This window comes from Nicotiana sylvestris, chromosome 7 (assembly GCF_000393655.2).
Source record: "Nicotiana sylvestris chromosome 7, ASM39365v2, whole genome shotgun sequence".
NCBI lineage: Eukaryota > Viridiplantae > Streptophyta > Magnoliopsida > Solanales > Solanaceae > Nicotiana > Nicotiana sylvestris.
Genome location: NC_091063.1, coordinates 59573973 through 59718151, shown reverse-complemented (window position 1 = coordinate 59718151; position 144179 = coordinate 59573973).

Here is a 144179-nt window from a genome sequence, read left to right as displayed (position 1 = left end):
GTCTCTGATTAGCCGTGTTGCCTTATTTGTGAAATTGATTACGGGATTTAAGGGTTCTAACCCTAATTGACTGTTAAACCTACCTCTTGCCTTATTTGAAACTTAATTAGGGTTATAATTCCCTAATTTCCTATCCCCAATCAGGCTTGATTGGTTATTTGATTACTTCATTTACCTTGTTTACAATATTTACGTGCCTTGCCTTAATAAAACTATCCGTATGGTTCAGGGATTCTTACTGATTCCCCATTTGAGCATGATTTGGATTCTTTATCCTAATTAGCTTTGTTTGCGGGGACCGTTCAGTAGCTATCCCTAATTAAGGAGTCTATTCCGGATTCCCTTACATGATTTGATTCTATAATTATTTGATTGCCCTTAATTGACTGACTTATGATTCTCTTTACCTTATTTGCTCTACTCTCTAAGTGCTATATATACTCTCATTCTGATTCTTCTAGACACGAAAAACAGTTCATAAGCACACTTACACACAAATTCTGCTCTCATCTCTCTGCTACTTGTGTTCATCTGTTTGTCTAGTCGGCTGAAAGCCAGAGCTAGACTATTGAGTCCTGCTGCTTTACTTTCTACTTTTGCTTCTCTAACCAGTATGCTCCCACTTTACTATCATGCAATCCTCTATGTGAATTTAATCTGTGTACTTCCAATTCCCAGCATGTCTCTTTTATGTTACTAAACCAGTAGGATCTTCTAGATTAGCCTGTGTATCTTTAACTAAACCTATGTGTTTCATGCTTCTTGGTCTTAGTTAGCATATGCATTGCCATTCAATTATGTTACATGCTTATTGCTATTTGACTTAACCTGTATAATTCCTTATAATTAAGCATGCCCTTTTTTCTGTCTTGATCGAACCTATATGTCTACTACCATCACATGTTTGCTTCTATGTTGACTACAATAACCTTCCTGTCTCTGTCTGGTTAAATCTATGGGTGCCCTGATCTCAATCTGTTTGTTCCTGCTTTAGTTAGACTTCTGTGTATCCATATGAATTAGACTCATGCTTATTTCTTATGACCAATATGACTCCCCAACCCCTGCTCCCCTCTCTATGTGTTTGTTTGTTCTCAACATGCTATATGCCACCTAGTGTTAACTAACGAATTAAGCTTAATCTGGGTAGTGAGAATCTTTTCTTTGAAACTTTGTGACCGTGTTTTCTGCTTGTTGTTTGATTGCTAAAACCTTTACTTCAGAGTGCTGCAATGACTCTATTTACTTCTAAACTATCTTCTTAAAACTACTTCTATTTTCAAACACTACTCCTATTCTTAGAACACCTAGGGTCTTGCCCCTGTAGTGTAAGCATTGCTTAGGAGTCCTTGAGGCTCCTCTGAACTTTGACACACTGGAGTTGGCTTTCCAAGATTGCTCACAAAGGGTTACTTTGAAGGTTTTCCTGGTGTGAGCATTGCCCAGGGTCCCTGAGGCCCTTGGGAACTTTGACACACCAGGACCCTGTTGGGTGAAGTATGAGATTATGGCATTTGTGGACTGGTTGAAGGCCTGGTCTGCCAGGTGTATCTTTTGGGCCTATATTCAGGCTCCTTATAGTTGTAGTAATTCCTCTTCTGTAATTCATTGTTAGTGTTGGTTTGTTATAATAATTTCTTGTAAAAAGATATTGGGGAAGTTAGTAAACGGGAGGGACTTTTATATATCTTTGTGGGAATCGGGTAGAAACCATGCTCATAGGACCGTTATGATTGTCTACATGCATTAGAAACCATGCTCATAGAACTGTTATGATTATTTGTATGAGTTAGAAGCCATGCCTACCGAATTGTTATGTGCATTAGAAAACATGTTTATAGGATCACTACACTATCTGTTTTAAACTTCCATTCTGCATTCTCTTACTTGTATTGAAAATCTGGTTCTTAGGTCATTTATCAATTCTGCCTTAATAATCACGTTCAAAAACAGCTCTATGTGCATTAGAGACCATGTTTCAAGGATTCTTACTGCATTTGGTTAAAACCATGCCTATAGTTTGAACGCGTAGAAAATCAGTTGTCACCTAGCCTATAAGGAATACACATAAAAACAATCTCAACACTTAGACATCATACCCTTAGAGATGAAAGTGTGAAACCAATTTTGTAATGAATGTGATCATTCTTCAGTACCTAGATAGCATATAGGTTCAAATAAAACAAAATCTGTCTGTCAATTACTGATTTAGAATTACGGTCTTTTAATGACTAGATAAGATGTTGCAGCTAATCCACACCTAGGCAAGGCTATAGATAATCAAGGTTTGATAAAATGTGAAACTACTTTGCTTATTATGACTGCCCAGATTTAACAGGTCCTAAATTCAGTAGGCAAACTGATTAGGTCTTTAACATCTTTACCTTAACTCAACATTGCATATGTTCTGACTTGTGTTTACCTAGATATCCTGTCATTACAACTCTTTTTAAATGTCTAAAACACTGCTTTCTAAGACGTGCATTTGTTTGTTCTATTTGTGGAGGTAATATGTGAGCCCCTTTTAATTGTTCTTTACTTGACAGTTCTAATTATTTTATTTGTCGCCTAGAGTTTTCTCCTTTAATTATTGTAGGAAAGTATAGATCCATGCTACTTAGAAGTCAAAATACCTTCGGGGCTATATAAGTAAAGGGACGGGTAGTGCACGCATAGGATATGTCTTAAGGTTGCTAGAACGCTTTAGGCTATGACTAAGGGGAGACAATTAGGTAGTAAAGGATATGATTACCTGTGCGCTAATGCCACAACCCCTCTATTTGAGGAAGGCTTACTAGGTATTGTACAGATGTGATCCTATAGGCTACAAACCTAGGACTTCCCTCACCTTATTTACATATGTGTGCTTAGACTGCCTATCCATTAAACTTCCTTTATTTGCAAATGTGTTCTTAGACTGCCTATCCGTTAAACTTCCTTTATTTGCAAATGTGTGCTTAGACTGCTTATCTGTTAAATGACTAATTCACATAATTATGCTCGGCTGGGACCCACCGTTGTAGACTGCGAGGGGTGCCTAACACCTTACCCTCAAGGTTATTTTGAGCCCTTACCCTAATCTATGGTAATGCAAACTAGTTATATGAGTTAATTGCTCTAGGTGCCCTAACACACCTTAATCCGTTAGGTGGCGACTCCTCAAATACCCAATTCCCAAAAGGAAATGAGTTGTTCCCAATAAATGTCGAAATCCGAACTCTGCGAGGAAAAATGGGGCGCGATAGTTCTGATGCGTGCTATTCTTGCTGACAATCTGGCCATATGATGCAGGATTATCCTAATAGAGGAGGTGGTGGTATGGCTCAGCCGACTGGATCTGTGTCTGGTTCTTCCTCATCAGTTCGACCTCCTGCGTGGGGTTTTCAGCAGTCAACAGGTCGTGGTAGAGGTAGAGGTGCAGTGCCGAGTTCGAGTGGTGCTCAAATCGAACCTATGCTCTAGTAGGTCGATATGATCTCAAGTCGTCTCCAGATGTTGTTGCAGGTATATTGTCTGTGTTTTCTTACGATGTGTATGCGCTGATTGATCTGGGATCTATATTATCATATGTTACACCCGTTGTAGTTTGGTGTTAAACCTGAACTGATAAGTAAACCACTTGTGATATCTACTCCGATAGGAGATTTTATGATTGCTATAAGGGTATATAGAGGTTGCACTGTGATGATTCGTAGTCGTCAAACCTTAAAGAATTTATTTGAGTTAGAAATGGTTGATTTTGATGTGATAATGGGAATGTACTGGTTAGCCTCATGATATGCAAATGTTGACTGTCATACGAAGATGGTTAGGTTTCAGTTTCCTGGTGAACCCGTCATTGAATGGAAGGGGAACACTACTACGCCGAAAGGTAGGTTTATATTTCCTATCTTAAGGCAAGGAATATGATCTCAAAAGGTTTCATTTCTCATCTCGTTTCCGTTAGGGATGCGGAGGTGAAGCCGCCTACTATACAATCTATCCCCATGGCCAATGAATTTCCAGATGTTTTCCCAGATGAACTCCCAGGCCTTCCTCCTGAAAGGGAGATTATGTTTAGCATTGATGTGTTGCCTGACACTCAACCCATATCTATTCCTCCATACAGGATGGCCCCGATAGAGTTGCAAGAGTTGAAGGTGAAATTAAAGGACTTGCTGGATAAGGGCTTCATTAGGCCTAACATTTCACCTTGGGGTGCCAGTTTTGTTCGTATGGAAGAAAGATGAAGAAAGATGGGTCGTTAAGGATATGTATCGATTATCGACAGTTGAATAAGTTTACTATAAAGAACAAGTATCCACTTCTAAGGATTGACGACCTTTTTTACCAAGTCTTGGGTGCCAAGTATTTCTCCAAGTTTGACATATGTTCAAGATATCATCAGATGAGGGTTAAGGAGAATGATATTCAAAAGACAGCCTTCAAGACAAGATATGGGCACTTTGAGTTCTTGGTGATGTTGTTTGGGCTAACAAATGCCCGAAGAACTTTTATGGATCTCATGAATACTGTATCCATGCCTTTCTTGATGTGTTCGTGATCGTATTCTTTGATGAAATTCTGGTGTATTCTCGTTTGGAGGCAGAACATGAGGGCCACTTGCGGATAGTATTACAGACGCTGCAGGATCGTAAGTTATATGCTAAGCTCTCTAAATGTGATTTCTGGCTGAACTCAGTAGCATTCCTTGGCCATGTGACATCTAACGAGGGTATTAGTGTCGACACTCAGAAGATTGATGCAGTAAAGAATTGGCCAAGACTTACAACAACATTAGAAGTCCACAGTTTCCTAGGGCTAACAGGATATTATAGGCGGTTTGTAGAATGTTTTTCCTCTATATCAGCACTATTGACTAAGTTAACACAAAAAGCTACTAAGTAAGAATCGATTGACGTCCACGCCAGTGCTCACTCTCCCTGAAGGAACAGAAGGTTATGTGGTATATTGTTATGCCTCAGGTATAGGTTTGGGGTGCGCATTGATGTAGCGTGGGAAGGTGATTGCTTATGCATCAGGACAATTGAAGAAGCATGAAAAGAATTATCCAACCCATGATTTGGAATTGGATGCAGTAATATATGCTTTGAAGATATGGCGGAACTACTTATACGACATCCATGTTGACATCTACACAAATCACAAGAGTTTACAATACATCTTCAAGCAGAAAGAGTTGAATTTGAGGCAGCTTAGGTGGCCTGAATTACTAAAAGACTACGACGTTGAGATATTGTACCATCCCGGTAAAGCCAATGTTGTGGAAGACTCTCTCAGTCATAAGTCAATGGGAAGCTTAGCACATATTGAGGCAAGTGGACAAGGGTTGACTAAAGAGCTTTATCAGCTAGCCTATATGAGAATCAGATTGTTAGTCTCTGATGACAGAGGTGTTACTATATAGAATACATCAAAATCATCTTTGGCAGCCGAGGTAAAAGTACGTCAATACGAAGATCCTACCTTAGTAAGATTGAGAGAAGGCATTCAGCACTGTAAGATTACAGCTTTCTAGATAAGAAAAGATGGGGCATTGAGATACCAGGGCCGATTATGTGTACCTAATGTGGCAGGGTTGCGAGAGAAGATTATGATTGAGATTCATCAATCCCAACATTCCATTCATCCCAGCTCGACAAAGATGTATCATGATGTTAAGGAGTAATATTGTTAGGATAACATGAAGAAGTCTATTGCAGAAATTGTAGCCCAGTGTCCTAATTCTCAACAAGTAAAGATCGAACATCAGAAACCGAGTGGATTCCTTTAGAATATAGAGATTTTGACCTGGAAATGGGAGGTGATTAATATAGACTTCATTAGCGGAACACCTCGCTCTTATCATAAGTTTGACTCCATCTGGGTGATAGTTGATCGACTTACAAAATGTGCCCATTTTCTGCCAGTTAAGACAACTTACACGACGGAAGATTATGCAAAGTTGTATATCAAGGAGATTGTTAGGCTTCATGGTGTGCCGGTATCTATTAAATCAGACCGATGAGCTCAATTTACGGCTAACTTTTGAAGGTCTTTTCAGAAGGGTTTAGGCACACAAGTGAATTTCAGCACTGCATTCCATCCGCAGACTGATGGACAGGCTGAATGTACCATTCAGACACTTGAAGATATGCTACTAACATGTGTTCTAGATTTCAAGGGGAATTCAGATAACCATCTACCACTTATATAATTTGCCTACAATAATAGCTACCATTCCAGTATTAAAATGGCTCCATACGAAGCACTGTATGGGTGAAGATGTAGATCACCAGTTGAATGGTTTGAAGTCGGTGAAACAGAATTATATGGGCCAGATTTAACTCACCAAGCCATTGAGAAGGTGAAAGTGATACAAGAACGACTGAGGACGGCGCAAAGAAGGCAAAAGTCTTATTTTGATATTCAACATCGTGATCTGGAGTTTGAGGTTGGTGATTGGTTTTTCCTGAGGATCTCGCCAATGAAGGGTGTTATGCATTTTAGGAAGAAGGGTAAGCCGAGTTCGCAATATATCGGTCCATATAAAATTTTTCGACGAATTGGACAACTTGCTTATGAGTTAGAATTGCCATCTGAATTGGAATTTGTCTATCCGGTATTCCATGTATCTATGTTGGGGAATTGTATTGGATACCCTTCTCGAGTTATCCCTATCAAAGATGTACAAGTTACAGAGGATCTATCATATGAAGAAGTGCCAGTGGCTACATTAGATTGACAAGTCCGCAAGTTGAGAACAAAAGATGTAGCTTCCGTCAAAGTATTGTGGAGGAACAAGAATATGGAAGAAATAACATGGGAAGCAAAAGAGGAGATGAAGTCTAAATACCCTTACCTTTTACGGAATAAAGACATCATGGATGCTAGGGGATTAGAAGGTGAAACAACTCTATGAGGTACACAATAGCTTGAGAATACTCTTCCTTAATACAAAATGGTGATATGCAGATAATGTACATATCCATTTTTCTTTATATAAACTTGTGAGGCCATACGTTGGGCTTAACTGCTTGCAAGTTTGGCTAGTGACCAATTTATTGGGGAAAATCGACCAGAAATTTCCATTGGAATCACGATGATTTGGACTCCCCATAAACCCGTACATTCGAAGACGAATGTTCCTATGGGGGGGAGGAGGGCATTACAACCCATATTCACGTACGTTAGTTTATGCCGTAAGTTATTCAACATAAATCCAAGAAGACATTATCTTTGAGATGATAAGAAGTTAATCCTATTGGTCTTAAATGATACAAAGGTGTATAAGGGTTGTTAACAAGTATTAGAAGTTAAACGAATCAAGTATGTTGTCAGCCATATTTTCGATAAGCCTAGAGGTGCTTAATACACTCAAGAGATCGTGTTTTAAGGTATTTGAATCATATAATATTCATATCATAAGTCTTGAGGTCAAACGAGTGTGAAACAAAAGTTGGCAAAAGTTGTCGTAACTTACGTTCATAATTTTACTTAAACTTTAGGTCAAATGTTACGAAGCTTTTCTCCTAATTTACTTTTAATTCTGAGGTGATCTACCAACCAAACTGTATGAGTCTAGTTTCCAACACATTTAACCATTTGTCTATACGATATTGGAGTAGAGAGATATTTGTGTTTTCGCGAGACTGCGCCAAGCACCTCTCTATGGGTCCCACATAGTCGGTTTAAGTGATATGGATATATATAATATGCCTGGAACCCGTTTTAAGTAATTAATTTTCAGCATATTCAGACCTTAGAACCTTAGAAACACCCTCTCAAGGTTCTCTCAAGATTCAAGACCCAAACAAAGGTCAAACAACACAAATCAAGTGTCGGGAATCCCGTGGAACTAGTAAGTTTCTTGTTCTTCTTTTTGTTGCTCATTTTGTGTTGTTCCAGCTCGTGTGTGAGGTTATTTTAAGGGATTTATGTTTTGTAAATACTCCCTCAAGTTTTTAATATAAACCCTAGGTAATTTCAAGACTTCTAAAGTGATTCGACTACGAAAATCCTAATTGATTGCTATTTCGCTTCCTTGTTGTTGTGGCAGCATTGGAGGGCTATTTCGTGGACAATTAAGGTCAAATTGGAGTTTTTATTCTGTATAAAAGTAAGGAACCTCTTACTCTACATTTATTTAAGATTATCAAAGTTGCGGCCAAGTCATTGAAGCTAGAAGTTGTGAAATATGTATCGAAATGCTTGGTAGTAATGTTGTCGATTGGTGGACTATTTTGGGATGCTCAATATGGTTATTATTGATGTTGTTTGGGATTTTTGGTTATTATTTTCACTTGCGGGAAGTCATATAAATAGGAGAGGTGCCGTCCGTTTCACCGTAAAATAGGTTGTGGTCAGCACATAATAGTTACGACGCTTAAACATTAACAATAGTGTCATTTCTCCTATTGTAGACTGAGGAGTCATGACAATTGCATAGCTTGTGGTTGGGCAGTATATATAAGGTATGTGAGGCTATCCCTTTCCTTCTTTTTCCCGACTCCGATTGTACATAATGTAATGAACAACTTCCAAAGATACTCTACTCTTAGAAGCTAGCAGTACTTACATTGTTTCCCTTCTCATAGAGCGATTGATGTTGATGTTGCTTCTCTTATTCTTATGTTATCAATGTTGTTGGTACTTCTTAAATTCTTATAAGATTCATGATGAAGAGTTAGTCCTAATAACGTGTCCAGAGGATACCGACCTTACGTCACTCTGAAAGGTTCAGAATATTATTCCAATGAGTCCAACATGCATTATATATATGTATCTATTTTACTCTATCGATCCATTCTATAGATAGCTGGGTACGACATCTATTGTGCAACTACTGATCAGTTGGGTTTTACCGAGCTCCACGTGGTCGGGTACGATTTTACCGAGCCTTATGATGGCTGGTTATGTTTTTACCGAGTCCTCTTTGAGGTCGGGTACGATATGATGATGATGCCTACAGAGGCGTGTGTTTTAAAAGTTTATGTATATATATGATTGTATCATGCATTTCATGTCAGTAGCCCACAGAGGTACCCAAATGTTATCGGTTGTATATTCTCTATCCTTATTCACATTACTGTTCATACTTATTCTTTCCTGCCTTGCATACTCAGTGCTTTATTCGTACTAACATCCTTTTTATTTGTGGACACTACATGTCGTGCTGTAGGTCCTGATCGACGGGTAGACGTAACTCCCCCACCATAGTAGGGTGCCCAGTTCAGCGGTTATTGGCGAGATCCCTTCTCCGGACTTTCCGTGGTCTTAGTATGCATTTTTGTTATAAACATTATGGGTATGTCGCGGCCCTGTTCCGGCTATATTGCAGCACTTGTGTTCTTTTAGAGGCCCATAGACAAGTGTCGACTCATGTATAGTTTGGTATGCCTTGTCGACTAATTTTTGTTGTATAGTCTTTCATGGCAGCGTGGTAGCTTGTACCTTATATATAGTTTCCCAACTGTCTGGTTATTCCATGTTAAATATGTTCATGCCATTATCTTTTATTGTTGGTTGTTCATGATCCATATCTACCATTTATATTGATCTCGTCAGCCCTTAAAGATAATAAGGAAGGTTAGATAAAATGTACGTTGGTGCTCAGCAAGTGTGGCCCGGTTGCTAGTCATGACCCTCCAGTTTGGGTCGTGACGACGATATTATAGCTTTGGAACAACTCTTGGAACATTCGAGGATGAATGCATGTTTTAGTGGGGGAGAATGTAATGACCCAGCCGGTTGTTTTGAGCATTTGCATTATGTTTATTTATTTGAAGTCTTGAGTAGCATCGCATGATGTATTATGACTTGTGTGAATCCTCGGTTTTGGTCTTCAGGTTAATCGAAATTGATTTGGAAGAATAATTCTCAACTAGGAAGCTTTAAGTTGGAAGAGTTGACCAAGTTCGACTTTTTAGTACTTGACAATGGATCGGAGTTTTGATGATTCAGGTAGTTCCGGATGGTGATTTTGAACTTGGGCGTATGCCTAGATTTACATTTGGATATTTGTAGAAGGTATCAACGCTATTTGGCGAAAGTTAAAATTTGAAGGTTTGGAATGTTCATAAGTTTGACCATGAGTTAAATTTGATGATATCATGTTTGAATTGTAGTTCCGGATATTGGAATAGCTTCGATATGTCATTTTGGACTTTTGTGCAAAATTTGAATTCATTCCGAGTTGATTTGAAAAGGTTCGACACGAGTTTTGAAAGTTGAAAAAGTTAAAGTTCATTAGGTTCGATTCATGGTTTTGATATTGTTATGCGTGATTTGAAGCCCCGAGTAAGCCCGTGTTATGTTATTGGACTTGTTGGTATATTTGGACGAGGTCCCGAAGGGCTCAGGTGAGTTTTAGATAGGTTTAGGTTGTGTTGCGCTCGTTTTTTATGTTTCGACATCGTTTCTTCAAGCATAAATAGTACCACATTAAGCAAAAGAGCTCCAATTTCTATTTTGATTGAAGAATTAGATCCATATCATAATTTTGGAACCATAGTACTGGAAACATCAAGTTTCGACATCGTATTGAGAAATTTATGGTCATTTTACTAGGAATTAGGTTGCTAGATTTTTTTTAGAATAATTACGAAATTGCCACTGAATTCGTACTTAAAAATCTATATTATTTTCAATATATTAAAACCAACATATCTCCTTCATTATAAAGTCAAATAGAGTGATTCAAAAGTCTAACTTGATTAGATTTCACAAAAAATCAATTGGAGGCATCAAAAGTGAATTTCAGGATCGTTTGGCACATGAAATGAGGTAGAACAACTGGGAAACAATATTTAATATTGAGGATTTATTCATTTGCTCATAGTTTGAGCTAGGGAGCTCATATTTCGGAAATTATTGAGGCGATTTTCACCATATGGATTGGGGTAAGTATTTTCTACTCAATTTTGGTTATATTTCATGAATCTATATTCATTTTTGGTAATTGAATTGTGAATTTTAAAAAGAAAATTGGAGGTTTTAGTACAATGTTTCATAGAGTAAATATTTGATTTTTGAACATCGATTCGGAGTCAGATTTGGATGAAATTAGTATGGTTGGACACGTAATTGAATGGATTGTCGGATTTTGTGAGTTTTATCAGGTTCCGATGTATGGGCTTAGGTTTGCCTTTTGGTTGACTTTGGGGTTTTAATTAAAGATTCGACCTTTATTATTTTGAATTATTTCCTTGGGCATGATTTGATGTTCTTGAGTTGCTTTTGGATAGTTTTGAGCCGTTCAGAGGTCGGTACGTGCACGATGGCATATTTTGGAGCATTGATTGGCTTGTTCGGTATTGGATTTGGCTTGTTCCAGGTAAGTAACACTTCTAAACTTGGTGCTGTGGGTATGAACCCCTGAATATACGTGTTATGTGTTTGGTGATGAGGTGCCTCACACATTAGGCGATGGGCGTGCACCATGTGAATTTTGACTCGGTTATATTCTGCGATACTGTGTAGTTACCTAATCTTATTTGTATCCATGAAATCTCTAAGTGCTTGAGTAATTGAGTTGTGATCCCTGTTAGAAATCATGTCTAGGCTATATGTTTATCCTATTGAGACCCACTTAGGTCATTTCTGCTGTGGATTTATCTGCTTACATTGAAATTACATACTCACTCATGCGCATTCATTTACATATCATATCTCAGTCTCTGTTACCATTATTGATATATCACATCATTATTTTTAGGCTGATTTTTCATGACATTGTTAGCTTGGGAGAGTGGAGAGATTATGTCTGAGTGAGGCCGATGGGCTGATTGTGAGGTTATTGATGGGATCGGGTTGCACACCGCAACAAGTATTATTGATTCATGATGGGATAGGGTTGCACGCCATAGCATGCTTTATTGATTTATGCCATGATTGGCTTATTATAGCGCTTGGGTTGGATCTGCCCCTCTGGAGTCTGCACACCCATAGTGAGTGCAGGTACCTACTGAGTACGAGTGCCGAGTGATTAGGAAGATTACGTGAGTGTGAGGACTGAGTGGATGTAAGGACTGAGTGACCATGAGGATTGAGTGATAGGAAGGACTGAGTGCATTGATACACCGAGAGTATGCATATGGTTTTATCACTGCATTGTATTACAGTTGGCATGCATACATTAACATATAGTGATAGAGATGTAATTTCCTCATTCCACTTGATAATGGAACATCTTACCTATTGTTGGAAGTTTTTGGGAAAAATCTTTCAAACTTACTCATATTTTTGGTGTTTTCGGTGAAATTTTGGGATTTATTGTTACACTTGAAAAGCATGCCTATTTTCCGTAACTATGAATTAGCTGAGCATCATATCTCTTATTTACTTCGTGTACCATTTTATTATATTGTTATGAACTTTTGCTAGTTATTAGAGTTGGAATTTGACCCTTGACCCAGCTCGTCACTACTTTCAACTTAAGGTTAGGTTTGTTACTTATTGAGTACATGGAGTCGGTTGTACTCATACTATACGTTTGCACCTTGCATGAAAATATTAGATGCTAATGTTGATGTGTATGGAGGGAGCTGGTTTGAAGATGTGCATGCTCTCCCATCATAACTGCCTTAAACAAACAAATTATGTACTTATTTTATACCAGATTTGTAAACTCTAAATCTTATAAGCTTATGAATTGTACTACCAGTCCTTGGGAATTCTTTGTATAATAGTTCATTTGTTCTATTATTTCTTCTCTTAATAAATCTCATTTGAACTAGTTTATTGTTAACTAGCTTACCTAGCGGGTTGGGTTAAAAAGTTAAAATCAGTAAATTTTCTTCACGCCGACTTGCCTAGCAAGTAGATGTTAGGTGCCATCATAACCCCGAGGTTGGGATTCTGGGTCATGACAAGTTTATATCAAAGCCCTAGGTTTCCTAGGTCTCATGAGTCATGAGCAAGCTTAGTAGAGTCTGGAAGATTGGTACGGAGACGTCTATGCTTATCTTCCAAAGGCTATGGAGGTTTAGGGAAAATTTCACTTCTTTGTTTCTCTATCGTGCGATTTCATTCTATCATTAATTATTGAACCATTCTATTCTTGTTTTGTCGCAGTTCGCGAGAACACGCACATCATCTACATTCGAACAGGAGTCGGAGTCCCCTGTGGTAGCTACTACTAGGGGCAAAGGCCGAGGTCGATGCAGAAGTAGGGCTCAGCATAGAGCTCGAGTAGCAGCACCCACAGTGGAGCCTCAATTGATCGTGAGGAGGAGATCCCAGCTCAGACCGCATCTGTCAGACCAGCTCAGGTCCCAGAGGGATTCATAGTCACTCTAGCGCTTCAGGATGCTCTAGTTCGCTTGGTGCGCCTTATGGAGTGTGTGTCCTAGATAAGTGTATTTCGGGTGGCACCAGCTGTCTCTCAAGATAGGGGAGGAGCACAGACTCCCACTACTCACACCCCGAAGCAGGTGGCTCCCCTATAGACATGTGATTTTTGATCCTCTCCGAAATTTGACATATTTTAGCATTTAAATATTTAATTTAGGCCTAATATTGCTATTTCCAATAGTTTTGACTCTTTTACTTTATTTTGTCCCAAAAAAAATTACAAAAATATTTTCTTTTATTTAGCTAATTGATATAAAATAGTTTCACTGTTAATTTTTAATTTTTACTTTAATTAATTAGAAATAATTTCATAATTTTGTAGTTGTTATTTTATGAGTTAATATTTTTAGTCTAATAGAGTTAAAGGGCCACTTTCTAAAGGTAAATTTGGCAAAAATTGGCCCAATTCGGATCTAGCCCATAATGCTCAAGCCCATAATTTCTAAGCACATACTCCGTAACCTAAACCCTAGCCTATCTTCTTCTTCATTTTGAAACAACAAACCAAGAACCAAAAGAACTCCTCCCTGCTACAGCAACCACGGTCTCCAGCCAACGACCCCTTCCTCTTGACCCCTGAAACTCTTCACCCCTATACCAAGAACCAGATGCTACTTGCCTTCCACTCACAAATAACCTCAAGACGCCGTTCGTCGCACCAGCGCTACACATCACCGCAGCAGAACCGGCGAACAAACACACACAGCCAAACAATCACCCAAAGAACACACGCATATACGAGCAAAGAAGTTGAAAAACAAAAAAAAACTTGGGAAAATTGGACAGAAGAATTCGGGCAGAGAGGGCCGAATTTTTAAAGGTTTTGGTTGTGATTTCCATTTTGTTCCTTTTGTTATCTTCATTGCAGAAGGGTGGTTGGTTTGTGGTTATTAAGTAACTCATCCATACAACACAAGGTCAAAGAGCAAGGTAGCCATGGCTAGCAAAGACTGGGACACGAGTGTTATTGATCCGTCTAAGGAGATTGTTGAGTCAGAATCTGAGTTTAAAGAAGAGGTCTTAAGGTTGAAAGGACATATGACCGAAATATACCAAGCCTAGATTAGTGGGCGCCCTCCACCATTATTTCCTACTAACTACCCTGAAAGACTTGTCACCATTCCGCCACTGTCACAAATCCGGATTACCACTGCTGTTGATATCTCCCTACAACCTTTTCACGCTCTACACGCCAAAACCACCTCATATCCCGCTCATTTTACCACTCATGTTTTTGTAGCTCATTCACCAGCTACCTTTTCTCGATCCTCTAGCGAGACTATGTTCAAAATCCCCGATGCCCAACACTGTGCTCCAGAACCAACTTTCAAGGTCTCGGATCCATACTCTCACGCTCCTCATTTTGAGCCTCCCGATGAAACTGAAAATCCTGCTAAGACGGTGGAGCAAGATGAGATATCCAGGAAGGTAAGAATCTTAGAGCAGTCTTTAAGAAACATGCAAGGGATAGAGAGCCATATGAGCGTGTTTTACAAAGACTTGTGCTTGTTTCCTGACATCCAACTTCCTGCCAGGTTTAAGATGCCAAAGTTTAATTTGTATGACGAGCAAAGAGATCCCGTGGCTCATTCGAGAGGCTACTGCAGTAAGATGAGAGACGTTGGTGGGAAGGTGATCACAGCCAACTCGACACTACACTAAGGTAGGAAGAGCGGGTCACAATAGCTTTTACCCGACTAGAGGTCCGGGATCGAATTTCCACAAGGAGCTAGTAGTGGAGTTGTATTTTCTATCTAGCCTAGAGTTGCGGTTGTGCTTCTAATGTCACTTCAAACCTTTTTTGAGTTTTTCTATTTATAACTACTATTATAAAACTAAGGATTAAAACTAAATTATGCTAAGAGAATATTGCTAAGTTGTAATTAATGGGAAGAAGGGCACTAAGATCGTAGCATCACCTAGGTGGCTAATTGACGAGTAGATGTGACTAAGGATAGATTGACATATTTGGGGATTATGCTATAACAGTTGCACAATTGCGCCCACTCTCACACCTCTTGGTAGAGAGAGTGATTTTGCCCAATTGACTCTCTCGAGACCAATTGGGTAGGCCAGTGAGACCAAGTAACTAGGGTTCAAGTAGGGTGATTACTCTTTCGAGATTTAACCCGTTAATTGGGACTACCATTTCTCATGGGTCCATACCAATTCCTTGTTGGGTCAATTTTTGGGGTCATAGACTCTCTTTCTCAAGAAGAGTTAAATCTACGAAGCTTGAATCAGTGTTTGCAACCACCAATTCTTGAATAAAAACATAAAATTAACCCAAATAGCAAACACCCAATATCAATCTAACCCTAGATGTCAACACCCATCAATTACCCACACCAGGGTTGAGCCGCAACCCTAACTAATGGGTTTAGCTATACATAATTAAAGAAGAAACTAAAGAATAGATGAAGAACTAAACATATTAATTAATTACTCAGAAGAAACTACAATAATCTATTGTTAATGGAAAACAAATGTGCCAAAAATGGCTATAATATCGGTTTCAGGAGCTCAGCTGCGTTTCTGAATACCAAACTTGACCTAAAATTGGTAAAATGTTCTATTTATACTACGCTGGAAAAACTGGACAAAACTACCCCTGCGGGGTCAGTGCGGGCCGCACAAAAGCAACCGCGGCCGTACTGGCTCTTTTGACTTCAACTTTAAGCTCTTTGAACTGGAGGACACGGACTACACAAATAAGTAGTTCAGCCACGGAGGGGCTCTAGCACGGACCGCGCGGTGACGATCGCGGCCCGCATGGCAGGGTCTTGGCAAAAATGATGGTTCTATGAATCTATGAATGCAAACCTCACAAATAAGTAGTGCGGCCGCGTATCCTTACAGCGGACCGTAAAAATCCTACCATGACTGCGTGAACTTCACCCTGAATAACCATGTCTCTGAACCTCCTAGTGCGGCCGCAGTCACTTTTGCGCGGTCCCTACTAGGCCTTCTTCTCTTGAATTTCATGGCCTTTGATACTTGAGAAGGTTTCACTCCTTTTTGAGTCGATCTTGGACATTTCGTCACTTTATCGCTCAAACCTGCAAACAAGCACAACCTGTGAGCCTTTTTGGGACTATTTTGTAGCAATTTATACTAAAAGCATAAGTAAGTAGGGGCATAAAACACGTTAAAATCCTAACATATAAACTCCCCCAAACTTAAACCTTTGCTTGTCCTCAAGCAAACAAAATAAGATCCACCCCTTAAAAGGAAAATTCATGTAATTCCAGCTATCCTAAAGTAACCTCAACAAGCATCAATTGGGACTAACAATTGCCCTGAATACGAATGCATCATTAACACATTTAAACTTTGAAAACTATGGATCAAGTGTGACACAAGAGCATCAAGAGTTGACACATTTCATCAAAGAACTTCTCTCAATTACTTTGGTCATTGTGGAACCCAAACTCCCACATCCTCAACTCTCCCTAAGCGAACCTCACCTTTTAAGTATTGACACACAAACCGAGGTTAATGGAATTTCACTCATCTCTCTCAAGAAGAAGGTCACAAGTCTGGCTCTAAGTACCATATGCTTGCCCCTTATGTAAGTATCCACTAATGTAGGCTCCCTTCAACTCAAGATCAAATAGGGCTTTTGTAGAGTTATTGTGAAGGCTTTTCGGTAAGGGTAGGATTTATTTTTATTCAAGTGGGTTCAATCTTCCCTTAAGCACTTCTTTTGATTCAGTTTAGCACAACTCTCCTGACTCTTTTGAGTATTTCACTTCTTTACACGGGGTTAGCGAGACACATTGCCACTCTTTCTTATGCAATTCAAAACATTTCTCCTTTTTCTACTTTTTTCCACACCTTTTTCACTTTTGTTTTTCTTGAATCCCTTTTTATTCTTGTTCACATTGGACTTTCTTTTTGTCTTTTTCTTTTTTTGCTTTTTCATTGCCTTCCTTTTCTTTTGCTTTTGTACCTTTTTTACCACTTTGCTTCCTTCCTTGTCTCTCCCCCTAAACTTAGACATTTGCCATTACTCAAGGGAAGATTTGGGTGCCAAGAGAGGGTAATCATTTAGAACGGGTATAGGCTTGTAACATTCGTTCTTGAAAGAAAAAGGTTTAAGGCTCATAAGGGTTAACTAGGGATCATCTCATTGGTAGGCTATGGAATTGTTCAACTTAACATTTGGATAAAGGAGTGCCTATAATCACTTCTCAAGTCAAATTTCACCTAGGATTTCGCCTCAACAAATATTCAGGGCAAGTTCTAGACCATTGGCTCGGGACTTGGACTCGCATTTCGATTCCTCACCACACACTCTAGGGGATTTCTAAAGACATCGAGTTGAGGGCCCACAATGACCTTAGTTACTATTCAAGCACACAATGGTCCGAAAAGACCACATGATGATTGTTTGGTCAATGCAAGAGTCTCAAAGCCACGACTTTCACCATCCTGAACACAACATTATGTCTTTGACCATGGGATCAAAGGCAAATGTGCTAGGCCCAAGTGAAGCTTTGCTTGAGGTACCCTTAACTACAACTATCAAAAACAAAAGAAAAATCAAAGAAACGGACTCAAACCCTTAAGAAGGTTGTCACGCCATCTATCATTGGGAAGAGCCACCCGGTTCGCACAATACTCCACCCTTGTAAAGAACCGTGGAATTAAGAAAACCAAGGGCTTATTGGAAGCGTCAAAAACAAAACAAGAGGCTACGAGCTTAACTACAAAGCTAAAAACGAATTTTTTTTTGCAAAAATAGAAAAATAGAATGAATATGTACAATATATACAGAAATGTAACTTTATATACAGACCAGCAGAGTGAATAAAAAGTAGAAAGTACGATAAAAGTAGCTAAATGTAAAGTTATATACAGCCCAAAATAGAAAATCAACAAAAACATAGACTAAGAATCTATATATACAGTCATCTAGAAAAAAGTAGGGCGCACCCCCACGAATAAAAGCTGGCATTGTCCTCAATGCCAACTAACAAATAATTATCAAAAACAAAGTAAAGATATAGGAGCTCCCTAGGCCTGGTCCGTCTGCATGGGATCATCAGTGGTCCCCAAGTCCTCTGTATGTGCAGGAACCTCAGACTGGTTCCCGATCTCTAGTTGCTCAGCTGCTGGTACTAGGGCCTGCTCCTGGACCGGACGGATGATAGGTGCATCACTGGAGGGGGGTCTCCTGTGGGTCTGCTAGCTCAATAACTGCACCAACTGAACTGGGGAGCTTCCTCTTCTTCCTTGGAGGCCTGGGTGCCTGCTCCTGCTGTGGCTGTGGCACTGGTGCTGCTGCTGGGGCTGGATACCCAAATAGCAAGTCTAAAGGCATCTAGTCTACCTTTAGCTTGTCAACATCCTCTCTCAACGCCTTGACAGATTCCTTGGACCAGCAGTAGTGGAAGGTCCGAGAGGTATGTCAGCAACTGTGGAAGTAGGCTCAGTGGAGGGCTCTACCGCAATCGGCTCTTCAAATTGGCCGTTTGGGGCAGAAGCAGGCGGCTTGTAATTTTTGTCCTTGGGGTTGTCTGACCCCTTCAAATTGTACCAGGAGAACGGAGCCACAGGTTTGACCTTGGCGTCAAATGGTCTCTTCTCCACCTCCAAGTCCCGGAAATACATAGTGAGGGTGCTGGGAAAAGGGTAGTTCTGGTCATGCTCAACGCCCACTACAGAAATGAGGCAGGACATCACATTGCCCACGTTGATAGGATATCTCTCCATAATAGAAGCAATAAGAACCACCCGGGCAAGTGGAATAGTCTGATCATGGGTAGTTGGGTCGAGCCGACTGCACACAAAGGTCAACCACCCTCTAGCCTCGAAGTTGAAAGTTTTTTGAAGTATTTTGGCCCCTGCTTGTAACCACTCTAGAACCGCACCCGGGATTGCCAGATATGAAGCCAACCACGGACGAACCTCCTCGCCCATTGCTAACTTTTCATTGTAAAGCGACTCATCTTCATCATTGAACCCCAAGTATTCATTCAGTGCCTTCCCGGTGAATACCACATTTTTGTTTGTCACTTTGGTCACCTTAGTGCCCTTCAAGATATGGGCCACATTGCTATAGAACTCCTTGACCATATGCTATTTCGCCTTCACACAATTTTCTTTAAAGAACTCCCAACCCACTCGAGCCTGAAATTGTCTATGCACATTGGGGTGTAAGGGCAGAAGGTCTTTGTCAATGAAGCTCCTCTCAAGAATCAACTTCCGTGACAGCCACCATTCCCTAAACTTGTGGAATGCCACCTGGCTGACAAATCGATCTTCCCAAACTTCAGGTTTTCTTGTTCGTTCAACACCCCCAACCTGGGGCACACCACTGTCTGGTACCTCATCATCACTATTAGTCCCACCTTATGCACTCTCCCCAGATACTGAAGCTGTGGGGGAGGTGGAGGATTCACCGCTGCCTGTTGCTGAGACATCAAACGACTCAGAAGGTACACGCTGTGGAGCTTGGGTAGTAGGTGAAGCTGGGACTGAGGGATCTGGCCCTGAGTCAGAAGAGAGGTCTTGATAGGGTACGTACACACTCCCCGATTGGTCATCATCTTTAACAACTTGTTTCCTTATTTTCAGTTTAGGTCGGGGAGTGAGTTTAACTTGTTTCCTTTTTCCTGCCCGGGAGGAGTCACCTCGGTCGGGTTGTTTAGCACCTCTTCCTCGTTGTTTTACCATTGTCTACAAACAAACGCATCTAACATTGTTAGTTTAAGCACAAGCAGTGAAGTAGGTGAAGGAATTAAAGTTGCATACAACAAAAAAAATTGTTGCAGACACTACTGCAGAATCAGGAACCGCGGACCGTGCTAAGGCGACCGCGGGCCGCACTAAACAATTCCCCAGAAAAAGACTTCTGTAAATCTCCCACCGCGGTCTGCACAAAATGGGGTTGCGGCCGCGGTGGGCCAGTGCGGATCGCACAATGTGCAACGCGGCCACGCTGGAAGCAAGTTATGTTTCAATCAAGTTGGGCATCACGGTCCGCGCAAAAGGGTAATGTAGACCGCATCAGGGCACTGCGGACCGCGCTAAGGCGACCGCGGGCCGCGTGAGACAGATTTACGGGAGCTAAGTTAGGGTTTCATGCTTTTTCCATTTTTGTTCAATTGAGAACTACTTGACTCAGTTACCCAATTCTTAATCATGTTTAACACATGAAAACTAACAAGAAATCTAAACTAAACTAGTAATTCAAAGAAAAATGGGAAGAAAAAAGAGAAGTTACAACTACTGGGCAACAAATAAGATGAAAATAAGAAATTAATTATTGACAAATGCATGAAATGTTACAAGGATTAGGAAGAATGAATGCAATCTAAACAAGCAAGCAAGAATTTCGGTCTTAGAAGAAGGATGAACAATAGTATTAGGTCTCTGAGTTTTCAAATTTCGAAAAGGGTACAATGAGACCCTTGACCTCTATTTATAGACAACCATGGGGCCCTTACTCACCTACCAGCGCGGCCGCACAAAAGCAACCGCGGACCGCGCTGGGTTTGTTTGTATGACCTTTCAGTAAGCAGCCTACGCGGACCGCACAAAAATGGAACGCGGCCGCGTAGGTCCACCGCAGACCGCACTAACAGGACCATGGCCGCGGAGGAAAATTCAAAGAGTATCTTATTCAGCTCATGCCAGTGCAGACCGCACAAAGTGCACCGCGGCCGCACTGGCAAACTTCAGAGACTGTAATTTTTCTACTTTGTTTTGCACTGCTTCAACACAATCCCTGCAACATCTCACAAACAATTAACTCAAAAATCCTAAGCTATAAAGAAAGTCAAAGATAAAGAAAAAAGACGTGGGTTGCCTCCCAAGAAGTACCTGATTTAACGTCGCGGCACGACGCATGTTACCAGCATATCACTTTAGATGGAGAAGTGCCACCACGTGGCCATCATCAAATTTTCCAAGATAATGCTTGACCCGATGTCCATTGACTCTGAATACCTCACCATTCTTGTTCCTTAGATCAAGAGCACCAAATGGGGTCACGAACAAAACTTCAAACGGCCCACTCCACTTTGACTTGAGCTTACCCGGAAACAGACGTAAATTAAACAAGAACACCATATCTCCAACCTTGAACTCCTTACCCCGAACATATTTGTCGTGAAGGTATTTCATTTTGTCCTTGTACAAGGACGAGTTGGAGTATGCATGGAATCTAAACTCATCAAGCTTATTATATTGCTCAACCCACAGATTTGCCGCAACATCCCGGTCTAAGTTCAACTTCCTCAAAGCCCACATGGACTTGTGCTCTAATTCCACCGCAAGATGACAAGCTTTTCCAAATACCAACCGATACGGTGACATACCAATCAGAGTTTTGTAAGACGTCCGATAAGACCAAAGAGCATCATCCAACTTTTTCGACCAATCGGTCCTATTAGCATTGACCGTTTTAGACAAGATACTCTTAATTTCTCTGTTAGAGACTTCCACTTGTCCACTAGCTTGGGGATGATAAGGGGTCGAAACCTTATGATTGACACCGTACTTAGAAATCAACGTGTTGAAAGCCTTGTTGCAAAAGTGAGACCCCCATCACTAATGATAGCACGAGAAGTGCCAAACCTTGTGAAAATACTATTTTTCAAAAATGCCACAACATTTCGGGCTTCATTGTTGGGTAAAGCCACGACTTTAACCCATTTTGAGACATAGTCCACTCCCACGAGAATGAAAGTGTTCCTACAAGAGCTCACAAAAGGACCCATGAAATCGATGCCCCGACTTCGAGAATTTTATTGAGGGGCATCTCATCCCTTTTTGAAATTCCGCCGGCTCTTTGGCACTCATCATATCTCTTCACCAATTCGCCCGCATCTTTGAACAAGGTGGGTCAATAATATCCGCAACTAAGCACTTTAGAAGCCGTTCTCACCACGCCATGATGGCCACCATAGGGTGAAGAATGGCTAGCCTCTAGGATAATCAATTGTTCCTCCTCTGGGACACATCTACGAATCACACCATCCGTGAAAATCTTGAAAAAGTATGGCTCATCCCAATAGAAATCCAAACTATCCCGCTTGAGCTTTTTCCTTTGGTTAGAAGAGAGCTCACACGGGATTATTCCGATCACAAGGTAATTGGCAACATCAGCAAACCATGGCATATCCTTCATTGACACCGCCAGGAGTTGTTCATCGGGAAATGAATCATTGATATCAAGGCCGTCACACGGCTTCCCCTCTTCCTCCAACCGGGACAAGTGGTCCGCAACTTGATTCTCACTACCCTTCCGGTCAACAATTTCTACATTAAACTCTTGAAGAAGTAACACCCATCTGATCAATCTCGCCTTAGAGTCTTTCTTGGTCATCAAATACCTAAGGGCGGTGTGATAGGTGTGCACTATAACTTTGGACCCATAAGGTAAGGTCGAAACTTTTCCATAGCAAACACAATAGCCAACAATTCTTTCTCGGTGACTGTATAATTTCTTTGAGTCATTCATGGTTTTGCTTGCGTAGTACATCGGATGAAACATCTTGTTGACTCTTTGGCCCAGAATAGCCCCAACCACAACGTCACTAGCATCACACATGAGCTCAAAAGGCAAGCTCCAATTTGGTGCGGTAATGATAGGGGTAGAAGTCAACTTGAGCTTGAGAAGCTAGTATGCTTGCATACAACTCTCATCGAACAAGAACTTTGCATCTTTCTCTAGCAACTTGCACAATGGATGTACCACTTTAGAAAAATCCTTTATGAACCTCCGGTAGAAACCCACGTGCCCATGGAAACTCCTCACCCCTTTGATAGAAGTAAGGGGAGGGAGCCTCGAAATAACCTCAATCTTAGCCTTATCAACTTCAATTCCTCCTTTGAGATCTTGTGACCCAACACTATACTTTCTTCTACCATAAAATGGCATTTTTTCCAATTGAGAACAAAGTTGGTGTCTTCACATTGGGCCAACACTCTATCCAAGTTTACCAGGCACTCCTCAAAAAAATCCCCAACCACGCTGAAATCATCCATGAAGACCTCTAAGATATCCTCCACCATGTTGGTGAAAATAGCCATCTTGCAACGTTGGAAGGTTGCCGGAGCATTACACAATCCAAATGGCATTCTAGAGAAAGCGAATGTGCCATAAGGACATGTAAATGTGGTCTTCTCTTGGTCCTCCTAGGCAATTAGAATTTGATTGTACCCCGAGTAACCATCCAGAAAGCAATAGAAAGCTCGGCCCGCAAGACGATCAAGCATTTGGTCAAGGAATGGCAATGGGAAATGATATTTTCTAGTCACCTTGTTCAGCTTCCGTTAATCCATACAAACTCTCCACCCGGTGACCGTTCTAGTGGGAATGAGCTCATTGTTGTCATTGGTCACCACGGTCATTCCACACTTCTTCGGCACACACTGCACTAGAGAAGTCCACGAACTGTCAGAAATAGGAGAAACCGCCCCCAGTATCTAGCCACTTGATAATCTCTTTCTTCACCACTTCTTGCATCGCCTCATTTAATCTTCTTTGATGCTCCAAGAAAGGATTTGCATCCTCCTCCAAGATGATTTTGTGCATGCAAAATGTTGGGCTTATTCCTCGAATATCAGCTAGAGTCTATCCAATTGCCCTTTTCCGCTGTTGAAAAACCGCCAAGGTGGCCTCAACCTGCATGTTAGTAAGGCAAAAAGAAAGAATAACAGGTAAAGTAGAATTTGAACCCAAGAATTCATACTTGAGGTGTGGAGGAAGTGGCTTCAACTCCAACACCGGTGGCTCCTCAATCGATGGCTTTGTTGGTGGAGTTTTGCAGTTTTCAAGATCTAAAGATAGCCTTCTAGGCTCATAAGAATATGAACCCATACCATACAATGCGTTCGCGCACTCCACTCTACTAGAATCATCATTGACGTCCATATTAATAAGCGTGGCCTCAAGGAGATCTTTGACATGGATCATGGAACTTGTGTCATCCACTATCACAACTGTGACAATGCCCACAAATGAACACACCTCTATGCTATTGGGTTGTCTCATTGATTTGCAAACATGCAATACCACCTTCTCATCCCCCACTCGAAAAGTCAACTCACCCGCTTCAACATCAACCAATGCCTTTCCCGTAGCTAGGAAAGGCCTACCAAAAATAATCGTCACTTCAAAGTCCACCTCATAATCCAATATGACAATGTCGGCCGGCAATATAAACTTATCCACCCGGACAAACACATCATCAATAATGCTTAACGGTCGCTTCATCGATCGATCCGCCATTTGAAGTCTCATTGAGGTAGGTCGAGGTTGTCCAATTCCCAAAGTCTTGAAGACCGAGTAAGGCATCAAATTTATGCTAGCCCCTAAGTCACAAAGGGCCTTGGCAAAATCCGCACTTCCGATAGTACAAGGGATAGTGAAAGCTCCGGGGTCCTCAAGCTTGGGTGCCATTGAATGAACTATGGCACTCACTTGATGAGTCATTTTAATTATTTCGCACTCCATTGACCTTTTCTTTGTTACCAAATCTTTCATGAACTTAGCGTACCCCGACATTTGCTCAAGTACCTCCACCAAGGGCACATTGATTGTGAGGCTCTTCATCATGTCAATGAATTTTTTGAATTGATTGTCACTCTTTTGCTTTGCTAACTGTTGAGGATAAGGTAGAGGTGGCTAGGCAAAGGTGCCTTGGCCTTTTATACAACCGGCTCAGGCATGTCAATCACGTGTTCCCTAGAAGGGTTCACGGCATCTTAAGTCTCTACCTCATCTTCATCATCAATATCAATCCGCACATCATTGTTCACATTTTGATTAACCACATCATAAACAATCAAAGGTACATCATCATCCCGCAACTCAACATCTTCATCCATAACTTGCTTTTGCATTGAGGCATTCACATCACCGCCTCTCCCACTTCTTGTTGTAACCACCATCACATGATTATTATTCCCACCCTTCAGGTTCACCACCGTATCACTTGGTAGAGCACCCTTGGGACGAGTATTCAATGCTTGAGAGATTTGGCCTAATTGCACCTCCAAGTTCCGGATAGACTGCGAAGCTAATTGGGCCTCAGAATCTTGATTCTTTTTCATCATTTGCTCGAACATGCTTTCAATTCTGCCCATATCACTTTCGGACGAACTCAGACCTTGATAAGGAAAGGGGGTGGATTGTTCGGATGTTGGTACATGGGGCCTTTCAAAGCCTTGCCCCCGGTTGCCTTGGTTCCCGCTATTGTTCCACCCTCCTTAATTGTTGTTGTTGGCCCAATTATTGTTGTTACCATTCCAATTCTCTTTGTTTCTTTGATTACCCCAATAGTTGTTTTGGTTGTTGTTATTCCAATTTCCTCCGCCTTGTTGTTGATTGCCCCAATTTCCTTGATGACGCCATTGTTGATTCGAAGAGTTGTCTCTATTCCCTTGGTAGTTATTGACATATTGGACCTCTTTTCTTTGATCATCATAACACTCATTTGAATAACCACCACCATCATTGTTGTTGTCATATTGTTCATAATTACCTTGAGGTTGTTGTCCTCTTTGCCTCCTTTTCAACATAGAAACACCTTCCATCGCATTGACTTGGCGCGGGTTTTGGACTTGTTGTAATTGCACCTTTGCCAATTGATTCATAGTTGTTGTAAGCTCGGCGATGGCTTGGCCATGATCGTGCAATTCCTTGTGCAAATGGATGACCGTGGGGTGACCTTGGGGCACATTCGCTCGGCTTTGCCATGCCGAAGAGGTGTCGGCCATTTCATCAAGTACATCACATGCCTCTTGGTAAGAAAGTTTCATAAAGTTCCCTCCGGCCAATTGGTTCACAATGCATTGATTCGTGGTGTTGATGCCCCGATAAAAGGTTTGTTGAATCATAGCCTCGGTCATGTCGTTATTAGGGCATTCTTTGACCATTGTTCTATATCTTTCCCATATCTCGTGCAAAGGTTCCGTTGGCTCTTGCTTGCAAGCTAGAATTTCATCCCAAAGAGCTGCCATATGACTTGGAGAAAAGAACTTGGCAATAAATTTGTCCGCCAATTCATCCCATGTTGTAATAGAATAATTAGGGAGCCTTTCTAACCAATCCAATGCTTTACCCCGAAGAGAGAACGGGAAAAACCTCAATCTCAACGCATCATCGGACACGTTTTTCTGCTTTCTACCCCAACATGTATCCACGAACCCCTTCAAGTGCTTGTAGGCGTTTTGATTGGAGGCACCCATGAAATATCCTCTTTGCTCGAGCAAGGTCAACATAACATTTGTGATTTGAAAGTTCCCCACCCAGATTCGGGGAGGAACAATAGCACTGGCGTATCCTTGATTTGGTAAAACTCTGGGAGCCACTCTCGGCCGTGCTGGAGGAGGGTCTGGAATATTGTTGTTCTCATTTGCATTTACATTGGCATTTCGGCCTCTCCGTGGAACTTGAGGTAAGAACTCATCTTGTTCTAGATCCTCTACCTCCTCCCCCGCTATCACATTGCCAAGAGGGTCATTTGGATTAAGAGACATTGTACCTGATTGATCGACACAAGCAAAATTAGTAAACAAGAAGGAAAGAGAAGCAAAACACAAAACTAAATAAACTGATAGTCAACAACATAAGTTCCCCGGCAACGGCGCCAAAAAGTGATCACAGCCTACTCGACGCTATACTAAGGTAGAAAGAGCAGGTCGCAATAGCTTTTACCTGACTAGAGGTTCGGGGTCAAATTTCCACAGGGAGCTAGTAGTGGAGTTGTATTTTCTGTCTAGCATACAGTTGCGGTTGTGCTTCTAATGTCACTTCAAACATTTTTTGAGTTTTTATATTTATTACTACTATTATAAAACTAAGGATTAAAACTAAATTATGCTAAGAGAATATTGCTAAGTAGTAATTAATTGGAAGAAGGGAACTAGAATCGTAGCATCACCTAGGTGGCTAATTGACGGGTAGATGTGACTAAGGATAGATTGACATATTTGGGGATTATGCTATAATAGTTGCACAATTGCGCCCACTCTCACAACTCTCGGTAGAGAGAGTGATTTTGCCCAATTGACTCTCTCGAGACCAATTGGTTAGGCCAGTGAGACCAAGCAACTAGGGTTCAAGTAGGGTGATTACTCTCTCGAGATTTAACCCGTTAATTGGGACTACCATTTCTCATGGGTCCATACCAATTCCTTGTTGGGTCAATTTTTGGGGTCATAGACTCTCTTTCTCAAGAAGAGTTAAACCCACGAAGCTTGAATCAGTGTTTGCAACTACCAATTCATCAATAAAAACATAAAATTAACCCAAATAGCAAACACCCAATATCAATCTAACCCTAGATGGCAACACCCATCAATTATCCACACTAGGGTTGAGCCACAATCCTAGCTAATGAGTTTAGCTACACATAATTAAAGAAGAAACTGAAGAAATAGATGAATAACTAAACATATTAATTAATTACTAAGAAGAAACTACAATAATCTATTGTTAATGGGAAGCAAAAGTGCCAAAAATGGCTACAATATCGGTTTCACGAGCTCAAATGCGTTTCTGAATACCAAACTTGACCTAAAAATGGTAAAATATCCTATTTATACTAGGCTGGAAAAATTAGACAAAAATACCCCCGCGGGGTCAGTGCGGGCGCACAAAAGCAACCGCGGCCACACTGGCTCTTTTGACTTCAACTTTAAGCTCTTTGAACTGGAGGACACAGACTGCACAAATAAGTAGTGCGACCGCGAAGGGGCTCTAGCGCGGACCATGCGGGGACGACCGCGGCCCGCATGGCAGGGTCTTGGCAAAAATGATGGTTCTCTGAATCTCTGAACACGGACCGCACAAATAAGTAGTGCGGCTGCGTAGCGTTACAGCGGACCGCGAAACTCCTACCGCGGCCGTGTGAACTTCAGCCTGAATAACCATGTCTCTGAACCTCCTAGTGCGGCCGCAGTCACTTTTGCGCGGTCCACACTAAGCCTTCTCCTCTTGAATTTCTTGGTCTTTGATACTTGAGCAGGTTTTACTCCTTTTTGAGCGAATCTTGGACATTTTGTCACTTTATCGCTCAAACCTGCAATCAAGAAAAACATGTGAGCCTTTTTGGGACTATTTTGTAGCAATTTATACTAAAAGCATAAGTAAGTAGGGGCATAAAACACGTTAAAATCCTAACTTATTAGAAGGACAAATTATTGATGGCATATTTCAGTCAGAATCTGAGTGGGGCAGCTCTGGAGTGGTACACCTGCCAAGATGCTAGCAGGTGGTACACATGGGATGATATGGCTCAGGCCTTTGCCCGGCACTTCCAGTACAATATAGAAATTGTCCCAGATCGCATGTCCCTCACCAAGATAGAAAAGAGGCCTAATGAAAGCTTTAGTGAATACCGGCTCAGATGGAGAGAGCAAGTTGCCAGAGTCAGTCCCCCGATGGAAGAAAACGAGATGGTCGAGTACTTTATTCAAGCTCAAGAACCAACTTACTTTGGGCATTTGATCTCGGCTGTGGGTAAGACTTTTAATGATGTTGTAAAAATGGGATAAATGGTTGAAGATGGGTTGAATTCGAGCAATATCATAAAGCCACAACACAAGCAATTCAGAACGACACAGGAAGCTTGCTGGGTCAGAAGGAACATGATGATGTTGCCATTATTGTCTTAGGATCACGACATGGTCCAAGGGGTCCACCTCACCAATATACTCAGCCTCAACCCCAACCCGAACCCCAAACCTATCCCCGAACTCCACATAATCTACCTCATTATTATCCTCCGAACAATGTCTGGTCATTTGTCTAACCATCAATCACTCTTTATGGCGAGCGCAAGCACCGTATAATGCACTCTTGCCTTCACAACATTTTTGAGCACCCAACTACACTAGAAAATAGGGGCAGGGAGTGGAACAAAGGTAAAGAAATAGTTTCACGCCAATCGGAGAGTCCTACACAAGCTTGTTTGAAAAGTTAAAGCATTCTGGACTGATTGAGCCGCTCCTCGGCTATACACCAGACCCATATGCAAAAGGTTTTGATCCTACTGTATGATGCATGTACCACTCTAACGTCCAAGGGCATAGCATTGAAGATTGTCATGCTTTGAAAAGGAAAATAGAAAGAATGATTCAAGAAGGGATAATTGTGATCCAGGACAGTGACACCTAGTATATCGCGCATAATCCTTTACCCGCACATGATGATACACACTTTGTGGGGATGATGCATGGTGAAAGGGAGTATGCAAATCCTCTTGGGAACTTGGTGACTGATGTTAATGATGTTGAAGTTGGTAACAGTCTTGATAATTTTGATGTGGAACTCAGTGGCTAGGATGCCGAGATTGGTACTTGGAAAGACGTTCCATTTCTTGGCTAGTCAGGAAGGAGTCTTGGTGGTTTATGTTGTTGTCATTTTTGTTGTCTGGGTTATTTCAGGGTTGTAATCTCAATATTGTCTTGTGACTCAAACCCTTCTATCCTTTTATTTTTCCTAGTTTATTTAGTCGTAGTAACTCATTTAGTGTTATCTAGGTTTGTTCTAGGGTTGTGGCTCCAATTTATTTTTCTTGTTTTGTTGTTCAACTCCTTTCACCGTCTGTCTAATGCAATTTTCTATTTTCTTTTATTTCTAGTTAGTTTTTGTTTAGTTCTCTTTTCATTTTATAGTCTTTTCATGTTGATTCTAGTGACATAACATGCACGCATAATTCTCAGACTGGTCTTAAAAGTTAGTCTAATCACGAAACAATGAAACAAGTTTTGAAAATGACAGGGAAATTTGAGGGAAATAAGATTTGGATGTTTTGAGATTATTTAAATCCTGAATTATGTGAAACTGGGGCAGATGGTTTGGAAAGATAAGAGGAATGACAAGAATTTGTTACAAGAGAGTGCATCCCAACAATTTGAAGCGAGCAACTTTGAGTTCGAGTTCATCTCAATTTACAAGATAAAGTACAAGAGAGTTTGCTCCAAACGGACGGAGGGTATACATTGCGAAGAAGAAATCACCCGACAAAAGTTCTGTACTTGACACTGTACTAAAAAAAAGTGGAAGGCATATCAGTGATATCAATGCCGAAGCTGCAAAAGAAATGTTGTACTTGGCATTTTTAGGGATTGGGAGGCCCTCTTTCAGCTACCAAAACATTTTATACCATTCGATACCCCTTTGAGCCTATGCCAATTTTCTTGACCTCCCTTATTTTGGAATCGAGTTTACAGTCATTACATAAGAAAAAAAATCATGCCCCATAAGGTTTGTTTTAGAAACTTCATTAAAAAAATAAATTCACAAAAAAAAAGAAAAAAAAAGAAAAGGAAAATAGCAGCAACAAAGAGTAGTCTTGTGAACTACGTTCGACCTGATTCTTGTCACCACAAGATACGTAGGCAGCCTTACTGTTCGGTCGCACCAAATAAAATATTTCATAATCCGACGAAGTCGAGAGTGGGGCAGTCTTTCTTAATTAATTAGAAATGATTTCATAATTTTTAGTTGTTATTTTAGGAGTTAATATTTTTAATCTAGTAGAGTTAAAGGACCACTTTTTAAAGGTAAATTTGGCAAAAATTTTGCCCAAAATTCGGATCTAGCCCATAATTCCTAAACCCATACTATCTAACCTAAATTTAACCCTAAAATCCTAAGTCTTGGAGATCAGCTGTTTTTTTTACAAAAAAGGGACCCCCCCCCCCCCGTCAGCTTGGAGAGCTAGACAACAAAAAACCCTAGCCTATATTCTTCTTCATTTTGAAACAAAAAAACATGAACCAAAAGAACTCCTCCCAGCTACAACAACCATGGTCTCCAGCCAACGACCCCTTCCTCTTGACCTCTATAACTCTTCACCCCTACACCGAGAACCAGCTGCTACTCGCCCTTCCACCCACAAACGACCTCAAGCCGCCATTCACCGCACTAGCCCTACACATCACCGCAGCAGAACCGGAAAACACACACACAGAGCCAAACAACCACCCAAAGAACACATGCACATACGAGCAAAGAAGCTGAAAAACAAAAAAAATTGGGAAAATCGGACAGAAGAATTTGGGCAGAGAGGGCCGAAAGTTTCAAGGTTTTGGTTGTGATTTCCACCTTCTATTCTCTGTTTTTTTTTGTTTTCGAATATGAATCTGATTATGTTTGAGGTCAGATCGATTTCATTTGACTGGGGTGTCTGTTTGAGCTCACCGATTCTGCTTGTTGTCGCCAGCAAAATCTCCGGCCCAGAATTGTCCAGTTGCTAAGCTTGTATTTACAACTCCATTCATTTTATACCAAAGGTCACAGTCTAGTCCCTTTCTTCTTTCTTTTTTTTTGCAGAGATCTCTTTTCTAATTGATAAGATTATTGGTATTGTTGGTTGCATATTGATTTGTTTGGATTCGTTGTTTGGATGCTAATGTTACGGTGTTTGTTTTTATTTCTCTATTGTAATGTTTTCTCTAGATATGTGATGTTAGTTATTAATCTTGAGCTCCTAATCTCATAAGAGAGAACTGAACATGCTGATCTTTATTTATTTTATTTTAAATGATTTTACGGTTTCTAAATTCTAGTTGAGAAGTTTTAGTTTAGCAACTACTTAATGGATTGTACCGAGGAATATGGCAGTTAGATCATCTTGATTCCTGGTTAATAGCTACAAAATATCTTTTAGTCTGTTAATGATTTGTAATATAGATAACTTTATGAAGTCTAAAAACTACTACGTAATACACTTCTCCCGCAATAAATTCCATAATCTATGGCCCTCGCAATAATCTCAAAGTAGTTTTAGGAAATAATTTGAACATCGTAGTTTGCTTTAGGCGCGTAAATAAATCATCACGGCTATGGTACGATTTCCGTGGCATGGTCGTGGTACATAATTCCAAATCTGGGGGTACATTCCACAACTTCTAATAATGTTAATAAAAATAAACATGTTGTAGATCGTGGGTATGGTTCCCGTGACACGATTCGCAATGTGTACCAAACAAACAAGTGTACGACAATCGTAACTTGTTCCCGAAAAATTTCATAAATAATTAAAAGTGACCAAAGGTTTAAAATGCACAATAGGTATAAAACATGTAATTAATCAGATAAGTAGGCCAATAATAATAGTTGAGCGACCGTGCTAAAATCACGGAACCCGGAAATGCCTAACACATTCTCCCAGGTTAACAGAATTCCTTACCCGAATTTCTGTGTTCGAGAACTGTAAAACAGAGTTAAACTTCCTCGATTCGGGATTTTAAACCGGTGACTTGGGACACCATAAATTATCCCAAGTGGCGACTCTAAATTTGAATAATAATTCCATTTCGGTTATTGTCACTTTAGTTAGAAAAACTCCCCTATACCCTTTCGGGGTAGAAAAATGAGGTGTGACATCCCCTATATCAGACTCCAGTGGCCCACCCAATTGAGCTTGCTTAGTCGGTTGTTGCGGCACAGACTAGGGACATGCTTGCTATGTCTTCTTTGGCCTTGATGAGGTTGGATAAGTTTACCAAGATCTTTTCTGTTCATTTCAAGGGTGCATCTTCTAAGGACCCACATGATTACTTGCATAGTTGCCGTGAGGTGTTGTACAATATGGGTATTATTGAAACCAATATGGTCGACTTTTTAGTGTTTTAGATGACCAGTTTTTCCAAGAGGTGGTAGAGAGATTATATGTTGACTAGACCAGGTGGTTCGCCTTCACTTACATAGGATTAGTTTTCACAGTTATTTCTAGAGAAGTTTATTCCTTTTACATTGAGAGAGGAGTATCACAGGCAGTTTGAGCACCTTCAGCAGGGTGGCATGAATACCACCCAGTATAAGACTCGATTTGTGGACCTAGCTTTCCATGCCTTATTTTACTCCCTATTGAGAGGGAGAGAGTCAGGAGATTCATTGAGGGGCTCAATTTTAGCATCAGGCTACAGATGGCCAAGGAAACTGGAGATGATATTTCTTTCCAGAAGGCCTTAGATATTGCTAGGTAGATTGAGATGGTTTGTGATCAGGAGAGGGGCCCGGTGTCTGATAAGAGGCCTCGTCATTCTGGTGGTTTCATGTCACGACCCAAACCGACAGGCAATGACAGGTGCCCGGTACCTTACTCAACCGAATACCAACGTAACGTATCTTTCTTATTTCATCATCATATACACATGACATACGAGCCTAATAGACCAACATGATCATTTATAAACTCAAACATAGGCCAACAAGGCCGTACAATCTTTCACGTACACGACATATGCTTACATGCCTCTAAGAGTACATAAATGTCATAAAGGTCGGGACAGAATCCCGCCATACCAAACAATACATGTATTAATCATACTAACCAAACAATCAACTCCGAAGCAAATAGAGCGTACCAACATCTTTCGCTAAGCTGATATCCTACTTGGAGGGCTCTCGACCTGTCTATCGGGACCTGCGGACATGAAACGTAGCGTCCCCAGGAAAAAGGGACGTCAGTACGAATAATGTACCTCGTATGTAAGGCACATAAATAAGTACATAAGAGACATGGAAGAAATATAGAGTACATGACTCAACCTGTAAGTTTGAATAACTTTGTAAATCATAAATTACTTTTAGCGTCATACATATGCATATGAATGTCATGTCGTGCATAGGTATATGTTTCATAACATCATCAGCCTCTAAGGGCATCCCATCATATCATATTGGCCACTGTGGGCAAAATCATCATCGTGTACCAGCTGATCAGGTGGTGGTGCATATATAACGCCATAACCTTTCCTATATCCCATATCCCATATACATATATATACATACATATATACACATATATAACGCTATTTGAACCATATTTCAGCCCCTGTGGGCAACATCATTATCATATACCAGCTGATCAGGTGGTGATGCGTATATAACGCCGTAACCTTTTTCCATATCACATATACATATATTTACATATATACGCGTATATAACGCCATCTGGTCATGGGTCAATGCACATGTATGAAATGCATGAAAAATACGTAATAATCTCAATATTCATTCCGGATAAATTTTTCCAACTATGTATTATTCTGAGAACCACGAGCAGAAGATAAAATATTATGACACACGGAAATTCAAGAACATAGATAACTCTAATACTTCTATGAATAGAGTCATTCATGAAATTTGTGCATTTGCACATTTCGTTCGTATCGTATGAATCATACCAAAAGAAAGAAGGAATAGCCTTAACATTCCTAAGCCAATTCTCTTGACAATCCCTCTAATACATGCAAATTGCAACAATTCACGTAACGGCGAGATCAGAGTAGGGAAAATTCCATATGATATTCTTGCGAAAAATTGCACCGAACTCCCTTAAAATTGCATCATCTCACATTGCTAAGAATTAGCATGAAAATATTGTTTAAATTTTTCTGAAGCGTTGGAGCTGTGAAATTCCAACGAAGCATGCTTTGGTTATATGTAGTATTAGTCTTTGTTATACCAAAAGCCTTGGCATGTCAAAGTTTCTATACACAGAATCTTAATTCCTCAGGAAAAACCACAAACTTTTAATATGCCTTGAAAGATTAAAGAAGCAGAATATGTAAGCCAAAGTTGAGGTCTTAGTAGTCCCACTTAAACCTACCAAGGAATGGCAACGACCTTTTTTGTATATTGTAGTAGATCAGCCACCAAAATTCTTCAAATTTAGCCACCTTGCTATTGTGATTAAGAGTCATTAGTTACTAAACCCTTGGCTGCCACGTGGGGGAATTATTTCTTATTCAAATATATCCCCAATTAATTAGGTAATGTCTCGTTACCCGGTAATTAATCAATTATCCGCAAAATTAAGAATTATTTCCACTTACTTAAAATATTATTCACTTTTGATATACCTTATACACCTTACTATTATGATCATGTGGTACATCGTATGGTACTAGTCCATAAATACTGGGTATTTTAGCTCGGGCCGTATTTTACCCGAAAATGCCAAACTTGAACAAAATTCATTTTCTTTGACTTGCTCCCCCTTTCACCTTCATGAATTTACTAATCTCTTGTGAAATAGCATAATCCTTATAATCCCCAAATAATCTTTTCCTTGGACTGATGTCAATTACCTTACGACAAATTCAACGTACAATACTACAGGGTGCAACATCGTCGTAACTTAATACTGTGAAGCGTATCATCACCATACTATAATACTTCAAGATAGAACATCATTGTAATATATTATTACTATAGGATGTAATATTATTGTAATATATTAATGCAGAGCATAACATCATCGTAATACTATGGGGTGTAACATTATTCCCCCCTTTGGAACATTCGTCCTCGATGTTGACTGATGCACTTATCATTTTCATAACTTATATCTTACGAATACTTTAGAACTTCTCTTGCCATCTAGGAGATTATTCTGTGAATGAGTCCAAAGTCCAGGGCATTCCCCCCTTAGGCCTCCTTCTCACACCACAACTTGTAGTCGGAATCCTTTCAATCTCGTAATTGTTGCTACCATTCATCATATAGTCTGTACAATTTTGACCTTGTAAGTGTGCCCAATCTCTAGGCTTCATTTTTAGAGCTTGATAAGATGTCCCTTTGGGCATCTATGAGTATACTGAAGTTCTTCGCTCGATACTTTGTTGAATTCACGAATATTTATCTTATCGTATAGGTCCGTTTAGCCATCCGTATGAATTTACTGCCATAAATCTTACTTTAATTTATCGTTGTTGAGGTCTGCTACAAAATCCCAGCTTACTCTCATTGCTTATTCTATATGTATAAATTTAAGTCCTTTAATGCTTCATCATTATTGCTCATCTTTAGAATGAGGGCCTAATCTCATCTCATACTTTGTGACTTTTGCCCATCCATTGTTGCTTCACCTAAATATTGATCTAAAATCTCTCTCAGTACTTAGAAGCCATAGGCTGGAAGACATTCCGCCGACGATACCGCTATCATTCCCGGTTATTGGATCCTCGTGCTTATAGCCTTCTATCCGAAGTATGGACTATTCATGATCTTTTGCCTTTGAGTATCTCGTACGTTGTTCACCTTTACCTTACTTACCTTAAAATCTTGCATCATATCTTCTATCTCTTTCTTGACCTCCCTTCCACCTAGGTGTAATTCACGTCCATAACTTGAAGCTCTATTATTATACTCGCACCTCTGGTACATACACAATCTGATGGGAGCTTCGTACTGACTTCTTATGAGGCTAGTACTTCTTCTAACTAGATTCCTTGTAGATCCATTATAGATTATGGTTGTTGTGTTATTTCTCTTGAACATCTGATATTAAGAGTAATTCTGTCATGTTCACAAGCACAATTTCTATAATTTTTCTAGGTCCAATAATCAGACTTCTGATTTACTTGGGTGATGTAATTCTTTAGTTTCCTCTTCCTTCTGGTCAGCCTTTATGTAGGCTTAAGCTATCTTCCGATCTATGGCTTATGGTATCAGTTATTACCTTAGCCATTCATGGGCATTATGGAATATCCATGATACAATCTTCTAACAATTGAATCCTTTATCTATGCCCTGGGCTCAATTCTCTCTTTTAACTTATACCAGAGTCTTCTATGGTTGTATGATTGTCAACAAATATGCTTCCTGGATAATGCTCCAAAATTTTGAGTGTATCTATAACGTACTTACCCTTGATCATTGATCAAATAATTCTTTCGTTCGATCTTAGCTTTCTTTCAACGAAAGCTATTACTTTTCCTGGTCTTTCTGCCCCCTCATTGCCTTTATACTTAGCTTATCTTAGTGCCCACACTTGCCAGAGTTTTTATATAACACATATGATCCCGAATATTACTTTTAATTCTTACTTCCTGTTCATTAGCCATGGTAGGTGCCACTTTCCTTTGGAATGCTTACAATGTTGTTGTGAGATTGTTGTTACACGACCATTTCCTCTCTAGGTCATTGTGCTTAGTTTAAAGCCTTCTTTCTTATTTCCTCAGCTAGTCTTTCGTTGTAGTAATTAGGGAGAACCCTTGACTCTCGTAAAGTTGTGAGCTTATTACATGCCTTTTTGATGTCCTTACTTGCCTATAATCATCCATAGTTGCTTACTTCCATGCCCTTGTGCTTGTATGGTTGCTTCTGAACTGATATTTTCATGAAATTGATGTAAGTCCTAAATTGATCGTTGTAGAAATTACTATTTTGAAATGTACTTCCGTTGAAAGATGTATGTGCAATATATGTGTCCCAATACTTTCATCATGTTATCTTATCATTTGAAGAGGTATTAAAAATATGGAATATATGCTACAAATGCCAGAATTCAAGTCAAATTTGAATAAAGATTGTTATGCCAAATGGTGTGAAAAGCCTCTATGTGCCTTAGTCTTCAATTTGCTCACATGTGTTATCAAGTCTTGAATGAAAAGACTTGTTGTTGTTGACATGATAAAAATGTGGAAATGTGGAAAAGAACTTGAATCATGAAATGCGGCCAAGTGCCAAGTATGATATAACAATTGTGGCCACTAGTGCCAATGAACTAAAAAACGTGAAAGAAGTATGAAATGAAATAATTGATAGAAAATGGTAATGTCTCAAGCGAGATGTCCTAGCCGATCAGGCCGTGATCAAACATCATGTCATATACATGTTGGTAATTGTACTGGAAATTGAAACTGGAACTTGAGAATGAAATTGTGATTATGGTTGATGTCTCAAATGAGATGACCTAGCCGATCGGGTCGTGATCGGATTCCGCATAAGAATGAGGTGGTATTGTGGATGATGGTGTATCAGTATTAAAGATGTCCCAACCTAAAGCTATGGAAATTTACGTGAAAGCTTACGTGATTCTCAATTTGATGTTGTGGTACTGTTTAGGACTTTTATTGACTTTATGATTATTTACTTCTTGTATTATTGTTCATTCTAATGAGATAGTGTTTAGTTATACATACTAGTACCATAGTGTTTTGCTGGCACTTTTGTAGTATTCTTTTGTATCTATTTAGAGGCTCCGTAGACACTATGTGGGTTGTATATGGGTATTAGAAAGGTCAATGGATTATGTTGTGTTTTGGACTCTTGTCCCACTAAATTGTAAAATGTATGTATTTGGAACTTAGCAATGACATAATAAAATGAAATGAATTATTATTATTTATACATATATGATGATCCTGCTACTGTTTAACTAATGGAAATGCGCCTTCTCTTGATCGTAAGAGAGTTTGGTAGAAACTGTCTAACAGGCTTGCTCGACCAGGTCCACTCGGTTAAGCGCCAATCGAGCTCACCGAATTTGGGGTCTGACACTATGTACCTTTCTATGTCCGTTCGAGGATGAATGTTTGTTTTAGAGGTGGAGAATGTGATGACCAGATAGATCAGTTATAGTTTTACTCTTCATTTCTGTGTTTCGAAACCTCAGATAGCTCCATTGAGCCTTCCTAATTTTCATTCATATTTTGTATCTTTTTTCCGAAAAATATTTATGTGAAAAATCAATTAAAAAGTGGAATTTAGCTTTTAAAACTCATTTGAGTTAACTACGGTCAACGTTTTGTGTAAACGAACCCGGATCAGTGTTTCGACGGTCCCGGTGGGTCCGTATCGTGATTTGGGACTTGGGCATATGGCCGGAATCAAATTCGAAAGTCCCTAACTTGGTTTAACGTAATTTGTTGAAAACTTGAAATTTAAAAGTTTAAAGAATTATTAAGTTTGATTGTAGGTTGATTTTGTTGATGTTGGGTTTGGATTTCCGTTTCAAAACTTGGTATAGGTTCATTTCAGTATTTATGACTTCTCTGTAAAATTTGGTGCAAAATGGAGTTGACTTGACGTGATTCGGACGTTCAGTTGTAAAATTGAAAGTTCTTAAGTTTCTTTAAAAAATTCATCCGTTTTGGTGTCTGATTTGTGGTTCTACATGTTATTTTGTTGTTTCCATCACTCGAGCATGTTTGTATGATGTTATTACACTTGTGTGCATGTTTAGTTTGGATCCCGAGGGACTCGAGTGAGTTTCGAGTAGGCTACAGACCATTTGAAATTAGAAAAAATTGCTGGTTTTGGCTATTTCTGATATCTAGTATCATGTGCTTCGTGATTGCGAATCCTCTCTCGCGATTGCGAAGGGGAATTTGGTTTAGGGAGGGGTTTCTTCTTCGCGAACGCGAGAAGCTGGTCCTGAACGTGAATTAGGGGGGTTACTCTTCGCGAACGCATCCTTCCTCTCACAAACGTGTAGGGTTATGAGGTCCTGGCAGGGAGACTGTCAGTTACTCTTTGCTAATGTGTTCACTGATCACGAATGCAAAGGCAAGGGGGAGTAATCCTTCACGAACATGAAGAGTGGCTCGCGAACATGAAGGCCATTGGTCACTAGTGCTTCGTGATCCCATCAACTGTATCTTGAACGTGATGAATGTCACACCTCCTTTTTCCGCACCCGAGAGGGTGCAAGAGAGTTTTTTCCAATTAAAGGACAATCGAAACGGGATTTGTTTGTTTATTCCAGAGTCGCCACTTGGGAGATTTTAGGGTGTCCCAAGTCACCAATTTTCATCCCGAATCGAGGAAAATAATGACTCTATATTATAGTCTGCGTACCAGAAATCCGGATAAGGAATTCTGTTAACCCGGGAGAAGGTGTTAGGCATTCCCGAGTTCCGTGGTTCTAGCACGGTCGCTCAATTGTTATATTCGGCTTGATTATCTGATTTTATACAAGTATGAACTTATGTGCCAATTTTATCTTTTAACCGCTTTTATCATTCACTGTTATTTTTATAGGACTTGCAACGTCGTGAAAACATATCTCGAACCACGTTACATTCAATGTACCCGTGGTCGTCGACATACTTAGACTCCGTTGAGATTTGGACTTGGGTCACATCAATGCGCACCCGAGTTTAAGGAAATTGAATTATTAATGGCGTGCCTAACGCGACTAGCGTATTGTTATTTTGGGGAAGGCCGTAAAATTCGCTAACCGGCCTGTCCCGAATTCTAAGTGTTTTAATATATATACATTTAGAGGGCCCCGCAACTTTGTATTTTTTATTTGTCGAGGCTCATCTCATTTTTTTATTAGAATTTGCAACGTCATGGAAATGCATCTCAGACCACGTCACAGTCAATGTACCCGTGATTAGAGACACGTTTCGATTCCGTTGAGATTTGGATTTGGGTAACATCAATGTGCACCCGAGTTTACGAAGGTAAGATTTATTAAAGCGTATCTTAAAGAGACTAACGCGTTGTTATTTTTAGGAGGGTTGTGAGATTTGCTAAACAACCCGTCCTGGAAACTAAATGCTTCAATAATATACATTCAACAAGGGCCCCGTATCTGTGCGTTTTGCTTATTTTCATCGAGGCTCATCTCGTTCTTATTTTTGAAGGATGTCCTATAGCAACTACGTTTCTTGTCGTGTTTGTCTCGATAAATTGAAAACAGTAGCTAGTCCTAATTAATTACATGTTTGCAAATTGTTTGTAACAACATTCAGAAAAGCTTGAAAAAAAATCAGAAGTGAGGCTGCATGTACAGTCAATTGAATAAATAATTATGAGCCCAAATCCAACCCATGCGTGATGGGCCAAATCTGGGCCGCTGCTTGCTCGAAGCAGGCCAGCTTGGCCTGTTTTGGCCTGAACTCGACCTTTATGAGGTTGAGATTGAGAGTTTGGTGTTCTTTGTCTTAACAGGTGGTTTTTACTAGTTATATGAGATCATCAAAAAAGGAGGAACTTAATCCATGATGTACAGTTTTCATACTTGGCATACATTGCAACATATACTGCAAAGTAAACTAAAATCTGAGATGCAACCTATCTTATTGAGCATATTATCACCTATCAGCATACATATGTAAACTACCATTTAGCTAACTTATATTGATATACACTAGGCATACAAACTGCTTCGATTGTCAATACAAGAATGAAAATTATCATATAATACATGATATCTAATATAACAATATATGTATGAAAATCAACTTCAACTCTTTTCCCTTTTTGCATTCATGTGCAATGTTCCAATTACATTTGATAGTGTCTTGGTTGTGTACCTGATGTAGAGGAACAGAATAAGAAGGAAAAAGATCAGCTGAGCAGCACACGGCAAACAACAGCAACGGCAGATTCACAGCAACAACACAGCAACAAACAACCAGCCAATAATGGTGAAGCTCAACAAGGAATCGAGCAACAAATGAACAATCCCAGAAGAAGAACAAAGTAGGAAACAACAGCCCAGAATGTTGAATGTAACAGCAACAGAAATCCGATGACCACAAGAAAGCTTGGCAAACAACAAGAAAAGCAAAACCACAAAGAAAACCTGATCAAACTCGACTATTGTACAGTTTCCTCTAGACAATACTCATTCACAATGTCCTGAGATTTATTTCTGTTTTTCCTTTTCAGTTTTCTTATTCCCAAGATCTCTCCAGACTCAAAAAAAATTCCCCCCCTTCTAATGGAAGGTCTGCCTCTTTTATAGCCTAACCTTAACACTTTACAGTCTGTTTTACAACTCAAAATTGCCCCCCTCTCGTTGTTTTTCCACTCACTTCTTTTAAATAAACAAAACTCCCATCAAATCCCTGACAGCCCCTCTCTCTTTTGTTGTTAAAATGTACTAATCACTTGTTTATTTAACCAAAGTATGGGCAGTAGGAATATAATCTGACAGCACATGCTGTCCAATTATTTTAATTCCTTAAAGCTAACCATACACATGCTGCCCACGGTCTAAACCAAATGGCATCGTGTTTTAAAATCAAAGTCTGAATCTGCCATTATAACCTTTCCCCTAGATGTTCTTTAATTCAATTTGAACAAAATCAATAGGCAATACAATTCAGTTCCTAGTGGGACTCAAATACGATCACAGCAGAAATAAGCAATACGAATCAAGTTGTTACCATTAACGATTGAAACTAATTGACGACATATATCGACTAGACTATATTAATCGTAACACATAACAATCAATCGTTCATACAAACAACACGTATAGAGTCCCGAATGACTTCAGACAAATTTGTTCAAACACTGGGAACTTATATGAATCAAACTCGTTTGACGACTAATCTAATTGATGAGCATGTATATTACAGGGTATATTCAGGACACAAACAGAAGACAATTGACCAAATAAAAGGCCTTTAACAGAGATGGAAGAAATCCGAATGAAAAAAAAATAACAAAATAACAAACAAACACAACGAAACACGCTGACAACTTAATTAGAACTAAAACAAAAGAAAGGAAAACTTACCAAAAGAGTTTGAAATCAAAATGACCCAAATCTGATTCAACTTCGAACTTTTGAGGCCGAACAAACTTTAATCAGGGTGTTCTCACATGAGAACACCTTGATTAAGGTCTATTAGACCTCAAACCCTTGTCCAGACCGGCCGGATTCCCCAGGTGCATGTGTTCTAAAGTCTGGATTTTCAGATCTGGATTTTTAGGAGTTGTGGGTAGATTCGGACCAAACCAAGCTTGGTTTGGTCACAAGGAAGGTCAGGGGAGTGTCTGGTATGAAGATGGGGTGGTTTGGCATAGTTCCGGGTTCGACTCAAATCTTCAGATGAAGATTCGAGACGAAGGAAGATGATTCGAGGCAAATGGATAGCAGATCCATGTTTAGGATAGTGAAGTGGTCTTAGGGTGTTCAGGAGGTGGCCACCAGCATTCGTGCCGCCGGCTTTAATGGCGAAGGAGACTAGGGCGGCTGCTAGGGTTCGGGGGGTTTCAGGTTTGAGTTTGGGGACGATGAAGGGTGGGGTTGGTATATGGGGTGCGGGGTATGATAGGAAGCTTATATACGGGGAGGCTGATTGGATCTGAGCCGTTAGATCAGATGATCTCAATGGCTTAGATCTGATGCTGAGAAATGAGACGGGGTCGTTTGGTAGTTAAACGGGGTCGTTTGGTTTAAGTAAGGGGTTGGGTCAGACTGGTTATTGGGTCAGGTTTGAACACGGGTTGCTGAAGGAGGTCCTGAGCCGTTAGATCGGTCTGGACAGACGGCTCCGATCAAACGCCTTTATACGGCGTCGTTTGGGAGGTTTGCCTGAGGCCTGGTTTGGACTGGGTCTGGATGCCGGTTTTGGGCCTTTTTTTGTTTCACTTCCTGGGCCCAAACCGATTTTAATCCCTCTTTTCTTTTTTTTTTCTAATTTTATTTTTCTTTTAAAATAAGAAAAATGAAAAATGACAAATAATAAAAATAATAAAGTTAAAACTAAACAACAATGCAACATTTTAACATAATTATCACAAAAATATTTAAGTAAATTAACTAAAGCCTAGAACGAACGATGCACATATATATGTTTTTTTGAATTTTCTTTTAATGACACACATATTTTTTGTATTTTGTTTGATAATGATTAAATGCAAAAATGGACGGACCCACAAATGCCTAGCAATACATGTCATGAAAAATTTGTACTGCGGGGTCATTTGTCACTATATTTTTGTTTTCCTTTTGGAGTGATTGCTCGTGAAGCAAAAATCACGTTCTTACAGCTGCCCCTCTTTGCACGAAGACACTAAGGGTTTTCGCGCAAAGATAAAGCGAGCAATTTTTGCCTGTCCGAATACTCCGTGTGAAGCATTTTTGAAAAAGATTTGACCGAACCTTTGCTTTAGAGGTTTCCTACATATCCTGGGCTGAACAGGAATCAGGTCAATGTAGTTCGGGAAATTTTGGTAGCTGGGACTACCGTGTGACTGTAGTGCTTGCTGTCGCTGTGCGCTGTTGCAGGCTGCCGCAGGATGCTACTGCTCAACCGATCTCCCTGTTACATTGCTCTAAAAGGAAAAACAAGAAGCTAAGCTAGACTGAGGGTCATGAGATCTTATCCATCTTCAACTTGTTCTTGTTGCCTTGCTTTCTTGCCGGCTAACGCTTTCCTCCGATACCTTTATCTTGTGACTTTGGGAGATGATGCTGGTCCTTTGCTAACGTTTGAATGCCAGTTTTAATCACTTCGCTTGATCCGCTGGGAACATGCCCTCTTCTTCAAGCCTTTCCATTGTTTCTTTGGTGGTATGGCTTTTCATCAAAATTGTTATGTTGGGCATGCTATAACGTTCCCAAACTGCTTCTTTTGAGAAGCGTTCTTTTTCCTTTTGAATTGCGCGCTCGCCTCTGCAGTTGTCTGCTTCTTGGTGCTGGGGATTTTATTGTTTCCTATTTGGGGATCTCTGTTGTACCCTTTCGTCTTCAGGTGGGGTGACTGATTCCAAAATCTAGAACTAAAAGTATTCCCGCATTATACTGGTGGGCGACCTAGAACTTAAATGTATTCCCGCATTATACTGGTGGGCGACCTAGAACTTAAAAGTATTCCCGCATTATACTGGTGGGCGACCTAGAACTTAAATGTATTCCCGCATTATACTGGTGGGCGACCTAGAACTTAAATGTATTCCCGCATTATACTGGTGGGCGACCTAGAACTTAAATGTATTCCCGCATTATACTGGTGGGCGACCTAGAACTTAAAAGTATTCCCGCATTATACTGGTGGGCGACCTAGAACTTAAATGTATTCCCGCATTATACTGGTGGGCGACCTAGAACTTAAATGTATTCCCGCATTATACTGGTGGGCGACCTAGAACTTAAATGTATTTGAAATTGTTTCCCCGTTCTTCCGAGAAATTTAATTTATTCCCGCATTATACTGGTGGGCGACCTAGAACTTAAAAGTATTCCCGCATTATACTGGTGGGCGACCTAGAACTTAAAAGTATTCCCGCATTATACTGGTGGGCGACCTAGGACTTAAAAGTATTCCCGCATTATACTGGTGGGCGACCTAGAACTTAAATGTATTCCCGCATTATACTGGTGGGCGACCTAGAACTTAAAAGTATTCCCGCATTATACTGGTGGGCGACCTAGAACTTAAATGTATTCCCGCATTATACTGGTGGGCGACCTAGAACTTAAATGTATTCCCGCATTATACTGGTGGGCGACCTAGAACTTAAATGTATTCCCGCATTATACTGGTGGGCGACCTAGAACTTAAAAGTATTCCCGCATTATACTGGTGGGCGACCTAGAACTTAAATGTATTCCCGCATTATACTGGTGGGCGACCTAGAACTTAAATGTATTCCCGCATTATACTGGTGGGCGACCTAGAACTTAAAAGTATTCCCGCATTATACTGGTGGGCGACCTAGAACTTAAAAGTATTCCCGCATTATACTGGTGGGCGACCTAGAACTTAAAAGTATTCCCGCATTATACTGGTGGGCGACCTAGAACTTAAATGTATTCCCGCATTATACTGGTGGGCGTCCTAGAACTTAAATGTATTCCCGCATTATACTGGTGGGCGACCTAGAACTTAAAAGTATTCCCGCATTATACTGGTGGGCGACCTAGAACTTAAATGTATTCTCGCATTATACTGGTGGGCGACCTAGAACTTAAATGTATTCCCGCATTATACTGGTGGGCGACCTAGAGCTTAAAAGTATTCCCGCATTATACTGGTGGGCGACCTAGAACTTAAATGTATTCCCGCATTATACTGGTGGGCGACCTAGAACTTAAATGTATTCCCGCATTATACTGGTGGGCGACCTAGAACTTAAAAGTATTCCCGCATTATACTGGTGGGCGACCTAGAACTTAAATGTATTCAAATTGTTTCCCCGTTCTTCCGAGAAAATTTTCGACAATCGGCAGAAAATTTTCTGCCCCGGTTTTTGGTGACTTCCATGGCGTTGCATCTTGCTGCCCTCATCAATCCTCTGTTCCCCTGCAACAGACAAAAGGATTTGGTCAGTTTTAATCGTGGTGGTAGAGGGTGCCTTTCTGGCGAGCAATTTTTCTCTCTTCCTCTTTTCTTGCTCTTTGTCCCCATAATTGGTTGGCGGGCAAAGTTGCCTGTTGGGGGTCTCTAGCCTGCTGGGGATTGGTTTTCAATTTATCCCCTTTTCTGCTTTCTCTTTAAACACATGATGTGGGAGTCTGCTTCTAACTCCCGAAACCACTCCCTTTTGGAGCTTACTTCTTCCAAAATTTCCGGGCACAATCCCTGCATTGCCTGGGACCGGCCTTTAAGACTGTTTGTATTATCCTGCATTGGATGAATTCCCCTTCGGTTTCTGGTAGTAAGCTTTGAAAAATACTTTCAAGACACATTTTAGGGAAAGAAATAAAAGATATGGAAAGGAGAAAATCTTTCTGAACCAATATTTTTTGTGGGAGGAGACAATCAAAAGAACTTATCTGGAGGACATGACTGGTCCCCGTGATCATGACGTGCACCATAGATTCCCGACCCAGTCTATTTGTATCAATCGATTTGCCGGATGGTCTGACTTGCTGGGGATGATAAATGACTGTCCATGCTGTTGCAAATGTGGTAGCTTTTGTTGATTCGTCTTGTCGCCTCATAGTGCCCTTCGAGGGGTTTTCACTAATGAGACTCTCTCTTTTCTCTCATCTCCCGGCGCCTTATGGTGCCTGTGAAGGTTTTCACCAATAAGACTCTCTCATTTTATATCCCTCATCTTACATCGCCTCTCGGTGCCTGCGAAGGTTTTCACCGATGAGACTCTCTCATTTTATTTCTTTCGAGGAATCGGGGTGTTGTAGATACGACCCTCTTTTCTGGAGATTCCTTTGACTATCAATTCGTTCCCAATCTTACGATCCTCTTCTTTGCTGGGGCTTGGTGTATTATTCTCGGTCTTATTCGCCTGACTCGACATCTCTTGAACATTGATCGGGAGGTCTTTTGGACGTTGATGTTGGTTTTGGTGTGGGGTTAAAGAAAGGCTATAAAATTTTGTTGGACCTTAAAACATAACCTCTGCCCCAGTTTTCTTGCTTAGGGAATTTATTTTTTACACTTATGTTGCGTTATGTGCGTTACGCACGCTGTGCCTATTATGCACACCATTATGCATCCTACATTTACTATGATGCATACTATGACCGAGCCGTGAGGCGCCTACGTATCCTCTTTGATGAATCAGGTCAAACGTAGTTCCCACGGTTTTGTATTTCTTGTGATTTTATCTTCTTCTTTTTTTTTTCTTTTCCTTTTCTTCTTCTTTTCTTTTCTTTTCTTTTCTCTTTTTTTTCATGTCTTTTCCATTAGTGATTCCAAAAGAGGGGTATGAAAGAATAACTTAAGGCTCAAAAGGGGGAAGCAAGGGTTAAACAGTGTTTGGGTAGAAGAAAGAATTGCCTCCGTCATCTCATCATTCAACAAATGCCAAATACAAACAAATAGACCAAAAATAGCCATAATTAAAGAAGTTACACATAATATCTCTTGACTGCATCTGAATTGATAGCCCTGTCGACACATCTACCTTCGACATCTGTTAAACACAAAGCACCGTTGGACAATACTCTGGTCACGATATAAGGCCCTTGCCAATTTGGGGCGAATTTGCCTTTTGCCTCGACCTGATGCGGGAGGATCTTCTTTAATACCAACTGCCCTACTTCAAATTTCCTAGGGCGCACCTTCTTATTATACGCTCTTGCCATTCTCTTCTGGTACAGCTGACCATGGCACACTGCTGCCAATCTTTTCTCATCTATCAGGCTTAACTGTTCCAATCGAGCTTTGACCCATTCATCGTCATCAATCCCGGCTTCAGCGACAATTCGGAGGGACGGAATTTCGACCTCCGCTGGTATCACGGCCTCAGTTCCATACACCAACAAATAAGGAGTTGTGCCTATGGAAGTCCGGACGGTAGTGCGGTAACCCAACAAAGCAAAGGGTAATTTCTCGTGCCATTGTCTGGACCCTTCCACCATTTTTCGCAGTATCTTCTTGATATTCTTATTGGCTGCTTCGACTGCTCCATTCGCCTTGGGACGATATGGGGTGGAGTTGCGGTGTATAATCTTGAATTGTTGGCATACCTCTCTCATCAGGCTGCTATTAAGATTCGCACCGTTATCCGTGATGATCACTTTTGGGATCCCAAATCTGCAGATGATATGGGAGTGAACAAAGTCCACCACTGCCTTCTTGGTTACTGATTTGAAGGTTTTGGCCTCAACCCATTTGGTGAAGTAATCAATGGTCACTAGAATGAACCTATGACCGTTGGATGCTGCTGGCTCGATGGGCCCAATGACATCCATCCCCCATGCCACAAACGGCCAGGGTGCTGACATTGTATGTAATTCTGTTGGTGGAGAATGGATCAAATCTCCATGTATCTGGCACTGATGGCATTTCCTCACGAAAGTGATGCAGTCGTGTTCCATGGTGAGCCAATAACACCCTGTTCGAAGGATTTTTCTTGCCAATACATGTCCGTTCATGTGTGGCCCACAAACTCCAGCATGTACTTCTGCCATAACCGTCGTTGCCTGCCTGGCATCTATGCATCTCAACAATCCCAAATCCGGGGTTCTTTTGTACAATACTCCTCCACTGAGGAAGAAGCCATTCGACAAACGCCTAAGGGCTCTTTTTTGGTCTCCAGAGGCATGTTCTGGATATATCCCCATTCTGAGGTATTCCTTGATATCATGAAACCAGGGTTCGCCATCTGCTTCTTCTTCTATGGCATTGCAGTAGGCGTGCTGATCACGGACCTGGATGTGTAGAGGATCAACATACATTTTGTCAGGGTGGTGCAGCATTGATGCTAAGGTGGCCAAAGCATCTGCAACCTCATTGTGAACTCTCGGAATGTGTTTGAATTTCACCGATCGAAATTGCTTGCTCAGATCATGCAAGCATTGTCGGTATGGTATGAGCTTTAGATCTCGTGTTTCCCATTCCCCCTGAATTTGATGTACCAAGAGGTCCGAGTCTCCCAAGACCAAGACGTCTTGGACATCCATGTCAGCAGCCAGGCGCAGACCCAGAATGCAAGCCTCATATTCGGCCATATTGTTGGTGCAATAGAAGCGTAGTTGAGCCGTAACAGGATAATGCCGTCCTGTTTCAGAAATGAGTACTACTCCTATTCCAACCCCTTTTGCGTTTGCAGCTCCATCGAAGAAAAGCTTCCAACCCGGTTCCTCAGGTAATTCCAATTCATTTGTATGCATCACCTCTTCGTCAGGAAAATACGTTCTTAAAGGCTCGTATTTTTCATCAACGGGATTCTCTGCCAAATGGTCTGCCAGTGCCTGGGCTTTCATGGTCGTCCTTGTTACGTAGATGATATCAAACTCTGTGAGCAGAATTTGCCACTTTGCCAACCTTCCCGTGGGCATAGGTTTCTGAAAGATATACTTCAATGGGTCCAAACGGGATATGAGATAAGTAGTATATGAAGACAGGTAGTGCTTCAACTTCTGAGCTACCCAAGTTAGGGCGCAGCATGTTTTCTCGAGTTGAGTGTACTTGACCTCATGCACTGTGAATTTCTTGCTAAGATAGTAGATGGCCTGCTCCTTCCTTCCTGTGTCATCATGTTGCCCCAGTACACAACCAAATGAATTTTCCAAGACCGTCAGGTAAAGGATTAGGGGTTTCCCGGGCTTAGGCGGGACCAATACGGGTGGATTAGACAGATACCCTTTGATTTGGTCGAAAGCCTCCTGACACTCTGCCGTCCAACCTACTGCAGCATCCTTTCTCAGTAGCCGAAATATGGGTTCACAAGTTGCTGTGAGTTGAGCGATGAACCTGCTGATGTAATTGAGTCTACCCAGCAAACTCATTACCTCTGTTTTGTTCCTTGGCGGTGGCAAATCTCGGATGGATTCAATTTTGGATGGGTCTAACTCAATCCCCCGTCGACTGACGATGAATCCTAGCAACTTTCCTGATGGAACCCCGAATGCGCATTTGGCCGGGTTAAGCTTGATATCATACCTCCGGAGTCTTTGGAAAAATCTCCTTAGGTCTGCTACATGGTCCTCCTGACGCCAAGATTTGATGATCACATCATCGACGTACACCTCGATTTCCTTGTGTATCATGTCATGAAACACAGCAGTCATTGCTCGCATGTACGTCGCCCCGGCGTTCTTTAACCCGAATGGCATTACCCGATAGCAGTAGGTTCCCCATGGCGTAATAAACGCTGTCTTCTCAGCATCCTCCTCGTCCATTAGGATCTGATGATAACCCGCATAGCAATCCACAAAGGATCCGATCTCGCGCCCAGCGCAGTTATCGATCAGGATATGAATGTTGGGTAGCGGGAAATTGTCCTTGGGACTTGCTTTGTTGAGGTTGCGGTAATCAACGCATACCCTGATTTTTCCATCCTTCTTTGGGACCGGTACCATATTGGCCAACCACTCGGGATATCGAGTGACCCGAATGACCTTCGATTGCAACTGCTTGGTCACTTCTTCTTTGATCTTTACACTCATTTTTGTTTTAAATTTTCTTAGTTTTTGCTTGACCGGAGGGTATGCCGGGTCAGTGGGTAATTTGTGAACCACTAAATTGGTGCTTAATCCAGGCATATCATCATATGACCATGCAAAAACATCTTTGAATTCCCTGAGAGTTTTGATCAATTCTGCTCTGACATTCGGCTCAATGTGGATGCTAATTTTGGTCTCTTGGACGTTATCAGCGTCTCCTAAATTCACAGCCTCGGTGTCATTTAGGTTAGGCTTGGGTTTCTCTTCAAATTGGCACAGTTCTCTGTTTATTTCTTCGAAGGCTTCACCTTCGTCACATTCAGATTCATCGTCACAAACGACCTTTTGCATCATTGAGTCGGTTTCAGATTGATTTATTAGACTAGGTCGAAGATCCGCTGTGCATGCCATGTCATTAGAACCAGTAAAAAGAGAACTGTTCAGAAAGAAAAAGAACAAAACAAAAAATTAAAATGGGACAAAAGAAAAGAACTTTATTAAATTTGCGGGATAAAAGGGTTCACACTTTTACAAAACGAAAGTAAAATTTGGATTACACCCTTGAATAATCCGATCAAACAAACAAACAAACAAAACATTAATCAAAGCCTACTACCAAGACTCCCCTCGGACAGGAAGAGGAGTAACCGTCCAATTGTTGGTCTTGGCCTCAGGCCCCACAAATTGTATCTCTGCTCTGCTGGAACCTTCTCCAGCTTCCACCATACTGACATCCGCGAATAGCCTCTCAAAACTCTGATTCAGGTCTTCATTTATACCGATCAAAGGTCCTCGAATCTTTGGGATCGCTGACCCCTTGGCACTTGCTTTAACAAAAGACCTTGAGAGGCGTGGCACTGGTTTAGGCAGAAACCAGACCCTCTTCTTCATTCTTCGCGCCTCCTTCCTGTCTGCTGCGGTTGGTTTGAACCCCAACCCGAAGGTTTCCAGATTCTTAGGAAGGGAAACAGGTTGGACTATCCCTTGAAGTTCAACTCCCAGGCCTTTTCCCGGCACAAATCCATTACCCAGCATTTCTGATACCATCATGACTGTTGCGGCAGCTACCCTAGGGTGCGGGATGATTTCTCCTTCAGAAATTTTGTTGGCCGACCCTGTATCGAGAATCTGGTAGACCCAAGGACCTTTGTCATCAGTGGTCTCTATGAAAGGCACAATGGTTCCGCCCATGGTGCATGTTGTATCCTCGCCGTGCAACACGACCTCTTGTCTTTCCCACTCGAACTTCACTATCTGATGTAGGGTGGAAGGCACCGCTTTAACTGCATGAATCCAGGGTCGTCCTAACAGCAGGTTGTAAGATACCGTGGCGTCCAATACCTGGAATTCCATGGTAAACAGGACCGGACCAATGGTCAGTTCAAGTACAACATCCCCCACAGTGGCTGTTCCGTTTCCGTCAAACCCCCGGACACAGATGCTATTCTCCCGGATTCTTCCACGGTCAATCTTTAACTGGTCCAGGGTGGATAATGGACAAATATTGGCGCTTGAGCCGTTATCCACCAATACTCGGGTTACCACCGAGTCTTCACATTTGACAGCTAGGTATAGAGCTTTATTGTGCTCCGTTCCTTCCACCGGCAGGTCATCATCTGAGAATGTCACTCTGTTCACCTCGAAAATCTTGCTGGCAATGGTTTCCAGGTGGTTTACAGAAATCTCACTGGGTACATGGGCCTCGTTCAATATCTTTAACAGGGCCCGACGATGTTCCTCGGAATGGAGGAGTAATGACAATAGTGAGATCTGGGCCGGTGTTTTTCTCAGCTGCTCAACCACAGAATAGTCTTGTACTTTCATCTTCCTCAGGAATTCTTCAGCCTCTTCTTCAGACACTGGCTTCTTGGTTGCCACTGGGTTGGTTTTTCTTAGCTCCACCGGAGCAAAACATCGACCTGATCGAGTCAGCCCTTGCGCTTCACAACTGACTTCTTCCACCTGTTTTCCTTGGTACGTCACCACTGCCTTTTCATATTTCCAAGGCACAGCCCTGCTGTCAATCATCGGTAGTTGGACCACAGGCTTTATGGTCACCCGTTCTCTACATACCCCTTTCAACACGACTGCCGGTGTGGGCAGGATCCCTGGTATTACCAACTTGCTTGGCTCGGGTTTGCTTGCTATGATGGACGGGCTCTTCCCCAATATCACTACCGGCTTGACGCCTTCTCCCTGCGACTGTACACTTGTTCCTCCACTGGTTAAGACTTCTTTCGGGGCGGCTTGGATCATCATCACTGTTTGTGAGGGTTTTCTTAATTCTCCTCCCTCACACACCAACTCAATCATGTGAGTTTCGTGGTGCACTGGCAGTGGGTTTTGGTTGATGTTAGGAGCCTCCGGTGTCTGGACCTCGATCTTATTGGTGTCAATAAGATCCTGTATGGCATGCCTTAACTTCCAGCACTTCTCGGTATCGTGCCCGAGCATCCCTGAACAGTATTCACAACTGATTGAACGATCCAAATTCTGAGGCGGGGGATTTGGTTCCCGAGTATGGACAGGACTAACCAAACCCAATTGCCGCAGCTTGTGGAACACAGCGGTGTAGGTTTCTCCCAGCTCTGTGAAGGTTCTTTGCTTCCGCAACCTGTCATTCCTAGCATCTGGATTTCCCCGGAAGCCTGCCCCTGAAGGGTTTCTATATGCCCTTGGTGGAGGGTAGGTGTTTTGTGGTGGTGCATATATGTTCTGGGGAGCCGGTGCGCGCCATTGTGGGCGAACCGGAGGCTGAGTGTATACCTGGGCTTGGTGTACGGAACAATGTGGTTCTCGAGGTGGATAGAAATTTTGTGGTGGGTTGTATGGGTAGTTTGACCTGTGAGGCCTGGGTTGGTTGTAGTGCGGCCTGCCAGCCCTGGACCAACTGCCTGCCTCGATCGTGGCAACCTCTTCTTTCTTTCTTCTCAGCGCACCTCCCGTGCCGCTTTGAATAGCCTGGGTTGTGGCCTTGAGTGCCGAATAGTTCAAGATCTTGTCCGACCTCAAACCCTCTTCTATCATGACCCCTATTTTGACCACCTCGTTGAAAGATTTTCCAACCGTTGTCACCAAGTGACCAAAGTAGGTTGGATCCAATGTCTGCAAAAAATAGTCCACCATCTCTCCCTCTCTCATGGGAGGATCGACTCTAGCTGCTTGTTCTCTCCAGCGGAACCCGAACTCGCGAAAACTTTCCCCGGGTTTCTTCCCAGTTCTCAATAACGTGAGACGGTCAGGGACTATCTCCAGATTGTACTGGAAATGACCTGCAAAAGCCTGCGCCAGGTCATCCCACGTGTACCACCTGCTGAAATCCTGCCTGGTATACCATTCCAGTGCAGATCCGCTCAGACTTTGGCCGAAATAAGCTATCAAAAGCTCATCCTTGCCTCCTGCCCCTCTCATTTTGCTACAGAATCCCCGCAAATGTGCCATGGGATCACCGTGCCCTTCATATAAATCAAACTTGGGCATCTTGAACCCAGCCGGGAGTTGGACATCCGGGAAAGGGCACAGATCTTTGTATGCCACGCTGACTTGATTGCCCAGCCCGTGCAAGTTCCTGAAGGATTGCTCCAGGCTTTTGAACTTTCTCAACACTTCATCCTGTTCAGGGGCCTTAACCGGCTTCTCAACCTCTGCCGGTACTTCCAAATGTGGATTGTAAGCCTGTGGTTCGGGTGCATGGAATGTAGGCTCAGGGGGATAGTATTGTGTATCGTGAGCCTGAAACAATGGCTCACTGGTCGTTCGCTGCAAAGGGGCTGATGCAGGTCCCACAAAAATGGGAATATTGGGTGTTGGGAGAGGTTGATGGGGTGGTGGAGCTTGGGAATCATGAGGGCTTCTTTCTTGATGATAGAGGGGATTTGGGCGGCTTGTGGAAGGGCCAGAGTGAGGGTACTCCGGCATGTGTCCCAGTGTTTCAGGACTCTTTTGTGTTTTGGCTAGGGCTAGTTGCATTGCATTCATTTCTAGTCCCATCCTTTCAATCTTTTCCATCGCTTCTTTTAACAACTGGCTCATCGGCCTTTCTTCCTCATTGCTATTCTCCGAAGTAGTCATGCTTGTTGCTACCGGTCCTTTGGATCTGGTTTGGTATGAATGTGTTGCCAGAATTCTTTAACAACTAACTGTCTGATGTCAGACAACAACAAACTTTGTTAGTGTTAGAGCTTAACAGATTTGATCATAACACATAGAGGATGCAATGCACCTAGGCAGTTAACCGTTTCTACATGCTTTGCTTCAAACCACATGCGTCATCCCGGCTTGTTCATTCGTCTCTTTTAAAGTATTTTGCGAAACTCTGCGTTTTATTTTATTTACATTTTCTTTTCTTTATTTATTAAAAGCGGTCGAATCTTATGGGGATTGCCTACGTATCACGTCCCCGCGTGAATCAGACCAGGCGTAGTTCTGCCTTAAAGTAAAGACACATAGAAATTCTTCCGGAGTCACTTAATTTCATTATCAAAATTTGCTATTACACATTGCTTCAAACAACATAGCAACAGTACAGACTCCATGGTTCTTTGACCCTATTTGATTGAAGAAAAAATGGAAAACAACATATGGGAAAACATCAAAGCTTAACTAAAACAAGACTCGGCCAGAGGTTAATTTTCCAACTTAGGGACCCGCGCGACATCATTCGGCCTTTTTGCGGTTCTAGGTGCGAGATCCCTTTCGAGCTGCTCCAACTCGTGCATGGTCTGTTTGACATAACCCATCACTGTTGGGAGAACGGTAACGCAGGTCATGCTTTCGCACCGCCGACACCGTCTGATGATGGCATGGGCAATGGCCCTGATCTTATCTCTGGCTTGTTTCTTCTCTATGAGTAGGTGTCTTATCTGATCACTGCACGTCTTGAACACCTGTGAGTCTTGTATATGTTGATTCTTCAGCTGCCGTACTTCTGTCTTCATTTGGGCCAACAGGTCGTAACAATATCTACTCTCCAATTGGAAATCCCTGGCACGCTTAACTGCTTTAAACTTAAGTGTAGCCATCTCTCTCTTTATTTTGACAACAGTCTTCTCGTGGTCATGTTTCACTTGGTTCAAGCATCGGCGATGCTTATTTACTCGTGTATCCCACTGTGCCCTGAGCTCTGCTATGACGCTTTCGGATTTCTCCAAACTATCTTGCCATTCCCTGATTTCACCTATTAGCCTTTTTATCAGCTGCTCGTCTGATCGACGCCTTGGCTGTTCATCCACATTCATCCTTATCTGTTGGATCTGGGATCTGAGCTTTTTGTTTTCCTGAATTAACCTGTTCCGCTCTCCCAGATTGGCAGCAGCCTGCACATTGTGCTCATATTTCAAGCTTTCCACTTGTTGTTTCAACCTGCTGATTTCGGCGCAATAGCTTCTTTCTTTTTCTAGCCAATCCCATTGTTTTTGCGATGTTTCAGCGAAATTCAGGATGTGGGGTCTCTTAGCTGGCCTTTCATGCTCAAATTCCCTTCTATACCACGCGAGGTAACCTGGTGCCGTCTCACCTTTGGCTCGATCCCGTACGCAAGTATCTGATTTCAAATATTGACACTCACTCCAGACTTGGCGAATTTTCGCTTCTGGAAACTGTCCGTCACGACTTATCTCAAGTGCTTGAGTGCTAAGATCTTCCTCATGAGGTATTGTCTGGCATCTTCCAAACTGTCTCAAAACTCGGCAGGGTGCGTAAGGTTGAATGCTCTTAAGCCCCATTAGTAAGAAATGAGTTTTAGCTGCAGACATATACAGGATCTCATCAACAGGCAACCATCCCAACGTCTATTGTATTTGGCTGGCAGTAAGAGCTTGAAAGAACGAGGTCCATGCCAGGACTCCTTTGGGCAAGCTGATTTCTTTGGTTCTTGTGTAAGATTCTTCTATGCGGGTCTTTTCCGGGGAACCATGGCTCAAAATCTCGGAATGATGGCAGAGGTGCTCGGACGTCCATAGTTGTAGGAGCAAGTTACAACCTTCGAAGAAATCTCCCCCAGCTTTACAAGCTGTAAGAGCTCGAAAGATGTCGGACACCACCATAGGTGCGAGAGGACTGTCCCTTTGCGTGAGTAAAGTGCTGACGACCCGGATATCTTCAAATCAATGTTTCCATCTTTCCTTGGGAATACCAGAAGGCCTAGGAACATTATCATGAACGCTACCCGTCTGTGCTCGTCCCACTTCTGACGAACTCCTTTGCTGCACAGTTTGTTGATTGGATTATTGAATCCCCCTCATGACCGTATCTATCATATATGAAGCATGGAGTACAAAATCCGGCTGCCAGATCCGGGTTGTGGACCGTTCTGGGTATCTTCAATGAATCTAGGAACCGATGTACCGTGACAACTCTTGGGGCGACCAAGTATTTTTGCCTCAACGGAAGTTCAGCATTCCCGATGTACCCGGCCATTTCTTCCAAAGTCGGGGTGAGTTCAAAATCAGAGAAATGGAAAACATTGTGCGCCGGGTCCCAGTAGGTAACCAAAGCTCTTATGATATCTCCCCGAGGCTGGATTTCCAACAAACCCACGAGACCTTTCAGATATTTCTTGACCTCATTTTGTCCTTCAACACCTAGATCATTCCACCATAGCCGTAACTTGACAGGGATTTTGGTCATTATTGAAAAATGTTCATTTTGCATCGTGCTCATCCTGCACATTTATTAAGGTGATTTTAACAAAATGACTTGACTCAAAAATATTTTACAAAGGGGATCAAGTTTTGAACACGGCCTTTAAACACTTCGGGGACGAAGATTTTAAGGCTGTGTGGGTCAACTGGACAAAAATGCTAAACAAGACCCAAAGGTGGCTGTTTATGCAAAGTCAGCCTTCCGGCGTCCCTTTTCGGGAACATTCGGCTATTTATGACACAACAGCATCACCTAACTTATTTATGACTTTTAAAATTCGACACATCTCTTTTTTTTTTATTTAATTATTTATTTATTGATTTTGGCTATTTTAGCAAAAAATGGGGTTGAACCCGACGAGGGTTGCCTACGTATCTCACATCCGGTGAGAATCAAACCGGCGTAGTTCGAGATATCGTAAATAGAAAAAAATCAAATAAATCTGGAAATCAAGAATAAGTGTTTTTATTATTATGAAGAGAGATAAAGGCTAAAGAAAATATTTATTATTGTTATTATATATATATATTTTTTATTATTATTATTTTTTTTTTATTATTTTTGGCAATATTTGGATTATTAGTCTGAATTTATGAAAGAAACAACATTTTTTAATTTATGAAAGAAACAACATTTAAAATAAATACCCTTTCTCTTTTTTTTTTTAATTTATTTTTTTTGATTTTGAAAGTGATAAAAGAATTTTTTTTTTTTGTATATTTTTTTTTCACTTTCAATAAAAGGACAATTCCAAAAAAAATTTCCTTTTCTAGGAACCGGTCAGCATGCGGAACCGAAGCAAATAAATGCGCAAAACAAATGGGATGCAGCAGGGGGTCTTTTCTTTTCAGGTTGCCTGTCCTAGACGGACCCAACCCCTGTGTTGAGTCCCCTAAGTCAAATGCAACATGATGCAAATAAGCGCTCCTACTAGGGATCCAGCATGAAGTCAAGTTATTCTAGGTTCGTAACCTGGGTATTTGTTCTAGACTGTGTACCCGAGCAGACAACTCGAGTCGAGGAGGGGGTTACGTACCGGGGACCCGCGAGATCGTCCGGCTTTGTAGCTTGTCCGACCTCTTTCTTATTTTAGGTATTGACACTAACAGAATAGGGAGTCTCGACCAGCGAGCTTCTCCCCGGAGGTAAGAAGAGAAGGGTTTCGGCACAGTTTATATACAGTTCAGATAATATCAAAGCGGTAAAAACAACATTTGGCACATTATGCAAAAATATGTAATAAAGATCAGATAATAAAGCCAAATATAACAGTCATTCTAAGCTCGAATTCTTGAACCCTGAACCAGTGGTTCTGGGTCTAATCCCCAGCAGAGTCGCCAGAGCTGTCACACCTCCTTTTTCCGCACCCGAGAGGGTGCAAGAGAGTTTTTTCCAATTAAAGGACAATCGAAACGGGATTTGTTTGTTTATTCCAAAGTCGCCACTTGGGAGATTTTAGGGTGTCCCAAGTCACCAATTTTAATCCCGAATCGAGGAAAATAATGACTCTATATTATAGTCTGCGTACCAGAAATCCGGATAAGGAATTCTGTTAACCCGGGAGAAGGTGTTAGGCATTCCCGAGTTCCGTGGTTCTAGCACGGTCGCTCAATTGTTATATTCGGCTTATTTATCTGATTTTATACAAGCGTGCACTTATGTGCAAAATTTAACTTTTAACTGCTTTTATCATTTAACTGTTTTATCAAGAATTTGCAACGTTGTGAAAATGTATCTTGAACCACGTTACAATCAATGTACCCGTGGTCGTCGACATACTTAGACTCCGTTGAGATTTGGACTTGGGTCACATCAATGCGCACCCGAGTTTAAGGAAATTGAATTATTAATGGCGTGCCTGACGCGACTAGCGTATTGTCATTTTGGGGAAGGCCGTAAAATTCGCTAACCGGCCTGTCCCGAATTCTAAGTGTTTTAATATATATACATTTAGAGGGCCCCGCAACTTTATATTTTTTATTTGTCGAGGCTCATCTCATTTTTTTTTATTAGAATTTGCAACGTCATGGAAATGCATCTCAGACCACGTCACAGTCAATGTACCCGTGATTAGAGACACGTTTCGATTCCGTTGAGATTTGGATTTGGGTCACATCAATGTGCACCCGAGTTTACGAAGGTAAGATTTATTAAAGCGTATCTTAAAGAGACTAACGCGTTGTTATTTTTAGGAGGGTTGTGAGATTTGCTAAACAACCCGTCCTGGAAACTAAATGCTTCAATAATATACATTCAACCAGGGCCCCGTATCTGTGCGTTTTGCTTATTTTCATCGAGGCTCATCTCGTTCTTATTTTTGAAGGATGTCCTATAGCAACTACGTTTCTTGTCGTGTTTGTCTCGATAAATTGAAAACAGTAGCTAGTCCTAATTAATTACATGTTTGCAAATTGTTTGTAACAACATTCAGAAAAGCTTGAAAAAAAATCAGAAGTGAGGCTGCATGTACAGTCAATTGAATAAATAATTATGAGCCCAAATCCAACCCATGCGTGATGGGCCAAATCTGGGCCGCTGCTTGCTCGAAGCAGGCCAGCTTGGCCTGTTTTGGCCTGAACTCGACCTTTATGAGGTTGAGATTGCGAGTTTGGTGTTCTTTGTCTTAACAGGTGGTTTACTAGTTATATGAGATCATCAAAAAAGGAGGAACTTAATCCATGATGTACAGTTTTCATACTTGGCATACATTACAACATATACTGCAAAGTAAACTAAAATCTGAGATGCAACCTATCTTATTGAGCATATTATCACCTATCAGCATACATATGTAAACTACCATTTAGCTAACTTATATTGATATACACTAGGCATACAAGCTGCTTCGATTGTCAATACAAGAATGAAAATTATCATAAAATACATGATATCTAATATAACAATATATGTATGAAAATCAACTTCAAGTCTTTTCCCTTTTTGCATTCATTTTCAATGTTCCAATTACATTTGATAGTGTCTTGGTTGTGTACCTGATGTAGAGGAACAGAATAAGAAGGAAAAAGATCAGCTGAGCAGCACACGGCAAACAACAGCAACGGCAGATTCACAGCAACAACACAGCAACAAACAACCAGCCAATAATGGTGAAGCTCAACAAGGAATCGAGCAACAAATGAACAATCCCAGAAGAAGAACAAAGTAGGAAACAACAACCCAGAATGTTGAATGTAACAGCAACAGAAATCCGATGACCACAAGAAAGCTTGGCAAACAACAAGAAAAGCAAAACCACAAAGAAAACCTGATCAAACTGGACTCTTGTACAGTTTCCTCTAGACAATACTCATTCACAATGTCCTGAGATTTATTTCTGTTTTTCCTTTTCAGTTTTCTTATTCCCAAGATCTCTCCAGACTCAAAAAAATTCCCCCCTTCTAATGGAAGGTCTGCCTCTTTTATAGCCTAACCTTAACACTTTACAGTCTGTTTTACAACTCAAAATTGCCCCTCCCTGTTGTTTTTCCACTCACTTATTTTAAATAAACAAAACTCCCATCAAATCCCTAACAGCCCTCTCTCTTTTGTTGTTAAAATGTACTAATCACTTGTTTATTTAACCAAAGTATGGGCAGTAGGAATATAATCTGACAGCACATGCTGTCCAATTATTTTAATTCCTTAAAGCTAACCATACACATGCTGCCCACGGTCTAAACCAAATGGCATCGTGTTTTAAAATCAAAGTCTGAATCTGCCATTATAACCTTTCCCCTAGATGTTTTTTAATTCGATTTGAACAAAATCAATAGGCAATACAATTCAGTTCCTAATGGGACTCAAATACGATCACAGCAGAAATAAGCAATACGAATCAAGTTGTTACCATTAACGATTGAAACTAATTGACGACATATATCGACTCGACTATATTAATCGTAACACATAACAATCAATCGTTCATACAAACAACACGTATAGAGTCCCGAATGACTTCAGACAAATTTGTTCAAACACTGGGAACTTATATGAATTAAACTCGTTTGACGACTAATCTAATTGATGAGCATGTATATCACAGGGTATATTCAGAACACAAACAGAAGACAATTGACCAAATAAAAAGGCCTTTAACAGAGATGGAAGAAATCCGAATGAAAAATAACAAAATAACAAACAAACACAACGAAACATGCTGACAACTTAATTAGAACTAAAACAAAAGAAAGGAAAACTTACCAAAAGAGTTTGAAATCAAAATGACCCAAATCTGATTCAACTTCGAACTTTTGAGGCCGAACAAACTTTAATCAGGGTGTTCTCACATGAGAACACCTTGATTAAGGTCTATTAGACCTCAAACCCTTGTCCAGACCGGCCGGATTCCCCAGGTGCATGTGTTCTAAAGTCTGGATTTTCAGATCTGGATTTTTAGGAGTTGTGGGTAGATTCGGACCAAACCAAGCTTGGTTTGGTCACGAGGAAGGTCAGGGGAGTGTATGGTATGAAGATGGGGTGGTTTGGCATAGTTCCGGGTTCGACTCAAATCTTCAGATGAAGATTCGAGACGAACGAAAGTGATTCGAGGCAAATGGATAGTAGATCCATGTTCAGGAGAGTGAGGGGGTCTTAGGGTGTTCAGGAGGTGGTCACCGGCGTTCGTGCCGCCGGCTTTAATGGCGAAGGAGACTAGGGCGGCTGCTAGGGTTCGGGGGGTTTCAGGTTTGAGTTTGGGGACGATGAAGGGTGGGGTTGGTATAGGGGGTGCGGGGTATGATAGGAAGCTTATATACGGGGAGGCTGATTGGATCTGAGCCGTTAGATCAGATGATCTCAATGGCTTAGATCTGATGCTGAGAAATGAGACGGGGTCGTTTAGTAGTTAAACGGGGTCGTTTGGTTTAAGTAAGGGGTTGGGTCAGACTGGTTATTGGGTCGGGTTTGAACACGGGTTGCTGAAGGAGGTCCTGAGCCGTTAGATCGGTCTGGACAGACGGCTCCGATCAAACGCCTTTATACGGCGTCGTTTGGGAGGTTTGCCTGAGGCCTGGTTTGGACTGGGTCTGGATGCTGGTTTTGGGCCTTTTTTTGTTTCACTTCCTGGGCCCAAACCGATTTTAATCCCTCTTTTCTTTTTTTTTTCTAATTTTATTTTTCTTTTAAAATAAGAAAAATGAAAAATGACAAATAATAAAAATAATAAAGTTAAAACTAAACAACAATGCAACATTTTAACATAATTATCACAAAAATATTTAATTAAATTAACTAAAGCCTAGAACGAACGATGCACATATATATGTTTTTTTGAATTTTCTTTTAATGACACACATATTTTTTGTATTTTGTTTGATAATGATTAAATGCAAAAATGGACGGACCCACAAATGCCTAGCAATACATGTCATGAAAAATTTGTAATGCGGGGTCATTTGTCACTATATTTTTGTTTTCCTTTTGGAGTGATTGCTCGTGAAGCAAAAATCATGTGCTTACAATGAACGTCTGACGCCCAGACTTTAAAATGTTTCAAACATGGGATTTCACCCATTTTTTATCATCTTCTCATTAGAGCTCAGCGTAGAGGCGATTATGAACAGATAATTCATCGCCAATTTATAGGTTAGTTTACTTTAGCTTGTTTTCTTCCACTTCCATCAACACCCATTGATTTCTAACCTTGATTTATGCTAATTCATGGTAGAAAGTTAGGGATTTGGGTAGATTATAAGTGGGTATTTTACCATCATAGCTCGTCTTTAAACTTAGATTTTTGCTTTGTTTGGTTGATAAAATCATGTGTTTAATGTCATTTACTTCTATTTTATAGGTTGTATGTGATTTAGAAGTGATGATGAAGAAACCAAGTGAAAACAAGTCAAAAAGGAGCTAAAATAGACAATGGAAATCTGCCCAGTGATTTACCCTTCGTGAACGCGAAGAAGCAGGAAGCCAGACCTTCGCAAACGCGAAGGATACATTGCGAACGCGAAGCAGCAGAACTCAAACCTTCGCGAACGCGAAGCTGAAGGAAACAAACCTTCGCGAACGCACGAACGCGAAGAAGAAACTGGGCGGAAAAATTGGGCAGTCCTGGAATTTCACGATTTTTATCCTAAACCATTTAATACACAAACTAGCTCATTTGTAGACTATCTTTGGCTTATTTTCAGTCCTTAGACTAGAGAAGAACATGTTTTGGAAGCTAGGGTTCTTGCCCACACACTTGGGTCTTGAAGATTTAAAGCTTTTGGTTGAGAATTTCTTACCCATTTATGTTCATTTCTTAATTTCCTTGCTTTGTATTATATATCTAAGTGTATAGTATTTATTTCAACACTTGAATCTTGTTTATGGAAATATTCATATTTAAAGTGTGGATTAGATATCTTGTTGTGCTTATGTATTGAACGATTTTTATTTATTATGAAGTGAATTTTTTTTTAATTATCCTTGTTCTTTAATGTTTCCAAAGGGATTAGCTTTCCCTAGGACTCGCCATTAACTTCGAATTAATGACCCTTGTCGTTATAGTGGAGAACCACACTCGTGGCAAAATTAATTAATTTCTCCCGGGGACGGATTGTGCGCCCAATCTCAAACTCATGAGTGGAGTATTTGTGATAAGTGTGATCGTCAAAATGGTCATTGGGATTATTGTGCTTAGTTTTCCTTCCCTTCCCCAAGCCTCCGCTATGATGATTCTACTTTCTATGATGAAATGGAAGAAATTGAGCATGGTCAAAATGGAGAGTTCATGTCACGAACCAACTTTCCCCCCGTTTAGGCATCGTGATGGTAAGACTAGGTAAGCCTAACTAATACTGAAATACCACAATAGTAAATAAAATTTAATAATCTTGAAGCAAAAATCACCATAATTTATAATTCCCAAAACCCGGTAGTACAAGTCATAAGCTCTATAGAGTTTCGCTACAGCTTCTAAACACAATCGTATCAAAATAAGTACAACAGTGTGAATATAAAATAGGAAGGTGACTCCGAAGCCTGCGAACGCAGCAATAGAGCAACCTCGAGTCTCCTCGGCAAGAATCTGCACAACAACTAACGGTTGATACCTAGATCTACACAAAAACAAATGTGCAGAAGTGTAGTATGAGAACACCACAACGGTACCTAATAAGTATCAATACTAACCTCAGTGGAGTAGTGACGAGGAACAATCATGACATCTACTGGTCTAATAAACTGAATAAGTGTGAGTATAAAGCAAAAATAATATGATGTCTACATATAAAGACTACGCAGTATGGCTAATAGTACAGTAATTACAATAAGGAATGAAAACAACAAGTAGCAACGGAACATTATAATAACGACATAGAAGGATGGATGGAAACACAGCTCAAATGCGAAAATCACAACAACCCCAATATTTTAGTCAAATCCGTCAAGTATAAACATTCACTCGTAAATTTCTATATTAAAATCTTTAAAATATAATCCTTTCCAATTAGGAAAAATTCTTAAAAAAAATATATTTATTTTGAATATAAACTTTTCAACTAAAGATTCTTCAAACATAATTCTTTTAAGATAGTTACCTTTCAAATATTGTGACGACCCGGCCGGTCGTCTTAAGAATTTACGCCCTGATCTCCTATTAACTACTTTTCCCGTGTTTATTTCTTCTATTTTGATTTGCCGGGATGTTCGGTTTTGAGTTTCGGAGAGTTTTGGGACACTTAGTCCCTAAATGAGAGCTTAAGTGTTGGAAATTTGACTGTAGTCGGAACAGTGTGAACGACCTCAAAATGGAAATCCGATGGTTCTGTTAGCTCTGCTGGATGATTTTGGGCTTAGGGGCGTGTTCGGATTGTGTTTTAGAGGCCCATATCTAATTTAGGCTTGGAACGTCGAAAGTTGAATTTTGAAGTTTTTCGGTTCGATAGTGAGATTTTGATCCGAGGGTCGGAATGTAATTCCGGAAGTTGGAGTAGCTCTGTAGTGTTGAATGTGACGTGTGTGCAAAATATCAGGTCATTCGGACGAGGTTTGATATACTTTTTGATCGAAAGCATATTTCTAGAGTTTAGGAGTTCTTAGGTTTGAATCCGTAATTGATTCGTTGTTTCGCTGTTGTTTTAGGTGTTTTAATGATTGGTATAAGTTTGGACACTGGTATTAGACTTATTGGTGACTGCTGTCAGGCAAGCCAACCAACATACTTAATTAAATTCTCGTTTTAAATATTTCCGAAATCACTTCTTTTATACGTTTAAACAATACATAGTAAATTACTCTGAATAAATAATAAAACATTTAATAACTTTTAATGTTTTTGAATAAATCCGTATACATCCCAAAACCCGGTGTCACAAGTGCATGATCAATTTCTAGGAAATAATATAATACAACAACCGTCCGGAATACAATATTGGACAGAAAGAAATTACAGTAATCTGAAGGAGACTCTGCTGGCTGTGGGTCGTCTCGAGAAGTGCAGCTTACCTAAGTCTTCGTATTAACCATTCTGCTACGCCCACTAGGCCACTAAAGATGCATATGCATGTGCAACAAAAATGCACAGAAGTGTAGTATGAGTATGAAAATAACGTGTACCCAATGAGAATCCCGCCTAATCTCGAAGAAGTAGAGACGAGAGGTCGACTTCGACACATACTAGTGGTCCAATAATGTTATATCAATAATATATTAAATCGTGGATTTTTATAAATATGATTGTAATTCGATAAGTTGAAGCAAGTAAACAAATCGTTCTTTTATAGGAAATTTCCAAATTCCTTTTCATCATTTATACATATATTCTTAAGTCGGGAAGAGGCAATAACAACTTCAATAAGTTTCAAGGCAAGCAATACAAGCATGCGCAAATCATGCCGAGGTCATACGGCCCAATCCAACAGAAATGTAAAATGTTCACTACCGAGGGTCGAACGACACGAACCATAGATGCATCTATTTCCCCTCTCGTGAATCATACATGCGACACAGTCAAATTTAAATAAACAATCACCCTGCTCGCGAATCATACATGCGACGCGGGTACACATAGAAATACATGCTCAAACAGCCAAGTAAGAATTTATCGGGGAACAATTATCCAAATAAGAGCCAATTCTCTTTTTACGATTTATGAAAATGAAGTTTAATCCTTTTAGAAATTCATGTACCAATTCGATAGGATTTAAGCAATTCAACTGTCAATAAGATTACAGATATTCCAAGTATAGCATGTTTTGGGTCCTAGACTAGGCGGACTTACACATATATGTAGCTACGCATGGACTCTCTTACAATACCGCCACAATGGAAGATATTTGCAGAAATTCATAACCAAATGCCAAATCAACAAATCATTGGGTCTATACTCCTGGCAAGAACCATCACCTCATTCTGAACCAAATAATGGTCTTAGCTCCTTAATATACTTCGTATAATCAGATTGCACTGATCCCAAATACAATGATCTTGTCTCACCCAGTACGAACTGCTCAGGCAATAAGCCACCCCGTACATAATTGAAAGTCTCATATGATGCCACAATGTGCCAATAGGCTACCAATTTGAACGCGATACAAAAGGAAAATGAACTCTGAAAAGGAAATCCAATTACCCCGCTCGCGAATCATACATGTGACGCAGTCAACAAACTAAACAGATACCCCGCTCGCGAATCATACATGCGACATGGGCACATAGCTAATATGAGCTTTCCTCAGAAAAATAGGAAACAAAACACATAAAAACCAATATAGGGGACTGTACTCAACATCACATTGTTGCGGCGCACAACCCGATCCAAACAACATACCCATGGCGGCGTGCCACCCGATCCACACATAAAACCCGATTCACATAAGGAAATACACACTGAGCTAGATTGCTCATTACATCAAAATACTGAATGTCAGTCACCAGCACGTCAAGTGCATAATACCATCCCTGGGGAGACATATAGCGCTATAAGCTACAAACTCAAGCACAACTGAGGTGCGATATACGATCTGAATCTCAAGAGCCATTCTGCTCATATAATATCATCTCTATGTAGACCCTCAACACATAAGAATTTCACCAAGCCATCTCACGACTCACACGGCGCAATACATCATTACATTAAATAGCTGACGACGAAATAACACCCCGACTACTCTTCCATAAGGAGCGCATTACTGAAATGAACACTTATGGCCTGATATAGAGCCCACATTCACATTTATATCCATCCATAGACCTCAAGCTGATTCTGATTGCACTAGCCTACGCTAATAACCTTTCAAAGGTCCATAATGACCCCCTTTTTTCTCATAACACACAATAACAACCATCATAGCCGGAGTAATCCTCCACAGTCCACAGCCCAATAAGATGGGTGTCGTCCAGGCATAAATCCTCAAATTAACGATATCCCCACAATTTTCATACTTGGTTTAACTCTTCAATCAATCAAGTGAATACATGTCACACTTATACCACCTTCTCGTGGGGAACGCTCCCACAACCTTCCGTAATGGATAACAGGTCTGTACACCCAAACCACCAACCACACTAACGCTGAAAAGCGATCAAGAATCCTTAACCAGGATGCAAAGTCTTTTTCACAAAACACCAATCTCAAATGATGCCAAAGACAATACCAACTTTCCTTAAACATCAAAACTCCAATCTTTGATGCCAAATCACATCATTTTTATTAATATCAGAAGAAGTACTAGTACAATGTGTAAAAGAAACATTTGTAGGAGTAGATTGAACAATATAAGAAGCACTAGAATTGTTACATTGAACAGGATTAGAAGCATTGATAGGAAAAGAACAGCAGACATATGAGATGAAGTCATAGAAGGATGCAAGAAGTACAACCCATTTGCAGCTTTACCAATTTCAAGTGGCCTCCTAAGAGAAGGGCCCTATAAAATACAGACAGAAATGGTAAGAGTTGCAATGCATCTGAATTGAACAAGGAGTTTGTGAATAGATATGCGATTGAAGTGAAAGGAAGGAACTAACAGAACACTATGTAAGACCATGTCTGACCTGAGTTACATAAACCCAATAGATATGACCTTCACTTTATATCCATTAGAAAAAGTTATTAAGAAAGGAGTGGTGAGTGGTGTTATGTTGATTAAAAGATGTTTGTGTGGTGTCATGTGGTTAGTAGCACCTGAATCTAGAATCCAAGGATTTGAACCTAAGTTTGAAACTACACATGCATGAAAAGCAGCAGAATGCACTTCAGGATGATTAAACACACCTGCAAAGTGAGCAAAACCAATGTTTTCTGAACCAGGAGTGTCAGGATGTATGACAGAAGGATGATTCAGCTGTTGGAAAAGGGTCATAAAATGGTCATACTACTCCTTGATGAATCCATGACTAGTGGTATCAGAAGACTGTCTATCAATATGAGCATGATGAGGAAAAGGACCTTCAGATTGCACACAAGAAGCAATCCTTTTGCTTTTGGTGAACTTGAAGTCAGGGGAAACCCATGAAGTTTGTAACACTTCTTAATAGTATGACCAGTCTTTTTGCAGTATTTGCAAGACAATTGAGAGGAAGAACCCGAGCCTCTCTTTTGGTCAAACTGGAACCTTTGAGTAAAAGGTCTAGCAGATGCCTGGACAGGGCTGCTAGAAGCATTGAAAGAGACTGATTCATTTGAGAAGCTGGAGATAGGAGCTGAAGTCTCCTTTTGCTTTTCATCATGTTGAAGCATAGAATAGGCTTTTCTTAGGGATGGAAGGGATGACATCATCAGAATATTACTCTTGCAAGTAGAATAGGACTCATTTAAACCACTAAGGAATTGGTATATTTTCTGTTGCTCAATGAATTTTGGTAAGGCTCCACAAGTATATATTGGTCCTACATAGGCAGTACTAAGTTCATCCCAAAGACCTCTTAATTTTGTAAAATAAGTAGCAATATCTAAAGGACCTTGAGAAGCAACATTGATTTCCCTTTGTATTTGGATATACTTTGAACCATTTGATGTCCCAAATCTTTCATTTATATCATCCCAAATGTCTTTAGCAGTGTCAAACCCCATGACACTATTTGCTATGTCTTTAGATAATGAATTTGTTAACTATTCAATTACCATGTCATTGTATTTTTCTCAAAAGGAATAATAAGGGGAGTTAATTTGAGGTTTAGTAACTTTTCCAGTTATGAGCCCTAGTTTGTTTTTAGCGGACAGAGCAATAAGCATATTTTTACGCCAAATAACAAAACCATTCCCATCAAAAGGTGGAGACACTAAGTGTGCACCAGGACTATCAGATGAATGAATATAGAATGGGTGAGATGGATGTACAGTAAAGGCATCAAATCCATCTATCACAGAAGAAGAGCTAGAATCTGGACTTCCCATGATTTAACCCTAGATTTGTAAAATTTCTAGAATTGATACAAGAAACACTCGATTTTCACCAATATGTAGCAGGATTGAGGAGAATATTACCATCCTTCTTTGCACCCTAAAGAAGGTAAGGCCTTGAAATTGATAATATTGCTGAAATCGGCGAGAGTGAAGAAATACCGGAGAACAATACTGAAGAACGGAAATCACCAAAATTACCATAAGAAACTCCAAATAATTGCAATGCGGAGTTAGAAAACACTGTATCCCAAATCTTCACTTCAAAATATGAGGACAGATAGGATCGACGGAACCGAAAAACTCCATGGAAATCGATGAGGGTACCATCGGTCGAAAGAGGAGATCAAGGATCATCGATTCCTTGCTCTGATACCATGTTAATGGTAGAAAATCGAGCTATGAGAAGAATTTTATTGAAAAGAAACCCTAGGAAATAGAAAGAGAAGAAAGAGTTTTTATGTCATTGATGTTGTCTCGGAAAATACAGAAATGAATCACCGTCTTTCTAGACTATTTTATCACTATATATACATGAGATATTACTAACAATTACATGGACTAAATTGTAATAAAAGAAAGTTGTAGTATAGTTAATTGGGCTGCTGGGCATTAGCTGTTGTTGGGCCTGAAGTTGGGTTCCTGTTGACATGGTCTCAAAAGCTTAAGAGGTAAAAGTTTTATGGGGTCATTATATTTTTGTGGTTATAAAATCTTCATATTAAGGGTAAAATAGGTAAAATAAAAAATTTTAAGTTGAATTATTTCCAAATCTAGAAATGTGTCATTTATTTTGGAACATACTAAAAAGGAAAGTATCTCGTCTAACTTGAAATGGATGGAGTACTTATTTATACTACTACTATTGTCACATTTCGTGTTTCCAGTGATCATACGTACTATTAGTTCCGCGATTTTCTTGCAAACTTAGTTTCCAACAAGAATGCTATAAAATACATAGACCTAATTGCAAAATCTATAAATTTTGAATGATAAAGATAATATTAGTGGAATTATTAAATTCTAATATTGTGCTGAGTCCGCTGACAAAAAACAAATCATTCTTTTGTTATCTTTTATAAAAAAACAAGTCATGTGTCCATCAATGCTGTAAATTCAAGTTTCTGGATAAGAAACAAGAAATCTACATACTTCTGATCTTGCCTAAAATTCTAAATTTTGAAATCAAGGAAGTAACATGCATTCAATGATTTAGATGATACTAATAAACTTCCAAGGGTAAGAATTGGAAAAAAGATATGTTTGCTCGAGAATCAAGCCTACTCAAATCTAACTTTCAAAGTTTGAAAACTCCCGTAAGAATCCCGTTGTTTCTGACCATTCTAGAATAGTATAGTTTGAATAGAATATAATATAGTAAATCAAGGAATAACATGTAATTAAAGTGATAAGATTTGACTATTACTTTAGAAAAATCTAAGTAGGCGTTTGGACATGATTTTAATTTTTTATTTTTTTTTTACAAAATTGAAATTTTACTAAAATTTGAATTGAAGATGAAGTTGTGTTTGGTTATCATTTTTGCAACATATTTGGATATCTCTTTTTCAACATATTTTGCAACTAAAAACTAGCAACCTTCCCATTTTCAATTGAAAAACTGGTTCTCACCAGTTTTTCAAATTTGAAAATATATTTTCAAGTGAGATTGAAAAAATTGTAAGATTTTGATAACCAAACACTGTTTTCAAAAAAACAAAATTGATTTTTTTTTTCTTATGTCTAAACGGGATCTTAAATGTTGTTAGATTGTATGAATTAATGATAAGCAAAAGCCTGAAATGCAAGTTTTTCTCTAATTGTTTTCATACTTTAAATTTTGCCTTGGCTGATAGGTGAAATTTAGTAGTATAATGTTCAAAGCAGATCCCAATAATCCACCGAATATGACTTATTGATCAATTTTTCCCATACATAAAGCTACTATTTATATTTTTAGCTCTATTATTATACATGTGTATTTGCTTTTGTTGGAACTTGCAACTTGCAAGTGTTGCTCCGTAATATCGCTTTCAGCCCCTCGACTTCCTTTTGCAAACTTTGTTTTGGGCTTGGTTCCTTATTTTACACAGTCCAACCCTCATGTTAATGTAATCAGTAGTAATAGCGGGGATCAGCAGTCATGTATTCGAAAATTAGTTATTATTGTAGAATTTAAATTCTGTAAGTGAAACTCCATAACAATATCGCAGAGTTTCACTTATAAAATTTGAAACTCCAAAATAAAAATTATTTTTTTATTACATGATTGGAAAGTGATTAGTTGTGAATTTAATTTTTCCAATCCATGAAACATCCTTTGGTAACGGCACTGGCCAGTTAAAGTAATGTGGCTTGGGCTATATACCAAACCATCTAGAGCAAGCCCCATAAGCTAATCAATTCTTTTTCGAACTCAATTGTAATTGTAAATGGTACGGGCAGAGATGCGGCTATTATGTCAATTTGAACTTCGATACTTAATTGAATCTAAGTGATTATATAACGACCCGACCAGTCATTTTGAGTGTTGTAGCCCCGTTTTCTCATTTACTACTCATTTATGCTTAGTTGTTATGTGTCTTGCCGGGGCAGTTGATCGGTTCCGGGGATGTTTCGAAATGAGATGAGGCACTTATAGCCTGTTTGGCCAAGCTTCATTTTAGGCAAAAACACTTTTTTTGGTCAAAAGTTCTTTTTTTCTAAAATTAAGGTATTTGGCCAAGCTTTTGAAATGAAAAAAGTGCTTTTGGGGAGAAGCAGAAGAAGTTTTGGAGAAGCAGAAAAGTAACTTTTCTCCAAAAGCACTTTTTTGAAAAGCACTTTTGAGAAAAATACACTTAGAAGCAGTTTTTTAAAACTTGGCCAAACACTAGTTGTTGCTTAGAGCTTTTCAAATTAATTAGCCAAACACAAACTGCTTCTCACCAAAAGTACTTTTGAGAAAAAGCACTTCTCAAAATAAACTGATTTTTGTAGCTTGGCCAAACGGAATATTAGTCTCAAGGTTGGAAACTTAAGTTGAAAAGGTTGGCCGAATGTTGACTTATGTGTAGACGACTTCGGAATGGAGTTCCGACGGTTTCGATAGTTTCGTAGAGTGATTTTTTGACTTAGAAGTGTGTCCAGATAGTGATTTGGAGGTCCATTGTTTATTTAGGCTTGAAATGACGAAAGTTAGAAAATTAGAAGTTTTGGAAATTGAGAAGTTTGACCGAGAGTTGACTTTGTGATTACGCTCGAATTTTGGTTTCAGGAGTTGGAGTAGGTCCGTTGTATTATTTATGACTTATGTGCAAAATTTGAGGTTAATCAGATGTGATTTGATAGGTTTCGGCATCGATTATAGAAGTTGAAATTTCTTAATTTTTATTAGGCACGAATTGAGGTGCGATTCATGTTTTTGATGTTGTTTGATGTGAATTGCAGCCTCGACTAAGTTTGTATCGTCTTGTAGTACTTATTGGTATATTTGGTTGAGGTTCCGGGGCCCTCAGATGGATTTCGGATGGGTATTAGAATGCAATTTGACTTGGAGAAATGGCTAAAGGTTGCTGGTGTTCAGGTCTGGTTTCCTTATATACGACCGCATGAAAGGGTCGCAACCGCATAGGCTATTTTTGGGCAGCTGGGGTTTTGTTCTATGCGATCGCAAGTTTTGGGCTGCGATCGCATAACATGGAGGAGGCAGTGCATCTCAAACGCGTAGGTTAAGCCGCATTTGCGAAGAGGAAATGAGGCAGGGCTGGCCACACGCGTTGTTCTATGCGAACGTGTGGTTCTGTCCGCGATCGTGTAGGCCTGAGAAGCCTATGCATTGTGTTCGCGTGAGGTTTTATCCGATCGCGTAGAGTAAGTTCTAGGGGCACTTGAGTTAGTACTTCGCGATCCCGAAGCTTTTCCCGCGACCGCGAAGAAGTGACATCTAGGCAAACTTACATATTTCAAAAACGTGGGTTTGAGTTCATTTTAGGAATTTGATTTTGGGAACTCGGATTGAGGCGATTCTTGGAGAGATATTTAAGGGAGTGATTGTGGTAAGTGATTGTTACTTAGTTTTGGTTAATTTTCATGATTATATCTTTGATTTCATCATTTAATTAGTGATTTGGGTTGAAAATTTGGGGGGAAATGGAGAAAACTTCTTAGGCCGAATTTTAGGGATTTGAGCGAGATTTTGGTATCGGATTCGAGTAATTTTAGTATGGTTGGACTCATGGTTAAATGAGTGTTCAGATTTTGTAACTTTTATCGGATTCCAAGACTTGGGCCCGGGGGTTGAATTTTAAGTTGACATTTTGACTTTTGATATAGAATTTAGCATTTTCATATAGAATTGATTCCTATAGCTTGAGTTGATTGTACCAATTTTTTTGTGGCTAGATTCGAGGCATTTAGAGGCCGATTCGCGAGGCAAGGGCTTGTTGGAGTAGAGATTTACACGGTTTGAGGTAAGTAACACTTCTAAACTTGGTTCTGAGGGTATGAAACCCCAAATTACATATTATGTGATTGGTGTTGAGGTGGCATCACATGTTAGGCGACGAGCGTGTGGGCGTGCACCGTAGAAATTATGACTCGGTCGATTCTGTGGAACTGTATAGTTGAATAATCTTGTTGTTATCCATATATTATCCATGTGTTAGAGAAATTGAGCTACAAGTCATATTAGAAATCATACTTAGGCTACATGATGCTACTGTTGGGACCCACAAAGGTCGTGTTGCATGTTGAATTATTTTCTTAAATTACATTTATGAACTCAGTCACAACTATTATTTGCATATCATATCTCAGTCTCTGTTGCCATTTATTGACACATCATATCATCATTGTTTGGCCTGATTATCTTGATTCTTGTGAACCCGAGAGACTGGAGAGATTGTTGACTGAGTGAGGCTGATGGCCTAATTGTGAGGATATTTATGGGATCGGGCTGCACGCCATAATATGTTTTATTGATTTACGTCATGATTGACTTATTATAGTGCCTAGCCTGGATTTGCCCCTCCGAAATCTGCACACCCACAGTAAGCATAGGAATGAGCGATAGTGAGGATGAAGTGACTGTGAGGAATGAGTGACTATGAGGATGGTATGACTGGGAGGACTGAGTGATTGATACTACGAGAGTATGCATATGATTTCATCGTTGTTTTGTAGTTCAGTTGGCATACATAACTGACATGTAGATATCGAGATGTACCATATCTTGTTTCAATTGAACTTGACATATCTTATTTGTTTGAGTTTAAACCGTTAAACTTGGAAGCATGCCTACATTTCTGTACTGTAATTCTATGATTGAATCATACATGTGAAGCTTGTCACTTCTTTTAGCCCAATTGTTAGGCTTGTTACTTACTGAGTTGGTTGTACTCAAGCTAACCCTACACTTTGTGTGCATACCCAGGTGTTTCCGGACACGGTGGTTGCTGATTCATAGAGTTTTCAGTCATTCGGAGATTTTCGAGGTAGCTACCCTGGCATCTGTTTACCATAACTCTCCTCCCCTATCCCTCAATTTTTACTTATTCAATTTCTGTTTTTCTTAGACAGTGTATCAGACTTTGTATTTGTATAGATGCTCATGTACTCAATGACACTCGAGTTTGGGGAACTTCTGTATTTAGTTGTGACTTTTTCATCCGGTTTTATGAGATTTTAACTAATTTAGATCTGTTTTTGTATATTTGAACTTGGAAGTATTGATTTGTATGAGTTTTCGGCTTGCCTAATTTCATGATAGACGCCATTACGACAGGTTGAGTTTTGGGTCATGCCAGATTAATACTATTTCGATGGAGCTTTCCAACTCTATTACCATGGGAAGACAAAAGATTCAATTGCAAATGTTTAGTGTAGTTATACAATGAGATGAATTTACTTGGATTTAACACATCTTCAAGGAGTTGGGAGCTTTAATCCTTTAAATCAAATTCAATAACCATAACATAAAAAGAAAATAAAAAACATATAGCTCAAGAGTCCTGATTACGAGGTATTCGAGAGTGGTCAACTAATCCCTTCATCAAAAAATTACACTATGTAACATTAACCCTCCTTAGCTTTTATGTGGGGTTACTTCTTTATATTTTGACTCCCTATAGTGAAAATCTTGTCTTCACCATTGTCCAAAGTATAATCCTCTATTATCTCATTGTCACGGCCCAGCTTAGGGCCTATAACTGACACTAAGTGCTGAACATCACTAAACCTGCTAATAATCCACTAATCATGAATATAAACTAATAATATGAACAAGCATAAGCATAGCTGGTAAGAACTATACAATTTGGGAAGCTGACATGGCTAACACAGGCTGTCATATAGAAACATACTAATTGCACAGATGCGTATCTACAAGCCTCTAAGAGTGCTGAACTGAACAAGTACTGGATGGGACAAGGCCTTGCCATACACAAACCTACTGACTGTACACATACCAAAAGATAAGTAACTCTGAGAGTAAGCAGGGTGACTCCAACAGTTGGTGGATGGCCTAATAATGTGGCGCAAACGCTAATCTATACGTACATACACGCATGAAAGCGGTGCCTCGGAAGGGACGTGAGTACGATATGTATAAAGTATGTAGGGTGGAAAGAATAGGTAAAACATACTAACGTATGACTGTAAGTTGGAAATCCGAATATAAGTTGAAAGTTAAACAAAAATCTGAACTAGCAACTGATCTGGAAACCGAAGTTTAAGCTAAAAATGTGCTGAAATTATACTACTATCTGAATTGGAACTTGTCTGGCGTTATGGATTATATCCCCTAAATCAAGTAAGTGTACATCTAAACTAGGCTCATGTGTAGTCACACAATGCAAACGGTAACTATAGTCACACAATGCAAACGATAGTCACAAGCTATCTCCACCCAACATAAAATCAATAGGCCTCATTGGCGTTATGTGATATATCCCCCAACATAAACAATGTAAGCATGTATGAAGCATAACACCTGTGGCAGCATCATATGGACTCAAGATATCATGAAGGAAACCATAAACTTAATCACAAACATAATCTGATGTTCATCGTCCATAAGTTGGATAGAGGAGCATATCCCCATTTTAAGGAGAAACTGAGTATGTACATGAGATACTAAGGCTAATTAACTCATTAGGATCCCTTTATAATCTATTTAGAATCAAGGAACTCAAAATTTGTCCAATTCTTCGAATTTTCAAAACTTTCAGCTGGGTTTTCCCTAAAAATGGACGATCCCCAAGAAAAATAGCAAGTACCGCAATATACACGGGAATATATACCCGGCCAAGATGATAATATCAAATTAAAGGAGATCCAGTTATCCACAATAATATCAAACGATCGAATATCCTCTCATAATGACTAACTTGTGAGATAAAAGTCCAAAAATAATTTAGGAATAATCTAAGCATAAACGCATGATAATTAAGCTTATATAATCTTAAATTAATCTATTAGGGTCCTGTGAGGGTTAGGTATACATAAAAACATCAGAGAAACTCAACAACTAAAGTCCGGATGGCATAGGACAAATGGACAATTCGTCTTTTTTGTTTTTGTTATGTTTTGAAGTTTCAACATAAACTAGTTTCTTCCATACTTCACATATGAAATTGAATACTATAAAATGATATAATAAATTCTGAAATTTCTCTTGAAAAACTCTTAAAATATCAAGAAGAAGGGCTATAACATAGCTAAACAAAATCATGGCAAAAACAAAACGAAAACCCTATATAACTCTTGTGTTCTTGCTTCCAAACCTTGTTCCCTTTGATCCACACCCTTTCTTATGCTTGTATAACTAAAATACAAGGTGATAAGCTTTCTTAGCCAGGAAAGTCTTTCCAAAACTCGATTTATAAGGAGAAAGAAGGACGGTAAAATCTTACATATGTCGTAAGGATCGCGTTGATGTGTTTGCTTCTTGATTTTGAGTTGCAGATGATGGACTTGTTTCAAAACCCTATGGAAATTCTTGGAGAGCTATGGAAGTTCTACTTTCGTGAATTTTCTAGAAAAATAAGGAAAAAGAAGACTAAATCTTCTATTTATAGTAAGGTTGAAAAGTCAACTACATGTGTACTTCACTGACTTTTCTTCTGACGCTCATATCTCTTTATCCAGATGTCGTAACAATCAAGGGCATTGGTGTCACGACCCTAAACCCAGAGCCAATCGTGATGGCGCCTCTTGTGAAGACAAAGCCAGCCGACACTTTCCATTTCAGTATTTAACAGTTAAATAGTAAGAAACAGTCTAAAGCATGATAAAATAATCTAAGGTTTAAGAAGATGATAGTATAATATGCGGAATACAACCCAACACAGACCTATACCGGGGTATCACTAGTCATGAGCATCTAAACAATCCGGGATACTCAGAGAAAACTACAGAGTTTAATACAGTAACTAAAAACTTGGAGAAATAAGATAGGGACAAGCTCCAGGCTGTGAACGCCGATAGCTACCTAGAGACTCCTCGGATCCGCTTGAGCTAGGAAGATCAGCACTTGGGAGTGGGACCAGATGCGCCTGAATCTGCACACGGGGTGAAGGGAGTAAAGTGAGTACTCCAACTCAGTGAGTAATAACCATAAATAAAGACTAAAAGCAGGAAATCACGTAAAACATATTTGCAGGGTATAATGAAGCAGTAAAATCAGTAAAAGACATGTGAAAGTCATTTAGCGCAATTAAACTTCATGAAAACCTTTTTGAACAATTAAACAGGTAAAGGACAAGCAATTAAGAAAATAAACACATAAAGGTTCACCCCGCAGGCACAGTATCAACAAATCCGCCCCTCGGGCAATATCTCAGAACAATACCAGCCCCTCGGGCTATATCTCATATCTCAATGGGTACCCACGCTCACTGGGGGTGTGCAGACTCCTGGAGGGGCCCCTCACGGCTCAAACGCAATATTAAGCCATCTCGTGGCATCATCACTAGGCTCTCGACCTCATATCAATCAAGACACCTCATGGCGTACATACCTCAGGCCCTCGGCCTCATAATAAATATCAAATGTTTCCTTACAACATAGGCCCTCGGCCTTACTCAGTCAAAATTCTCACAAGGCACTCGGGCAATAGTAAAACATGATTCTTAGCCCAAAATATCATTTAAAATATCATTTTAAGTGTTAAAACAGAGTAAACATGGCTGAGCACGAAAACAGTGAAATATAATCTGACTGAGTTCAAGTATAAAGTCAAAACAGTGAGGAAATATCAATAAAAGTCCCCTAAGGGTTCAAATAGTTGGCACGAAGCCCAAATATGACATTCAGCCCAAATAATGATGATAGCAAATATATTTCAGTCAAATACGCAGTAAAATAGTCATTCGGGACGGACTAAGTCACAATCCCCAACAGTGCATGAACCCACGCTCGTCATCTAGCATGTGCGTCACTTCAATATAGCACAACGATGTGCAATCCGGGGTTTCATACCCTCAGAACATCATTTACAATCATTACTCACCTCAATCCGGTCGAATCTATCCAAAATAAAAATGAGGACGTCAAAATATGCTAAGGGAACGAAGCCCAAGTGAAAATAATCAATTTACAACATAAATCCCGAATTTACCAAAACCCGATCCCCGGGCCCACGTCTCGGAATTTGATAATTTTTACATCAACAGAATCCTTTTCCTCCCACGAGTCCATACATACCAAGAACACTAAAATTAGAGTCTAAATGACCCCTCAAATTTTCATTTTAAAGTCTCTTAATCTCAAGCCCTAATTCCTCAATTTTTGGTTTAGATTCCATGATTTATTAGGTAGATTTCACAATAGAATCGAGTTTTAAGTCCAAAATTCTTACCTCCAAGTGATTCCCCTTGAATCCCTCTTCAATCTCCTTCAAAAAGCTCCACAAACGACCAACAATGGAAGAAATAAACTCCAAATTCATGGACAAGATGACTATTTAAACCTTCTAGCTAGGCCTGAAATCCTTCTTCGCGAATGCGGTAAAAGCCTCGCATTCGCGAAGCACAAAAATTCCATTGACCAAAACTCTTCTTTGCGAACGCGATCTCACCATCGCGAACACGATGCCTCAGCTTCACCAACCTTCGTGAACGCGGCCAGGCCTCTCGCGAATCCGATGCTTACCATTCCGGCCCTTCGCGAACGCGAGACTCCCCTTCGCGAATGCGAAGGCCAAATCTGACGACTCCCTTCCTGACCCCTCATGAACTCGAAGAATAAAATACTTGCAACAGTTGAAGCCAAAATCTGCAACTTTTCTTTAACTTAAAATAATCCGTTCAACGCTCCGAAACTTACCCGAGGCCTCGGGACCTCAACCAAAGGCACCAACATATCCCAAAACCTTATTCAAACTTGTACAAATCATCAAAACACCTCAAACAACATCAAATCAACCAAAACACATCGGATTCAAGCCTAGCTTTCCAAAATCTTCCGAATTCCGCTTATGATCAAAAACCCAACCAAGCCACGTCCGAATGACCTGAAATTTTGCACACTCATCCCAAATGACACCACAGAACTACTGCAACTCTTGGAATTCCATTCCGACCCGTATATCAAAATCTCACCTACCAACCGGAAATCGCCAAAAATCCACTTTTGCCAATTCAAGCCTAAATCTACTTCGGGCCTCCAAAACTCATTCCGATCACGCTCCTAAGTACCAAATCACTTCCCGAAGCTAACCGAACCATCGGAACTCACATCCGATCCCTCTAACATAAGTCAATATCCAATTGACTTTTCCAACTTAAACTTCATCAAATGAGACTAAGTGTCTCAAAGCCTCTCAAAACCTTTTTCAAAACCGAGCCAACCAACCCGGTCACTCATTGAACTGATAGACAAAGCAATAAGAAGTAGAAATAGGGAAAACAGAGCGGTAATTCATGAGACGACTGGTCGGGTCGTCACAATTGGAAACTACCTTCCAAGATCTTCAATTTTGTATATAATATGTTCCTAAAATACCTCATATAACACCTGAATTAATTGCTCAAAAAACTTCATTACAAGGTAAATGCTTAGTCGGTTTTTCTGCAACTTAAATCCGATTTTTCTCAAACATTATATTCTATACCAAATATCATATATAGTCATATTATGAATTTAAACTCATATAAATTGTGCTTATAAATTTATTTACACAATATACGATATCACAGAAGTGCGAGGTGTAACAATCTCGCTCCCTTAAGAACATTCGTCCTCGAATATTGAATGAGGTATACATAAGCATTATGCAAAGATTTGTTGCATACCTGGAGTAGTAAAGAGATTCAGATATCTAGCTCTCATATCCTTATCAGCTTCCCAAGTCATCTCTTCCACATTATTGCTCCGCCATAACACTTTCACTAAAGGAATATATTTCATCCTCAACCTACGAACTTGATGATCGATAATGGAAACATATACCTCCTCATAAGTCAACTTCTAGGTGATCTATACATCATCAACAAGTACGACTCTGGACGGATCTCCAACACACTTCTAAATTATGGAGACATGAAACACTGATATACCTCCAGAAGGTCAATTAGAAGGCCCACTCGTTTGATTTTATGGTTTAGACCTATATACATAGGGCTATGTTTTACCTTCTTTTTAAACCTCATAACGACTTTCATAGGTGACACCTTCAGGAACACCCCATCGCCAACCTGGAACACTAGATCTCGATGTCGGTTGTCTACATATGACTTTTATTAACTCTGGACTACTAGCAATCTATCTCTGATCAGCTTAACCCTATCTACTGCCTGTTGGATCAAATCTGGGCCTATCAACTGAGACACACCAACTTATAACCATACTACTGGTGATCTGCACTTGTACTCGTACAAAGATTTATAAGGAGCCATCTGTATGGTGGAATGAAAATTATTATTGTATGCAAACTCTATCAATAGTAAGGGCTCAACCCAGATGCCTCTTAAATCTAACACATGCACCTTATCATGTCGTCGAGCGTCTGTATGATTTGCTCGGCATGTCCATACATATGGGGATGAAAAGTTTTACTAAAATTCCCATGTGTCCCCAAATCTTTCTGGAATGATCACCATAAGTTAGTTCTAAATAGTGTGCCTCTGTCTGAAATGATAGATATCGGAACACCATGGAGGCATACAATCTACCTGATATATAACCTGGCGTAATCTTCTGCTATAAAGGTAGTTCTAAAAGGCAAGAAATGAGTTGATTTAGTAAGTTTGTCAACTATAACCCAAATAGAATCATACATGTTCCGCGTACAAGGCAAGATTATGGTAAAGTCCATATTCACTACTTCCACTTCTATGTTGGGATCTCTATCTCCTATAACAAACTATTAGGCTTCTGTTGCTCAAACTTTACATGCTGGCAGTTAGGACACTGGGCCATGAACTATGCTATGTCACGTTTTATTTGTCCCACAAGTAAATCTGCTTATAATCATGGTACATCTTACTACACCCTCGATAAATGGTGTACTTGGAATAATGTGTCTCTGCCATAATTTGCGTGGGTAACCCTGTATCGTTTGGAACACAAAGCCTATCTTAATATCTCACAACTTCATCACTAGTAACTCTATAAGGTGAATTTTTCTTTTTCCTAGCTACCTGATTGTACTCAATTAGAACTAGATCTTCATATTGCCTCTGTTTCACTTTAGAAACTAAACAAGTGGTAGTTTTATTTCGAACTGCAACTCCTACATCCTCTAAATCAATCAATCAAACTCCTAAACTGGCTAACTATTAGAGTTCATGAGCTAACTCCCTTTTTCAGGCTGCAAGTAAGCTAAACTCCCCATGGACTTATGATTGAGAGCATTAGCTACAACATTAGGTTTACCCGGATAATAAAGAATTCATAATGTTGTAGTTCTTTAGAAGCTCTAACCACCGTCTTTGCTGCAAGTTCAACTCCTTCTGCTTAAATATGTACTGGAGGCTCTTATGTTCTGTATAGATATCAACATGAATACCATAGAGATAGTACCTCCAAATCTTCAGTGCATGAATAACTACTACTAGCTCCAAGCCATATATAGGATAATTCTACTTGTGCTTCATTAACTGTCTTGAAGCATAAGTAATTACCTTTCCATGATGCATCAACACTCAACCTAGGCTAATCCGAGAAGCATCATAGTAAATAACATAACCCACAGATACCTCTAGAAGTGTAAGAACCGGAGTTGTAATCAACATGTGCTTCAACTCCTGGAAACTCTGCTTATATTCATCTGACCACTAAAATTTGGCGTCTTTCTATGTTAACTAGTCAGTGGCACTACAAGGGAAGAAAATATTTCTACGAACCTCATGTGATACGCTGCCAGACCCAAAAAACTACGTACCTCAGTTGGCGTCATAGGTCTCGGCCAATTCTTCACTGCCTCTATCTTTTGACCATCTACTTTGATGCCCTTTGATGATACTATATGTCCAAGAAATGCTACAGAACTCAAACAGAATTCGCACTTTGAGAATTTCGTACACAACTTCTGGTCCCGAAGGATACCCAACACTATGCGTGGATGCTCTGCATATTATGATTCAGACTTGGAATATACCAAAATATCATCAATAAACACTATCACAAATAGGTCCAGATAAGGCCTAAACACGATGTTCATAAGATCCATAAACACCGCTGGGGCATTAGTCAGCCCGAACGACATCACTAAAAACTCGTAATGGCCATACCTGGTTCTGAACATTGTCTTAAGTATGTCACACTCTCTGACTCTAACATGATGGTAGCATGATCTCAAGTCTATCTTCACGAAGCACTTGTCACCCTGACGCTGGTCGAACAAGTCATCAATTCTTGGAAGGGGATATTTATTCTCGATCATGACCTTGTTCAGTTGTATGTAATCTATGCACATATGTAGCGAGCCATCTTTTTTTTCATAAATAAGATCGTTCCTCCCCAAGGAAAAGTGTTGGGTCTAATGAAACCATTATGTGACAAATCTTTCAACTTCTCCTTAAGTTCCTTTAATTCTGTTGGTGCCATCTTGTAAGGAGGAATAGATATTGGTTGCGTACCCAGCACTATATTGATGGGAAAGTCAATTTCCTGCTCTAGAGGAAGACTTGGAAGCTCATCTAGAAATACGTCAGGGAACTTATTCACTACTGGAACTGATTCAAGAGTTGGTGTTCCCTTATATATGTCTCAAACATGAACTATATGATATAAGCATCCCTTGGCGATCATCTTCCTAGCCTTAAGGTACAAAATAAATGTACATTTTGGCAATGCAAAAACACATTTCAATTCCACAACTGATCCTTCTAGAAAATTGAACTGGACCGTCTTCGCTCTACTGTCAACATTAGCATAGCAAGAAAACAACCAATACATACCAAGTATAACATCAAAGTCAATCATTCATAACTTAATCAAGTCAGCTCTAGTACTAGGGTCACCAATGACAATAGTGCAACCTCTAAAACATGCCTAGCTACTACTAAATCACTAATTGTGGTGGCTACCTCAAAAGGTTTGATGATTCTAGTTCTATCCCAAACTTAGTAGAAACAAAGGGAGTAGCATATGATAGTGTAGAACCAGGATTTATCAACATATACACATTATGAGAATTTATTGGTAAAGTACTTTTAACCACATCTGATGAAGCCTAACAGTCCTGACGACCAACCAGAGCATAGGTGCGATTTTGGGGACTACCTATGGTAGGAGCTCCGCCTCGGCCTCTACCACAACCCTCTAGTGTCTAAGGAACTTGCCCTTGCGGGCGTATTGGTGATGAAGAAGCTGCAAGTGATCTCACTAGTTGAGCTTCACCACTACCACCCGTAGATGAGCAATCTCTTATAAAATGGCCTGACTCACCACAAACATAACATGCATCTACACCAAAATGGAATCTACCACAATCAGAACACATAGGGTAAAAATGAACCACCCTAACTAGAAACACCTCGATGCTGGGATATTGAAGCCTATGATGATTGACTAGCTCTAGATTGTGGGGGTCGATTTGATCTTGACCCCTGAAATCATGAAGGAGTACTAGGTGCTGGCTGCCTAACACTTTGTTGTCTACTAGCACTAGATGTCTCACCAAACGAACCTGAAAATCTGCCTTTCTTACTTGAGTTTCTATCTCTGTCATCCCGCTACTTCTGTTTCTTTTCCTCAAGTTCTAAGACGAATGCCTGAATACATAAAATTTCCATACTCGACTGCATAGATACAATCATATACTGTGTACCCTGTTCTCCATATTTGATACAACTCTAGGAGCGAACCTCGCCAAAAAATTAAAGTAAAGGTTGTATTCTTCAACACTCATACTCCCCATGTCTCAATGTGCAGAACTTATCCAATCATGCTCTACGTGCCCCTATAAGTAAGTAATGATGGAGGAATGCCTCTGAGGACTCCCAATATGTAGTTGGAGCAATATTTGCTCCCCTAAACATCTCCCAAGTGGTATACTAACCTGCTGTTAGATCCTGTAATGTATATGTTGCCAGTTCAACTACTCTCAATCTGTTACATGCATAACTCTGAGGGATCTGGCTACTATGTCTACAAAATCATCGAGATCCTCTACTGTACAAGATCTCGTGAAAACTAGAGGCTCTAATATAAAGAAATCACGAATCCTAGAACCTATATCGTCACCTTAAGGACATGTATGCTACCGTCTGGCCTGAGTAGCTGCAATGCTAGTCAACAATCTGATGGCCTCCCTCATGTCGTCATGTTAATGAGCTGAAGGTACGGCTGAAAGAGAACCCCTAGCCTCTCCCTAAACAGACAGAGTTTGTGAAGCTCTGTATGAAACCTTATGTCTGGACTCCTCATGCTCATCTAACTCAGGGATTACTCTGCTAGTACCTTGGATAGCAACAACTTTGCCCTTCTAGGAAGTTTTGAGTCTCTTCAGCAACATCACTACATATAAAATGTTTTGTTAGAAAGCTGAATTCTTATAACATAGCTCTATCGCACGATCTAGAGAAGAAGAAAGGATAACCATCCTATAATGACATATAACCTCTTGTTCATAAGTATGGTGCGCAAATACTCCTGAATAATACTGTACTAGACACGGCCTATAGACACCCTAAGACTGAACTACTCTGGTACCACATTTGTCAAGACCCAGCCTAGTGCCACGATGGATAACCGACACTAAGTGCTGATCATCATTAAACTTGCTGATAATCTACTAATCATAAATATAAACTGATAAACAAAACAAGCATAAACGTAACTGATAAGAACTGTACCATTCAAAAAGCTGACAAGGCTAACACAAGCTGACATATGAAAATATAATAACTACGCATGTGCATATCTACAAGCTTCTTGGAGTCCTAAACTGAACAAGTACTGGACGGGACAAGGCTACACCATACCCAAACTAGCTAAATGTACACATACAAAATATAAGTAACTTCAGGATTAAGCAGAGTGACTCTAATAGCTAGTGGATAGTTTACTAATGTGGCACAAGCCCTTGTCTATCTATACCTACGCGTCATGAAATGTAGCGCCTTGGAAGGGACGTGAGTATAATATGTATAAACTATATAGAGTGGAAAGTATATGTAAATCATACTAAAGTATGACTGTAAGATGGAAATCTTAATATAAGATGAAAGTAAAACAAAAATCTTAACTAGCAACTGATTTAGCATTGAAGAGAAGTTTAAGCTGAAACTGTGTTGAAACTAAACTACTGTCTGAACTGGTACTTGTCTGGCATTATGGTCTATGCCCCCTCCCCAACCAGGTAACCGTACATCTGAAATAGCCTCATGTATAATCATGCAATGCAAACTATAGCTATAAATACGTATATAACGTGCCTGGCTGGCGTTATGGGCTATATCCCCCTAGTAGAAAAATATATAATCAATAGGCCCGACTGGTGTTATAGGCTATCTCCCTGGAGCATATAATCAATAGGATCCACTTGAACTATGGTATATATACCCCATCATAAATAATGTAATCATGTATGAGGCGTAACACATGTGGCAGCATCATATGAACTCAAGAGATCATAAAGGAAACCATAAACGGAATCACAAACGTAATCTGGTACTTGTCGTCCATAAGTTGAGCGGAGAGCCTAAAGGAGTAACCGATTATGTACATGATATACTAAGGCTAATTAACTCATTAGGATCTCTATTGAATCAATTTAGAATCAAGGAACTTAAAATTTGTCCAACTTGTCAAATTTTTAAAATTTTCAACAAAGTTTCCTCTAAAACTGGATGATCCCCACAAAAAATAGCAAGAATCACAATATACAAGAGAATGGATACCTGGACCAGTTGATAACATCAAACTAAATGAGATTGCGTTATCCACAATATTATTAAACGATCGACAAAAAGGAATTATGGACGTAATGTCAGCTCATTATGACTAACTTGCGACATCAAAGTCTAAATATGATTTAGGAATAAACTAAGCATAAAACATGATAATTAAGCTTATATAATCTAAAATGAATATATTAGGATCATATGGGGGTTATGTATACATAAAAACATCAGAGGAACTCAATAACTGAACTCCGAATGGCATAGGCCAAATGGGCGATTCACCCTTTTTGTTCTTGTTGTGTTTTGAAATTTGAACCTAAACTAGTTTCTTCCATACTTCACATATGGAATTGAATACTATACAAGGATACAATACATGCTGAATTTTCCTTGAAAAACTCATAAAATATCAAGAAGAAAGTCTAGAACATAGCTAAACAAAACAATGCCAAAAACGAAACGAAAACCCTACATACCTTTTGTGTTCATGCTCCCAAACTCTATTCCCTTTGATCCACACCCTTACTTATCATTGTATAGATAAAATACAGAGGTGAAAAACTTTCTTAGCCATAAAGGTCTGTCCAAAACTCTAGTTATAAGGAGAAAATAGGACGACAAAGTCTTACCTACGTCGTAAGGATCGCGTTGATGTGTTCACTTCTTGATTTTGAGTTGCGGATGATGGACCTGCTTCAAAAATCTAAGAAACTTCTTGGAGAGATATGGAAGCTCTATTGTTCGTTAGTTTTCTGGAAAATGAGGAAAAAGTTGACTAAGTCTTCTATTTATAGTAAGGTTGAAAAGTCAACCACATGTGTTCTTCACCGGCCCTTCTTCTGACGCCCATATCTCTTTATCCGGACTTCGTATGAACGAACGATGAAGAGCATTAGAAACTACATTCCAAGATCTTCAATTTGGTATGTGATATATATATATACCTCATTTAACATACGAAATTATATATATAGCAATCAACACGCAATTACCCACTCTATACCTCTCGGTAATAGAGTGGTTTTGCCCAATTTGTCTTTCTCAAGTCCAAATGGGTAATTCACAAAATAGTTGATAAAATCTCAAACTGGGTTTTACTATCTCTAGATTCAACCCTTTAATTGGGACTATCAATTTCTTGAGTTCATCCCAATTTCTTGTTAGCCAAGTTTTCCTAGACTTAATCTCTCTTTCTCAAGTAGAGACTAAGTCAAATAGGCCTGAATCAATATTTGCAACCATTAATTCTACAATTAAAGCAAGAACTAGGCTAAATATTACATACCCAACCATAAACAAGCCCTAAATCAAACACTCATCAGGTACCCACATTAGGGTTGGAGTCACAACTCTAGCTAGATATTTAGCTACTCATAGATGAAAATGAAGAAATTAAAGAAGAAATGATAATTAAACTCATATGGACTGATAAATAGATTAAAATCTAATGTTTAATCACCGAAGTAAACTAAAGTTGCTAAAACTAGTAAAGAAAAATGGCTACCAACTTTCAGATGTTCAAACTTGACCTAATTTTGACAAAAAAAGACTATATATACACAGCTAAAAATTTCGGACAAAATTTCCCTTTCAAAGGTTATGCAACCACACAATTCTGTGTGCGGTCCGCACTAAGTTGAGCTTGACAGGAGGGACTTCTGCGGCCATACAATTTTAAATTGCGGCCGCACTTCTTCAGGTTCTGAGGTCCGCACATTTCTGAGTGCGGTCGCACTCTGAACTTCTGCAGCTGCACAATAATAGTGCGGTCCACACTTCTCGACGGACTTCAGGTTGTACTCTCTAATCTTTCCCTTTTGCGGCCGCACAATTATTGTGCGGTCCGCACATTACAAAGCAATACTGACAAAATTCTTTCACATTCTGCGACTGCAAACAAAAATTCTGTGGTCCGCACTTTGCTTCTTTTTGCTCGGTTTTAGTCCTTGTCCAAGTAATATGACTTATGTAGATCGTCGGTTTTGGTTTTCAAGGTAATCAGAATGAATTTGGAAAAATAGTTCTCAGTTTGAAGCTTAAAAATTTGAAAGGCTTAACCAAGTTTTGACTTGTTAGTATATGACCTCGGATTGGAATTTTTATGATTTGGTTAGCTCCATTAGGTGATTTGGGACTTAGGAGCGTGATCGGAATGTATTTTAGAGGTTTGTGGAAGGTTTAGGCTTGAATTGACGAAACTGGGATTTTGGCATTTTCTGGTTGATAGGTGAGATTTTGAATTAGGGGTCGGAATGGAATTCTAGAAGTTGGACTAGGTCCGTTGTGCCATTTGTGACATGTGTGCAAAATTTTAGGTCATTCGGACGAGGTTTGATAGACTTTTTGATCGAAAGCAGAATTTGAAAAATTATGGAATTCTTACGCTTGAATCCGATGTGATTTTGGGATATGTTGGCATGTTTGGTTGAGGTCCCGAGGGCCTCGGGTGAGTTTTGGGTGGTTAAACGGATCAAATTCTTGCTTTGAAAGTTGCAGATTTCTTTAGTTCAGTGTTGCAGAGTTTTGCTCTTCACGTTCGCGAGACGGCCCTCGCGTTCGTGTAAGAGGAAATTTGAGCTGTGAATTATTTGTGCTTCGCGAACGCGAGGCTTTGACCGGGTTCGTGAAGAAGGAATTTTTGGCCTGGGCATAATGTTTAAATAGCCATGTTCGCGATGTTTAGTCTATCTTTCATCATTTTTGAGAGATTTTGGTACTTTTTGAGAAGGATTGAAGAGGGAATCAAAGGGGAACACTTGGAGGTAAGATTTTTGAACTCTATACTCGATCCTATGTTGATTCTTTATTTGTTTAAATATGAAATTTGTTGAATTTAAAGCCTAAAATTGGGGAATTAGGGCTTGAAATTGGAGAGTGTAAATTAGGGATTTGAGAGGCCATTTGATGTCCGATTTTGATGTTCTTGGTGTGTATGGACTCGTGGGAGGATAATGATTCTATTGATGTGATTTTTATCTGATTCTGAGGTGTGGGCCTGGGGGTCGGGTTTGGCCAATTTCGGGATTTTTGATATAAATTGGTTATTTTCGAGAGGGCTTTGTTCCCTTAGCATATTTTGATGGTATAAACTTGTTTTTGGATAGATCTGGAGCATTCAGAGGCTGATTCGAGGGGAAAGGCATCACTGTCCAGAGTTTGGACCGGATAGAGGTAAGTAATGATTGTAAATGTTTGTCCTGAGGGTATGAAATCCCAGATTTCACAACGTTGTGTTACTTTGAGGTGACGCCGTTGGGGATTGTGACTTGGTCTGTCCCGTACGACTGTTAAGTTGCGTATATGATTAAAACTTGTTTGATATCATTGTGTTTTGGAAATTATTACCATGATTTGGAGTGAATGCCATATTTGGGCCTCGTGCCAACTATTTTGGACCCTTATGGGCTTTTTACTGCTATTCCTCACTGTTTTGACTTCTTATTTGTACTCAGTGATGATGTATTCTACTGTTTTTATAACTCAACCATATTTACTCTATTTTGATATTTTAAATGATATTTTGGGCTGAGCATCATGTTTACTATTACCCGAGTGGCTTGAAAGATTTCTGACTGAGTGAGGCCAAGGGCTTGTGTTGTGAGGATACTATGGTATCGGGCTCCGCGCCATAGCAGGTTGTTATTGATTCATGATTATGAGGTCGAGGGCCTGATTTGTTACGCCACGCGGTGGCTTGTTATGAGGCCAAAAGCCTATTTGATTATGCCACAAGATGACTTGTTATTGCGCTAGGGCCGTAAGAGGCCCCTCTCGGAGTCTGTACACCCCCAGTGAGTGTGGGTACCCTAAGTGAGTATATTGATTATGCCATGAGATGGCTTGATATTGCGCTTGGGCAGTAAGGAGCCCCTCCCGGAGTCTGTACACCCCCAGTGAGCGCGGGTACCCAGTGTGAGTGATATGATGTAGCCCAAGGGGCTGTTGTTGTTTCATATTGTTGCTTGAGAGGCTGTTCTTGATCCATGTTCTGCCCGAGGGGCGGTTCTTGATTCATGTTATGCCCGAGGGGCTAATTACGAGTGATTATGAGGTAGCCCGAGGGGCTGGTTCTGTTGAGATTATGCCCGATGGGTGGTTTATGGTACATGTTTTGCCCGAGGGGCTGTTTACGTTTCTATCATTTATACTCACTGTTTTATCACTCATTTGAAAACATTGAAAGTTGGTTTAAAAAGATTTTTACTAAAACTGAGCTTGATTTACGAGGTAAATGATTTTGTGTACAGCTTTGAAAATGATCTACATTTGTTGTAGTGTTATGATATGGTTTACGTATTTTCTTACTGCTCAACTTTCATTTACTTTTATTACTTACTGAGTCGACGTACTCACATTACTCCATGCACCTTGTGTGTAGATTTAGGTAGTTATGAACCCGATAGCGGGTGTTGATTGCCTAGTGACAGAGTCATTAGAGTTAGCAAGGTAGCTGCCCGATGTTCGCAGCACTGCTTTTCTCCCTCTTGTCTTCCTTAGATTGTTTTTAGTACATTCTTAGGCTCTTGTTGTGTTTAGAGCTTAGTTGATGCTCGTGACTTGTGACACCCCGATGTCGGGCTAGTGTATTTATTCCACATTGTTCCTATAAACATACATTATGAGATATTTGGATAAATTAAAAGCTTAAAAATGAATTATATTGATTAATGGTTAATCCGGGTCAGTTTTAGGGTAGTGACAACAAGGAATTAATATTACAAACCAAATATAAATGAATTACAGAATGAAAATGCAATACTATAGGGAGCCTGGATAGGCCAAAAAGTAATCTTGGAAGCCAGGCCTTCAACCAAGTCTGAAACATGCCAATATTCTCATAGTACATCAAATGGTCTTTTGGTGTGTCAAAGTTCCCAAGGGCCTCAGGTACCCCGGGCAATGCTCACACCAGAAAACTTTAAAGAAACATTTTTGTGAGTAAGTTTTGTAGAGCCAACCCCAGTGTGTCAGATTTTAGATGAGTCTCATGGACTCCTAGGCAGTGTTCACAATGGAGGGGCATGACCCTTGATATTCTAAGAGTAGGAGTTGAAAACAGTTTGGACTTTTTGGGGTAAATAGGAACAAACAGAGTCACTTTAATACTTGGGATTCAAACAAAAATTCCAGCAATCAAATAGTAGAGAGAAAAAGGATCACAATCACTTCAAGCAAAGTTTCACATTGCCTAATTTCAACTTGGTTCATTAATTGCTACTAGATGGGCATATGGACATGTATTAAATAAAAAACATTAGGCTGGGATCAGATTATCATTCAGACAGTCATGCAGAAATTAGAAGTTAGAAGCATAGAAACCATGAACTAATCAGGAACCTGATAGGGGTGAACATTCAAAATTGGACAGGAAGCATGCTAGTTGAGAAACAAGTAGACATGGATCTAATTACAAGTATGTAGACATGCCGAAAACAGGAAACACATAGGCCTAATTAAATAGAAGTGGACATGCTGATTAGGATTAGTGAACATGAAGCACATGGATCTAATTAGATAGAAGTATGCATGCTAATAACAGGGAGCACACAGATTTAATCACATAGGAGTAGTCATGCTGAAAACATAAAACACACAGGGTTAATAACATAAGAGGGGACATACTGAAGAAATAGGAAACACATAGGTTTAACTACATAGAAGTTTGAATTATAGAGGAAGTGGAGACATACTAGTTAAGAGATAGCAAGAGGAAAGTAAAGAAAACAGGATCCAAGGGTCTAGCCTTGGCTTTCAGCCAGCTAGACAGTGTAACAAACAGAGCGTAGGAAGATTGTGATGGAGGATAAGAATAAGAACTTTGTGTGTTTCTCTATGTATGTGTGCGTGTGTGTTTAGAAACAGAGTGAGGCTTATTTAACATTGAGTAGAGTAAAGTAAATAAGGTAAAGAAGGTTAAAAGTTTACAAATAAGGCAAAAAGAACAATTAGTCAATCAATTGGGCTTAACAAGACCAATCAATAGGTAGAATCATGGGGTTATATTCAAAATTAACATGGAATCGAGGTTTAAATAAGATAAGTGATAAGTCTGATAGCCAATTAGAGTCAGAACACTAAAAATCCTGTAAGTAACAGGGCAATTAGTCACACAATTAAGGTAACACAAGTAAAAAGAGACTAATCTGGGATTGGTAAGACAATCAGCCCATAAATTAAGCTTAATAGGAACAATTAAGGCAAGTAGTGCCAATTAGGAGTCCCAAAATAAGGGAAGTAGACAAAATTACAGGAAGTAATTACCTCAGTAAAACAAAGCAATTTTAAATCCTAGACAGTTTAGATAGTCAATCAATTACTCAAGAATAATGGGCAAATATTGAGGCGAACAATGAAGTAATCAAACAATCTAAAGACGGGAATGTAGTCATGGAAGAATCAGTAAAAAAAGATAATCAAACACATAGGAATCTTTTAGAAAGTTTTGCAGAAAAAGAACGAAGTGAAACCCTAGTTCTTAGAGAATATTAGGATCAATTAACAGTAAGGAAAATAGAATATCTTTAAAGAAAAATGTTATAGAAATTCGAAATCGTTTCAGATCTACAGAGATCTGAACAACAAATAATAAGGAAGCGAAACCCTAATCTAGAGAGATGTTAAATAGATTAACCATAAAGAGACGAAGAGATTTTTAAATAAAACTACTAGATAAACTCAGAATCACTCCAGACCTACAAGGATGATTCAAGTTGAAAAGATGAGGGTTTTTGAGAAAAGGGGGTGGGGTAAAGGAAAAATCTAACCACAGCCACAAAATTAATAATACTCACAAACATTGATGAACATAAGGCGGGTTCATAAGAAAACGAAGAGCCTAGGTCGACCTTGAGTCGGATCTCTTCGAGATTCCCTCAGAAAACAGCAAGAATCGAACAACCAGTAGAGGTAGCAGGTTAGATAGGGTAGCAAAACACCAAATAACCCCATATCTGGCCAGGGATCGAAGGGTTTGGGGGATTTTTGGGGTGACAACGCTTCTAGGGTTTGGGGGTTCTGAGAGAGAAGAGAGGACGAGAGCATTTGGGGGCGGCAGTCTCTGGAGAATGGGTAAGGTTTGGGGGGTCGTTTGGATTAAAAATGTAAAGGGGAAACGTGGACCGTTGATCTTAGAGATCAACAACCACGATTAGAGGAGGTTTGGGTCGGGTAGGGGTTATTTAATTTGGGCTGGGGCAGATTTGGCTACTGGTTTAATTTGAATTGGGCAGGGGGTCCGAATCTTGACACAATTAAAGGGCTATTTGTTAAATACCCAATTTATCAGTAAAATAATTTGTAAAAATAGTTAATTAAGTGATAAACATGATTTTTATGCATGAATATGATTTAAAATAATTACTTAACATTATAAAAATATAAAAAATTATTTTCTGTATAGATAATGTAGGTATGCATATGTATGGGCTATTATTGCAAAATATGCAATTATAGTATTAAAAATGCAAATGTAATTGTAAATATGCAAATAAAATATTTGAACACTTATATGAGCATAAATGATGAATTTAGATGATTAAATCATCGTAAAGTAATATGAGGGATAATTATTGAATATTTACATAATTTTAAATGCAGAAATAAATTGATTTAAGGCCTTTAAAAATTATAGAAAAATTGTAAAAACACTTGTGTATGTTTGTAAATGCATGTACAGTATTTTAAAAGTATTTATGCATATTTAAAAATATATTAGAGGAAAATTGGGTATCAACAGCGTCGAACTTCTTCTGAGTCCGTGGGAGCCCAACAACAAAATCCATGGTAATACGCTCTCACTTTCACTCAGGAATCTCTAGCCTCTAAAGCAAACCACCAGGCCTCTGATGCTCGTACTTTACTTGCTAACAATTCTGACATCGAGCTACATATGCAACAATATCCTTCTGCATTCTCCTCCACAATAATGTTGTTGCAAGTCCTGATGCATCTTGGTGGCACTCTGATGAATAGAAACCAGGAACTGTGGGCCTCCTCAAGAATCAACTCACGAAGCCCATCCATATTGGGCATACAAATCTGGCTCTGCATCCGCAACACCCCATCATCTCCAACAGTAACCTGCTTGGCACCTTCGTATCGCACAGTGTCCTTAAGGACAAGCAAATGGGGTCATCATACTGACGCTCTCTTATGCGCTCATAAAATTGAGGATACTTAGGAAGTCGTTTTGCTCAACCTTGATGATGATGAGGAGAAAAATGGCTATGTGGAACATGTGAATGCATTACACGGGATGGGGTCGTACACTTATGAACCCTGCAAGTTATCCTTGGATCTTGAAAATCAGAAGACTCCTCCAACAAAGCCTTCAATCGAGGAGCCTACAACTTTGGAGTTAAAGCCATTGCCTCTGCATCTCAGGTATGAATTTCTTGGCCCTTCTTCTACTTTACCGATTATTCTCTCCTCTTATTTGACTAACATGCAGGTAGAGTCCACATTGGAGGTGCTACAAAGAAGGAAGAGAGCTATTGAATGGACATTGACGGACATTGGAGGAGGGTGCCAAACCCTCTGTTGAACATCAAAGTAGGCTAAATGAAGCAATGCAAGAGGTAGACAAAAAGGAGGTCATAAAGTGGTTGGATGCCGAGGTTGTTTACCCCATTTCCAATAGTTTGTGGGCTTCGCCGGTGCAATGTGTCCCAAAGAAAACGGGCATGATTGTGGTTACCATTGACAAGAACAAGTTGATTCCTACAAGAACGATGACCGGGTGGAGAGTGTGTATGGACTATCATAAGCTCAACAATGTCACAAGGAAAGATCATTTGCCACACGGGGCTAGTCATGCACGAGAACTGGCGAGCGAAGTGCAAAAGCTCAAAACGACCGATCGGGTCGTTACATCCTCCCCTACTTAAACATACGTTCGTTTTCGAACGTACCCAGAGTTGTTCTGAAAACTATCAAATCGCTGAGTAACCTTACCATGCACATACCCGGGAGTGATCCCACGTCACCCTATCTCGTATAGGTTCGATAACATAACTGAAATTTCACAACCCAACCTAGCCTATAAACCTTAGAACCACATTTCCACTTCTGAATTCATCCAAAAGACTAGAATCTTACATCTATACACTGAATAGGCCCGAACAAGCTGTAATAAACCATACCTGCCACCTCAGATGCAATTACATGATATACTACATATCTCAAACACTCGTAGAGATAACTTCTAATCACATCAGTTGCTCAAAACATCCAAATTTCGATAATGAGCCTCTTATCAAATAAAGCCTCATTCCAACACTTCTGTATATTGCCAATGACAAAAGAAACACGCGGATTTGTAATCATTTCTCAGATCAACCATTCATGAGGCTCCCTCTTCTTTGGCAAGAACCATAGCAAATTTCTATGTCGAACCTCGATATTATCCTTCCAACATGCTGAAACCGAATCCGTTTGTATTCATTGTAGATCCCAACGATCTCATCTAACCCAACATAGCTACTCTGGTGATATGGAACATCAATACCATCGAAATCCACCACTCGTGCAACCCGCACACCAATAAGCAACAATCTGAATATACTTAAATCATGAAAATGACTCGAATGAAAGAGCTGTAATGCAAGCTCGCCAGTACCACCACAACACAATACTGAGAACCCATCACACATCATCGAACCAGAAAACACGAATCTATCCCACAGGATCATACGTCCACATAGCTTCGCTCAAATGCGCGACCTCATCCAAACACTGATCCAACATTAAACATCTCAAGTCACTATGCTCAAACCGACAACCACGCACAATTAGATGTCTAGAACCAAAGAAAATCATCATAACCACTGCGAAGCAATTGACATAACATTACATAAACCCGAAAGGACACAACCGATATGCCATCCGTCGAGCAATACCCAATACTCCTCCTGCTCGAATTCCACTAAAAGACCCCAATAAAATCGCACCACATGTGCCTATAACCATCATATCCCAATGCCTCGTAATACGGAAAGGTAACTCATAGGTATCCCCAGATCACTAATAAGCTCAATAACAATTGAATCAACACAACCCTCAACAATACAACTCGGAGTCAACCAAGCCGACTCGATGTAGAACACACATCCATATTGGCCTACCAATGAACCCCTTATCAAGGAGTTCCTGAAGCTGCTCCTTCAACTGCTTTAACTCCGCTGGTGCCATACGATACGGTGCCAGACACCAAATCAATACTGAAATCAACAACCCTGTCCAGCGACATGCCCGGCTGCAGGAAACACATCCAGAAAATCCCCGACCACCGGAACTGAATCAATGGTAGGAGTCTCTGCACTGACATCCATCACGAAGGCCAAATAAGAAAGACAACCCTTCCCAACCATCTGCTAGGTCTTCAAAAATGAAACTACTCTATTGGGAACATAATCCGTCAAACCTCACCACTCAATCCATGGAATTCCCAGCATAGCCAATACCGCTGTCTTAGCGCAATAGTCCAGAATAACATGACATAGAGACAACCAGTCCATACCCAATATCACACCAAAATCTAGCATACTAAGCAATAAGGATCCACTCGGGTCTCCAAACCTCCAATAGTTACCACACAAGACCGATATACGCGGTCCCCTACCACGACCTAACCTGTTTATGAGAACTCCCAACCTCCAAGTCTATAAAGCACACGACTCACCACATCCATTTCTAATTCCGCCGTTCGAATAAACAACACACCTCTTATGACCAATCATCCCACGATAGGTACTCCTATAATTCTTCTGTGTCACCAAGCAAACTCGAATATCAGCAGTCGATCCAACAAGAGAGTGCCGCAACACTAATGAAGTATCCTCAACTCATACACATCGCCCTTTCTAAAATGTATACCCTCATCAAGCCACACCAATCAGTGATCTCATTTATCTAGTAATCTGAAACTGTCCATGCTATATAAGAATTTGTGACCTTCCTTTCCAATCTGAACCGTGACCTTACACCAGCAAATCTCAATCCTACACAACTTGCCACATATACCGTACTATCATAGGGTAACCATGAGAACTTCATACCCATTCCGAGCCACATATACTCGCAAAAAATATACATCTCTGATTGCGGTAGAAACCATCAAGAACTGTCCTAATTCCATTTACACAAAACTAGACCATCAGGGCTAAATCCTTCTAACTCAACCAAGCTACGCAGGCCACTAAACCCCAAAGAATTTCCACGAACACCTGTAAAAATGCATTACCTCGTAAGCATCCAAAGAACTAATCATATCCTTACCATGCCGATCAGGCCTACTACCAAGTTATCCCATCTATCCAAGTTACTTCTGATTTACCTTCAACTTGATACTTCTTCTTGCTATAACACCACCATTCCTCAAATCAGACTCACCATACGAGACCCAAGCATAAAACCATACCATCTAAGGCTCATACGCCGCTGAATACTCTCTTAAATATTCCCAAACGCACCACATTCAAAATCCCTACCCCGAAGTGACTCCCTACGAACCCAACGCCATTACCTTCACCTTCCTGATGTTGATATATAGAATCCCACAATGATATAGAAATACCATGAGTCTTGACACCCTCCAATGCAAACCTCAGTTTCTAGCCAATTATACAACTTGAAAATCTCCAATTATTACATGTAAAATCTTGAACCCACTAGAACCATTCTGTAGAGTCATCCACTATACTCAAACCGCAATTAGACCGATCAAATGGACCGAACGACCCGTGCTCCATTAGCACTCCGACATCGCAGAATGTAACCTCACCTTAATGCAACCAAGCAACTTCCTGTTCTATGCACCATATATCATTTACCAATAACAACTCAAGTCATTTCGTGATTCTCATACACCCATAAAGCATAGCATAACCTGACATTTCCTTTACTCGAGCCATCCTCGGACTCAACCTCCTTAAGCCATAACTAATTCACCCGTACGCCTCAAACTGGAACCAACATAGCACATAAACGTGGAATCAACTAATCAATAGCAGACTCCCCACTTGGCTCAAAGCCATAGATCAAACACAAGATAACTCATAATGCATCTACTCTATCACTACCATAATACCATAGTGAGATTTAACTCAATCATTCATAAGCTCGTGAAACACAAACCATCGAGTACTTTAAATCTTCTGCAGATCTCGCATTCATCCTTGTAACAGTCAAGCCCATTCTCTTAGGCGACCCAAATTCTGATTGCAACACATATATTTCACTGGTAACAAAGATCTTCTAATAAACAACATAAAGGATCACGCAAATTTCTGAACACTCTGCAGGAGATAACCCACCTGCTTTGCCTTAAACTAACATCTCTTTATACCCTTCCACCGGCATAAACATTACACAGTCACTTAATCTTCCTGAGTCTGAACTCATCTCACAACCTGAAATCTACTTCACTACCCAACTAGGCAACATGAAAAGATCCTTCAACACGCCTATCACTCGGGCTATACATCAAATCACGATGTGAATCAAGCACCGGATAGTTCCTACTACCCCCAAGCAGACCCTTCTTGTCTCGTTCAAATCATGTGTACACATTTCATAGTCACATACTCATCGCATAGCTATCCAGTCATCACTCCCACCAATAGCGACACTATCAGACATTTAAATCCAAAAGCACGTGCTCACACAATCAACACCTCGCTGCTCACACTGTAGGTAAAACCCGGCCTTAAGTCCTCTAGGCTGGCCCAACATCAACACACAGAGATCACATCTCGTTCTTCGATCAGGGAATCACAAGCCATCGATACATATCTGATACTGAGTGCTCATGCGCGCATACAAATGCATGGAAGGAATTCAAAGAGTTACATTTCAAGCTGAATACAGGACACAAAATAAGAATTCAAGAATGTGAAGTTTTTCCTAAAGGTTCTGCAGCCTCCCGAGGATAAGTACAGACGTCTCCGTACCAATCCGCGAGACTCTACTAAACCTGCTCATGACTCGCGAGACCTATGTAACCTAGGCTCTGATACCAACTTGTCACGACCCTAAAACCGACCCGATCGTGATGGCACCTATCGTGAAATTACGCCAGCTGACACAACACTCGAATTAACCATTAATCGATATAATTCATTTTTAAGCTTTTAATTTATCCAAATATCTCATAATGTAAGTTTAAAGGAATAGTGTGGAATAAATACACCAGCTCGACATCGGGGTCTTACAAGTCACGAGAATCCACTAAGGTCTAAATACAACAAGAGCCTAAGAATGTACTAAATACAGTCTAAGGAAGCAAGAGGGAGAAAAATAGTGTTGCGAACGTTGGACAGCTACCTTGCTAACTCCAATGACTCTGCCACTGAGCAATCATCACCTGCTACCGGGGTTCAGAACTACCTGAATTTGCACATAAGATGCAGGGAGTAATGTGAGTACGCCAACTCAGTAAGTAATAAAAGTAAATGAAAGCTGAGCAGTAAGAAAACACGTAAACCACGTCATAACACTACAACAAATGTAGATCATTTTTAAAGCTGTACACAAAATCATTTACCTCATAAATCAAGCTCAGTTTCAGTAGAAATCTTTTTAAAACATCTTTCAACGTTTTCAAACGAGTGATAAAACAGTGAGTATAAATGATAGAAACGTAAGCAGCCCCTCGGGCAAAACATGTACCATAAACCGCCCCTCAGGCATAATCTCAACAGAACTAGCCCCTCAGGCTACCTCACAATCACTTGTAATTAGCCCCTCGGGCATAACATGAATCAAGAACCGCCCCTCAGGCAAAACATGGATCAAGAACAGCCCCTTGGGCAACAATATAAAACAACAACAACCCCTCGGGCTATATCATATCACTCACGCTGGGTACTCATGCTCACTGGGGTTGTACAAACTCCGGGAAGGGCTCCTTACAGCCCAAGCGCAATATCAAGCCATCTCATGGCATAATCAATATATCACTCACTTAGGGTACCTGCGCTCACTGGGGGTGAACGGACTCTAGGAGGGTCCCCTTACGGCCCAAGCGCAATAACAAGCCATCTCGTGGTATAATCAAACATGCCCTCGGCCTTATAACATGCCACCGCGTGGCGTAACAAATTAGGCCCTCGGCCTCATAATCATGAATCAGTAACAACCTGCTGCAGCTTGTAGCCCGATCCCATAGTATCCTCACAACACAGGCCCTCGACCTCACTCAGTCAAAAATCTCTCAAGCCACTCGGGCAATAGTAAAACATGATACTCAGTCCAAAATATCATTTAAAATATTAAAACGGAGTAAATATGGTTGAGTTATTAAAATAGTAGAATACATCATGACTAAGTACAAATAAGAAGTCAAAACAGTGAGGAATAGCAGTAAAAAGCCCATAAGGGTCCAAAATAGTTGGCACGAGGCCCAAATATGGTATTCAGCCCAAATCATGGTAATAATTTTCAAAACACAATGATATCAAACAAGTTTTAATCGAATGCGCAACTTAACAATCGTACGGGATGAACCAAGTAAAAATCCCCAACGGTGCACAACCCCACGCTCGTCATCTAGTGTGTGCGTCACCTCAAAGTAGCACAACGATGTGAAATTCGGGTTTTTATACCCTCGGGCAAACATTTACAATCATTAATTACCTCTATCCGGTCCAAACTCTAACCCGTGATGCCTTTGCCCCTCGAATCGGCCTCCGGATGCTCCAAAACTATCCAAAAACAGGTTTATACCATCAAAATATGTTAAGGGAACAAAGCCCACTCGAAAATAACCAATTTATATAAAAAATCTCGAAATTGGCCAAACCCGAACCTCGGGCCCACACCTCGAAATCCGATAAAAATCAAATCAATAGAATTCTTATCTTCCCACCAGTCCATACATACAAAGAACATCAAAATCAGACATCAAATGGCCCCTCAAATCCCCAATTTACACTCTCTAATTTCAAGCTCTAATTCCCCAATTTTAGGCTTTAAATTCACAAATTTCATGTTTAAACAAGTAAGAATCAACATAGGATCGAGTATAGTGTTCAAAAATCTTACCTCCAAGTGTTCCCCTTTGATTCCCTCTTCAATCCTTCTCAAAAAGCTCCAAAATCGCTCAAAAATGGTGAAAGATAGACCAAAAATCGCGAACATGGCTATTTAAACATTCTGCCCAGGCCAAAAATTCTTTCTTCGCGAACGCGGTCAAAGTCTCGCATTCGCGAAGCATAAATAATTCACAGCTCAAATTTCCTCTTACATGAACGCGAACACTATCGTTGCGAACGCGATGCCTTACTCAACTTAGCCTATGTGAACGCGTTTCTTCAGTCGTGAATGCGATGCTTTAGGGCCTGGTGCCCAAGTGTGCTTCACCCTTATACACGAACGCGAGCCATGCCATGTGTTCGCGATGCTCAATAAGATTCAACCTTGAAGAATGCAGGACAAACATCGCTAACGCAAAGGGTAACTGGCCTGCCTCACTCAACATCTCTTCGCAAACGCGAAGAGCAAAACTCTGCAACACTGAATTGAAGAAATCTGCAACTTTCAAAACAAGAATTTGATCCGTTTAACCACCCAAAACTCACCTGAGGCCCTCTAGACCTCAACCAAACAGGACCACATATCTCATAACCTCATTAGAACTTGTTCCAACCTTCGGAATGCTCAAAACAACATCAAAACACCAAAATCACATCGGATTCAAGCCTAAGAATTTCAAAAACATCCTAATTCCGCGTTCAATCAAAAAGTCTATCAAACCTCGTCTGAATGACCTGAAATTTTGCACATATGTCACAAATGACACAACGGACCTACTCCAACTTCCGGAATTCCATTCAGACCCCTATATCAAAATCTCACCTATCAACCGAAAATGCCAAAATCTCAATTTTGCCAATTCAAGCCTAAACCTTCCACGGACCTCCAAAATACATTCCAATCACGCTCCTAAGTCCCAAATCACCTAACGGAGCTAACCAAATAAAAAAAATCCAATCTGAGGTCATATTCTAACAAGTCAAAACTTGGTCAAACCTTTTAAATTTTTAAGCTTCAAACTGAGAACTGTTCTTCCAAATTCATTCTGATTACCCTGAATACCAAAACTGACGATATGCATAAGTCATAATACATCACACGAGGCAAGTCACGCCTGAGAACTGGTGAGCGAAGTATAAAAGCTCAAAATGACTAGTCAGGTCGTTACACTTGTAAAACAGATATTGGGGTATTAGTAATACTGGGAGGGATTCTTATATATATATTTTGTTGGGAACGGGAAGAAATCATTCCTATAGGTTGCTGCGATATTTGTTTACTTATGTGCATTAGTAACCATGCCTATAAGACTCATCTAATTCCTTAAATCCTGAATTTCCATCATTAGAAAACCTGCTTGTAATTCATTTCTCAATTTTGCATCGATAATCATGTCTTCAAAACATTTGTGTGCACATTAGAAAGCATGTTTCTAGGAATTTTCTTGTTAAGTCCGCTTGGCAATTGATTGATGCTTTACTCGCCTAGAAATCATGCCTATGGGAAACACATATAGAAATCAGTCTTGACACTTAGTTATTTATGCAAATAAGGTTTTAAATCAGTTCGTGCATCTAGATATCATGCCTATAGGGTTTTAAATCGGTTCCTGCATTTAGATACCACGTCCAAAGTTTGTAAAATCAGTTCTGGATTCTACAAATCATGTCTATAAGATTGAAGTCATTTCTGTATTTAGATATCATGCCTATATGTTTTTTTAATCAGCTCCTACACTTAGAAATCATGCCTACAAGGTTTAAGATAAAATCAGCCGCTAAAATCAGTAATTAGTTAACAGCTTAAACACCTTGTTTATAAAAAAATCCTATTCGATTATCATTTAGGTAATCTTGTAGGTTGATTGAGTTCTGGGTTTTAAAACTGCTATTTTCTTGCTGCTTGGAACTGCCTAGATTCAGGAAGTAATAAAATCAGTAGACAAACTGATTAGGTATTTACTGCCCCGCTTTAATAAAACTACTGCATATGTTGTGCTCATCTGGATATCCTGCTATAGGACTTTTAAATCGTTTGAAACTGTTTGTTTGAGGCATGCAATTGTTTGTCTATTTGTGGAGATAAAAATGAGCCTTTAGTTGCATCTTTATGTGATAGTCCTATCTGGCTTTTGTTTGTCGCTTAGTTTTCTCCTTTTTAAACAACATAGACGAGTTTAGAACTTCCTTCAATAGAGGTCCTAAACACCTCCGAGGCCACAGAAAAGGGATGGGTAATGCACGCATAAGGCACGTACTGGATACTATTAGAGCGCTTAGGTAACAATAATTAAGGGGAGGGTAATCGGGTAGTAAAAGATATGACGACCTTTGCGCTAATGCTATGTGTAGCACCCAAACTTGGGGATGATTACCAAGTATTGCACAGAAGTGATCCTATAGGCTAAAAAACCTAGGACCCATTTTACTCCTTTTTTAAACTTAATATCTATTTGTCTAAATTGCTATGCGCCTCTGAATTTTGCAGTAGTGACAGGATGGATATCTAGGCGGGGGTCTTGTTTAAATGATCGACGATAGAATATTCCCTCGCCTGTACTTTCATCCAAAGATCATCCGCTCCAGTTTCAATGACAGGTTGTTTAGTAGCAGCCTCCTTGCTCGATCCTCCCAAATGTTCGGGTGTATAGATCATTCCCGTTCTGGTCATTCCTTGTGCAACATCGAATTCTTCCATATTTGCTTTCCCTTTCGCCTAGCTTCAACAACGTAATCCCAAGGTATGGCATTGGAATTGATAGGAGGTGTGGTTGCTACTGTCACTATGAAAGTTATGGCCACTTCTACCTCAAATGGAACAAGTGTGGCTGTAGGTGATGCTACCTTTACCTCGAAAGGAACTGATGCAGTTACCTTAACTTCGACTGGCGGCTGTATCTGTACCATAATAGGAGTGAGTGTGACTGCGGGTTTAAAGTCATTGCCTTCCCGAATAAGCCTGATTGACCCCTCAGGATCCCATTCTTCATCCATGTCTATCACGTGTACCCCATCACCCCTATGATTTGGGAGAGGATTGTTACGGATGTTGGGTGCAGCTTTCTTCGCTTGTATGACCTTGTTATCAATCAATGTCAGGATCTTATCTTTCAATGTTCAGAACTCGTCAATAGTATACCCCTTCATACCGGAATGATATGCACATGTTTTGTTTCGGTTGACCCACTGAAATGAGTTCTCCATTGACACAGCAGGAATAAGGGTGACATAACCAACAACCTTCAATCTTTCATATAGCTGGTCGATGGGTTTAGTTATAGCGGTGTATTGTCTGGGTGGTTTGCGATCAAAGTTAGGTCGTTGTTTCTGGTAATTTGGACGAGTTGGAGGTGAATGATAGTAGGCTAGATGGGTGTTATAAGTATGATAGGCCGTGGCAGGTTGAGAATATCTGGGAGATGAGGGCTGGTATATAGATAGAGGTATTTGGTATGTGGGTGAAGGCGTTTGGTATGTGAGTGGAGATTTTGGGCCTTGGGCCACCATTACTGCCCCCACTTCTTTTTTCTTTGATATGCCCCCTAATTGTAATGCTTTGTTCATGGTCTGTAGTGCCTCAAAATTCATCACCATCCCGCTTTTGATACCCTCTTCAATCTTTTCTTCGAGTTTGATGATGTCAGAGAACTTGTGATTCTCAATGACCATTAGCCTTTCATAATACTGTGGGTCATATGCCCTAACAAAGAACTTGTTCATCTGTTCCTCTTCTAGTGATGGTCTGACCTTGGCTGCGTCCGACCTCCACCGAGTAGCATACTCGCGGAAAGTCTTAGTTGGTTTTTTCTTTAAGTTCTAGATATAAAAGACATCTGATGCGTTTTCTGTATTAAACTTGAAGCGATCCATAAATTCTGATGCCATGCTTACTCGATTAGCCTACTTCTTAGGATTCTGGCTTATGTACTAGGACAGGGCATCTCCGGTAAGAGTTCTCATGAAAAGCTTCATTCGAATCCTTTCATCTTTTCCGACCCCCACGAGCTTATCACAGTAAGTTCTCAAATGAACCTTGGGACCACCTGTTCCGTCAAACATTTTGAACTTGGGAGGTTTGTAACCCTCTGGTAGTTCTACGTCTGGTTGAATGCATAGATCCTCCTAATTCAGACCTTCTATCATTTTACCTCCTTCAACACCCTGAACTCAACTTGTCAGCTTCTTGGCCATGTTCTTGATGTGCAGGTTCTTCTTAGCGGATTCTAGTGTATAGGAGATTGGTTGAGTGGAGTGAGATATAGTTTCCACGGATATGGGGTTGTTTTGGTGAGTGCCATGGATTTGGGTGTAGTGGTGGTCGTAGGTTGAGTTTTGAGGATCGGGAATAGGTTGTGATGTGTTCTGAGGAGTATGATAGGTAGTGGTTTGTGGGTACTGGGTTGGTTGATGATGGTATTGTGGAGGAGTTGGTACCGGTAGGGGATTGGGATTTTGAGGAAGCACTGGGTTTTGAGCATTTTATTGGTTAACTTCTAGGATGTCCAGAGCGAGGGAGAGGTTTGCTAAGTTGCGGACCTGCTCAAGTTCTCCTTATAACTTCAGTATCTTTTGTTCCAATCGCAAAACCAAGTCATTCTGGGCTGGAGTACTCCGACCGTCTGAAGTTTTTGCATTCTCAACATTTTCTTTTGTACACCACTTAAGTCATCCATCTCAGCTTTCCCTCTACTTTTCGTATTACTTGGAGGAGGAGGAGGTGGAGGGCCTCTAGATCTGGTGTGATATGCTGATGATGCCAGTATGTGCGAACCAACCTTAGGGGATGAGAATAATAATAAAAAATAAAGAAAAACAAAAGGTAAACAAGTCAGTAAAGATTCTAAAAAATGTTTCCAGTATTTAAACACATATTGCGGGAATGTAAATTTGTGTCCTAATTTGGGAGCCTCGTTGTGCCTGAGGTAGACCTAGCGACAAATATATTTAGAGAATTTTAGTGCCAATAATTGGCTCATTTCATTAATGTAAAAATAGACGACCCAAAACAACACTAAATAAGATAAGTCACTAATGGCACTCGGCCTTATTACATTTGAAAAGTAAGTAAACCTAATCTACTGGGTCCCAGAAGGACCTTCTCCAGGCTGGATGCTCTTGTCGATCAAATCCCCCAGTTCGCGCAGGTTCAGTAGTAAGTATGCCCTTTCCGAATGTCCTCCTTCACTTCCTTCAGCGTTTCCAAGAGAGGGGTCTTTTCTATGTATCCAAAGCAGAACACGACCCTTTATTTGTCCCAGAACATTGTAGCAGCTTCGATTAACATGTTATTTGGCTGAAGACTCAATAAAGAAGGTAGATTTCCTAAGACCCTTTTCACATGATTCTTATCACTTGATGGAAGATCCTCCCACCAATCAGGCAATAATGGTGGTATTTTACGGACCATGCCGAACCTAAGGGACCTCGTGCCTCACTTTCTGCAAAACAAATGTGGTTAGTCCCTTTTCCCCCTCCAGATTTGACTATTTATACAACAATGATTAGCATATTGGAACTTATTTCTCCAAAGTTAATGCACACAATCGTGTTTGCGTCTATTGGGATTATGGAAAACCCGATGGAATTTTGGACGAGGCTTGTCTTAAAGGGTTATTATGTGGACAACATATTAACCCGGTTAGGTTTGACCATGATGTATGCACAATTAATCAGAGTAAGGTTTCTATAGAGGTCTAGACTAGTACCCTAAAGTGGACAACTTGAGAGGGAAAGGCACGGAACCATCGACTGCACTTCTGATCGACTAGTTTTACTGCAAATACGTCTTTTCGAATATAAAGGGTGATATATAGGAAGGAAGAGCACAAACACTCATCAAGAGTTGCTATAGGATTGATTATGCACGAGTAGAATATGATGTTGAGCATGATCTATGCAATAATAAATAGCAAGTTGTCACGTATTTGCTCATTAAAAAGAATGATAAATGCGGTATTAAATAATTGAAAGACATTTAAGAAAGAAAACAAGGAGACAAGTCAGTTTTTGTAATAAAGAAAATCATAAATGCTTAAAAAATTAGGTAATTAAATCCAAATAAGGGGGAAAGGGAGAGGGTGCACATGTATTAACAAAAATAAAGCATGCTTAAGACTAATTCACAAAAAAATTCGTTATGGTAAGAGCCTAAAATATCCCAAGCAGAGTCACCATGCTCTTGCGCCCCCTTTTTCCTCACGGAGTTTGGGTTTCGACATTTTGGGAACAACTCCTTTTCCTTTTGGGATTTGGGTATGGAATTTGAAAGTCGCCACCTAACGGATTTAAGGTGCGTTAGGGCACCTAAAGTAAATAACTCATAAACTGGTTTGCACCACCAGAGATTGGGTAAGGGCTTGAAATAACCTTGAGGAGAAGGTGTTAGGCACTCCTTGAGGTCCACAATGGTGGGTCCCGGCCAAACTCGAATTAGGTCAATTAGTCTTATAAGACCAAGAGATGATGCAAGCTAGAACACGACTGGTCTCTCAAACATCTAACCTCATGAGCAGATTGGCCAAATTCTAAACATCTGATGCCAACAGCCTCTCACCAATTGGAATATACGCACTGCTACCCATACTAACAACCTCTCTACTCAAGGCATCGGCCACCACATTGGCCTTCTTGGGATGGTACAAAATAGTGATATCACAGTCTTTCAATTGCTCCAACCATCTTATCTGCCTCAAGTTGAGATCCTTTTGCTTGATCAAATACTATAGACTCTTATGATCCATGAATGCCTCACATGACACGCCGTAAAGATAGTGCCTCCAAATTTTTAGCGCATGAACAATGGCTGCCAACTCTAAGTTATGAACAGGGCGATTCTTCTCATGAACCTTCAACTACCACAATGTTTAAGTAATCACCTTGCTAGTGTGATCCCAATATGAGATGCATCATAATACACCGTGTAAGATCCTGAACCTGTGGGCATCACCAATACTAGCGTTGTAGTAAAAGAAGTCTTGAGCTTCTAAAAGCTCAACTCGCACTCATCGGACCACCTGAATGGAGAACCCTTCTAGGTAAGTCTAATCAATGAGAATGTTATGTATGAAAACCTTTTCACGAACCGGCGATAATAACCCGCCAAACCCAAGAAACTTCGAATCTCTGTAGCTGAAGTAGGTTCAGGCCAAGTATCAACTACTTTAATCTTCTTAGGATCCTCATTTATGCCCTCAGCCGATACAATATTCCCCAAAAAGGTAACCGAGTCTAACCAATACTCACATTTTGAAAACTTGGCAAATAACTAACTATCTCTTTGAGCCTGAAGTACAATCTAAAGATGTTGTTCATGTTCCTCTCGACGGCGGGAGTAGATCAAGATATCATAAATGAATATAATCACAAAAGAATCCAAATAGGGCTTGATTACCTGGTTCATCAAATCCATAAATGTTGTTGGGGCATTTGTCAACCCAAATGACATCACTAGGAACTCATAATGCCCATACCGAGTCCGAAAAGCCATCTTAGATATGATGCCTTAATATTCAACTGATGGTAGCCATACCTCAAATCAATCTTCTAAAACTCCTTGGCACCTCGAAACTGATCAAATAATTTATCAATCCTTAGCGACAGATACTTGTTCTTGATAGTGACTTTGTTTAACTACGATAGTCTATACCCATCCTTATCAAACCATCTTTCTTCTTCACGAACAACATGAGCGCACCCCAGGGCGAGACACTAGGTCAAATGAATCCTTTATCAAGCAAATCTTGCAACTTCTCCTTCAATTCCTTCAACTCCAGCGGGGCCATACGATATGGTGGAATATAAATGGGCTGAGTGCTCGGAGCCAAAGCTATATAGAAGTCAATGTCTCTATCGGGTGGCATCCCCGACAGATCTGTAGGAAATACCTCTGGAAACTCTCGCACAACTGGTATTGAATCCATGGAAGGAACCTCCGCATTAGAATTGCAAATATAGGCCAAATAAGCTAGACATCCCTGCTCGACCATACGTCGAGCCTTGACATAAGAAATAACCTTGTTGGTAGAATGGTCAGGAGTCCCTCTCCCCTCTAATAGAGGCAACCCTAGCATGGCTAAGGTCAGCATCTTGGCGTGAGATTCCATAGCATTGATAAGGTGACAACCAATTCATGCCCAAAATAACATCAAAGTCTACCATATGAAAAAGTAGGAGATCTACACAACTCTCAAACTCCCAATAGTAATCACACATGAGTGATAGACATGGTCTATAACAATAGAATCTCCCACAGGAATGGACACATACACAGGAGCACTCAAAGAATCACAAGGTACAACCAGATATGAAGCAAAATAGGATGACACGTAGGAATAAGTAGAGCCCGAATCAAATAGAACTAAAGTATCTCTACGAAGAACTGACACAATACCTGAGATGACGGTATCAGATGACTCGACCTCAGGTCTAGCCAAGAAAGCCTAAAGTTGGGGCTGGGCCCCACCACTCTAACCTCCATCTCTCGAACGACCTCTATTTGGCTAGCCTCCACCTCTAACAGACTGACCTCTGCCTCTAATGGCCTGACCTCCAGCTCTGGATGCCTGACCCCTACCTCTAGCTGGCCGAGCGGGTGGTGGAGCAACCGGTGCCGAAATCTAGAAAAATTCACATGGCACGAGAACCCTACTACTACATGACGCCCTGTGATTTGGAGTAAAATCTAGCAAGGTGCCTCGGATCTCCAAAAGTATAACAAGCCCCCGGTTGCTGTGACTACTGACCCTGGAACTGGCCCTATCGATGTAACGACCCGGCCGGTCGTTTTAAGAATTAATGCCCTGATCCCCTATTAACTATATTCCCATGTTTATTTCTGCTATTGGGAGTTGTCGGGAAGATTTATTTAGAGTTTCAGAGAGTTTTGGGACACTTAGTCCGTAAATGAGAGTTTAAGTTGTAGAATTTGGGCCGTAGTTGGAGCAGTATGAAGATGACCTCAGAATGGAATTCTGATGGTTCTTTAGCTCCGTTGGGTGATTTTGAGCTTAGGGGCATATTCGTATTGTGTTTTAGAGGTCCGTATCTAATTTAGGCTTGAAAATGCCGAAAGTTTAATTTTTGAAATTTCTGATTTGATAGTGAGATTTTGATATCGGGGTCATAATGGAATTCTGGAAGTTGGAGTAGCTCCGTAGTGTTGAATATGACGTGTGTGCAAAATTTTAGGTCATTCGAACGAGGTTTGATAGACTTTTTGACCGAAAGCGTAAATTGAGAATTTTTGGAGTTCTTAGGCTTGAATCAATGGTTAATTCGATGTTGTTTTAGGTGTCTTAAGGATTGGTATAAGTTTGGATAGTGGTATATGTCTTGTTTGTGCTTTTGGTTGAAGTCCCGGGGGCCTCGGGATGATTTCGGATGATTAATAGAAACTTAGGAATTTGGAGTTGCAGCTGAAGTTTATGGATGCTGTCATAACCACATCTGTGGTTGATAGGCCGCAGATGCGGAGACAAGCCGCTGAAGCGGCCAAGAGGAAGAAGAGCTGAAACCGCAGAAGCGGAAGGTGTACCACATCCGCGGGACTGCAGATGCGGATTCTGGGTCGCAGGTGCGGCGAAGGGTATTTAAGTGGAAACTGCAGAAACGGTGTCACAAATGCGGAAATTGGACCGCAGATGTGGATTTGCTGGGCAGAAAATAAGAATTTCGAGGGTTTAGTTTCAAAGTTAGAAAATTGATTTGGAGCTCGGGAGAGGGCGATTTTGGGAGGATTTTGAAGAGGAAATTAGTGGGTAACGATTCCTAATACCTTTCTAGTTGTATTCCTATAATATAATCTTAGTTTTGTCATTCAATTTCGGATTTGGGATGAAAATTGGGGGAAAATTTGGAGAAAGTTCTTAGACCTAAATTTCGAGTTTTAATTGGGAATTTGACATTGGATTTGGATAATTTTGGTATTGTTAGACTCGTGAGAGTATGAGGATTTTGAAAATGTAAATTTTACACGATTCTGAGACATGACTGAGGGGCGTTTTGGTCATTTTACCTAATTTCACGTATTATCTTAGAATTTAATTATAGAATCAGTTACTTGAAGTATTATTTACATTATGCAATTGAATTGATTAGATTTGGGCCATTTGGAGGCAAGTACGCGTGGCAAGAACGTGGTTTCGAATTGATTTTGAGCCGGTTCAAGGTAAGTGGCTTGCCTAACCTTGTGTGGGGGAACTCCCCTTAGGATTGGTATTATTGATATTTGAAATGCCTTGTACGTGAGGTGACGAGTGAGTACTTATGCTAATTGTTGAAAATTCAGTTTTCATTAAGTAATTTTAATTGTGTTTTCTTTTCTGTTTATACTACTTGAAATTTAAGCTGGTTGTTAGTTTAGGGAAGCATGTCTAATTGACTTAGAGCCCGTTTGGATGGACTTATTTTAAGTGAATTTTAAGCCAAAATAGCTTTTAAGCCATAAGCTAGGAATTCTAACTTTTGGCTTTTGGCTTGTTTTTGTCATTTTAGCTTAAAAACAAGTGCTTAAAAGCACTTTTTACTTTATCCAAACACTACAAAATGGCTTAAAAGCAATTTTGGCTTAACATCACTTAAAACAAGCCAATCCAAACGGGCTCTTAATTGCTTTACTTGCTCAAACTGCCTTATTTGGATTATGTGCAGCATGCTAGGCTAGAAATACATGTTTTACCTTGGTATGGAATTTGAATTGAATTGTGTATTCTTCGTATTGTTGCTGTGTGTTTACTTTGGGACTACGGGACGGTATCCCGGGAGATCCCCCCTGCATGTTTACTTTGGGACTATGGATCGATATTCCGCGAGATTTCCCTACACTTTTATATTGGAAGTACGGGACTGCACTCGGTAGATTCCCCCTGTACTGAGTATTTACATTTGGGACTACGGATCGGTATTCCGGGAGATCCCCACGCATGAGGAGTTGGACTATGGGACGGTATCCCAAGAGATCCACTATATATTTATATTAGGGACTATAGGACGGTATCCTGGGAGATCTCGGGTTTTTATCTCTGTGTTGAGTTGTATTCCTTTCTATGTTTACTTTGTCTCTGTTGTAGTTGTTGTTGTTGTTTCTACCCTGTGTTACTTTTACTGTTGCACCTTCTTATACTGTCTTGTCCTACATTGTTATACCTTATATTTCATTTAACCTCAGTAGGGCCCTAACCTTCCTCATCACTACCCGACTGAGGTTAGGCCTGGCACTTACTGATTACCGCTATGGTGTACTCATGCCCTTTCTGCGCATGTTTTTCATGTGCAGATTCAGGTACTTCCACTCAATCTTATCATCCTTGAGGCGAGGCGCTTTTGTAGAGACTTCAAGGTATATCTGCCACATCCGCAGACCGAGGAGCCCTTTTCTATTTTCTGTACTAGTATAGCCCTTCTGTATTCTTCCTTTTGATAGATATTTCTGGAGTTAGAGCTATTTATGTATCTCTTAGCTTGTGATTCATGGGGTTCCGGATTTTTGGAGTGTTACGATGAAATCCTTGTACTGTTATATGTCAGGCGGCATCTTAAACACTGTTTCATTTTGTTATCTCGGTTTTAGCTATTTTCTTTCCGCAATTGTTCTTTTTCCGAATTTGTTAGGCTTACCTAGTCGTAGAGACTAGGTGCCGTCACGATAGTTCGCGTAGGGTGAACTGGGTCGTGACAATCGACCTAGGTAACCACTTTGATAACTCTAAATCAGAGATGCACTAATAGGAGCTGATAGTACACTATTGGCTTGCTGCTCAAGATGGGACACATAAGGACCACGACTTCCCGAAGAACCATAGGATGCCAACGATGGCCTCTACCAAAAGTACACCTGTGATGTAAAAGAAGAATCTATTTTAAATTTTAATAAGTTTGGCCAATATAATGTTTTAGAGCTCATGTCCAAATATATGGACTTATTTTCAAGAAGTGCAGGAAGTCGAAGAAGCTCAAGATTGATTTCAAGATGCCAAGGTTCTTTTCTTCTTAAAATAGGATTTATTTTATTCATTTTAGAATAAGGATTTTCCTTTTAGTAGGATTCTAGTTTCTTTTTCTTGTAGAATAATGATTTTACTTTCCTTGTCTTGAGATATTTTATTTACCTATTAGAATAGGAATTGTAGTCATCAAAGAAGAGACCCTGGGCCTATATAAAGGGTTCTCATATCTTGTAGGTCGCAAATGCGAAGCCTATCTCAGATGCACAGAGGTTGCATATGCGACATTTGGTTCGCAATTGCCAATACCCAAATTTCGCAATTGCGCACTAATGCTTCCCAAATGCGAAGACTGCTTGAGGAAGTGTTGAGTCGCAATTGCGATCACTGCCTAGTTTGCCAATGTGAACATTTCCCTCGCAAATGTGAGTCCACCCTAGCTAGCCTATGCTCACAAGTGCGAAAGATTCTTCACAAAAGCGAGGCTCGCATTTGCGAGCCATACCTCGCAATTACGAGACATGCATATCACACCAGCAATAAGAAAATGCATTAGCTATCTCCAATGTCCAAAAATCAACCTGTAGCTTATCTGAAACTCACCTGAGCCTCTCGGGCTCCAAACCTAACATGCACACAATTGTAATAACATCATATGAACTCGCTCGCACGATCAAAACACCAAAATAACACCTAGAACTATGAATCAGACATCTAAATGTATGAAATTTTCAAAGAATCTCAAGAACATGCAAATTTACAACTGGACGCCCGAATCACGTCAAATAAACTCTATTTTGCACTTAATTTTGCAGACAAGTCACAAATGGAAAAATAAACCTATACCAAGTTCTGGAAATAAAATCTGGACCGAATAACAAGAAAGTGAACCTACGATCGAACTTAGAAATTCTTTAAACTTTCAAATTAATAGTTTTCAACAATCACGCTAAATCAAGTTAGTAAAATTCCAAATTCCATTCCGGGCATTTGACTAAGTGCCAAATCAAGATACAGACCCACTTGAACTGTCAAAATAGTGATTTGGGTCTATCACAATAAAATGCTGATCGTAGTCAACTCATTTTAAGGTTAAAATTCACATATTCTTCAATTTTTCAAATAAACGTTTCTCAAAAAAAGACACGTTCTGCGCATGCAAATCGAGGAAGGTTAAATGGAGCTATTCGAGGTCTCGGAATATAGAAAAGAAGGCTAACACTAAAAATGACCTTTCGAGTCATCACAATTTAGATGGGCGAGTTACGTGTATATGGGTTAATTCTTCAATTTTAAATTCCAATGTGTGGGGTACATACCTATAAATGAAAAAGAAAAAATAAGGGGAAAGTTCCAGATTCCATAAAAAGTTTTGGTTATAACTTGTTTTGGATTTGATTTGCAAATCTGCAAATTGTCAAGTTGGCAAAAATAGTAGGCATCAGACAAATCAATTTGCAACTGCAAATTACAATAACTAATCATTTTGATTGGTGGAAGATTGGGTGTTATCGCCTATATAAGGAGAGCTTCAGCTCTCATTTCTACACACCAATCTTGGAGAGAAATATATCTGAGACCATAAAGAGCGGTGTGAGGTATTCATAGGTGGTGTAGTTGTCATTTCCCTCCGTAGGAAGTCGTGATGGAACCTAGTCTCTAAGACTATGTAAGCGTAACATACATACAGAATTTAACTGAGATGTAATAAAACTATCAAATTCACCAACAACTGTCATAAAAATGGAACAATGAAATAGAACTAGATAGAGGGTGACTCTGAGTCCTGCGCATGCCCGTAGGTATACCTTGAAGTCTCCGATCCAAGTTCAACTCACTTGTGCCTAGGATGATATGAAGTACTTGGATCTGCACAAAAAGATGTGTAGAATCATAGCATGAGTACACCACAACGGTACCCAGTAAGTACCAGGCCTAACCTCGGTATAGTAGTGATGAGGTCAGGTCAAGACCCTATTGAAATAAATAAGAAAAATTGAACATGTGTATGAAAGTATGATAATGAACAACACTGGAAAAGATACAATTAAGAAATATAACAAGGATAGCTGCACTGAGCTAATGCAATTAAGATATAATGGAAAAAAACAAAGAATAAATTGCCAAGGAAACAATGCAAACAAAACACAAGTAATGTAATTGAAAGGTATCAACAAGAGTACTACCGAGGTACCACCTCGTAGTCTCATTACGCAATTCAAAACACAATCTTTTCTTATATCACCGCGGGAGCCTTGCATTTAGTTTTGAAAATCATTTTTCTGAAATACCTACCCATATTTTAGCCCATCTTATCACACCGTGTGGCTTCAAGTAGTTCCCCTACTAGCAATACGTGTATCAAACCCACCTTATCTCGCCGCATACGTTTCAACCCCAATCCTTATAACACCACATATGTATCAACATCACAATATATCACAAATCGCACCTCAAGTGCCTAATACCACAATCTGCAAAAGAATTCAACAATAATAGTGTTTCCACAATACTAACCCATGGATCAACCACAATATGTACAAGAGTCTCAACAATAGCAACTAAAAGTGAATAACTCAACAAAATGGTATTTCAACAACTTTACAACTTTGCCTCAATGTAAATCACAGTCTTTATAACTTCAACACCAAAATTTAACAATAAGATAATTCAAGAATAATAACTTCAAGTAACGGAATCTCAATAGTTAAACAAGGAATAAGGAATTGAGAGAACAATAACTTCGACTAAACATGTAAAGACAATTAGCAAGTAAGAGATAAGACAAGTGTTAACGATGTTAAGTAAAGCATGTGAAGATAGACTAATGATGATGAATATAACATGCTATGGCAACTCAATTTAAAAGCATAGAATGAATCGTTATAGCTAAAATAGGTCAATTACCACATTTAGTCCGTGTACACACTCGTCACCTTGCGTACCCGGCTTTCACATATCACGATTAACACAAACAACACCAATCATAAGGGGTAATTCCCCTAATTCAATCAACTAGTAAGCCTTTCCCATGATTATCCAACTTTGAACGGCTTGAGTCTAGCCAAAACAACTTCATACCATAAATAGAAACTACAGGAAGCTATTCTGAACAATAAAGTTGAAATCTTTAAAGAGAAACAAAAAGTCAAATCAAAATGTCAACTCCAGGCCCACGTCTTGGAACTGGACCAAACTTATAAAGTCTTAACACACATTCGATAATGAGTCCAACCATACAGAATTTCTCAAATCCCCAAAATTTGGTTTAAGAAGTTTCGCAACTTTTCCCTACATTTTCCAACTAAAATCACTAACTAAATGACGAAAATAACAATGGATTCATGTATAATATCCAATCTGAGTTAGCATCACTTACCTTGACGATTTTCTTAAAAATCCCTCAAAAAATCGCCACAAAAGCGAGCCCTCTAGATCAAAAGATGAAAAATGAAATAAACCCTCCTCTCAAGACTTTTTTCTGTCCAGCGATATTCGCTTCTGCGATCAAATAGTCGCACCTGTGAGCCAGCACCTACAGAAAAATTCATCGCAGGTGCGGTTCCTACTAAGCCTAGCCAAATTCGCTTCTGTGGAGAAATGCTCGCTTCTGCGAGCCCGCTTCTGCGTAATTTCAACCGCACATGCGGTCCTTCCCAAGCCCCTCCCAGTTCAGCTTCTACGGAAGAAAACTCGTGCCTGTGGATGCGCATCTGTGACCCAGACCTAGGTTAGCCCCTTAGTGCTTCTGCGCTTCTTTACTCGTACCAGCGAGTCCGCACCTGTGGCCACTTCCATCGTAGATGCGATGATACCAGAACAGCACAAGCTTCAGCAAAATAATTAAGTTTAAAATTTGTCCAGTTTCAATCCGATTCACACCAAGGCCTCCAAGACCCTGCCTGAAAGTAATAACAAGTTCCAAAACATATAACGGACATATTCGAGGCCAAAAATTACATCAAACAATATCGATTCTACAAATAGCAACCTAATTTCAAGTCTATTGAAACTATGACCATCTGACTTTCAAAACTAATGTCGTTTCATACCAAACAACTCCGATTAACCTCATTTTTTGCACACAAGTAATACATGACAAGACAAACCTATTCCAACTTCAAAAATCAGAATTCAACCCTGATATCAATAAAGTCAACTCTCGGTCAAACTTCTCAACCTTCCAAACCTTCAACTTTCTAACATTTGCCAATACAAGCTGAAACAACCTACGAATCTCAAAATCAATATTCAAACATCCTCCTAAGTCCAAAATCACCATACGGAGCTATTGGAACCGTCAAAACTCCATTTCGGACTTGTCTACACAAAGGCAAGCTACGGTCAATTCCTTCAACTTAAGCCTCCAACTTTGGGACTATGTGTCCCATTTAACTCCGAAACTAACCCGAACCAATACCAAACACCCCCGACAAGTCACATACCCATAATACGACATAGAAGAGGCAATACATAGGACACAGGGCTAAAATACTCAAAATGGACGATCGAGTTATTACAGTAGTCTATGAGGGAAAATAGAGTGTGAGCGATATTATAGTGAGGTGGGAATCTTAAAAGATGCTTATTCTTTTGAGTGTGTAGTGGTCCCTGGAGTACTTTACTCAGGAATATTGATGTAAAATTCCTCATTATAGTGGATTACTTTGCTCCTCTCGGGCCCGTATTTTTTCCCTATTCAAAAAGGTTTTCCACGTTAAAATTCTATCATATCCCAACCTAGGTCAGTCGTGGTTGGCACCCGGTGCCGTACTGGCCCGAGCGAACCTCTCTGCAACTTTTGAATGGTGGATGTAACCCAGAACATACATAAGGCAATATGATTGCTACTCGTAATATATTGTAGGCAGCCAAGTGTCATATCTTCTAGACATTATACTCAAAACGACAATACATGTTCGATCCGAGGAGGCCACTATGAGTATCAATATCGAACAACCTATAAAGAAAACATAAATAAGGGTCGACAAGGCCGCTAACATACTGTACCTACCAAACATGTGTCTACAAAGCCTCTAAGAATATCAAACAGCAAAATATCATCATGACAGGGCCCCAGCCTACCCGTAAGTCTATAACAAAATATTATATCATGACCTCTAGACTAGGCTATGCTCCAGAAGAGATAGAGTCTTACCGATTTCCAGCTGAATATCAATCCTGACTACTTTGAGGGCTCATCAAATTAATTAGTTGCACCTGCAGGCATGAAGTGCAGCGCCCCAGCAATTGGATGTTAGTACAATGAGATGTACCAAGTATGTAAGGTAAAAATCAATATATATAAATAAATTCTGAAAACTAAAAAGCATGCATGAATACAAAAATAGTCTGCTAAATGAGAAGAATAATAGTGAGCCTACCACGTACTATAGATTGGCTTACTAGATCACTATCACTTAGTCTATCAATCAGATTGAACAACTCAACCTATCATAAGATTCTGAACTATTTCTATCAACTATTGCTCAGTGATCTCTTGTTGCATCATCGTTGTTAGTTATTATAAGAATACAAAGTGGCTCTTACACGTAGCAAAGTAGACCGTGCGTAAGGTGCACTACAACATTACTGCCTAGTGGCACATATGCGTGGCAAAGCAGATCTTCCATACGACTCAAAATATTCAGGAAGGTCTATGCGTACACATGGGACCGTCCATAGCTAACCTTTATCTTACCTATGTGTTTCATAGACCGTCCATAGTTTAACCTTCATTATCCCCCTACGCATTCATAGAGAGTCCATAGGAAACATATTTATGGATAAATAACATTACAACAGCATGCAACAGTCAATATCTAATAAGCTAGGTACTCGTTTCTATAACGTATAACTTCTTCTAGTACTTTCGGTAACTCTCAGTTCGTATTTGGCAACTCGTAATCCGTACTCATTAGCTTTAAGGAAATTCATAACTAATCTCAGATTTACACATTTGACATGACATACTAGTAAAAGGCTTTCAAGATTCATATAATCTTACCTTTACAAATTCATTTGGTACATCGTAGGGCTCGTATTTCATATTATTTCAATAGATTCATCGCATTCGTTAACTCAGTCTCTACTTCCTTTAATGTATGGAATATCATTACTATTTCCGCATGTGCACTATTACTCTATTTAGGTAGTAACAACTTATATGACCTTACGTTATTCTACATATGATCTATTTTTCCTTTGTTAGTTTGCTCATTCACAGCCTTTAAATTTACGGTGAGGTTCTAGTTAAGAAACTTATCACATCTCTTAATTTGCATCTCTCTCTCTTATTATAATTAGGGATCTTCCGTAGCTACCTCCAGTAACCAATGAAAATTTCTTCGGCCATTTCGTAAGATCATAGGCTCTATACATAATTTCTACTAGGGAGCCATTTATAATTTACCATTAAACAAAGGCTATACTTCTCGTCGTAGACTCAACAAAAGTTCCCTGAGATCTATACTTATTTCTAGGAATAATCCATGGATTACAACTATGAGTAGCGCATTTCATATCGATATTCACCTTTGAGATATTAGAGGCTCTTATAAGGGTGATGTCACAACGGAATCATGATGGAAGAAGACAGGCAAAGCCTTACATACCTTTAAGTCGATTCTTCGATGAAGATGGTGGGAAAGTCTCCTCTTCAATATAATCTACACCAATGAAAATAACACTACTATCAACAATAGTAAAAAATCAACTAGCTACCACGCAACAAGCTTGTTCTACGGCAAATCAGACAGCATCTCCCCCATTTCTTTCACCTCCCTCAAGTTCACAACATCAACAAAAACAATCCACACTTAATCCATATATCCAGCACCTTAACAATATGAGAACTTCTGAACAATACAATATAACAACAGCAATAGGTCCAACGTTAAGCTTAGGAATAGCTAGCTTATGATACATCGAGCGACAAGCTCGGTCCTTAACTAGAAACAAAATAATAATATACATTTCTTCTTCTCTTAAAGTTACACATTAACAACACATACACAGATATATATATATATATATATATATATATATATATATATATATATATATTCTCCCAAAACTCTAGCCACAACAACATCATAAAAATATCTCAAAATAGTCCAACATGGTATCACAACTTCTATACGTCTTTTGACCGCCAAATCATAACTTCTAGCTTCAAACAACTTAGCTAGGCTTAGATATGATCAAAATCATGTAGGAGAAGAAGAGCTTACCTTTAAACAATAAGAAAAACTCCAAGAACAACTCTCCTTAAACTTTAAAGAACTCACAACACATCAACAACATCATATAAGTGATCTCCACCACTTCTATAATACTTTTGATGAAGAACTTAGGTGGTTTGGCCTTGGATTTATGTATGAATCTTTAGGATATGCTTAGAGAGAGTTTAGAGATATTTGGAGATCTGATTTGGTAGAAATTGATATTTAGAGACGAAAGTTATCACTTTATTTAACAAGGTAAGCTTCCATCGACTTTGTGGGTCCCAAGGAAGTTGCTTGCGCAGTCTCGCAAAAATACGAAGGATGAGGGATCTACCCATCCAACAAGGATTACATAAGGTATTAGATAGTGATGCCAAGAAGCCTGATACCATGGAAGTAGAGGATTGGTCTGAGTTTGATAAAATGGGTGTTAGTGCAATCAGGTTCACTTATCAGATGATGTGGTAAATAACATTGTTGATGAAGATACTGCTTGTGGCATTTAGATAAGGTTTGAAAGCCTATACATGTCCAAAACTCTGAGAAATAATTGTACCTGAAGAAGCAGTTATATGCCCTATATATAGGTGAAGGTAAATATTTTTTGTCACATTAAAATGTGTTTAATGGATTAATCATGCAGCTTGCCAAGATCGAAGTAAAAATCGAGGAAGAGGATAAAGGACGTCACATCACCGCTTCTACTCAATGAGAAGATAAGAAAGAAACCTGAAAATCAAGGATAGGCTCTCACCATAGAAGGTTGAGGCAGGAGTTATCAATGGAGTTTGAGCAACTATGGTAGATCCAAAGGTCGTGAGAAGTCCAATAACCGATCCAAATCAAAAGCTAGAAATTACTATAATTGTGATCAACCGGGGTCACTTCAAAACAGATTACCCAAATCTAAGAAAGGACAAAGGTGAAAGTAGTGGCTAGAATACCGACGACAACATAACGGTCATGGTGCAAACCACTAATATTGTTGTCCTCTTTATAAATAAGGAAGAGGAATGCATGCACTTGGAAGGTACAAAGTCGGAATGGGTGGTTGACACGGCTACATCTTACCATGCCACAATGGTAAGAGACATTTTTTGCAGATATGTAGCAGGTGATTTTGGCTCTGTAAGAATGGGTAACATGAGTTACCCAAAGATTACAGGGATCGGTGACATTTGTATCAAGACAAATGACGGATGCACATTGGTTCTAAAGGACGTACGACATGTACCTGTTTGCGAATGAAATTAATCTCGGGAATAACTTTCTACCGAGATAGATACAAGAAAAATTTTACAAATCAAAATAGGAGAGTCACTAAGGTATAATTGGTGATTGCAAATGGAGTTCTTCGTGGCACTTTGTACTGGACAAATGCAAAATATGATAGGTGAATTAAACGTGGCACAAGATGAGTGTTTTGCAGATTTTTGGCACAAAAGAATGGGTCATATGAGTGAGAAGAGATTGTAGATTCTTGCCAGGAAATCACTCATCGTTTATGCCAAAGGTACAATGGTAAAACCTTGTGACTACTATTTATTTGGTAAGCAACATAGAGTCTCATTTCATACTTCGTTTAAAAGAAAATTAAATATACTAGATTTGGTATATTCTGATATTTATGGTCCAATAGAAATTGAATCGATGATGCTTCACGAAAATTGTAGGTTTATATTTTGAAAACCAAAGATCAGGTGTTTCAAGTTTTCCAGAAGTTTCCTGCTATGGTGGAAAGGGAAACCGGCCAAAAGCTAAAGTGTCTCCGAAGTGACAATGGAGGTGAGTACACATCAAGGGAATTTGAAAAATACTATTCAATCCATGGGATCAGACATGAAAAGACAGTTCCTGGAACCCCACAGCACAATGGTGTAGCTGAGAGAATGAACCGCACCATTGTTGAGAAGGCAAGAAACATGCCTAAATGGATAAATTGCCCAAGTTATTCTAAGGTGAAGTAGTCCAGACAACTTGTTACCTGATCAATAGGAATCCATTAGTTCCATTGGAGTTTGACATCCCAGAGAGAGTTGGATCAACAATGAGGTGTCCTACTCACATCTGAAGGCGTTTGGTTGCAGAGCTTTGCATATGCAACGACCCGACTGGTCATTTGAACAATTGCATCCAATTCAGTAGATTGAGGTCATGAGCAACTTCACATTATGTATATCATCTTTTGTGCATGGTTGGATTTGGTTTCCAGATGAATCAGAGTCGAATTGGAAGAAGGAATATAGTTTTAGAAGCTTAAGCGGAGAGAATTTGACCGGAATTTGACTTTTGAGTAAACGGATCCGGAATGAGTTTTGGATGATATTAGTAGCTTCGTATGGTGATTTTGGACTTGGGCGTGTGTTCGGATTTGAATTTGGATGACTGTAGAGTAATTTGAGGTATTTCGGTAAAAGTTGGAAAAGTTGAAGTTTGTAAAAAATGGAGAGGGTTGACTGGGAGTTGACTTTTATGATATCGGAATCAGAATAGAATTCTGGGAGTTAGATTAGGTTTGTAATGTAATTTCTGACTTGTGTGCAAAATTTGGGGTCAATCAGACTTGGTTTGGTTGGTTTCGGCATCGGTTGTAGGATTCCTGAAATTTCAAGTTCTTTAGGTTTGGATGGAGGGTGATTTGTGGATTTAGCATTGTTTGATGTGATTTAAGAGTGGGGCTAAGTTCGTATGATGTTATGGGATGTGTTGGTACATTTGGTTGAGGTTCCGGGGGCCTTGGATGATTTTCGAGTTTAGTTTTGAGTGAGTTCGGACATTTCGGCACTCGAAAGTTGTTTTAGATCGTGGGGGCCGCGGACAGTAGAAAATTATCACCCCATCAGCCAAAAGGACCGCTGTCAGTGGTGATATTTTGTTGCAGCGATGGAATTACCGCTGTCAGTAGAAAACAGTCTGCGGCCGCAGTCATGAAGAATCTGCAGGTTCGTTGGTCCGACTTCGGAAGCCTATATCTTTTGATCAACAAAGTATTTTTAGATAATTCAAAAACAAAAGTTGTATCCCTTCGTGTTTAGTTTCCAAAAAGTTAAAGAAATTATCAGTTGGACATTTGTAGAGAAAGTTATGGCCAAAAAACTAAGGCCTATCTGTGTAGCCACCAGGAGCGCATCAGCGGAGGAATTTCCGCGGTCAGCGGTGGAGCACCGATGGGGCGGTGATTTTCTATTTTCAGCGGTAATGGGAATCCGAGAGGTGCACTTATTGACTTCTGTTGTCAGGGAGTTGACTTTTGTTGACTTTTTGCTAATTGTATAAGAATCATAGATTTGTTCATTGGAATTGTTTTCTCTTGCATTATTTGATGTATTCAAGTCATTTTTGACTAGATTGAGTCGAGCGTTGATGAATTGGTAAAGGAAAAGCTGAATTGAGTATTGAATTGGGTGGATTGAGATAAGTATCTTGCCTAATCCTGTATGGGGGACTTACCCTTAGGATTTGAGTCTTCTATGCTAATTGTAGTCCGTGCACGTGAGGTGACGAGTGTGTGCTCGGACTTATTTGTGGGAAAGTTTCCTTTAGGGTTCTTAGGTCCATTTGTTCATTAAGTGAGAAGTTTTCTGATATGATTGGGTTTCCTAATTGCTTGTTTTACCCCTATATGCTCCATATGATGTTGTTAGCGTTCCTCTAGCTCTTACTTGTTATTTGGCCCTTATTTGCCTTAATTGAAGTGATTGTTCTCCTTATTGTTTTGTTATCTCTTAATTGTAAATTCCTTTATGATCACGTGCATATATGCTATGTATCCAACTTGTTGTGGTTGCCAGTGTAGTTATCACGTGCTTGTTATGTGTTGTTGTTTTGTCAAGGTTATTGTGCTTCTTAGTAGAAATCCTTGTGATTGGGTTGTTGAATTGATGTTGTTGTTGATTTTAGACTATGTTTGGTTGTTGATATATTGAGGAGGAATAAAGGAGAATTGATGTTGTCCTGTGGGATCGGGTTGCATGCCGCAACAAGGAGTAATAAGGGTGGACTGGTGGGATCGGGTTGCACGCCGCAACACGAGGAATAAGAGAGAATGATCATGTTGTTACTGATATAGTGATGTAAATGTTATTTACTCTTATTGTAATTGTTAAGGAGGAATAAGGGAGGATTGATGGGATCGGATTGTACACCGCAACAAATATATGCTATTTAATTTATTGTAATTGTTGAGGAGGAATAAGGGTGAATTTGTGAGATCGGGATGCGCGCCGCATCAATGTATATATATGCTTATATATTCTTCTTTGACTGTACAAGTTATCCAATGGTTTTACATTTCATTTAGGATTTGGTTATAGCTGAATACTAAGAAGATCCTAGTTCATTCAGTTAAGATTTGACAAATTGTATTTAGGGTGTCACAGAGTTGTGAAGATCGGGTTATTGGCATTGAAATATTGACTTGTCGTGGTTCCTTGAGTTCTTTCCCTGAAACTATTATTCTAATAAAATAATTTTTAAAGTGAATTTACTACGTTGAAACATTTTTCTCCTCTCCCGTTAAGTTATTAGTAATATCGTGCTTCAAAATAAAGGAATTTATACTACGCTACCTTGTATGACTTTTTTTAAATTTGAACTCGCCGTATATATATATATATATTTCAATACTTCAAATTTAAATATTTGTTATATTGTTAATTCAACTAGTTATCAATTAAGTTTCCTTAAACCGTCGGAGGTTGTATTTTACTTAAAAGGGAATTTGTTCTAAGTTTTAATTTATTAAATTCCATGTTAAAGGTAATAGTTCATTTTATGTTGTATTTTAATTGAAAAGAGTACTTTCTCTACTCAAATGATTTCAAAAAAATAACTTCATCTTTGCTCACTGATTTCCTAATTGGTTTAGAAAATGTATATTACTTTATGTTATGTAAATGAGACTTCTTGAACATCTTGATTGCATTTGTATGGACATTATGTATTTTATAGCATGTGGATTTTGTTGTGAAAAGTGACATGGAAAATATGTGGGCACAAGGTGCCATGTGAGTTGAAGATTCGGAAGTTGAGGTTATGATATGAGGAACCGAGGATTGAGATGGTCGAGATTGTGTATTAGACATGATGTGATTGATTGAGTTGACATCGCCTTCTTTATTTGAACACGTTACTTTTCTATGTCCTTGTTATGTCAGTGTTGATTTACTTGGTTATCTGATTTACGTGGTTATCGTTCGTTACTATCCGTGTTCTCCTTTTATTGTCTCTACTGTTTGTATTTGATTTCTCCCCGTTGTTGATATTACCTTGTTATCCTTAACTTGATATTTTATTATCATATCCTGTTCATTTCATTCGACCAGTAGGTGTCTTGACTGTTACAACCCCCACCGAGGTTAGTCTTTATACTTACTGGGCACTGCCATGGTGTTCTCATACTACACTTCGGTACATATTTTTTGTACAGATCCAGGTATTTGATCGGTAATAGCTGTGCGGATCGTTGCGGTGGAGACTCAAGGTAAACCTGTTGTCGCGTTCGCAGGTCTCAGAGTCACCTTCATTTTTACTTATTTCCATTTGTTCCTTTTGTTTCGGAACAGTGACGTATTTTGTTCGTATAACTACTCTTAGAAAACCTTATGACTTGTACCGCCCATTTTGGGGAATTGTAATTGTCTAGAGTTATTTAGTTTAAAGTTAGTAAATATCAATGTTATTTCAGTTAATGTTAGGCTTACCTAGTTTAGAGACTAAGTGGCATTACGACTCCTTTGGAGGGATTTTGGATCGTGACAAGTTGGTATCAGAGCTCTAGGTTCATAGGTGCTACGAGTCTTAAGTAAGTTTAGTAGATTCTTGCGGATCGGTACGAAGACGTCTATACTTATCTTCGAGAGGCTACAGAACTATTAGGATAATCTCACTTCTTTCATTCCTTATCGTGCGATATTGATTCAGTTCGAAGTATATAACTTATGTTCCTCTACATCCACTCGTGTATGATATTACACTCTCAGTGTCCGCTATGCGCCAGTGGTTCGTGATGCTACAAACGGGCTATGAAGGAGTCAGGGATGCTTAGGCATTGTCTCCCAACGTGTCATCCAGATTGAAGATACAGAGGTATTGAGAGACTATTCAATTGTTCATATAGAGGCGCAACGGTTTCCAACATCTGGTTGATAAGTGCGAGCTTGGGAAGGTTTAATTGGTTGACTAGTTGTCGCAACTGTGGCAAGGTCGCGAGGTGGATGTTGATTGAGGATGGCTGGCTGGATGGAGGAGGAGTCCACTAGCAGCATTCAGATTGTAGAGTCAGATTTACATTAGTTTTGGCCTGAGGTATGTGTATAAGTGGTATTGGAAGGTTTCCAAAATTTGTATATAACTAAAGGTTGAGATCTTGCAAAGGATGATATTAGGGCTTTGATTGGGGATATTGCTTATCGACTATCCGAAGAAATGGGTCAGTTTAGTAGTGATGGGATCAACATGGCAATGAAAGTAATTGGTCCTTTTGAATGGGAATTCTCTACTGGCATATGTGGCAGCACTCTTGGATTGGACGGTATGTGTGACTCGATTGAGTTGGGGAGGTGTAGTCCTGATGGCTTAGTTGCATGCGAGTGGACCTTAGAGGGTTCTCGATGGTTTGGCAACGACTTAAGTTGGCTGTTTACTAGGGGCATAAGGAATATGTGGTACATTGTGGTTTCCTCCTGAATAAGTATCAGAAATTAATAGAGTGTTGGCATTGTTGGCTATCACATATGAAGAGCGGGCAGTTTGGGAAAGACCCTTGAATTTTTGTTTGCGGATGTATGGTTAGTAGCATGGTGATTACTGGGTTTTGAGGTTTTTGATGTTCATATTTTATTATGCAACCATAAATTCTATATGAGTGATTCATTAGAATGATGGGGTGTGAGTGATGTATCAGCCATTTGATCTTCGTAGTTGAGTTGGGTATAGACATTTTGGTATTCCTGAGGTCTGGGCTAAATGCCCTCATATATGGACTATTTACTATTTGCGGATTTTGAAGAAATATTGAGAGTGGGATAATTAATAACATGTATTATCAATAAGTTGTTGTGGATCTTTTTGAAGCATATTTATCTAATTGGGAAGGATCAGGATTTGGTTGGGACTATTTGGAAGATCGGCGAGAATATGTATTTTGTATCAGATCAAGTTTGTGTGCCCCTGTGAGATTGTCATTTTGGTTATGTTATCAGGCAAAATGGATATTATTTGTGCCCCTAGCCTATGTTATGTGCTACTCTTTTATGATGTGTTAGGTGGTAAGGTTGTATGATTATTCACCACGCATGTTGTAATTCCATTCAGGCCTTATGGCAATGCGGGCGAGATAGCCCTCGTGATGTTGATTTGCTCATTGCACATTAGTTGTGCTTGCTTCTTTTATGTCTTATTACTTCTATTCACTTTTCCCACAGTTTTATTTGTGCACTTTGTTGTGCTTGATATTAGTAATCATGTGATCAGTGAACCCGAGCACTTTGGCTTGATGAGTATTTGGGAGCGGGATGCACGCCGCAGCGGATGTTATGTGGGATACCCTTTCCTTGTATTTATTTGGTGTTGTGTTTTCCCTCTGTGGGACGATTTGATGAAAAATTATACTTTTGTTGTTACACATGTTGTACTTGTTAGATAATTCTTATACTTTGCTTTTCTTTATATGTGTTGCACAATTGAGTCATTGCTGGATTAGTGTACAAACTGTGTGGTGTGATAATCCGTGTAGTTTCGTGATGAGTTGTTAGTTGGGCTACTTGTATTGGCTCAGATGAGGTTCTTAGACCTGAGATTAGTACAATGGTATTGGGGGTGAGGAGTGTTTGGAAGTATGAGGGTGTTTCTGTTAAGATTTGGTATGATGACCCAAAAGGTCATCACTTGATTTACAAGTAAATTCTACAATCCGAAGTCTTAAAGGCCTCCTTTTATCTTACCTCGATTTGCGTGCACAGTCCGGGTGTATATCCGGAATCCTTTTATTTGAAAATTTGATGAAAATGCTAATTTGGCCTTTAAAAATTGAATTTAAGTTGACTTCGGTCAACAATTTGGGTAAACGGACATGGACCCATGATTTGATGGTCCCGGAGGGTCCATAGAAAACTATGGGACTTGGGCATATGCCCGAAATTGAATTCCGAGGTCTCAAGCCCGAGAAATAAATTTATGGAGAAAATTGTTTAACTGAAATTTTAAGAGTTTTTGGAAATTTGAATGTATTTGAATTGATGGTATCGGGCCTGTATCTTGGTTCCGGAGCCCGGTACATGTCTTATATGGTATTTAGGTTGAGCCTATAAAATTTGGTAAGAAACGGACTTGAAATAACGTGAATCGGACCCTCGGTTGTCAAAATTTGAACTTAAGAGTTCTTGAGATTCTTCTTTGATTTTAATGCTAAATTCATTGTTAAAGGTGTTAATTTGGCGATTTGATCGTACGAGTAAGTCCATGTGATGTTTTTGAGTTAGTATGCATGTTTGGTTTGGATCCCCGAGGGCTCGGGTGAATGTCGGATAGGTTTCGGGATGTTTTTGCACTTAGAAAAGTTGCAAGTTTTGCTGTCCTAAGTGCTCAGTGATTTTGTTTTTCGTATTCGCGTGGCTTCTCTCTCGAACGCGTAAGGCAAGTTCCTCAGGTGTTAGATTTGTTCCTCGCGAACGCGGAGCTCGGGACGCGAACGCGAAGCTTGGGGGGGTTACCCTTCGCGAACGCGAACCTGCTGTCGCAAATGCGAAAACCTTTTTGGTCGGGGGCTGGGGGAAGGGATTTTGTTCTACGCGAACACGGCCACTGAACCGCGAACGTGAAGGCCATCTGGGCCTGACCCATTGCGAACGCGATAGGCCCATCGCAAACGCAATGAAAGCCTGCCAGGCATTTTAAAACAGACTCCAACGCGGGCAGAACTCATTTTTCTTCATATTTTCAAACTCCCAAGGCCTAGAGGCGATTGTTTTCACACAAATTCATCCCTGAAGTGTTGGTAATAAATTCTAAACTTTACTCTTTCAATTATCCAATGTTTTTCATCACTTTTTAATCAAAAATCAAAGGTTTTCATGGTAGAAATTAGGAATTTGGGTAGAGGTAGGGCTTTTTCAATAAATGGGATTTAGACCTTGTTTTGGGGTCGGATTTCGAATCTAATTGCATATTTGGGCTCGTCGGTGAGTGATCAGGTTTTGGTCCGAACCTCAAGTTTTGACAAAGCGGGCCCGGGGTTGATTTTTGACTTTTTCGGGAAAATGACAGAAAACCTATAATTAAGCATTGGGAATGAATTCTTTAGCATTTATTGATGTTGTTAAATTAATTTGGACTAGATACAAGTAATTTGGAGGCAAATTCTAAAGGAAAAGCGGTGTTCGAGGCTTGAGTTGGCCATGGAAATTCTAGGTAAGTGTTTGGTCTAACCTTAGCTTGAGGGAACAGGTGTTGTGTCTTATTTGTTATGCGCTAGTGCAGTGTACAACGTATAGGTGTGGTGACGAGTACCTATACGTTGGTGTTAAGCATGCCCGTGAGTCTTAAATTAAAATCGTTGTATTCTTAATAAGTACTACTAATTCCTAAGTTGTTGATTCTCTATGTTGGGCAAGAATTATGATTATTCTTGTGGTATTTGTTTATGGTTGAGTATCGGTTATAGTTGAGGTTTCTTTTGTGAAGTTAAATGTTGGAACAAGTTTGGTTATAGCTGATTCCCTTGCCGGGACATACTTACTTCTTACTGTTGATTCCCTTGCTGGGATACTGTTGTTTTCCTTATTGTTCCCTTATCAGGATTCTTTTGTGATTGGTGTTGAATGCTATATTGGGATCGGGTTGTACGCCACAACATGGAGTAATAAGGGAGGACATGAGGAGTCGGGTTGCATGCTGCAACACTGATATATGATTGGGTCGGGTTGGACGCCGCAACAGTTATATATGATTGTATCGGGTTGCACGCCGCAACAGTGATATATGATATGGATCAGGTTGCACGCCGCAACTGTGTTATATGATTTGGATCGGGTTGCGCGCCGCAACAATAAAGGATAAAAGTGGATGTTGATTTGTTATTTTTTCCTTATTCTTACTGATAGGAATTTTAAATTGTTCTTTATGCTTTTCTCTTAAGTTAATATTGGTATTTGATATTCCCCCGCATCATGTTCCCCTTCATATCTTTATCTGCTAGTTTCCGTTATTATTTTTTGCTGTATATGCTTTAACTGCACAAGTTTATTTAGTAGGCTCGTCCTAGCATCGCCAGTACTTCGCCGGGGTTAAGCTCGACACTTACCAACACATAGGGTCGGTTGTAATGATACTACACTTTGCACTGTGTGCAGATCCCGGTATCAGAGCTTTTGGATCATAGAGTTTTTGTTGCCTTCAGTCCAGCGGAGACCCGAGGTAGTCCTGCAGACGTCCGTAAGCCTTGGCATCCCCATCTATCCTTTATGTTGTGTTTTCATTTACTTCAGAGACAAATTGTATTTTTCTTTCCAGACAACTATTTGTAGTATTCGTAGACGGTCAGTGATATTGTGACACCAGTTCTGGGTAGAGATGTATTGTGCATTTTCAAACTAGTATTTGTATAAGTTATCAGATTTGGTCTTACGCATTTCTTTAATTATTACTATTATTCCGTTGTGGATCGCATGTTGATTTTAAATTGTTAAAATGTAGAGTAAAAGAGTAATAAGATATATAATACTCGGCTTGCCTAGCTTTCACGAGTAGGCGTCATCACAACTCCCGCGGGTGGGAAGTTTGGGTCGTGACATTTGGGTAATGGCCCTTGGTGGGCGAGAGAATTTTTGACTTTTTGAATTCATGGGCGGCTATGAGTTTCCGCATGTTTCCTTATCATGGGCGGTGTTGTGGAAGTCCGGGACAAGGTTGTATTCAACGCGAAGAGTATTTTCGGCATCCAGGATGATATTTGAGCAGCTATAGGGGTCAGAGGTTATTGCTGTGAGTATGTGCGTTGTGTGGAACAATATGTGATTGTACCATGGATTGGAATTTTTGGCTCGATTTAGCTCGTTCGGGTGTAATCATTGGGATGATGTGGAATTTGGGTCCTATGATGTATTTTAGATGTTGAGGTTTGGGTTCTGTTCTAAGGTTATGGACTAAGGAGGAGATAAGACCTTCAGTTAAGTGGCATTGTCTGTTCTACATAGGTTGGGTGATAGGGAATCACCCTCGGGTGTATGTATAAGGAGCTCATGCAGTGGTTCGATGGCTTTGGAACGACTCTAGGCACGTTCGAGGACGAACGTATGTTTAAGTGGAGGAGGATGTAACGACACGACTAGTCATTTTGAACAATTGCGTCTGGTTCGGCAGTTTGAAGTCACCTGCAACTTCACATTATGTATATCAACTTGTGTGCATGGTTGGATTCAGTTTCCAAATGAATCAAAGTCGAATTGGAAGAAGGAATATAGTTCTGGAAGCTGAAACAGAGAGAATTTAACATGAATTTTACTTTTGAGTAACCTCTCTAGAATCAGTTTTTGATGATATCAGTAGCTTCGTATGGTGATTTTGGACTTGGGTATGCGTTCGTATTTGGATTTGGAGGCTCGTAGGGTAATTTGAGGCATTTCGGTGAAAGTTGAAAAAGTTGAAGTTTGAAAAAATGGAGAGGGTCGACCAAGAGTTGACTTTTATGATATCGGAGTCAATAGAATCCCGAGAGTTGGAGTAGGTTCGTAATGTCATTTATGATTTGTGTGTAAAATTTGGGGTCAATCGGACTTGGTTTGGTTAGTTTCGGCATCGGTTGTAGGATTCCTGAAATTTCAAGTTCGTTAGGTTTGGATGGGATGGTAATTTGTGGATTTAGCATTGTTTGATGTGATTTGAGAGTGGGGCTAAGTCCATATGATTTTATGGGATGTGTTGGTACATTTGGTTGAGGTTCTGGGGGCCTCAGATAAGTTTCGGGGTGAGTTTTGAGCGAGTTCAGACATTGGCACTCGGAAGTTGTTCCGGATCGTGGCGAGGCCGCGGATAGTGTAAAATCATCACCCCAGCGGCCAAAAAGACCTCTGTCAATGGTGATATTTCACTGCAGTGATGGAACTACCACTATCAGCGGAAAACTGTCCGTGACCGCGGTCATGAAGAATTCGCAGGTTCGTTGGTCCGACTTTGAAAGGCTAAATCTTTTGACTACAAGGAATTTTGAGATGATTCAAAAACAAAAATAGTAGCCCTTCGTATCTAGTTTCTAGAAAAGTAAAGAAATCATCATTTGGACATATGTAGTGAAAGTTATGGCCAAAATACTAAGGCCTATCTGCGTAGCCACCAGGAGCACGTCAGCGGAGGAATTTCCGCAGTCAACGGTGGAGGACCGCTAGGGCGCTAATTTTCCACTATCAGCGGTAATGTAAATCCGAGAGGTGCACTATAAATACGGAATTTAGGGTTTTATTTCATATTTTAACGTTGAGAGCTCGGGACTTGGCGATATTTCGAAGGTTTTTCAAGAAATTCATTGGGGTAAGTGATTCTAACTCGGATTTGGCTAAAATACATAATCTATCATTGAATTCATCATTTGATTCGTTAGTTGGGATGGAATTTGGGGAAAATTTGCAAAGTCTTTCAAAACTATAAAATGATGATTTGAAGGACCAAATGGTATCAGAATTTGATAATTTTTTAATGGGTCAACTCATAGCGGAATGAGTGTTCAATTTTTGTAAATTTTGTCGGGTTCCGAGGTGCGGGCCTGGGGAGTTAACTTTTGTTGACTTTTTACAAACTGTATAAGAATCATAGCTTTGTTCATTGAAATTGTTTTCTCTTGTATTGTTTGATGTATTCAAGTCGTTTATGGCTAGATTGAGCCGAGCGTTGATGAATTTGAAAAGGAAAAGCTGAATTGAGTATTGAATTGGCCGGATTGAGGTAAGTATCTTGCCTAAACTTGTGTGGGGGACTTCCCCTTAGGATTTGAGTCTTCTATGCTAATTGTAGTCTGTGCACGTGAGGTGACGAGTGTGTGCTCGGACTTATTTGTGGGAAAGTTGCCTTTAGGGTTCTTAGGTCCTTGTGTTCATTAAGTGAGAAGTTTTCTAATATGATTGGGTTTCCTATTTGCTTGTTTTACCCCTATATGCTCCATATGATATTGTTAGCGTTCCTCTAACTCTTACTTGTTATTTGGCAATTATTTGCCTTAACTGACGTGATTGTTCTGTTTATTTTTTTTATCTCTTAATTGTGAATTCCTTTATGACGACGTGCATATATGCTATGTGTCCAACTTGTTGTGGTTGCCGGTGTAGTTATCACGTGCTTGTTATGTCCTGTTGTTTTGTCAAGGTTATTATGCTTCTTGTTTTTTCCGTGATTCTCTCATAGCCATATACTCATACTCATTGTGGTAGAAATCCTTGTGATTGGGTTGTTGAATTGTTGTTGTTGTTGATTTTAGACTATATCTGGTTGTTAATATGTTGAGGAGGAATAAGGAAGAATTGATGTTGTCCGGTGGGATCGGGTTGCACGCCGCAATAAGGAGTAATAACGGTGGACTGGTGGGATCGGGTTGCACGCCGCAACAGGAGGAATAAGAGAGAATGATCATGTTGTTATTGACATGGTGATATAAATTCTATTTACTCTTATTGTAATTGTTAAGGAGGAATAAGGGAGAATTGGTGGGATCGGGATGCACGCCGTATCAAATATATGATATTTACTTTATTTTAATTGTTGAGGAGTAATAAGGGTGAATTGGTGGGATCGGGATGTGCGCCGCATCAATGTATATATGTATATGCTTATGTAAATGTACAAGTTATCCGATGGTTTTACATTTCATTTAGGATTTGGTTATAGCTGAATACCGAGAAGATCCTAGTTCATTCACTTAACATTTGACAATTTGTATTTCGGGTTTCACGGAGTCGTGAAGGTCGGGTTATTGGCATTGAGTTATTGACTTGCCGTGGTTCCTTGAGTTCTTTCCCTGAAACTGTTATTCTGAAAAAATAATTTTTAAAGTGAATTTACTACGCTGAAATATTTTTTCCTATCCCGTTAAGTTATTAGTAATATCGTGATTCAAAATAAAGGAATTTATACTATGCTACCTTGTTTGACTTTTTAATATATATTTCAATACTTAAAATTTCAATAACTGTTATATTTTTTATACAATTAGTTCTTAATTAAGTTTCCTTAAACCGCCAGAGGTTATATTTTACTTAAAAAGGAATTTCTACTAAGTTTTAATTTATTAAATCCCATGTTAAAGGTAATAATTCATTCGATGTTGTATTTTAATTGAAAAGGGTACTTTCTCTACTCAAATGATTTCAAAAAAATAATTTCATCTTTTCTCACTGATTTACTAATTGGTTTAGAAAAATGTAAATTACTTTATGTTATGTAAATGAGATTTCTTGAACATTGATTGCATTTGTACGGACATTATGTATTGTATAGTGTCACGCCCCCTTTTTCCTTCCGCGGAATCGGGTTTATGACATTTTGGTATGGGACAACTCATTCCTTTTGGGAAGGGGTTGCATTTTGGAGAGTCGCCACCTAACGATTTTTAAGGTGTGTTAGGGCACCTATGGGGTTCATTTATAACTACATTTGGTAACCAGAGATAGGGTAAGGGCTTAAAATTATCCTAAGGGGAAGGTGTTATGCACCCCTCAGAATCCATTAGTGTGGTTCCCAGGCGAGACAGTTTTTGTGAATTTGTGCAATTAGCAAATAAACAAGTATGGCTCAAATAGTAGGGGATTTGAATTTAGATACACAAGTATTTGAAAAACAATTAGCCAAAGGCAAAATTTTGAAAAGAATTACAATCTAAAGCATGCTTATGAATGTAAAGGGGTGTCCTAGGTTTGCTTGTAATATGGATCACATCAATGCAATACCCGGTATGACACTCCTCAAAGACGGGCTACACGTGGTATTAACGCACCGGTCATCATATCCATATCTATCCTTTCCCGCCCCGTGAAGGTAATTAAAGCGAGGGTTAGTATCAACCCCTATTGCATGCTGTTACCCGTCCCTTCCTACCAGTCCTGGAGGAATTTAGGACTTTTATCCTATGAGGGAGGTTCTAGGCAGACCCTCAGGTTAAAAGGCAAAATGCTAGGCGACAAACAAGAACACATAGAGCTGCATTTAAAGAGAGCATGGAAGACAAACGAAAGGCTCAAGTATACCTCCGCAGGTAGTGCATATACACAGCATGACTCATACACAGATAAGGTCTGAATTTAGAATTCTAAAGCATGGTATCTAAGTGATTACAGCAGAATTAGATTTATCACATGACTCAAAAAAAAAAGTTTGAATTAGGCTTGCCTGCTGATTTTAACATACTGGCAGTTAAACAAGGACAATTCCATTTTTATTTAAGCAGTTACCTAAGGCTTGCCTAGAAGTAAAGTAAGGTGCAACAGTTATTCCTAGTTATTAAAACAGTGCGGAATTTTTTTTACCCTAAGAGCATGTTGTTCTAGTTGATATGAGTGCAGAGGTTATCCCCAGTTATTTTAAACAGGATAATCAAGTGTGAAGCTTTTTTTACCTCTTTTATAATCAGCAGTTTACACTAAGTGTGAATGCAAGTGCAAATGAGATCCTAAATCATGGTATCTAAGAGGCATGTATAAAACTTATGATGCAGAATTCCTAGAGCAGGATTTCTAAAAGCACATGGCAGGATTGCAAAATTTCCTAAGAGCAGGATTTCTAAATGCACATGGCATCGTAGAACATATTAGTAAAGTGCTAATTATTAGCAGATTTTAGCATATGATTTTGTAAGGGTGCACATGCCGAAGCAATAAACATGAGACCTAAGAGCATAATTTCTAATGCATGTATGAACCCTAGGCATAGTTTCTATTGCGCAAATAGGAACATAAACCTAATAACATGTTTTCTATCCTAAACGACTATAGCATGCATATCTACCCCATCCATTTTCACTATCCAACCCCAATACTAATTTACAACAAGTTATTACGGACCAGCATTGAGGTGAATTACATGAGTAGAAATGAAAATAAGAAGGTACACTATAGGAAGCCTGATTAGGACTTCCTCTTTGAGTTATATAATCAATCACCCCAAGTGCCAAGATTGTTTCATAACTTTTCCTCATATCTAGGTGTGTTAGAGCTCCATAAGGACCTCAAGGGATCCTGGGCAGTGCTCACACCCAGATTTCATAGCCAAGACTAAGTAAGTGCAGTGTGGAAGGGCCAGCTTTCATGTGTCCAAGTTTAGAGGGAGCTCAAGGGTCACAAGGCAAGGCTCACACAAAAGGGGCATAACCTAGTGTTCTAAGAGTATAGTGAAAGTACAGGACACATGTTTGAAAGGAGTTTGTTTAAAACTTGGACTGAAAGGTCCATTTTGAAAGCAATCAGTAACAGAAAGGGTTGAAAGAAGTTGTATTAGTAATACAGAGTTCAAACACTTCAAGGTAAGACCACACATAGTAAATGAATGAATTCAGTAATCACATATGGGGTAAAAGGGGATTTGGGGATACATATATATTGACTACAGACACCTGACCTCAGCAGGAATATTAGGACTGGTAGGGACATGCTCAGAGATAGTTGGACACTGGCATAATCACAAACCAGCCATAAAACACATAGAGGAGGGATAGGGAATATGGGATTCACAAGATGGTAAGTACACAGTAGGTAAGAAAATACAATCATCCAGGGCATACTTGAATCAAATGAATTTAAAGGGAGGGGAGTCATGTTAGTGATCAAGGCCAACCCTGCACTACTATTGAGTAGCGAGAGAGGGTCGAAGCAGCTTTTACCCGATTAAGGTTGGGATCAATTTCCATAGGGAGCTAGAAGTTGGAGTTGGGTGTCTATCTAAAGTGGAGTTGTGTATGTGTTACAAATCGCACTTCTAAACATTTTTGGGTTTTAATTTACTTCTAATTATATAAACTACAATGCTCAAGTAAACTAAAGTAAGCTAAGGTTAAACTATTGCGAGTTGCTAAAAGGGGTAAAATGCACTAGAGTAGTGAATTTCGCCTAGGTGGCCAATTGACGGGTACTTGAGTCTAAGGTATGATTGTCACATTTGGGGATTATGATATAACCATTGCACGATTCTACTCACTCTACACCTCTCGGTGGTTCGAGTGTTTTTTCCCGAATTGACTTTCTCAAGACCAATTGGGTATGCAAATTTACACAAGCAATCAAGGTTTAAGTCGAGTATTACTATCTCTAGATTTAACCCTTTAATTGGGGATATCAATCTCTTGAGTACGCCCCAATTCCTTGTTGGACCAATTTCAGAGACATAGGCTCTCTTTCTCAAGAAGAGCCAAAGTCAACTAAATACAAACTAGTATTTGCAACCACTAATTCAGCAATTAAACATGAAATTAATCCAAATATCAAACACCCATAGACAATCAAGCATCAAAACACAAGACTCATCAATTACCCACACTAGGGTTGAGCCATAACCCTAGCTTATGGGTCTAGCTACTCATAATTAGATAAGAAAACAAAGAAATAGATTAAGAAAAACTCATATTAATTAATTGCTAAGATAAACTAGAAGATTCAATGTTGAAATGAAGCTAAAATTGCCCAAAATAGCTAAATGAACGGAAGTCACGAGCGCAGCTCAGTACAAAAACTATCTAATGACCTAAAAATGGGAAAAGAAGCTATTTATACTAAGCTAAAAAATCTGGACAAAAATACCCCTACGGGGTAGTGCGGACCGCACAAAATCACGTGCGGCCACACTAAGTCTCTTAACTTGAATATTTATCTCTCTGAATTGGGGCAATGCGGACCGCACGAAATCAAGTGTGGCCGCGGTGGCTTCTAGTGCGGTCAGCATGAAATGGAGCGTAGACCGCATTGAGCTTCAATCTCCAAACTGGCACTTCTCTGATCCTTGGCTCTGCGGACCGTACTAAATTGAGTGCGGTCGCAGTGACTCCAATGCGGACCGCAGTAAATCCCATGTAGCCGCATTGCCTATTTTACCTGAGTTGAATACTCTCTGAACCTCACTTGTGCGGACCGCACAGAATGGTGTGCGGCCGCACTGGCTTTATTTTGCCTGAGCTTTGTCTTGTCTTGGTATTTGTTCAAGTTTCACTCCTTTTTGAGCTGATCTTTGACATCTTGTCACCTTGTTGATCAAACCTGTAATCAAGCACAACTTGTGAGCCTTTGGGACTATTTTGTACACACTTCTAATCAAAACGTAAGCAAGAAGGAGTATAAAATGTATCAAAATCCCTAGTTATCAGTCAACATGCTTCATAACAAGAACACACGTAAAAGCAGGCCAAAAGTAAAAGAAACTGAAGCAGGAATAGAAACATATTGTTATTGAGGCTTTAAATTGAACTAAGGCATACCAGTGAAGATAGAGGTAAACAAATGAAAGAACCAAGGCTTACAGATGATTAGCCTTGGCTTGCAGCCGGCCAAAGTAGTAGAATAACACAGAATTTTTAAGTAAGAGAGAGGTTTTTGAAAGCCAAGTTCGTGTCTTATTAATAAGAGACTTAGGGTATTTATAGCTTTGAAAATAAGTAGAAAATAAGATAAAAAGTAAAGGTTTAGCACAATTGTGGAAGTAATCACAATTAGAATCCAATTAATACAAGTACTTCCCTTTAATCAAGGAATTAGAGCTCAAACGGATACTAACATGGATAATTAAGGAAAGAAAATCAGTTTGAGAAAGATTGGTTTTTACCATATAAGGGGTAGTAAAATATAGGGCATATGATTGAGTTTAAGTACAGAATACACTGATTTAGGGAAAGTATTCAGCAAGAATGAACCATCACAGCAAATAAAGGAATAGAATCAATCAACTTAAATAAACGAGTAAAATTTTAGGGGGTTATGAGAAAACCTTACAATCAAACCGTAACTTAAGGAAATCAGGATCAATCAAAAGGGAGTCATCATTCTGCACTTTGACATATAGATAGATAAGTATGAACAGGCGTATCAGACATGCAAGGTCAGCCATATCGACAAAAAGAAGCAAACTAGATGAACACAAACATACAGAAGTGGCATGAGTAGGCTAAGGACTCAGTAGTAAAAAGAACCCACTCGAAGTATGGCAATCAACAAAGTCAAGTAGTCATGGCTAACACATAGAACCAGAGTGAAAAACCAACCTAACAGGTAAAGAAGATCAGGCCAACACATAGAAACAAGTAAAGAGAGTCTTTAAAACTCACAATAACAAGTGAAGAAATCTTTAAGAAATTAGGGTTTTAATAGAGTTAAGTTAAAAAAAGTGGTGAGAACTCAGAATTAGTTAAGATAAACAAAGAAAAGGATCTAACCATAAAGAACTCAATCGAAACAGGTATACATACAAATCAAATAAACAAAAACAGTTCCAAAACCCCGGATAGAACCAAAATAAATAAAGTTTTCATCGTGATGAATCAGGTAAAAGAAAACATAAATAAACCGTTTAAACATAGTAAAATCATATAACAATACTAAAAATCAGAGGAGAAGTCTTTTAAAAGAGGTTAAGAAACCCTAATCTTGAAGACGAAGAGTCATTTTGAAAAACAAATCAGCAAAACCTTTGAGAGAAACACTTAAAAGCTCGTAATATACACAGATCTAAAATAGATTTAAAATAAATCGGAAAATCTTTAGATTTAGGGTTTTGGAGAACCCAGAGAAGGTGAGAAAACCTTGAAAAGTTACCGGTTTAGCCGGAAAAGTCACAGATCTTACTCGAACGGCCATGGATGGCCGGAAAATGGCATGGAAAACCATGGGAGGTGAGTGAACCGCCTCTGGTTCACTTGAAGGCCTCAAAACGATAACACATGTTCAAGAGGGAGCCATAAGGCTGGTAGGTGGTGAAACCACCAAGGATTCAGGCAGTGAGATGGCTGGAGAAGGTGGATAAGGTTCATCGGAGAGGAAGGGAGAGGAGAAGGTTCTAGAGAAAACCAGAGATAGATATAGAGAGATAACAGACCGGTTGAGAGAGAATGAGAGGGAAAATGAGAGATGGTGGGTAGTCTTTTAGGGTTTCATTTAGGAAGGGGGAATGGGGACCGTTGATCTTAATGATCAACGGTCAACATTGAATGGGGTAGGTGGGTCGGGTATGGCTTGGGTTTGGTCTTGGGTTCGGTGGGTTTTTTAATTAGGTCGGGGATCAGTTTGATTTAGGCTAAAGTTGAAAGCCAACTTTGGCTATAAGTTAAATAGCCAGTTTTTCCCTATTTAATTTATATAAAATAGTAGATAATTCATAAAAATAATTTTAAAATGCTAAAATGATTACAATACATAATTAGCAATTTAAAATACAGGATCCAATTTTATGTATATAAAGCCTAATTAAACCTTAAAGGGGCTAATATTGTAATTATGTGCAATTTAGCTTTAAAAATACTAATGTAATTATTAAAATATGTAAAAATTATCTTAGCCATATTTTGGTATAAATATAGAAATCCAATAGATGAATCCTCAAAAAAATAATTTTTGAAATAATTATTGGGAATTTTATGTATAAAAAAGGAGAAAATAAATCAATTTAAAACTTTAAAATTATGGAAAAAATAATAAAAACATTAGGCATGCTTATATATACATATATATGCTATTTTGAAGGTATTTTTCATTTTGAAAATATAGGGAAAAAATTGGGTATCAACATATAACATGTGGATTTTGTTGTGAAAAGTGAGATGGAAAATATGTGGGCACAAGGTGCCATGTGAGTTGAAGGTTCGGAACTTGAGGTTATGATATGAGGAACCGAGGATTGAGATGGTCGGGATTGTGTATTAGACATGATGTGATTGATTGAGTTGACATCGCCTTCTTTATTTGAACACATTCTTACTTGTCTGTGTCCTTTGTATGTCAGTGTTGATTTACTTGGTTATCTGATTTACGTGGTTGTCGTTCATTACTATCCATGTTCTCCCTTTATTGTCTCTACTGTTTGTATTTGATTTCTCCCTACTGTTGATAATACCTTATTATCCTTAAATTGATATTTTATTATCATATCCTGTTCATTTCATTCGACCAGTAAATGTCTTGACTGTTCCTCATCAGTACCACACCGAGGTTAGTCTTGATACTTACGGGGCACCGCCATGGTGTACTCATACTATACTTCTATATATTTTTTTTGTGTACAGATCCAGGTATTTGATCGGTAGTAGCTATGCGGAACGTTGCGGTGAAGACCTAAGGTAAACATGCTGCCGCATCCGCTGGACTCGGAGTCACCTTCATTTGTACTTATTTCTATTTGTTCCTTTTGTTTCGGAATAGTGATGTCATGACCCCAAAACCAATCCGGTCGTGATGGAGCCTATCATGGAGCTAGGCCAGCCAACACAAACCCAAAACCAATCAATATTTTCCATCTTTAGGATAAAATCGAATCTATTCAACAATAACCTTTATATAGCGTTTAAAAACAAATAATAATGCGAAAAGAAAGCCCAACATCGGGTGTCACTAGTCATGAGCATATACAACAACTGTCTGGCAACATCAAGACCAATATGGCCGGGAAAATCACAAGAATACACTAAGGGATAATAAGGAGGGAGAAAAAGCAGGGCTGCAATTGCCAGGCAGCTATCTTGCTAACTCCGATAAACCTGCCTCCGAGCTCAGAAATTATCTAAATCTGCGCACAAGGTGCGGGGAGTAATATGAGTACGCCAATTCAGTAAGTAATAAAAGTAAATAAAGTCTGAGCAGTAAGAAAATACGTAAACCATGTCATAGCACCACAGTGGGTACAATATGTTCCCAAAACAGGATACCAATCAAATCATCTCATTAAATTCCAATTTCAATAAAATCCTTTAGAAAATGTCTTTCTAACCGTTTCAGTAGATGTTTAATGTAATTTATAGTGAAGTGATGAAAATCATAATCGGCCTTCGGACAAAGCATAGTTCATATACAGCCCCTCGGGAAAATAGAAATTCATAAACATCTCATAACTTAAAAATCTCAGTGGAAGTAACAAAGCCAAATCAGTGACTAAATTCCGAACACCTCGTAAAAACTCCAGTTCAAATGGAAGTTGTTTAAAATATTTGTTTAACATTTTCAATAAAGGCTCATTATAAAGATGAGTGAAAGCAGTAATTTAATCAACATATTAAATATAGACTCACTTTAAGGAGGAGTGAAAGCAGTAATTTCATAAACAAGCCCCCCAGGCAAAGCATCACTAGTATATATGTATATATATGTATATATATATATATATATATATATATATATATATATATATATATATATATATATATAGCTCCTCAGGCAAGCCTCCCAGTCACTCATGACTCAACTCTCAACAATCGACACTCACACTCAACACTCACACTCAATAGGTACCTTATCATAACCATTGCAGCGTGCAACCCGATCCATATATATAGTCGACTGCGCTCACTGGGGGTGTGCAGACTCCGGAGGGGCTCCTACAGCCCAAACGCTATATCGATGCGGCTTGAAGCTTGATCTAACATATCGCTGCGGTGTGCTGCCCGATCCATATATATATAATCCTCACAACCAGGCCCTCGGTCTCTCTCAGTCATTAACCTCACAATCATACCCTTGGCCTCTCTCAGCCATCAACCTCACAAGCCACTTGGACTATCAGTACGCTAGGGCGTTCAACTCAAAATATCATTTATAGCATTAAAACTGGGTAAATAAGGCTGAGTTATGAAATCAGTAAGACACAACATGACTTAGTACAAATATTAAGTCAAAATAGTGAGGAATAGTAGTAAAAAGCCCCTAAGGGTCCAAACAATTGGCACGAGGCCAAAATTGGCATTCGGCTCAAAATATAATAATACTTTCCAAAACACAATAGTATCAAATAATTTTCAATCAAATACGCGACTTAATAGTTGTACGGGATGGACCAAGTCACAATCTCCAATTACGCACGCCCCCACGATCGTCATCTAGCATG